The 144179-nt window shown below is 43.9% G+C and overlaps 9 protein-coding genes, 1 long non-coding RNA gene and 1 other non-coding gene across 17 annotated transcripts in view; 5 read left to right on the forward strand and 6 right to left on the reverse strand.

The window, feature by feature from the left end:
* Positions 1-2804: 2804 nt before the first annotated feature.
* LOC136354139 (uncharacterized) lies at positions 2805-3476 on the forward strand. The gene has a single exon (XM_066305820.1). The coding sequence runs from the start codon at positions 2805-2807 to the stop codon at positions 3474-3476; it is 672 nt and encodes a 223-aa protein (XP_066161917.1).
* Positions 3477-9628: 6152 nt separating this feature from the next.
* LOC4350218 (acetolactate synthase small subunit 1, chloroplastic) lies at positions 9629-14830 on the reverse strand. Its single transcript, XM_015759674.3, has 12 exons — positions 14615-14830; positions 13417-13633; positions 13203-13286; positions 12833-12901; positions 12650-12733; positions 12413-12565; positions 11570-11656; positions 11309-11413; positions 11092-11214; positions 10860-11012; positions 10095-10160; positions 9629-9973 (listed from the first exon to the last, which is right to left on the reverse strand). The coding sequence occupies exons 1-12, from the start codon at positions 14818-14820 to the stop codon at positions 9890-9892; spliced, it is 1431 nt and encodes a 476-aa protein (XP_015615160.1). The 5' UTR covers positions 14821-14830; the 3' UTR covers positions 9629-9889.
* A 15795-nt stretch (positions 14831-30625) lies between these two features.
* On the reverse strand, positions 30626-33727 carry LOC4350219 (pentatricopeptide repeat-containing protein At3g12770). Of its 3 annotated transcripts, XM_015762154.3 has the most exons (4): positions 31691-33727; positions 31487-31577; positions 31224-31345; positions 30626-31049 (listed from the first exon to the last, which is right to left on the reverse strand). In XM_015762154.3, exon 1 carries the CDS (start codon positions 33699-33701, stop codon positions 31953-31955), a length of 1749 nt encoding a protein of 582 aa, XP_015617640.1. In that variant the 5' UTR covers positions 33702-33727; the 3' UTR covers positions 30626-31049; positions 31224-31345; positions 31487-31577; positions 31691-31952. The 3 variants fall into 3 exon arrangements, with proteins under 3 accessions (XP_015617640.1, XP_015617638.1, XP_015617637.1); XM_015762152.3 differs by having other exon boundaries at positions 31224-31577; XM_015762151.3 differs by having other exon boundaries at positions 30626-31577.
* Positions 33728-35375: 1648 nt separating this feature from the next.
* On the reverse strand, positions 35376-38221 carry LOC4350220 (uncharacterized). The gene is made up of 3 exons (XM_015762156.3): positions 37971-38221; positions 36793-36930; positions 35376-35804 (listed from the first exon to the last, which is right to left on the reverse strand). The coding sequence occupies exons 1-3, from the start codon at positions 38097-38099 to the stop codon at positions 35625-35627; spliced, it is 447 nt and encodes a 148-aa protein (XP_015617642.1). The 5' UTR covers positions 38100-38221; the 3' UTR covers positions 35376-35624.
* A 1483-nt stretch (positions 38222-39704) lies between these two features.
* Positions 39705-43351, reverse strand: LOC4350222 (uncharacterized). The gene is given in 5 exon segments (XM_015762224.3): positions 39705-40239; positions 40323-41420; positions 41508-42866; positions 42869-43082; positions 43084-43351. Coding segments are annotated over 4 exon segments (2571 nt in total). The 5' UTR covers positions 43203-43351; the 3' UTR covers positions 39705-40239; positions 40323-40541.
* Positions 43352-49279: 5928 nt separating this feature from the next.
* Positions 49280-52448, forward strand: LOC107275457 (anthranilate O-methyltransferase 1). Its single transcript, XM_015761269.2, has 4 exons — positions 49280-49357; positions 50042-50458; positions 50561-50824; positions 51983-52448. The coding sequence occupies exons 1-4, from the start codon at positions 49280-49282 to the stop codon at positions 52385-52387; spliced, it is 1164 nt and encodes a 387-aa protein (XP_015616755.1). The 3' UTR covers positions 52388-52448.
* A 6510-nt stretch (positions 52449-58958) lies between these two features.
* On the forward strand, positions 58959-61436 carry LOC9266264 (anthranilate O-methyltransferase 1). Its single transcript, XM_066305364.1, is given in 4 exon segments — positions 58959-59142; positions 59457-59873; positions 59986-60249; positions 60973-61436. Coding segments are annotated over 4 exon segments (1128 nt in total). The 5' UTR covers positions 58959-59067; the 3' UTR covers positions 61345-61436.
* An 8398-nt stretch (positions 61437-69834) lies between these two features.
* On the forward strand, positions 69835-72256 carry LOC4350224 (anthranilate O-methyltransferase 1). Its single transcript, XM_015761283.3, has 4 exons — positions 69835-69959; positions 70278-70694; positions 70801-71064; positions 71818-72256. Exons 1-4 carry the CDS (start codon positions 69885-69887, stop codon positions 72187-72189), a joined length of 1128 nt encoding a protein of 375 aa, XP_015616769.1. The 5' UTR covers positions 69835-69884; the 3' UTR covers positions 72190-72256.
* Positions 72257-120926: 48670 nt separating this feature from the next.
* Positions 120927-123667, forward strand: LOC107277462 (anthranilate O-methyltransferase 1). Its single transcript, XM_026021597.2, is given in 6 exon segments — positions 120927-121181; positions 121287-121409; positions 121933-122349; positions 122441-122704; positions 123216-123425; positions 123427-123667. Coding segments are annotated over 5 exon segments (1131 nt in total). The 5' UTR covers positions 120927-121181; positions 121287-121334; the 3' UTR covers positions 123592-123667.
* Positions 123668-127574: 3907 nt separating this feature from the next.
* Positions 127575-127680, reverse strand: LOC112937225 (small nucleolar RNA R71). Its single transcript, XR_003239740.1, has one exon. It is a non-coding gene; the product is annotated as a small nucleolar RNA R71 (small nucleolar RNA).
* Positions 127681-134492: 6812 nt separating this feature from the next.
* LOC9271718 (uncharacterized) overlaps positions 134493-144179 on the reverse strand; it is a 12070-nt gene continuing 2383 nt past the window's right edge. Inside the window, exons 3-5 of one of the 5 annotated variants that reach the window (XR_010737889.1) lie at positions 137371-137495; positions 135941-136007; positions 134493-134771 (exon numbers count right to left, since the gene is read on the reverse strand). This is a non-coding gene — a long non-coding RNA (uncharacterized lncRNA). Of the gene's footprint in view, positions 134772-135876; positions 136008-137370; positions 137675-144179 lie in introns of those variants that run through there. The other 4 variants (XR_010737887.1, XR_010737886.1, XR_010737890.1 and 1 more) reach the window with 4 other exon arrangements.

Genomic DNA, 144179 nt, shown 5'->3' on the forward strand with positions numbered 1-144179 from the left:
GATCCACGAGATCTTTAGTCCCGATTAGTAACACCAACTGGAATAAAGATCCGGGGAGCCTGACAATCCCTGACACAATGTGAACTGGGACTGTTACTAACCGGGACTAAAGATCAAATAGTCCCGTTGCTCTTATAACCCGGGACTAAAAATCGTTTTTAGTCCCGGTTTTTAATAGAACCGGGACTATTGTAGAATTTGGCCAATCGACCAAAGATGGTTTCTGCAGCAGTGGAAGACTTACAAGATCGTGACAATCGTTGAGAAAGGTAACACCGAGCCAACATTGTCGAATCACGGAGGATGAGTTATCAGACGAGATTTGCCCGGGGACAACTTTGGACAATTGTGTTCCAATACAAGCTGTGAAATATTTTTTGTCGCACATTGAAGTAAAAATATATATTATCCATTAGTATAAAAATAGCTAATTTTTGCATTTTCGTGGCCAATTACAGAATCCATCTGTATAAATAACCGACTTTTACCTGCCTTGAGCTGCAGGCGGTTTACAAAACGTTCGTCAGAGTTACTGACTGTCTATGCGAATGTTTTCTGTATCACTCACCAGTAGAAAAACATTTTTTCCCAAGGTTACGATTTATTTTTCCAGACAAACTATAAAATCACCATTTGTAAAAATAGTTAAAGATACCAAATCTAGTCCTGCCTGTTTAAATCGCATGGTCAAAAGAGCTCCACCTACAAAAATATCCTTAATTTTCACAGGTAGACCTCTTAAGGCCATGCCTGTGAAAATCAATTTTCATAGGCAAGACCTTAATATGTTCCACCTACGAAAAGCTTATACCTCGTAAACATCACCACCTACCAAGCCCCAGTAATTTCCGCAAGTTCTCTCCCCTCCCAGCTCTCCTTCCCTCTCCCTCACCTCACCCACCACCCTTCTCAGCAGGCGGCTCCCCTCCCTCCCTCCCACTTCAAACCAGGGCAGCAGAGGATGCCAGCAGTGGTAGCAGCGTGGAGGCGACAGAGACGATGCTCCCCTCCCTTCCTCCCAGCTCCTAGATCCCTCCCAGCTCCTAGATCCGGCCGGAGGAGGGGGAGCGACGGCCACCGCAAGCGGCGATGGAGGCGTCTTGGAGGGAGTGACAGTGGTGGCGCGTAGGCGGCGCTCCCCTCCCCTCCCTCCCTTCCTGCTCCTAGATCCGGTCAGAGAAGAGGAGCGATGGTGGCGGCGACCGGTGCGACCCTCCTACCTCCAAGATCTGGTTCCCCTCCCTTCCCTCTCCTTCCACAATAGGTGATGGCAGAGTGGTGCCGGGCAGCAGGCTACGGCGACGGCAGTGGCGCGGGCATAAAAGGAGGGTCAACAGTAGGTGGGGGTGGGAGGGGTGGCGGGGGATTTTTCTTTTATTTGTTCATGGAGTATATTTTCGCAGGCGGGTGATTGAACCGGGGGACTGATAATGCGTGGCCCAGCCGCCTACTCGGTCACCTACTAGGCTACTACTAGTAGTACTTACTACTACACTACTGCTACTAATATACTACTACTATAAAAAAGTATATATTTTATATGTATAAAAACATATGTGCATATGCAAAATTTATATATGACATATACTAAATTTATATACGACATATTGTATATGTCGTATATAAACATTATATACGTAAATACAAACATATTTAATAAACCGAAAAGTAAAGAAAAACACAGAAAACACCATGTATACAAACTTTGTATTCGTACGTATACAAACTTTGTATACGTATGAATACAAAATTTATATACGTATAAGTTAAAAACCAAAAAAAATCAAGGGAAAAACAAAAAAACGAAAAGAAAAAACCGAAAAAGAACCAAGAAAATGCGCCGCACGTGACGCTCCCACGCCATTCCACCGTCCCCCCCCCCCTCTGCGCGTGCCACGTGGCCGCGCCGTGTGGGAGGGGAGGCATGCAACTGATCTTTTTTTAGCGGTTTCGACTGTACCGCTTGCAAAGATGGAAAGGCTGGCTGCGAAAATCAATTTCGCAGGTGGAGCCAATGGCTGCCTGTAAAATCCGTGCATTTTCACAAGCCTTTATGTACAGGCAGGGTGGATGACAACCTGAAAAAATCTATTTTGCCCGTTTGCAACATATGTTTTCTAATAGTGAGTATTACTATTGTACCGTGTTGAATTAGGTAGAAGAGATATTGCTGTGAATACTAGATTTTGATTTGTCTGTGAAAATGTTTTTTTTATATATCAGTGTTTAGTACTCTCTTACGATGTTGAATTAAATAGGGACTACTGTAAATAATAGATTTAATTGAATTGAGTTAGAATATATATAAGAGTAAATGATAAAGTAATTTTTGAAATTAAATGTAGATGAAAACTATTCCTATCTACCGTAACAACCTGATACTTTCCTGTCTGTTGACGTAACTGTTTGTATCCGATCTGAACCAAACTAAAATTAACTGACCTATATTTTTTAATAATTAACTAACCTAATAGCTGTGGTAACTTGTGTTGCATAATATTAACTGATCCGTATGTATCCCAGTAACAGCTGCTTTATCGAATTCGAAGTTAATAAGGACAAACTTATAATTTCTTTTTGAGAACGAGACATATTTACCCTGGCTTTTCTTCTATGCTATATGCATGATCGGAACAAAACTATATACGGATTATAGCCGCGCGTCCGTCCGTCAAACGTGTGGTTAATTACCTCTCCTAATCTATTTAACCAATGTTAACCCTGCATCGAGTTCTTCGTCCCCGATTGATCTCGCCGTCGACCACCACCACCACCACCACCAGGTAGCTGCTAGTTAGCTTGCCATGTCATCGTCGCCGACGAAGGACGTCGTCACCGCGTCGACGGCCACCTCTACGTCGGTGGCCGCCACCGGTTGCAACCTTCTCAAGATCAAGGTCCGCAACGCGATCAAGAAATCTCACCAAGGCAGCAAATACGACATCGAGTCGTCCAAGTTCCAGGTCGCCGGTCACACCTGGAGCTTCTTCTTCCACCTCAACGCGAGCAAATATTCGGGCAACGGCTACTCCACCGTGTGCCTCAAGCTCCACACCGCCGACTCCGGCACCGCCGCCGCCGCTGGCGGCATCCGAACCAACGTCCGGTTCCGTATGGTCAATCTGCAGCCGTGCGTGCCTCCGACGAACGAGGTGAGGAGCTACGCGACGTCGTTCCACGGCACCGGGAAGGCGGAGTACCGCTGCTTCACGTTCATCCGCCACGACGTCCTAGCGGGGCAGTGGTTCAGCACCGACGACGAGTTCGCCATCCACTGCGACGTCGCCGTCGTCGAGGAGGCCGCGGCGGCGGCGACGATGTCGATGGAGCTCGGGCCGGATGACCTGGATGGCCTGATGATGATCTGCAAATGCAGCGTCGACAATGACGATGAGCCATGCAAGAGCGGTGGCACCCGGCAGAGCCACAAGGAGGCGTTTCGCAAGTACTTTTTGGGTTGTTTTGGAACAAAGTAGATATATCTAGCTATGATTTCTTATTTATCTATAGTTTAGGGTTTACGGGTTCGTCAATATGCATTGGGATTTTGGTGCAACGTCGGTACGACTAGAATTTGAAACAATTAAACTGGTCGTGTATGCACCAACTTGTCAATATACACAGTTTATTTGCTCGTGACATCAGTCTAGCTAGTATATTTTTCTGTACTTACTACATCGTGTATTTTATTCGAGGATCATACTTATTACACTTTCCTGTATTTTATTCAAGGGTCTTTTCGTCTTATGTACATTACAGTAATGTTGACTTAAAAAAGTTAGTTTTTTCGAATTTCCTATTGCGCGCGTCTGCGCCAGCGAACGAAGTCGCGCGCGGTTTGGGCCCAGCCCACCACATGATGTTCGCTGGCGCGCGGTTTGGGACCAGCCCACCACATGATAACGCAGCTTCACAGTGTGGAAGGTGGGGACACGTATACGTTCGTATGGGCAGCAGATAGGATCAAATTAATTAGCGTAATCATGATCACGATCTGAATTACGGTGACCATTATATTTTTTTTTCTACGTAAAGGTTATTTCCCTTTTTTCTGTTTGCATTTTTTTTTCTGATTTTGCCGCGCGCGTTTTTCTTTTCTTTCGCCGTTTCTTTCATATTTTTTTTCAATCTTTCACACACCTTTTTACAAATGTAGAATTGAAAGTTTTTAATTTTGACATGAAAGATATCAAATCTTTACTTAAAAGTTTTCAAATCTAGATTGAAAGTTTTAAATTTGAGTTGAAAGTTTTTAAATTTGAGATGAAAAGTTGAAAGTTTTCAAATTTTGACTTTAAACAAATTTAAATTTCGAGTTGAAAGTTTTCAAATTTGGGTTGAAAGTTTTAAATTTGAGTTGAAAGTTTTTTAAATTTGAGATGAAAAGTTGAAAGTTTTCAAATTTTGACTTTAAACAAATTTAAATTTCGCGTTGAAAGTTTTCAAATCTCGGTTGAAAGTTTTCACATCTGGATTGAAAGTTTTAAATTTGAGTTGAAAGTTTTTCAAATTTGAGATGAAAAGTTGGAAGTTTTCAAATTTTGACTTTAAACAAATTGAAATTTCGAGTTGAAAGTTTTCAAATTTGGGTTGAAAGTTTTCAAAATTTGATTTCACGATTTATTTTCAATCTGTTACTTTAAAAAATCTTTTAAATAAGACAAAGCTACAAATCTTACGTTAATTATCATCATTATCTAAAACTAAACGGATTAGTTACGCGTCTCACGAAAAAACTCCCGAAAAGAAAAAAGAAAACCGCAACAAAACAATCCCTAACCACTCCGTCGTTGCGCGCACCGATCAACTTTCTCGAATTACTGTAGGGCGTAATTAACTCTAATTACCGTAATTAACACTAATCATCATGTTTAGTGATGGGAGCGCGGCGTGATAGGGTAGTGCGCGCGAGTTACTGTAGCAGCGCGTATGCGCGAACTAGCAAGTCCCAGTTTTTTTTTATTTTTTTGAGAGCAGGCCTAAAGCCACATTACACAATCCGATTCTGCTGGATAAAATCCTCGTAGTAATATGTGAAAGGGCACGTATTCTACTGGTTGCAGTGACCTGAGTAGCAACCAAGGTCCTGAGTTTAAATCTCCATAGGAACGAATTATTTCAGATTGGGTTATTTAAGTGCTATAAATTCCCTATGGTCCTGAGTTCAAATCTCCATAGGAGCGAATTATTTCAGATTGGGTTATTTAAGTGCTATAAGTCCCCTATTTGATAGGCTAAGTTCCTAATTTAAAAATGCTACATATATCTAATTGAATATAGAGGCAGAATAAAAAATACCCTTCTCTGAAAGAATAAAAAAAATAAAAAAAAAGACCTAAGTAAAATCGGACGCACCGACGCACTAACAACCAGGTCATAATGGTCGTAATGCATTTCCTGGAGTAACACTCCTTCGCTACAACATGCGCAGCCAAATTCGCTGAACGAGAAACCTAGCTTCGGAAACGAACGGAAACCATGTTCATCGTTTTCGTTTTCAGAAACCCCAGATATGACTATGGAATCGATTATTATTAAATGCGAAAACGGAGCGAATAAGGTAATGTATATTTATTGGAACATAAAAACTTTTAAATTGAACTTCTCAAACCAACGAAGAGATGTAGCTAATATTTTTCTAAAACAATAAATCAAAAATTCTATTTTTATCATTTAATATAGTATACTACAACTAGTTGTGCACTTCACTTTTTATATTTTCTTGTAAGAAAGGAACTATGTTCATCTATAACTAACTATATAATAATAAGTAGTATGGCATGATCTAATAAAATTTTAAAAAGGTAATTAGGCAAATAAAATCTGAAGTACGGCAATAAAAATATCTCTATTTAATTAAGCACCTTAATACATAGTATAAATATAATAAACATTTAGAGTATAAAAGGCTGAAGCTAATCAGTTGTATATGAGAAATTTTTCGTCTCCGGTTCAGAGAATAAACCTGAATTCATTTCCGTAAAGTTTCTGATGGATTTTACTTTCCGACGGATGCTTTATCATATTCATTTCCGCTTCCAAGAAAAAAAATTTCGAATTCGTTTCCATTTCTAAAAGTTTCCGAAAAAATTCTGATCGACGCTTTCCGTTTCAGAAAACACGTCCAGAATCCGAAAACTTTGCGAACCGTTTTCATCCCTACTCATACCTGTCTTGAATCAACCTGAGTTTGCTACTCTTGAATTACTCCTCGATATATTGAGCGACTGAACTCTTGTTCAGACAGCATTTTCACCATGATAGTGTTTGGAACTAATATGTGAGCTAAGGCCTATATGTAGATTAATTCTTTACAAAATCAAAAAAGCCTACCTCATGAAAAAACATGCATGTCAACCTTTAGTACCACCTTGTCTATTCTAGAACAAGACCTTTTTGAGAGGGAGATTTCCCTTCTAGCCATTTGAGATATGTATGGTGGAGAGAACTAGAGGAACACATGCGTTCGCTCGCATTGTCTCGCCTGACATAGGACAGCTAGTTTTGTTCACTTGAGATATGTATGGTGGGTTGTGAAAGGGCCTATGGGTGCTGGCCCATTACCACTCCTAAGTGTGCATTTGTTAGATGAGTAAAGATGGACAGGATATAATGACAGAATGATACAATATGATGGATTGCTTTGATATATTAAATAATATTGTTTGATTGGTTAGGTTCTTATAAAGTATTGGATAGTAGGAGATAATGTTTGGCTACAAGCTAGTGAGGTGGTACGGTATACTCTTCTATGCACTTTTGAACTTTTTTAGCTTATTTTCTAATTGTTTTTCCCTCTTCTTTTTTTTTAACCATGTACCCATGTTCCCATACGTATATCAGCTAATGGTATGCTATTTCCTACTTTTGAATTTAGATCCAATATCTCGTGTCTATAAGCAGGGGGGCGTGGCCAAGAAGCTGCCAGCTGACTGCCCCCTTCAACCCGACCTAATACTCTCATCTCATGAGTCACTTCTTCCATTATGCTGATCTCTAGTTCCTATCACTTACATTCCATCATCATTGTAATAGTATGGTCTCATTGGCCCCTATTTACTCACAGCAAGTGACCGCCTTCTTGTCGCCTGCCTTTATCTCTCTTCCCTGTAGAAAACCAATCACAAGTCCCTCCATGTAAAAGGAAGTTCTATATTTCTGAGAACCCTAAGGATATGTTTGACACATGGCTCGGTATGAGAAGGTCCCCGTTCATATGTTGGGATTTGGAATCTCAGGAAAGATGAGTATTACTTCTAATTCCGATTGAATGGGCATTTGTTTTATTTCAAGAAGAACCCCAAGTAAGGCACTAGTCTCATATTCTAGGAATGCCCACAATCGCTTGTGAAAGAGTTATCTCTTCTTTGTATGTTTGTAACCGTTGGAAACGAAGTAGCAGATTATTTAGTAGTCTTATCTTAACTGGTAACTATTATTCAAACAGAGCTAGCCCTCTTTCATCATACCTATGTACCATCCACATATAGTACTATTTTGTGAAAAACTAATAGGTATTCTACATATAGAACAATGCAAAGCTACTTACCATATACTATTGTCCCTGCTTTACCTTCCTTTCTTCGTGCACTCATTTAGTAGTAGTCAACAAACTTCTTTTGACTTGACCAAGTTACTTGTATGGATAGTACAATAGTAAGCCTTTGCTTCTAAACGATATTATGAATGGATCAGCTGTAAATTAATTGGTGTCATAAATGAATTTAGCTAATCAAAGTAGTAAATAGCGTAACACCAAGCAATCGATCAAAGCCAACTATTGTAATGAATTTTCTAATGTCTCTTCCAATCTAAACAAATCACGAGAAAATAACTTTATTTTTTAATAAACATGTTATTTCAACTTAACCACCATAGCGAAATTGGTAGATACAGGCATGATGTCACTATGCATAGTCATTCTAGGTCCACACATGTTGAAGATAGTTGTATAAAATTGATAGAACCAATTTGATGAAACATCTAATAGATGAATACTAAAATTTGCTAAATCAACTGCTCCTCCGGAATGGTTGGTAATACCACTTAAGGGTAGATAGACCAGAAAAACTTGAACCAGATTATATAGGCAAAACCTGAGAAAACCTCAGAGGACTGCTTGTCATTTTTTTTGAACTCTTATGAGGTAGCAAGGAGCCATTCAAGTATGTGTTCAAAAGAAAATCAACACACAACCGTTTAAAGTTGTTTATTTGTTTCTTTAATGGAAAAAGAGGACTTGGTTTTCACTATCCGAAAAGTTTCAACGATGCCATGCTGGCCACTTGATGTCTAAAAGTTTCAGCTATAAAATTTGTTACTCCCTCCGTTTCGAAATGTTTGACGCCGTTGATTTTTTAGCACATGTTTGATCGTTCGTCTTATTTAAAAAAATTAAGTAATTATTAATTCTTTTCCTATCATTTGATTCATTATTAAATATATTTTTATGTAGGCATATAATTTTACATATTTCACAAGAGTTTTTGAATAAGACGAACAGTCAAACATGTGCTAAAAAGTCAACGGTGTCAAATATTTCGAAACGGAGGGAGTATTTGTAGAAGATAGGCTCCCTCCCCTTATTCCAAGAATGAATGGGCTGCTTGGACCTTCCATTTCCATCAAATGACGTGGCTTCCCCCGTCTCTTCCTCCAGTTCGCTTTCCTCCCTATGCTCCTCGTTGCGCACCTGTGGCGTTTTCACGAGACGGTCTTTTGCCAGTAGTAAATCCTCCTATGTCGGTATGGGTGGGTTGTCCCTTGTTGCTACTTTCTGTTAGGTGAAACCCATGAACCATGGTGGCCAATTGCTTGCTCTGGTATTGAAGTCCATCTGCTCTCTGTACACTATGGGGGTGTTTGGGTGGGAGGCAAAAAAATCGTCCTTCTCTTTTCTGTTTCAAACATCCATATACACCTCCCTTTTCCATGCAAAACAGGTTATTCATGGTATATTTTTCATAAAGTACATGATAGATATACACCACTATACACGTAACACCATACTCACGTATCTGTAAATACTCTTTTGAACACACGCTTAAAGAGACGAAAACCAATGATACACACTCCTGATCTTACTAAATTTCTGCTAGAAGCTCACTTGCTTGTGCGTAATTTTTTTGCGCCGTGATTTAAATTCTGAAAGGACTCGATCACAACACCACTAATAATTCGATCATATTATTTGCCACGCATTGCCTCCTTGATTATAACGATGAATTAAATATTTTAATAAATAAATTTAACAGATAGATTAAAATAAGTTCTAAACAATACAACAAAACAATGTTTCTTTTAAGAAAACGTAGTTCTAGAGACGTGGAGTAAATACTCTAAATAATACTGCAAAAATCTCGTAAAGTTGCTGATAGACCAAAGCAGATGCTGAGCTATTACATAAGCTCTGTTGCGAGCCATCCGGGACACTGTGATGCACATTTTTTTTAGTGTATGGAACGATGCGAGATCTCAGGAGTATTAAAAAAAATTGTATCCAAATCATCTCATCCTATTCATTCAACCAAAATACATGTATTTTTTTAAAAAAAAAACTTATACGAAACGATGAAATTCACCCTTGAAAACACCCTAATGAACAATTCCATACACGGATTCACCCAAATACGCAGAAAGCCAGAAACTATGCAATATAAGAACTAGAAAAATAAACAGCTTTAATGGTCAGATACAACAATTTTGAGCCAACTCAAATACTTTTATTGAATCTTTTCTAATACAACTGACACAAACTGTGACCACTATTTTCTTATTGTATTGCTTTCGAATGATTCTATCACTTCAAGATTGTGATTCTAACAGAAGAGAACAAAATTGAATCGAAATGACAAGATGGGGATGACCTCTTTGCCAACTGACAAACAAACTACAGAGGAAGGGAAAACCCACGGAGGTATTTGGAATCGACTCCTGACTCACGGCGCAACGCAACCCTGCCAGTTCGTGCAACCTGCAAAGAGGAGGATCAAGAGCAATATATTGCAACCATCTGAACTATGATTTACGTTGGATTCACTACTGTTGGTTGAAAAACATGGTGCAAGATGCAAAGTGATAAGCTCAATACAAACCTCACAAATGCCATAGGGCTCGAGCATCCTTTGTAATGCGACCATTTTATCAAGGTCTCCAGTAAGCTGCATGCCAAAACAATGTTGTTCGCCAAGCAAATTATTAAGGAAAAATATATAACACAACAAATTGGTGCCAATATGATTAGTTGGCTCTTGAAACTAGTTCATAAAAACTACTAAAAAGGAGATTATGTTGTTCACTAATGTGCAAAAAATATAAAATTCATGACATTCAGAAATTGAGATCATCCGTAAACTTAAAAGTTTTCTGAATGGTAAAACAATTGTTGCATGCAAGCAAACTATTAAGGAAAAATATTTGACAGAAAAGCAATTGGTGCCAGAATGGATACATTGCCCTCAAAACTACTTCATGCAAATACTAAAGGAGATGATTCAGTCATCAGGTATATTGTTCATTGGTGTAAAAAAGCATAAATTCATAATGTTCAAATCAATCCAAATCAACAAATTACATCATTTCCTAATAGCATTGTCTCTATTTGACCTATATTGATTTTCTTTACTGAATCAAAACTGCGGGAGAGGCTCCCGCCATATATATTTCAAGAAAAAATGATAGCTTATGTTCAAGGATCTATATTGAAATTAGCATCAGCTAATTGAAAGCTACACTAGAGAGATTTTCTCTAGTCTATCTCAATATCTTACATCAAGCTGATAATTATAATAGTTTCAAAGATCAGTAAGATATAAGGGCCAATGAGGTGGGTGTATGTAAAAATAGCCCATGACTATTACCTGAAGAGTTACGGTGTGATCTGATACATCCACAGTTTTGGCCCGGAAAATATCAGCAATATCTAGGATAGCCCTGCGGGCTGTGGTGTTTACAGCAATCTTTATGATCATTAACTCTCTAGCAGCAAATGGTAAATGAGTAAGATCCTGGACCTGAAAATTCAAACAAAATTTGAGCTAAGTTTACATCAGCATCAATAACCATGCAAACCACAAAGTGAATAGGATTTACCTCATAAACATCAATGAGCTTATACAGTTGGTGTACTAGCTTGGCAATAGACTCATCAGTTCCAGGGACAACAGTAGTGATCCGAGAAGTGCCTTCTTTTTCAGCTGGGCCAACAGCCAGACTCTGTCAAGTGATGAAATTATTTAGCATTCAGTGGAACCTAGAAACCTGCAGTTGTCTAAGTGAGACAACATAAAATATACAAGGGGAAATGAACCTGAATATTGTAGCCTCTTCGGGAGAAAACACCTGTTACAACATTGAGAACTCCAGGGAAATCATTCACCAAAATGGACAAAGAATGTGAACAAAGCCCTGTTGGCTGAAGCAGCAAAATTATGCTAGCTTAGTTCGAGGGTATACACTAAATTCAGTATTACAAGTCAGTCAAAATAAATACATAATTCAGTGTAGAAGTGCAGAACTAGATGGAGGTGAGGGTAGCTGCAACCAAACAATTCAGAACACAAGAACTTACATCACCGTCAGCCATGACACCCCAATGAGCATCAAGAATTTGATTTGTTGTGAAGTTTTCATATGACTCCACTGGATAGACATCACCCTAGGAGTAAGAAGATAATCACATATAAAATAGTCAAAATCCAAATGAACATCCTGGTAATGATAACAACCCATATTAGTGCATGCAACACAGTACCCATGATCATTTTCTAAACAGCGATACTCAGTTTTACAATTCTGAAATATCAGCCTACCGTGTAGTTATGCTAAGATAGATAACACTTTTAAATATTTCTAATTAAGGTAATATTGTTCAATACAATGCTGACATTAGTCAGGAACAACAAATTAAATAATGCATCCAGTCCTGGATGCATAAATGATTCCCAAAATAAAAAAAGAATGAATGCACGGGAATAAGGCCCTGTTTAGTTCCAAAGTTTTTTTCCAAACTTCCAACTTTCCATCACATCAAACCTTTCATACACACACAACTTTTCAGTCACATCGTCTCCAATTTCAACCAAATTCCAAACTTTGGGCCGAACTAAACTCAGCCTTAACACATAATGATAGTAATATATTGCAAAGAATAAAATGGTTTATAGTATCAAACTTCATGGAATGAGCAGCAGGAGAGCATTAATAAGATCAATTTGAAAAAATAAAAACTACAACTTGATTGGAAAGAAAAATATTGAAGATATTATGAGTGTTCGACAGTTTAGCATGCATGGGAAAGTTAGAACAACACCATAGAGTAATATATGTATAAAATATATTATTACAATTCTGAAGAAATTAAAGAGAGATCATGGCTGAGTTCACATGAACGAGGATAATTGATGTGTCATACTTGTGAAGATTCTTCAGAATTCTGGTTAGCTGTTTTCATCGCAGTGTTGACATGAGATTTTGATGGCATTGCCACTTCAAGATCAGGATAGGAAGCTGCAGAGAACCGCCAAAAAGGAGCACTTTCTCCCATTTTCTCACGCCGCAAAGCTATCTGTTGCATTAATAAGTTTTATTACATAAAAATAGAGAGATGAAAAGAGCATATTTTTCTAGCCTCTTTCTGGAGAAGTTTAACCTTGCCAGTTCTGGCAATTTCTTTGATTCCAAATTTGCTTAGGTTCCTCTGTACAGCAACAATTTTTCCAGGATCTCCAGTTACCTTCAACATGAAAAAAAAAAAGAAGATTTTTTTTCTTTCATAAAAACCACAAGAATTATGGTCGATGTGATCTGCAAGGTAAGATAAACATAGGATTACCTCAATAGTTAGTGTGTGGTCAGAAAGGTCAACCACCTTTGCTCTGAAGATGTCAACCAAACCCATCACCTACATGTAAAAGCAGATAAACAAATAAATAAATAAACAAGGTTTAGCATGTAGATTTGCAGCTTTGCAAATCCAGTTGACATTTGTAATTTGTAAATGTGCAAATGTTTCGTCCATTATCCACTTAATTCTTTAAATTTTGCACCAACTCAGTAATCAGTATTCAGTGCTCCTTTTTAAGGTAAATCCAGAAAATGCAGATAGAGTAAAAAAATCCAGACATTATGAAAGTTGTAAAATCAAAAACACAGCACAAATATAAATCCCCAGATGGTTTTCTCATAAGGTTGTGCAGTCATACCTCCGGTCGCTTATCTGGCTCAACATTTAGTTTTATAAGCATTAGCTCTCTTTCAACTTGTGGTTCCTTCGACAGATCGTCAACCTAGTTGCATTCACATTAGGCTATGAATATCAGATATATTGGAAAGAATGAACGAGTTAGTACAGTCACTCTTGCTACTATTAATCAGCAAACATCTTAGAATTCATATGATAAGGAGGAAAATACTGACCTGTATAACATTAACAAGTTTGTTTAGTTGCTCTACAACCTGTTTCAGTATTTTCTCAGTTCCAGATACTACTATTGTAAATAATGCCTTGTCCTTGTTCAGCCCAACTGCCAATGACTCAATGTTGTATCCTCTTCTAGCAAAAACTCCAGCAATTCGATTAATCATCCCACTTTCATCTCCAACAAAAACTGATAGTGTATGACGCTTTATAATCCTACAAGATAAACATAGAAAAAAATATAGATCAAAATGGAACTAATACAGGCATCTTTAACATTTCTATATGGCAGATGCTATTATTTATAACTTAAAAGGAAGTCCTAAAAAACATGAAAGGACGACAAAACTGTGTTGATTGCAATCTTCAATAGAAATGTATAACAATTGGTGATCTCTTTAGGTATACATATGCAAAGAGGTATATTAAAAGGTTGCTTGAGAAACTATTGTTGCCGTTTGATGTTGAAGAAATCATCATAGAAATGTTAAAGAGGAGTTGTGCTAGACTCTGGTTCAAAGGCCTACATGGTCATCAATTCATCATATACATACATAAATATGGAAAGCTTCTTAGTTGTCTAAATCAACCTTAACAGAAAAAGCATATTATACACATCTTGAAAGTTGGTCCCTTTGTTAACACAACTAGTCTTCAGAAGAAAAAAGGGGTTGCATAACTGAAAGATACTGTTATACAATTTTCATTGACATGGACCAAACAAATAACAAATGTTCTGTGCAACTAAATCATCTTACGAGAATTGCCATTCAGCAGCTAATATTCTGGACTCCGACGTAAGTCACTTTACAGGCTTTGTGGGCAACAAATGCAAACAAGCATGTCACAAACACCCAATAATGAATGCTTGATTTGAAAAATGATTGTAATTCTGGTCAATTATGCTCAGGCGCTACAGAAATGACTGCTCAGAACGAACCATTTCAGATTTCACAACGGAATGCTAAATCCCCGAATTCCACACCCCTAACACCATAATCGATCCGATACGGCGACACGAGACGGGGAGAAATAAAAGATAGGATCAGTTCTATCTATACACTATCAGGTCAACCCGGATACGACGAGAGTTCCATCAAAATGGAGGGGAGCTCCCATTTCCGTAGTCCTTAACGCCCAGAAACCCAAATCAAACCGGACCAACAAAAATAATTTTCGAGCAGGTACGGATCTTACGAGCCCCTGGGGCTTGGCGGAACCGGCGCGACGCCGCCGGTGGCCGGAGAGGGAGCGGCGGCGCCGGCGGCGGCAACGACGGCCGCGGGGCGCGACCTCGGCCTCGCGCCCCCGCAGACTGCCACCGTCGTCGGGCGGTGGCGCCGGGCGCGAGCGGGTTCAGCGCCGGCCACCGCGAGGCGGGAGGCGGCGGTGGCGGTAGCCATGATTGGGAGCGGAGGGAGGGAGGGAGAGATCGAGGAAGGAGGAGGAGGAGAGGCGGTGGGCCGTGGGGGGGTTTAGGGGGGATGAGTCAGATGGTGGGCCCCACATTGCTCGCCACGTCGGCATGTCCGGCTTTGGCGCTGGCGGAGATTGTCTGCGTCTGCGGGTGGAGTTCACGCGAAACGACCACGCTAATAATTCCATGTAAGAGCAAGTTTAATACTTCCTGCGTCCTAAAATATATAGCCATTTTTAAGTTTGATATGGGTATTAAAAAAGTAGATAAGAATGATTGGAAAACGTATGTGATTGGTCGAAAAGAAAAGGTAAGTGAAGAACAATAGTTGTGATTGGTTGAGAGATTGAGATAGGTGAAAAACTAGCTTCATTTTGGGACAAGACACTATGCTAGAAATAGCTATATTTTAGGACGGAGGTAGTAGTATAACTAAATGTTAACTCCAAATCATCTATAGATAATCTAACAGCCCATTTATATAATAGTTACCTATAAAAATATAGTACACTATTAATACCTGGTCTCACTTCTCATACACACACAACGTCTTATAATCCGTGTTATAGCTGGCTATAAATCTGTAGCCCGCTTTCTCTCTTCCCTTTTCTTCTCGATATGTATTATAGCTAGCTTATACCTTGCTATTGTACTTGCTCTAAGAGCAAGTAGCCGACTACTAGCTTCAAATCAACTATAATCACAATTCATATAATAGTTATCTATAAATATATACTACACTATTAATACATGGTCCCACCTATCATACACAAATTGTGTCTTAGAGTCTGTGGTACGGTTGGCTATAGATTTATAACCCACTGTTCTTATTTCTCTTCTTTTATCTTCTCGATATGCGCTTATAGCTGGTTTATAGTCTGCTGTTATACCTGTTGTAAGCCGCAGGGTTAACTAGACAAACCATACGGTCGTACTGTTCTTTTATTTACTTTTAATAGATAGCTGACGGAGCTCGTGGCTCCTCACCGGGAGACCGCGCAGGCCCCCCTTTGCCGGTTCGGCCGGGGGCTTAGGGTGAAGTCTCAAGCTCTCTCAGTATGTGAAAAGATCGCCAGCTAGGAAGAAACGCGAGACACGGGCGATGTATACAGGTTCGGGCCGCTAAGAAGCGTAATACCCTACTCCTGTGTTTTGGTGGATCTGTGTATGAGGGAGCTACAAAGTGTGAGCCAACCTCTTACTTGTTCTAAGTTCCGAATCTGGAAAAGATCATCCCCCTTTCCCTATGGGCAAGGTCCTCCTTTTATACTTCAAGGGGATACCACATGCACCCCTCTCTTTCCAAACTGGACTTTTCTTCTCTTCATAAATGGACGGAGATTTGCACGGTTGTCCTCCGAACATCCTTCTGACGGGACGGCACACACCTACATCCACTTCTGCCGAAGACAGGCGCGTCGTGGGAACGTGACTGTCTGCCGACGACATGACCAGTGTCAGACTGGTCATTCTTGTCCTCCACGCGTCAGTTCAACAATCTGCATGTTCACCCTTCTTCATACAACATATAGGCTGTAATGGTTGAGATGAAGCCTGGTATAAATCTAACCAGGGCTAACGTGCCATCTCTAAGAGATTACACGCTAGCTCCGGCTTGAGACGAGTGCCTAGAGGCTTTCGTCTTGACGGGATGGGGCAAGGCGTGCGTCAGACCACCAGTCGCCACCTAACCCGTGATCTGACCGGTCTGTGACCGGTCACAGACCGGATAAAGGAACGCGCTGCACTGTGCTTCATGCAGCGTGACACGTTCGACCAGACCGCAATAAATGCGGTTAGGTGAGGCTCACCGTGTTCACCCAACCCATTCATGTGGCGCTAACTCCACAAGGGGTCGGGGCGCCTCGGCCCTCGGGGCCGGGGCAGGAGTCACCCGACCCCCCTCGGGGAAATCAGGAGAAGGGCGGACACCTCACCCTCGGGCCCGACGTCCCCGAAGGTGCCAGGCCACGTGGGCGATTGTGTCTGCCTCAAGCCTCTGGTCACGATACTCCCGGTCCCATATCACCGACAGTAGTCCCCGGCGTTATGCCAGGGCGATCGCCCTTCTCAAGGGAAGCGATCGGGCGTAACGCCACTCCTAAAGCCTGGTGACAGGTGGGACCGGTTTTCATGGTTGCGCAGAAACCCAACGGTCTCAAACCATGCACATCGGTAATGGTAACTTGGCTGTTCATAATGGGCGGTCTCTTTAAGACTGCCACATCACCTAAGCAGCGCACGAATCTGGGTGAGCTGATTTGCTTCGCCTGGAGATATGGTAACGTCGCTTCGGCCGGCGAGCGTAATTAATGCGCGCACGATACGACCTATCTCGACTGCCACAATCGCATATCCACCTCATGCGCCGCAAGCGGGCGAATGGGATTAGTGGAAGCGTGGGCACGAGAAACGAGGGAGCGAGATAGTGAGAAACGAGGGAGCGAGATAGTGGGCGCGAGAAACGAGGAGCCGGGCCCAGCTATGGCAAGGGTATAAAAATACCGAGGAAAAGTTTTGCTCCCTTCCTTTCGCCATTATTCCTCTTGCCTTCGCCGCTTGAGCCCTAACTCTTTCTCTGCTGCGCCCTACCTTCGCCACACGCGCTCGCTCTCAATCATCCCTTCCTCCGGCGCCATGGCTCGGGGTTCCGCTCTGCTCGACGGAAGCGTACTTCCGCCTTCTCGCATCGTGAGCGAGAGGCATGCCGGGCTGCCGCGCCGCTTTATGCCGGAATCTGCCACCGGCCGGGAGATAGTGATGCTGGGCGAGGGACGCCCGGCACCAGACTACCCGGGGCGGTCCGTCTTTTTCCTCCCCTTCGCAATGGCAGGGCTGGTTCCGCCATTTTCTTCTTTCTTTATGGATGTTCTGGATTTCTACGATCTCCAGATGGCGCACCTCACCCCTAATGCAGTGATGACATTGGCCATCTTCACGCACCTGTGCGAGATGTTCATTGGGGTGCGCCCATCTCTTCGGCTGTTCCGGTGGTTCTTCACCGTGCAGTCGGTGTCGCCGCCGTCGGTGGTTGGTGGCTGCTACTTCCAGCCGCGGGGGCCGGTGTTGAACCGCTACATCCCCTGCGCCCTCCGCAAGAAGTGGGACGACTGGAAGAGCGACTGGTTCTACACCCCCCTCGCCAACGAAGCGCGCCTCCGACTTCCAAGTCAGCCCCCGGCGCAGGTCTCCAGCTGGCGGGCGCCGGTAGATCTGGGGGATGACTATGACGCCGTCCTCGACCGCCTGGCGGGCCTGCGATCCCAAGGGCTCACAGGGGCCATGGTGTACGGCGACTACCTCCGTCGCCGGATTGCGCCGCTCCAACGGCGCGCCCGGGGCGCCTGGGAGTACACCGGGTCCGAAGACTACATGCGGACCCACCAGGGAGTCAGATGGGATTGGGCTCCCGAGGACTTCAAGATCGTGGTCCAAAGGGTGCTGAATCTCAGCTCCGTGGAGACGTCTCTCATTCCTCAAGGTATCCTCCCCCTCTGCAGCGATCCCGACCGCGCCTCCATTCTGACCATTATGATGGGGGTCGGGGCCTCAGAGGAAGAAACTCCTAAGGGCCACGACGGCGCGGGCGAGAGCCGCCGGGGGGAACAATCTACCCCAGGAGGGGGTCGTGCTTCTGGGCCCCGCGTCGGGGGCTCGGGGAGCAGCCGCCCTGCCGACGCCCAGGGGAAGAGGAAGCTGGGAGGAACACCTCCCCCATCTCCTCCCCGAGGGGGCGGGGCGGTGCGTGCCAGCAGTCGGCACCCGGAGGGGGCCGCGCCGACATCGCAGCCCGAGGGGGAGCGCAAGAAGAAACGGCTCCGCAAGATGGGGGAGACGGAACCATCCCGGGGAAACCTGATTTCCCCTCCAAGGTGGTCATTTAACCGACCCCCTCGCAGGTTCGTCCCACTCTCATTGCGACCGCCTTTCTTTTATCCCAAAAGCAAGTTTTCTCTTACCTATCTTGCTTGTCTTCTGGTTTTTTCTTTTGCTTCAGCGATGTCCCGTCACGTTCCTCCCGCCATCCCAAGTCCGGCCAGTCCGAGGCCGAAGATCCGGGGGCCGTAGAGGAACGGAGGCGAGAATCTGACCGGCGAGAGGCCGCAGATCGCCTTCGGGAAGCTGAAGAGGCCGCCCGGGAGGCCGCTCGGGAGGAGGCCGCCCGGGCTCGCCAAGCCGAAGAAGCTGCTAAGGAGGAGGCCGCCCGGGCTCGTCAGGCTGAGGCGATGGCGTCTTCCGAGGCAGCTCACGACAAAGCTGCTGGCGCGTCGCTTGGGCCCACTCCCTCGGGCGACGCTCAGACGACAGCCTCCGGGGCGGCTCGCGACGAGGCCGCGGGCGGATCGCCTGGGCGCACTTCCCCAGGCGACGCCTAGGACCAAACGGGTCCGGGGGACATTCCCGAGCCCAGTGCGTCCTCCGGCGGGCCGAGCCGCGTCGCATTCTCTCCAAGGCGGCTCTTCTCCTCGTCTTCTGTCGCCCCGCTGAGCGCCGAGCCCCTTCTGCAGGCCTTGGCCGCCGCAAACACCGCGGTGCTAGATGGGTTCAGCGCCCAAGTGGAGGCCCTGCGAGCGGAACGAGCGGAGCTCGAGGCCGCATGGGCGCGTGTCGAGGAGGGGCGGCGCTCGGTGGATGTCATGGTGGAGGTGGGCCGTAAGGCTCACCGCCGTCACGTCTCGGAGCTTGAAGCCCGCAAAGCGGCGCTGGCAGAGATCGCCCGAGAGGTGGACGAGGAGCGGGAGGTCGCCCTCATTGCCACCACCGCGATGATCGAGGCGCAGGACACCCTCCGCCTTCAACACGGGAGCTGGGAGGCGGAGCTAAAGAAAAAGCTCGACGCCGCCCAAGGGGTCCTTGACACCGCCGCTGCCCGAGAGCGGCGGGCAACGGAGATCGAAGCGGCGTCCCGGCGTCGCGAGGAGGCCCTTGAGGCCCGTGCTATGGCATTGGAGGAACACGCCGGCGCCGTGGAGAGGGGCTTGGCGGACCGCGAGGCCGCCGCCGCTATCCGAGAGGCAACGCTGGCGGTGCACGAGGCCGCCTGCGCCGAAGAGGAGTCCGCGCTCCGCCTCCGCGAGGACGCACTCGCTGAGCGGGAGCGAGCTCTCGAAGAGGCCGAGGCTGCGGCGCAACGGTTGGCGGATAGCCTTTCCCTTCGTGAGGCAGCGCTGGCAGAGCAGGCACGCCGCAATTTGGAATCCATCCGCGCCGAGAGAGCCGCACTGGAGCAGCGGGCTGCCAACCTCGAGGCGCGGGAAAAGGAGCTGGACGCGAGGGCGCATATCAGCGGGGCGGCTGCGGGCGAAAGCGACTTAGCCGCCCGCCTCGCAGCTGCCGAACTCACCATCGCCGACATGCAGTGCGCGCTAGACTCATCCGCCGGGGAAGCCGAGGCCCTCCGCTTGGCGGGCGAAATAGGGCCCGGCATGCTTTGGGATGCGGTCTCCCGCCTGGATCGCGCCGGTCGGCAAGCGGGCCTCTGGAAAGGCCAGACAAGGACGCACTCCACCAACCTGGAAGGCCTCGCTCCGCACCTCACGAAGATGGCCTGGGCTCTCCAACAACTCCCCGAGGAGCTCGAGAAGACCATCAAGTCATCCTCGAGGGACCTCGCCCAAGGAGCGGTTGAACTCGTACTGGCGAGTTACCAGGCCAGGGACCCCAACTTCTCTCCATGGATGGCGCTGGAAGAGTTCCCTCCCGGGACCGAGGACGACGCGCGCGCGCGGGTCCGGGATGCCGCCGACCACATCGTCCACAGTTTCGAGGGGTCGGCCCCTCGGCTCGCGTTCGCCCCCAACTCCGACGAGGAGGGCGATGCCAGCGGTGCAGACGACCGTGACGACGAGGCCGGCGACCCGGGCGCATCGGACTGAGCCCCCAGGCCCCCGCCAATTTCCAATTTTTTCTTTTTCTTTCTTCTAAGGTCTTCATGCCTCTTTTTTGTATAGATCAACTTAATCTGGAATCAAAAATGATGAAAAAATTCGTGTCAATTTTATTTTGCTATGCGTATGAGATGAGGATTATCTGTGCCGTGGTCCTCTTTTGTGTCTTAGCTTGATTTAAGGCCTCGTGCCCAAGTCCCAGTCCTCTAATGGCTCGGGTCGGGGCTAGTGCCTAGGGAGATCCACATGTCGAGGCTGGCCAGGCCGAGAACGTGGTGACCGAGGGTTATGGGTGACCCGATTGTGGGTTTTTGCCGATTCCCCCCCGGAGTTCACCACGCCCCGGGGCACGGCTCGGTTCTGGGCCCCGTTTGGCGATTTTAGCTGACCGAACCGAGCCCCCGAGGGCAAGGTTGAGCACGAGTGACCTTATTTCAAGTCAAGATTCTTCAAAAGGAAAAAACGGCACAGACACAACCTTTAGGAAATTGAAACTGCTTTTATTGAAATGCTGAAATAAGAGAAATAAGAAAGTGCATGTGTGGTAGCCCCCGGCCAACCCTGCACACCCGAGGGGGGTGCGGGGTTGGCCCGAGCCAAAACCTGACACTCGACCCCCCCCTCAGGGGTAGAAGCGATGAAGATGTTCGATATTCCACGGGTTAGGCAGCTCCGTGCCGTCGCCCGTGGCCAGCCGTATGGAGCCCGGCCGGGGGACACCGATCACTCGATACGGACCCTCCCACATTGGTGAGAGCTTGCTCAATCCAGCACGCGTTTGGACGCGGCGTAAGACGAGGTCGTCGACGCAGAGTGATCGGGCCCGGACGTGGCGCTGATGGTAGCGCCGCAGGCTCTGCTGGTAGCGCGCGGCTCGGAGGGCCGCGCGCCTCCTTCGCTCTTCCAAGTAGTCGAGGTCATCTCTGCGAAGCTGATCTTGATCAGCTTCGCAGTACATGGTGGCCCGAGGAGACCTCAGGGTGAGCTCGGATGGGAGAACCGCTTCTGCGCCGTAGACGAGGAAGAAAGGCGTTTCCCCGGTTGCTCGGCTTGGTGTGGTTCGGTTTGCCCAGAGCACCGCTGGCAACTCCTCGATCCACGAATCGCCATGCTTCTTGAGAATATTGAAGGTCTTGGTTTTAAGGCCTTTGAGGATTTCTGCATTGGCGCGCTCCACTTGGCCATTGCTTCTGGGGTGGGCAGGTGAGGTGAAGCAGAGCTTGATGCCCATGTCTTCGCAGTAGTCGCCGAAGAGTTCACTAGTGAATTGGGTGCCATTATCCGTAATGATACGGTTAGGCACTCCAAAACGGGCCGTGATGCCCTTAATGAATTTAAGTGCAGAGTGCTTATCGATCTTGACGACCGGATAAGCCTCGGGCCACTTAGTGAACTTGTCGATCGCGACATACAGATACTCAAACCCGCCCGGGGCCCGCTTAAACGGTCCCAGGATATCGAGCCCCCAGACAGCAAAAGGCCACGAAAGTGGTATGATCTGCAGGGCCTGGGCCGGCTGATGGATTTGCTTGGCGTGAAACTGACACGCTCTGCATCGCCGGACCAGATCAACTGCATCATTGAGAGCTGTCGGCCAATAGAACCCTTGACGAAAGGCCTTGCCAACCAAGGTGCGCGAGGCGGAATGGGCTCCGCACTCGCCTTCATGGATATCAGCAAGAAGCTCAACGCCTTGTTCCTGAGGAATGCACTTCAGGAGGATTCCGTTAGCCGCGCGCCGATAGAGGGTACCTTCTACCAGCACGTAGCGTTTGGAAATGCGTTGGACGCATTCACTCCCTTCACGGTCCTCAGGTAGAGTCTTATCTGTGAGGTATGCTTGGATCTCAGAGATCCAAGCAATCAATCTAAGGGAGCTTGGAGCGCTCCCTTCGGGTCCCGAGGCCTGGACTCCGACGGACCTCGGGGGCCGGTCAGGCGCATCCGTCTCCCCTAAGGGGTCGGGTCGCGCCGACGGCTGGGTAAGCCTTTCTTCAAAGGCGCCCGGTGGGGTCTGGGCTCGCGAGGACGCGAGCCGTGAGAGTTCGTCAGCAACCATGTTATCCCGTCTGGGTACATGCCGAAGCTCTATCCCGTCAAAATGGCGCTCCATACGCCGCACTTGGCGTACGTAAGCGTCCATCTGTGGGTCAGAGCACCGGTACTCCTTACAGACCTGGTTAACGACCAGCTGGGAGTCGCCTAACACCAAGAGGCGGCGGATCCCCAGTCCAGCTGCCACTCTGAGTCCGGCAAGGAGTCCCTCGTACTCTGCCATATTATTAGTCGCTCGAAAATCGAGACGGACCAAGTATCTGAGGACGTCTCCGTTCGGAGAGGTCAACGTGACCCCCGCACCGGCGCCCTGGAGAGACAGAGAACCGTCGAACTGCATCACCCAGTGGGCGGTGTGAGGCAGCCGAGAGGGGTCCGTGCTGGCCTCGGAGATTGAGACGGTCTCTGGAGCCGGGGTCCACTCTGCCACAAAATCGGCGAGGGCCTGGCTCTTGATAGCGTGGCGTGGTTCAAAGTGCAGATCGAACTCAGAAAGCTCGATTGCCCATTTTACCACTCGTCCTGTACCCTCTCGATTATGCAAGATTTGACCGAGGGGGTAAGACGTAACCACAGTGACCCGATGCGCCTGGAAATAATGGCGCAGTTTCCTCGAGGCCATCAGAATAGCGTAAAGCATCTTCTGGGCCTGAGGGTATCGGGTCTTGGCGTCCCGGAGGGCCTCACTAACAAAGTAGATAGACCGCTGCACCTTTCGGCGGGGCCGATCCTCTTCGCTAGGGGCCGCATCCCCGGGGCGTTCTTCGTCCAAGTGGCCTCTCGGGGCGCACTCGTCTTCTGTGCCGATGACCTCGGGGTCGGAGGATGACAGGAGCGGCCTTCCCACAGTGGCCTCGGGGCCGTCCTGGGGGTCGGGGGCTCCTGGCGTCGTCGGACAAGCGGGCAAAGGGCCTACTCCGGTCGTCAGGGGCCTCAGGCCTCCGTTCGGCTCGGGGGCCTCTTCTCCCTGCTTTCTCCCGGGTCGAGTCAGCACAGGGTTAGCCTCGAGGCCAAAGGGCGATAGGTGCGGCATTCCCGCAGTGGCCTCGGGGCCTTCCTGAGGGTCGGGGGCACCCAGCACCGTCTGACAAGCAGGCAGAGGGCCGACTCCGGTCGTCAGGGGCCTTAGGCCACCGTTCGACTCGGGGGCTTCTCCTCCCTGCTCGCTCCCGGGCCAAGTCAACACAGGGCGGGGGTGCGCGAAATGAAGATTGTCTTCATCGCGCTCCACAACCAACGCTGCACTAACTACTTGGGGGGTCGCCGCTAAGTAGAGTAGTAGGGGCTCATTTGGCCCCGGGGCGACTAGAACTGGGGGAGAGCTGAGATATGCCTTCAACTGAGTGAGGGCACGTTCAGCTTCCTCCGTCCAAGTAAACGGCCCCGAGCGCTTGAGGAGCTTAAATAAGGGTAGCGCCTTCTCTCCCAGCCTCGATATGAAACGACTTAGGGCGGCAATGCAACCGGTGACGCATTGCACATCCCTAAGTTTGCTGGGGGGGCGCATCCGCTCTATAGCTCGTATCTTCTCGGGGTTGGCCTCGATGCCTCGGGCAGAGACCAAGAACCCGAGAAGCTTGCCCGCAGGTACACCAAACACGCACTTATCGGGGTTCAGTTTTATGCGGGCGGAGCGGAGATTTTCAAAAGTTTCCGCTAGATCTGAGAGTAAAGTGTCTTGGTTGCGCGTCTTTACAACCAAGTCATCGACATAAGCCTCAACATTACGCCCTATTTGGCTACCCAAAGAAATTCGAGTAGTACGTTGAAAAGTAGGACCTGCATTCTTTAACCCGAAGGGCATTGATGTATAACAATAGGTTCCTACGGGGGTAATGAACGCAGTTTTTTCCTCATCCTCCCTAGCCATGCGAATCTGATGGTAACCAGAGTATGCATCTAGAAAACACAAAAGGTCGCACCCCGCGGTGGAGTCGACAATCTGATCTATGCGAGGCAGGGGGTAAGGGTCCTTAGGACATGCCTTGTTAAGGTCGGTGTAGTCGATGCACATCCGAAGCTTGCCGTTCGCCTTTGGAACGACCACCGGGTTCGCCAGCCACTCCGGATGGATGACTTCACGGATGAATCCGGCCTCCAGAAGTCTCGCCACCTCCTCGCGGATGAAGGCTTGACGTTCCGGGGCCTGCCGCCGCACTTTCTGCCGGACCGGCCTTGCGCCCGGCCGCACGGCGAGACGGTGCTCAATCACCTCCCTGGGGACCCCGGGCATATCCGCCGGTCTCCATGCGAAGACGTCAGCGTTTGCCCGCAGGAAGGAGACGAGCGCGTCTTCCTATTTGCCATCCAGAAGACCACCGATCCGTGTGGTCTTGGATGGGCCGTCGCCCAGGGCAACCCCCTTGACCGGGACCTCGGCGCATGTGACCATCCGCTGCCTCGGGGCGGTGGGGGCGGAGGTGCCAAGCCTCTCGTCACCACCCTCGGGCTTGGACGCAGCAGCGAGGTGGCCCGCGCGCTGCTCCATGCAAGCGAGCGCGACTTTCAGGTCGCCATGGACAGAGATGGGGCCACCGGGGCCCGGCATCTTCATCTGGAGGTAGGCGTAGTGGACCGCCGCCATGAACTTCACCAACGCGGGCCTCCCCAGGACCGCGTTGTAGGGCAGACTGAGGTCCGCCACATCGAAGTTCACCCGCTCCGTGCGGAAGTTGGCTGATCCACCAAAGGTGACCGGTAGGTCGATGTGACCCAACGGCCATGTGTGCCCCGGCGTCACACCGATAATCGGTTGGGACGGCTGGAGCACCATCCCCGGGGCCTTGATGGCATCAAAAGCCGCGGGGGAAATGATGTTGAGGGCCGCTCCCCCATCTATGAGGACACGCCCCAACTTCACGTTGCAGATGGTGGGGGAAACCACCATCGCAATCTGCCCTCCCCGGGCGACGCACGGTGGGTGGTCGGTCTGGTCGAAAGTGAGGGCAACCTCCGACCACCGCGCCCGGCACGTCGCCTCATGAGTAGGGGCCGCGGCCAGAAGCTCTCGCTTCATGGCCTTGAGGCTCCGGCGAGAGACGTGAGCACACGCTCCCCCATCGACAGTGGCAATGGTGGCTCCAGGTTCTTGGAAACCTAGGTCATCATCACCGACATCGATGTCGACAGCGGGGGCCTTCTGTTTGGCCTCACTTCGCCGTTTACCGGAGGGAGTTGCCGGCGACTTGCCCTCACGGCGTTCCTTCCTCCTGTCCTCCTCCCACTTCCTTGTTCGCTCAGCCAAGTTTTTGACTGCGCGACAGTCCGCGAGATCGTGGAGGGAGGTGTTGTGGACGGAGCACCACTTGCTAGCTGGGCGCTCCCTGGCGGGAGTACCAGCCTCTTTCTTTTTGTCGCTCGCAGGCCTCCCCTTTCGGGTGGCCCGCGGAGCGCCCTCGACGGCGAGGACATGACCCTCGTCGCCGGAATGGACCGACCTCTTCTTCCTCCTCCTGTCACGCCGCCCTGTCTGAGCGGCGGATCCGGGGGCGGCCGAAGCTGCCACTCCGGAACCGGAGGGGTTCCAGGTCCATGCTTCCTCCTTACGAGCCACTCGGTCTGCGAGCTGAAAAAGCTCCGCGGTAGTCTGGGGCTCTTTGGAAGCGATCTTTTCGAGCATGCGGTTGTGCCGCACACCCCCCCTGAACGCGTAGATCACCGCGTGTGCAGGGATGCATGGTATGGTATTGCGGACTTGGCAAAACCGCTGAATGTACGAGCGAAGTGACTCATCATCCCCTCGCTGTACCGCGTGCAAGTCCGCTTCTTCGCCTGGGCGCGGATAAGTGCCTTGAAAGTTCATAGTGAACTGTTGGCATAAATCCTCCCAAGAGTGGACCGACGCAGGTGGCAGGTTCATTAGCCAACCCCGCGCCTGTCCTTTCAGGGCCATGGGAAAGAAATTCGCCATGACCCTGTCGTCACCCCCAGCGGCCTCAATCCCGGTCGTATAGACCTGGAGAAACTCGGTGGGGTTGACACTCCCATCATACTTCTCGGTGATGGTGGGCCGGAACCTTGGGGGCCAACGGACATTCCGAAGACTCGCCACAAAGGCTCTACAGCCGACACCACCAGCCGGGGGCACGGAGGGCTGGTCCTTACGTCCATGTCGAGGTGACACTCTGGACGAAGAGGCGCCCTCCGTTGCGCGGGGAGTACGCCGGCTATTACGCCGGCGCTCGATGTCGAGGCGGGCATCCGGCTCTCCATGCTGATCCTCCCGAGTCGGAGGTGCCGACGAGGGAGTGGCAGCCGAATGGCGTGCAACAGCCGCCGCTCGCCGCGCCCTCCGCCTTGATGACACGGAGCCGGTAGTGGCGGCGCCGGAGGTCTTGGTGGTGGCGGACCGTCCACCAGCACCCAGGCGCTGCTGTGCCGTCATGACCAAGTTGGCCACGTCGTCCAGCCATCGCTGGGCTGGAGACTCCGGGTCAGGGACGACGGGCGGGTGACGTAGGAGCGCGCCAACAGCCTGAAGCGCGCCCTGAGGCGTGCTGCCGTCGCCGTAGACGAGGAGGCGACGCTCCCCATCTCGCCGTTCTCCTGCATCACCCGCGACTGGCGATGCTGCGGATTTTTCGACCCTCTCGAGCGCCTCCCCCTGCTTAGGATTTTGGTGTGGAGGAGGTGGGGGAGTACGAGCTCGACGACGTGGGTTTGGCTCCCCGTCGTCGCCGCTCACACTCGGAGAGAGGTCGTGCACCTTTGCTTGCTCGGCCATTAGGCTGAACAAGAAAAACTTGGCGCACACGGAGGAGTACGAGAGCTCAGAAAACACACGCTGAGCCCCCTACCTGGCGCGCCAGATGACGGAGCTCGTGGCTCCTCACCGGGAGACCGCGTAGGCCCCCCTTTGCCGGTTCGGCCGGGGGCTTAGGGTGAAGTCTCAAGCTCTCTCGGTATGTGAAAAGATCGCCAGCTAGGAAGAAACGCGAGACACGGGCGATGTATACAGGTTCGGGCCGCTAAGAAGCGTAATACCCTACTCCTGTGTTTTGGTGGATCTGTGTATGAGGGAGCTACAAAGTGTGAGCCAACCTCTTACTTGTTCTAAGTTCCGAATCTGGAAAAGATCATCCCCCTTTCCCTATGGGCAAGGTCCTCCTTTTATACTTCAAGGGGATACCACATGCACCCCTCTCTTTCCAAACTGGACTTTTCTTCTCTTCATAAATGGACGGAGATTTGCACGGTTGTCCTCCGAACATCCTTCTGACGGGACGGCACACACCTACCTCCACTTCTGCCGAAGACAGGCGCGTCGTGGGAACGTGGCTGTCTGCCGACGACATGACCAGTGTCAGACTGGTCATTCTTGTCCTCCACGCGTCAGTTCAACAATCTGCATGTTCACCCTTCTTCATACAACATATAGGCTGTAATGGTTGAGATGAAGCCTGGTATAAATCTAACCAGGGCTAACGTGCCATCTCTAAGAGATTACACGCTAGCTCCGGCTTGAGACGAGTGCCTAGAGGCTTTCGTCTTGACGGGATGGGGCAAGGCGTGCGTCAGACCACCAGTCGCCACCTAACCCGTGATCTGACCGGTCTGTGACCGGTCACAGACCGGATAAAGGAACGCGCTGCACTGTGCTTCATGCAGCGTGACACGTTCGACCAGACCGCAATAAATGCGGTTAGGTGAGGCTCACCGTGTTCACCCAACCCATTCATGTGGCGCTAACTCCACAAGGGGTCGGGGCGCCTCGGCCCTCGGGGCCGGGGCAGGAGTCACCCGACCCCCCCTCGGGGAAATCAGGAGGAGGGCGGACACCTCACCCTCGGGCCCGACGTCCCCGAAGGTGCCAGGCCACGTGGGCGATTGTGTCTGCCTCAAGCCTCTGGTCACGATACTCCCGGTCCCATATCACCGACAATAGCGCTGTTGTTTTTTAATACACGTTTAACCATTTCTTTATTAAAAAATTTATGTTATTTTTATAACTAAAAATATCTTTAAGCATGATTTATATTTTATGCATTTACACATAATATTTAAATGAGATAAATGGTTAAACATGGAAAGTACATTGACTAGATCGAGTGAGCTCGTTGTTTATCGATATCATCAATCAATAACTCCTCTAACCTCGCGTTTTTCTCATGATTTTGGATTTTTTTTTGGCTATCTGACTGTTTTACACGTCTTCGTTTACTGTTCTCTGCTCCTCAGCCTGATTTGCGTGCTTATGCGTTGCCGGTGCGCCGGTTGCCTGCTTAATTAGGCCGGTTGATTACGTAATTAGTTCATACATTTGGGGTTTGGGATGCCGGTCACTGTAACGGTTGTTTCCGGTTGGCTGGTGCGTTGAATGCCGCGTGCCATGCTGCCATTTCTTGCTTTGATCTACTTGTTTCTTTAGTTATTTCATTGTATTCCTGGCTATATCAGGATCCTATAAACTCTGAATATTTGAATGAGCCAATCTTAGATATTAAAAAAGGGAAACGTTCGGTCGTCCCGCATGCAGTTGTTGGCCATTTTCGATTTTGGTATGTTTGATTTGATGAAATAGACATAACTGAATGAAACGAGGACAAATAAATACTAAGTCGTAAGGATGATAAAAAAATGTTTTAAAGAAACTATACTTTTGAAAGCTTAATAGGTTCCAGTTTAGGTGAAACCGGATATGACCTAAGGATGTTGATAGCCGGCTTGGCCTCGTGTATCTTTCCCTTTAGCAGTTTAAAAGTTAAGGTAAAAAAATAAATAAATAAGTCTAAAATAATCTAAAATTAAGCCTGAAAATTAAAATTTTGGGTCTGGCTTATAAGCCAACAAACCATGAGGAATATAATATAACACTAAGATTAGGTAGGGTTCAAAATTTCGGAATTTCAATCCTATGGAACCCCCGCCCCTTATACGATATTATTTTGGCCGAATTTTTTAAAAACTTTCATGAAATTCGGCAATATTTTTTCAAATTTGACTAAATTTTGTTCAAAATTTCAGAAATATTGCCATATCTAACACAAACGAAAGATTGAACCCTGCGAATAGGTAGGGGCAGTAGAGCAGCAAAGCTTGTCAACACTATGATAGCTGAATAAACAGGCCCGTACATCCCGAATGAAGGTCCAGGCACAAATTGTCAACTATGCTGGAACAAATTGTCAACTATGGACAATCAAGGTCCAGGCACTGTTACTGACAACGAATGAAGGGTGAATCTGGCAAATAATTACCCACTAGCCAATATCTATACAACATTCAAACATAGGCATCAAAGTTTGTTCTCTTATGATATCCATAAGACCTTAACTATCAACCAATTTTGCTGCAACCAGCCAAAGAAAACAAGAAATGGATATGGAAGTGAATATACCAGCATGCAGAACTCGTAGTCTCAGTAATAATACACACAGCTGATTTGCTTGTCCCAGCCTCCACTAATATTGTCGAACAATAAATCAGGCCAAGATTTTCATGGCAAATTGAAGTTTCTTTATTATTCCAGAACTACACTTGATGGATAACAAATTGTTAACCATGGTAAGGTAAGGCACACAAGATGAACAACAAGCACATGAAACAGAATAGTGCATGCCTTTCTGGTAGAGGTTTCTGGGAGAACACATCCTAATTTCCAATGGAACTGTGTCCTGCTCATCGAGCAACAAATAGTCCAACACATATCTTCAGTCTCATCATATCAATGTCTTCAAGGGGCCAAATAGAGGGCACTCATAATTTGTCTTGACCAGCCATTCAACAATTGTATCTAACACAAAGTTCTCGTTTTCCACTCTTTTCACAGATCATCAGTTTGTGAACATCCAAAAGAAGAAAATGACAAATGATACTGAAGCAAGATAAACAAATTCAATAGATAATAGATAACAAAATTGTAATCTTAGAGGAATAGAAATTCATGATATTTTGAACATACCATTTGGCAAACGAAACAAGGTAGACCAATAAAACTATTGATTATGACATGCAGTGCTATTTCTGTTCAGGATAATTTGCCGCTCAGAGTACACTAAATTGAATTGCTAATTGCATATAACAAAAATACAAAAGGAAGTTTAGTATTCTGGTTTTTCTGATGTATCAACTGCATAAGCAAACTGCTATCTCACCAAACATATTCATATTCAGTTCAAGTTATCATTGACATGCTGAGCGGATAGACCTGCCATCATGCCACGCTCTTGTCTCCATCCAGTGAATGGCTGAGCTCTCTTGCAGCCCACATCGCAGCTTCACTTCCACGCTTGGCTTACAAAACCCCAGGTGACTCTACCTCATTAGTTGTTACCTACAATGATAAGGCTCCCATTCTAAATGCTATCCAACTGAAACGAATTTCCTTCATTTTTATTTCCCAGTTTATATTTTTAAAACAATATTGTAGGATTATGAGCATATACATGTAGGCTATCAGAGCATGTATTATCAAATAATATTCATCATTCACGGGAAATAAGAGTACCTTTCTTAGTGGTTGCAAACAGAAGAGCAAAATGAATGAGCTATAGACCTCCCATCTTGGAAATAGTTAAGCGTGGGATTTCAGCACAAGACTAGTCTCGGAAAATAGCTCCCTTTTTAGAACTAGAGTAGGCACAAGTAAAGAATATGAGTTCATTTGAACCTAGTTCTCCACAAGAAATGAATTCTGGAGATAATGTTCTTAGTTTTCCTTCCTGGGTTGATAGTGTTCTCATGAATATCATTGAGAAAATAAAGGCTTACTATTTGGTCAGTTGTTTCTTGATGAATGACTTGGTAGGCACTTTGGGTTGAACATTGTCCTCAATTAGTGTGCTTACAGAAGAGAACATACCTGCAAAATAGAGTATGAAGCTTGTGGTCAAAATAATTGTGCAAAAAGAGGTTCCATTCCTTGATATTAGGGAAATACGTGCCTTTAATAAATCTAGGCATTTGGTGTGGTACCTTCAAGCTGAGGCACCAAAACAAATCATGGATATTGCACCAAATAGACACCCAGGATTGGACAACATTGCCATGAAAAGTTGCTATTGGTCTGAAGACAGTAGAAGTTATGTTGCCTTCACAATAAAGACCGTAGTACAAGCCACTCACCAAAAGAAAGTGCTGGTACTCTTGAATATCTCAACTATCAAAGAATTAATCTACATACGAAGCTAGCAACAGATAAGCTAATTAGCATCAGTAGTACAATTTTACTAGTCTGCTACCTTACGACAGCTATTCTTTCTCTATCAGTACAAACTAAGCTATGCCCAGCTGTCTTCTTTAGCTCCATCTCTTTCATGACTCCTCTTATCCTCTCAGCATCTTCCAGCATTCCAGCTTCAAAGTACATGTTTGCCATCAGAACATAAAATGTTACATCATTAGATCCTGAGTCGAAAAGCTCCTTTGCAACATATTCAGCTAGCTCCACCATTCCATGAAGCCTACAACCACCAAGGAAGGCACCCCACACACACTTGTCAGGCCGAATCGGCATTCCCCTAATGATTCCATATGCTTCAACAAGTCTACCAGCACGTCCTAGCATGTCAACCATGCAAGCATAGTGCTCAAGTGTTGGTGACATTTGGTAGTCTGTGGCTATGCTGTTGAAATGCTTCAGTCCTTCATCGACAAGGCCTGAGTGGCAACACGCCATTAAAACCGCTGTAAATGTGAATGAATTAGGCCTCACCCCTTCATTCCTCATCAGGGAGAAGAGCTTGAGAGCCTCTTCTGCCTCCCCATGGTTGGCATATGCATTGATCATGGCACTCCAGGACACAACACTGTGACCACGCAAACCATGTGAATGAAAAACCTCCTTTGCATAAGCAATCTCACCACACTTTGCATACATGTCTACAAGAACATTGCCAATCCTTGCATCAGTGTCAAGCCCATGACTCCTGGCTAGCTCATGCACCCACTTCCCGGTACCAAGGGCTCCCGAGCGCGCACAAGCAGACAACACGCTCACCAAAGTCACACAGTCAAACCCCACCTTCTCGGTAAGCATCCTGCGGAAAAACTTGATTGCCTGAACCCCATCACCGTGTTGCTCATACATCGCAACCATAGTATTCCAAGAAACCAGAGTGCGGCTACTCATCCCATTGAACAGAACTCTTGCCACGGGAGCACTTCCGCACCTTCCATACATCGTAATTAGCGCATTCACCATGGGAACGTTTGCATCGAATCCCAGTTTGACGACGAATCCATGAACCATCTCCCCAACAGGCAGCCATTCTTGCCCCCGTAAGCAGGGCAGGAAACTGATCAGGGTGATCTCATTTGGAAGCACGCCCGCAGCAACCATGTCACTGAACAACGTGACTGCCTCGCCGAAGAAGCAGTTCTGCGCGTACCCAGCAACCATGGCCGTCCACGAGACGACCGTCCGGGCATCATCCCTCTCCGCGAACACGCGCTCCGCGTCGCGCACCTCCCCCTCCTGGGAGTACATCGAGATCAGGGCGCTGCTCACGAACCCATCCCGCGCCAGCGCGAACCGCACGGCGTCCCCGTGCGCCGCCCGCCCGAGCCGCGGCGCCCGCGCCGCCGCGCACGCCGGGAGCACGATTGGGTACGTGTAGTGGTCGGGCGCCACGCCCGCGGCGCGCATCCGCGCGTAGAGCGCGAGGGCGTCCCTGGCGTGGGCGCGGGAGTGGGCATGGGCGCGGAGGAGGGTGTTCCACATGTAGGCATCCCGGCTGGGCGCGGCGTCGAACACCCTGCGTGCGTAGGCGAGGCAGGCGGGGGCCACGGCGGTGATGAGGCTGGTGGCGAAGGCCGGGTTGGCGGAGATGCCGAGCACGACGGCGCGGGCGTGGATGGGGAGGAGGGCGCGGAGGGAGGCGGCGGCGGAGGCGGAGGCGGCGGCGAAGAGGAGGCGGGTGTAGTGGTGGACGAGGGCGGCGGCGGGCGGTGGCGGTGGCGCTGCCGCCAGGGGAGGAGGGGCCATTAGCGCTCGTCAGTTCTGCGGGATTTGTGATGGTACGAATTTGAGGGGTCTTTTATGTTTTGAAACAGCAACTTCATCAAAACTTTTAGATGAGTAAGATTTTTCTTGTGCAAGGAAAATATTTTGAATTTTAAGTGTGCAGCACGTCCTCCTAGTAATCTTTTTTTGCTTATTGCAGCAATCGTAACTGACAATTCTAAAATGATCATGCACGTGTGAAACATTAATCTTCTTTTTTTTCTTTCTTTTCTATATGGTATATAAGGGTACAATGGTCATTTCATTCATACCGCTGCATGCGAGGATGACTTGGCATGCTCACATGGTACTTTGTGTGGGTCTAAGGACTACATTAACCCAAATAATTAATTTAGAGGACTTGTATGGACGATTTGAAACCTTAAGGACTAAATTGAGCCCGAAGCGAAACTTCAGGTCATATTAGCTATTCACCATTTTAATTCAAACTTATCCTTTAACCCACATAACTAACAACTCTTTTGATAAATGACACTTATGCCCCCTCATTCACATATATAGAGAAAAAATGCATGTAATGAATTCTTTTTATAGATAAAACAAAAAAAAATTATGTGCTTACAAGTGTATACGATAGCCATTAGGCTCAATTTTCATGTGCACATGTTGAAATAATGGGAAGTAAATATACAATGTTGTTTATTTATTTTGGTTTCTTTTTTCTAGTGTATAGTTGTATACAAGTTAAGGGCAAAAGGGACATTTTCTAATAGAATTGATGACTAAAAATAGCCATATGGCATATTAAGTGGGCCCAATGATAATTTTAGGCCAAAACAAATACTTAGTTGGTGTTTGGATCTAAGGACTTAACTTTAGTCTATGTATTTAGACACTAATTTAGAATATTAGATATAGACTACTTACAAAACTAATTATATAAATGAAAGCTAATATACGAGACAAATTTTTAAAGCCTAATTAATCCATAATTAGAGAATGTTTACTGTAGCATCACATAGGCTAATCATGATTAATTAGGTTCAATATATTCGTCTCGCAAATTAGTCCAAGATTATGGATTGGTTTTATTAATAGTCTACGTTTAATATTTATAATTAGTACCCAAACATCCAATGTGATAGGGACTTAAAAGTTTTAGTCCCATATAAACAGGGTCTTAGAGGATTTTTATGTTAACAAAATGAAACCTGAAGAACCAAAGTGAGCCTTCGGTGAAACTTGAGGGACTAAATTAGCTATTCACCCTTTTTTTTAAATTCATCCCCCGGTTTTCGGGATTTCCTTTCACCAAATCAAGCACATAGCACATTACATTTGTCTTTTTTTTTTTTTGAGAGAGAGACTGGCTCTTTGAAATGTATAAATTTTACAGGATTCTAGTTCAGTTCCTCGAAAAATCCTTTAAAATTCCACCGTTCCAAAAGAGGCCTGATAATATAGAGAACAAATTGATTCCTCCATTCGAAAGTAGGCCTAATTGTATATTCTTGAGAACAAGCAATAAAAAATGTGGTATATACTTGACAAGGGAGGGAGAACAAGTGGAAACGCCAGTAATTTCATGGGAATATCATCTTCTGCCATCATCATAGGGTTCATGAATGAAGATCAAATGCTGGTAACATGAACTGAAACAAACTGCAAGATGCAAATGAATAAGGATGAGCAACATGAGGATATCATCTTCTATTATTGCACCATCTTTCGATAAATCAGCTCTGCAACAAAGTGTGGTTCCGAACAAAATGCTCAAGGCACACAAAATACGATATGCCGCTCATATGTCATACTCATGTTAACAAAGGGCAGTAATTTGGCCAACGATCTTGGTGCCAAAATTAGTGAAAATGCTTTTTGTAAAAGCTGAAATAGTTTACGAGGAAGATTCTACTGTTTAGTTCTGAACTTCTTCTGATCTCTCTAATTCATGGAGAGGGTGGACTTGATCTGATCAACCAGATGGGGCAGGACCCTGATACTGTCATCAATAGATCTGTTTACGCATGCTTCTAGCTCCTCAGTCGCATGTGTTTTCATCTTCTGGAGCTTTGCTGCTTCAAATTTATCTTGGCACACCATCAAAGATCGATTCAGCCGCTCCTGAGGACAGGGGAAAAGATCACAACTTAGATCACATACAGATAAAGGTAATAGGGGTTAGACATGCTTTTGCATGATAAAACATACAGCTAAAGGTGAATACTGAATACTGATCACTATTTGTACAAACAGATGTTTTTATTCGAAATGCCATTGACTTTTCCTTCTGTTCTAACATAATATTTTTCGCATATGTATTCCGATAAAATAGCTCAAGCAGTTAGATATGCATATCCTTAAACAGTTACACACCAAGATCAGAGTCCTGCAAAATTTTACCATTTAAGCATTATTTAGTTTTATCAATGTTACACACTTACACTGCCAGATGGAGGGAAAAATATGTTTCCATAAGTGACACCTTGGCTACCTTATAACAAATGTCCATAGCAACTGATGCCTATACCTATCGCGTGGGAGAGATATTCCCATTTTTTGGTTAGATGATATGTCACTACTTGTTAAGTCATTCCTTCTATCATTTTCCCTAAGATCAGCACACAGCCACGCTAGTTGCTTGCTGAACAAAATACATAATCAGAAGATAAATCAGGAACATACATCATATGCAAATAGATATGCACAAATGCTTGTTTGTACTGGACAACAAAATTTTGATAATCTACTGTAACACGGTGCGCTTTGTACAGTGGTACCATTATGTACAAGTTGCTCAGTATGATATCATCAATAACAAACACACATGTGGTAGGCATAGTTCAGCATCAATGATCAGTCTAAGTTCACAAAGAAACCAAAGAGGAAAAAAATTTTGTCCACGCATATTTCTAGGTAAAACTTGCAGCAAGTGAACCATAGCTTCTTTCACATGTAGAGTGATATAGACTGTACAGCAAAAAATATATTGAAACTCTACATAAATGAACAGACACAAAGTTGGGTTCTATGTTGCTCTATGATGGCAAGTAATGGAAGGCAATAATCATAAGAAAAATGAAAAGCAATAGGTGAATGAAACTGGAAGTACCTGGAATTTAGCCATCTCAGTCTCAACAACATTGTTGGCAGTAAGGACAGGCACGCTGCAGTTCTCAACACAATTGTTGATCCCTTCTTGACTTCTTCGGCGATCAAAGCATTCATACGCACACTTGAAGTACGCTTGCTGATGATCAATAAGAAAACCAGAAACCAAAAAAAAAAATTAACATTGGCTCTCTGTGCAGATTACCCCTCTCATTTTTATGGAGATAAATTCTCCTCTTACAAAGATATGTAGCATATTTTATTACAGCATTTATTCTTTATCTGAAGATCAATAAGAAAACCAGATATAAAATAAATAATTAGCACAGGGCTCTCAATTTAGATAAATTCTTCTCTCATAATGACATACTTTATTCTTGGTCTTCCACAATGAGAGGCAGTGAAACAAATTGAACAAGCGTACAGCATATCCTTACATTTACAGACTCCAGAACAGAACACTAAAGAAATTTCATAAACAACTCCAATACTGTCTACTCATGCCTGATAACATACAAAAAGCAAATGACAGTACAGAACAGAAGATTCAAGAACTTTCATAAACAAACTCCAAGACTGTCTACCCACACCTGATAGCATACAATGGAGTGACAGGAGAATTTTTAAGATACTCCAGAAGCTAGATCCGGGCAAAAGTCACACAAAAATATATAACCAGCAGGTTTCAGTAGTTGGTAATCATTCTCCGATATTGGGCTTTCCAAACTTCCAAAATATACTAAGTTGCATCCACCTGATTGATTGATGCCCAACCGAATCACTGAAACTACATTGGAACAAATTATTTATGCAAGGCTCACCAAATCTGATATCCTTATATCAACTTGAGAGTCTACAAACATTTGGTATCAAAATAGCAGAGACTGCCCTATCCCTGAACTATCTACAAATCCCATATAAATAGCACGCACTACCGTAACACTTTGCTTCATCGTCGCCAAATCAAACATCGGAACAAGAACATCCAAGCCCTTACTTCCCAGCTCCCACGAGACTAATCCAAGAAACGCCGCACCAAGTCAGTCAAGATTTGCAACCAATCAATACCACCAAATTTCCGGATTTCCGGTCCCGTGTATCCCCAAAACACAATAAATATACTACCGCGAGGCGAAAAAAAAATGTACTAACACTAGAGAGATTCAGAGGAGCCCTGACCTGCATGGTGAAGTTGACGTGGTCCTGGACGCCGGCGAGGTGCTTCTGCGCGGCGGCGTTCACCTCCTCCAGCTTCCGCCGGATCCGCTCGGTGATGACCCGCTCCTCCATCGACCCCGCCTGGTCCATCGAGCTCTCTCGCCGGGGGTTCCTGGGTTGGGGGCAGGAGGCGGCGGAGACGGTGGCCGCCGGCGGCGAGGCGAGGCGAGGCGTGCGCCTGTTTTCTTTCTTGGTGAAGAGGGCGAGAGAGCAAGAGAGGTGGAGAAGATGGGAGAAGGGTTTAAGGGCCGTGGGAACGGGCTAGGGTTTTGGAGGCGGAATAAGTCCATTTTGCCTCCCTCATCTCTTGCCCTTGTGTGAATAACATCCCCCAACCGTAAAACCGGGTATAACGCCTCCTTCATCTCTTAAAACCAGAGCAAATGACCTCCTTGAGCGGTTTGGCAGGCGGTTTCGTCCGACGTGGCGTCATTGACCCGGTTGACGAGCTGACTCAGCATGTGGGACCCACATGTCAGTGTGTTGTATGTACGGACTAGGCCGAGCTGAGTCAGCCTGGAAGGTAAAATTATTGGCGTGCGGCTCGCATCTCTCTCTCTATCCCCATTTCCCCCCTTTGACCAAAACCCTTGACCGACAGGCGATGGCCAAGGCGACGTGAGGTGCGGCGGCGGCGGCAGCGGCTGGTGTGGAGCGCGGCGGAGCACAGCGACGGCTGGTGCGGAGCGCGGCTGGCGATAGCGAGGGCGGAGACGACTAGGGCACAATCCGTGGCGACGGCAAGGGCGCAATCCGCCGAGACGGTGAAGGTAGGAGTGGATTCGCGAATAGAGGTGGTGCGGTGATGGCTAGTTCCCAGAGCGACGGGTCATCGTCCTATTCTCAGCATTCATCGAGGAGTCCCATCCCATATAGGGTTGGTCCTTTTGATTACCAGTCGGCCGTGATGTGCGACTGTCGCGTGAAGGCTGCATGGTGGATCTCGTGGAGTCCGGACAACCCCAGCCGCCGGTACTTCAAATGTCGCAATGCCCAGGTATGTTTTGTTCTTTGGTTGGACGGTGGATTTTTTATTGGGGATTGAAATTTATTGCTAGGGATTGCAGGAAGGTGGATGTGGTTTTTATGCTTGGTATGATGGGCCGACGACCACCTTTATTAGAGAAGTGTTGAATGATTTGCGAGATGCAGTTTGGTCAGCGAGGAGGGAGAAGGAAAGACTTGTTTGGCTATCCAAGAAGAGAGGATGAAGGTTGAGGAGAAGATAATAGAGGTTGATGCTGCTCAAAGAGAGTTGGAGGCAGCAAGAAAGCTGTCATGTGACTATGCTGAAAGAATTGCTGTGCTGAAGGATAGAAATAGTAGGCTAGAGAAGGAGAGATGTTATCTGTTAGTTGTTGTTATGGGTTGTGTATTTGTCATGTTTGCACTGGTGTTGGTAAGGAGAAATGTAGGGTGAAGTATTTGCAGCAAGATGGGTGTTGTGGTGTTTTGTAATGAACTTTGTCAGGTTGAAAGAAATATCTGCAAGTTGTGGTGTGTTGTAATGCACTCTGTGTTAATGAAGGAAAAATTCCTGTTAAAATGTTTGTATGGTTGTGCTTGATACATCTGAAATTAAATGAATTAGAATTGTGTAATTTGAGCAGACAAGATAGAACCCATGAAATATAATTGGGTCATTTGAGCACTCAATTTATAACACATTATTTGTAACAGCACACACAACACATATGACCAGCACAAATGAAGATAGTTCACATGATATTGCATTCAGATAGCTCAATTTGTGACATAAGTTCAGACTGCATTAGTGTGTGGCAATATAGGCCTACACACAACAAATGGTCCATATCAGACATCACACACATTTGAAATGGTTCACAGATGGCAGCAAATGGCCAGGAATTGGTCCATTACAAAAACATCAAACATCATAGCTCTCAGACACAGGAGTCATTACAACACATTAACATAGTTCTAATATTAGTTAAATGGAGATGGCAGAACTTCAAAGCTTTGCAGACTCCCATGGTGGAAGAAGGAGTAGTGGCCCAGGTGTGGCTTTCTTTGGCTTCATCTTGACTGGTTCTTGAGCTGAAACGTTGACAACTGCTTTGCCACTATTCAACCTCACTGAAGCACTGGATGAAGCCTATGAGTATGGTACAATTGCATGCAGGTCTACAGTTGTTGTACCACCTTCATTTGTGGGAACTTATGCTGTGGCTGTCACTTTCACCATCTGTTGTGCCTCCTGCATTTGTGCCTGCATGTACAAGAAAGAGTTAGCACCAAGTTTGTTTCTATTAATTGGAGCAGCAATGAATGGATTATGAAATATGTGCATACCTTTCTCTTAGAAGGAGCTGGTCTCACTGAGTGTATTGCAGAACTAGTGCTGGTACTCGAGATTGACTTTCTTTTCCTACCCTGTGTATAGTTTGACAGTACTAAACCCCCTGCTGGGCTGACTGCATTGGTCCCTGCTGGGCTGCCTGTAGGGTGAGAAGCAGCTGTGCTAGGGCCCCCTGAACTATGTTTGTAACAAGTAGACTTGTTATGGCCAAACTATTTGCATTGCCTACATCTGATTTTTGTGCCCATCTTTGACATTCTGGTTGCCTTTGGAGCTTCAGTGGGTTCCCTTCTCCTCTCAGTCCTTGGCCTGCCTGGCATTTTGATATATCCAGGTGCATTGAGAGGTTGTCTGTCATCATATGGCCAGTTGTTCATGCCCTCAAATGGTTCCAGGCAATGGCTATAAGTTTTCTTGAATTCAGTCACTGAGTAGCAGTCACTAATGTATCCATCTAGTGAGTTTGTCTTGAAGAAGATACATGAGATTGCATGAGGGCATGGGAGTCCTGACAACTGCCAATATCTATAGGAACATGCCATTTTGTCTAGTTGCACTGTGAACCTATTATCATGGTGCTTAACTTCATAGCTAGATGCACCATTGCATATGGCATGGGAAAAGGCTGACTTAGTGATATATGCATTCAATTTTTTAAGAATACCAGGGCAGATAGCAGTGTTCCATCTAGCTGAGGTAGTAATCTGATCATGGATCCTAACCATAACTTTCCTTCTAATTGTTTCAAGCATAGTAATGATAGGAAAAAACCTAGCTTCCAAGATCCACTTGTTGAATGACTCACACAAGTTATTGTCTACGGAGTCACAATTGGAGCCTAACCTGAACCATGCCCTGCTCCAGTGCTGGGGGTGAGTGTTCATGATTGCTTGAGCTCCAGGTGGTGTCAGTTGTGCTAGCTTTGCCCTTGCCAGGTTGAACAGCAAGATGCATGGAGCCTTGGCACATCTCCAGAATTTCTTCTGCAATATCTTCTCATTGAAATGCCTTTTCCAATCAGCATAGATGTGCCTTGCACAATTCCTATGTTCAGCTTCTGGAGCCCATTTCTCAACTGCATTAATAATACCCTATAAGAAAACAGTGAGAACATTAGCCCTATTGCAAATCATGCACTTTCAGTCCTACAAGATTGAAAAAATGCTTCTTGGGAATACCTTTTGTTGGTCTGATATGAAAACCCAGCCACTGCCATCACCCACTTTCAAGTCACCACACAGCAAGTCTAGAAACCAATCCCACTCTTCATTGTTCTCCTTGTGAATCACTGCCCATGCCACTAGATACATTTGATTATTAGCATCCCTTCCAATTGCACAAAGGAGCTTTCCATTTGTTGCTCCCTTGAAGAAGCAACCATCCAGTCCTATCACTTTCCTGCAACCAGATATGAATCCTCTCTTACATGCATCTAGGCAGATGTAGATCCTTTTGAACACTGGTGGATCCATATCAACCTCTCTGTTAACTACCACTGTGCTTCCAGGATTTGACCTCAGCAACTCCTTCTGATAGTTGTACAACTTCTGGTACTGTCCCTTAGTTGCATCCATAGCTTTCTTCATCACAATTGACTTGGCTCTCTTCAACTTGCTTACAGAAACATTAGCAAACATCTCTTCCTGTATTGTAGCCTTCATGTGAGCTAATGGCCATGAGGGGTTTGCAATTATAAATTTGCCATACTTGTCAGCAATCCTAGTGGCAGTCACCAACTTGTTATCTCTTCTAGGAGGGCATGCATGGAAATTCTCAAAGGTGACAATCTGCCAACCATCACTTCTACTGTTATTGGACAACAGACATACCCAAGGACAGCTATGCCAGTCACATTTTGCCCTCACCCTCTTAGGATCATCCTTCACAAAGTTTATCACCTTTCTCTCAGCCAAAGCATATGCTGTAATTGCTTTCTTAAACTGACTCTTGCAACTAAATTTCATTCCCAACTCAAATGTTGGATATCCAGGCTTCTTCTTGAACCTTGCATTATTACTTCCTCTCACTCTTAACTCCCCATCAGAACCCTCTTCCACTGACTCTTCATCATCACTGTCAATATACTCAGTGTCATTGCCATCTCCTTCATTAGTACCAGTAGCCATATTTGCATTTGTCTTGTGCCCCCCAAAAGTCACATCATCCAAGCTAGCCACTTTGCTTGTCCTCAGCTTCTTCTTGAGATCTTTGTAATGTCTTTCTATAGCTGCACCTTCCTCATCATCATCATCTAAAGAGCAATCATCACCAGGCAGATAATCACTATCACCTTATGAATCTTCCTCATTGCTAGCTGGTGATTCATCATCACAGCCATGTGGTGATTCTTTTGCTTTGTAAACCACCATTGCTGGATTAGGTATCTGAACTGGAAGCAACCTCTCATTAGTTTGGACATCTTCTTCATTCCCATTCATTGCATCAGCTTCTGAATTCACATTCACTGCCTCTACTTCTTCAAAGTCTTCATCACCACCTTCTTCTGCCATCTCAAGTTCATAATCACTGCCAGCATCTCTTCCTCTGAGATATCAATCACAATTGGCTCTTCTGCATAAATCTCAGCCACACCAACTTCAACAATACAGTCTGACATATATTGACAAACCTTGTCATCCAACAACACATGTAGACCTGAATCTAGATCTTTGCCTGGAAAAAGCCAGTGTAGAATGGTTTCTTCCTTAACTTTGCAGTGTTCACGCAAAGCTGCAATTAACTCAGAAAGTGACTCTATCCCGACTGATGTAAGACATGGCCTCTCTTCCACCATAGTAGTTGTTCTGCCTCCCTGACCTAATAAACTCGCCTTTGAAATGAAACCTTATTGCTAAAGTACCAAGCACATCCATGATTGCTGTTGAATTTTTTTTGAAAATAATATTATTTTAATGGAAAATCGCAAAATTATAGGTCGGCTAGACGAAATCGCAAGTTTAGCGCCCTGTCGAACTGGGGCAGTTTGATAGGTACCCCTGTCGAACTGGGGCAGTTCGACAGGGTACTGTCGAACCCTTGTCGAACTGCCCTAGTTCGACAGGCTAGTTGTCCAAGAAAAAAAATAAAAAAGTACTTGCTACAGTGCCCGATAGGGACGTATCGAACAGGGGGAGTTCGATAGGGCGCGTGGCATGGACGTATCGAACAGCGGGAGTTCGATAGGCAGCGTCGCTACAGTGTCGCTACAGTGTCGCTACAGTGTTTTTCCTTTTTTATGTTATTTTATTACCTGTCGAACTGGGGCAGTTCGACAGGTACCCTTTCGAACTGCCTCCGTTCGACAGGGTGCTAAACTTGCGATTTCGTCTAACTGACCTATAATTTTGCGATTTTCCATTAAAATAATATTATTTCCAAAAAAAACTCCAGATGTGTTAACCTACATGCAAATCTCAATAAATTAAAACTTTGCCCCTAACCCCAGTACGGCCAATCCAGATTCCAACACACTTTACATGATTCAAGCACAAAAAAAAAATCCACTTGAGCTACAGCTCCTGCTAGCCAACCTAAAAAATTATTCAAACACACCCACCCCGAGACCACAAACAAATCTACCGGCATTATAAAATCAAAACAAATCAAATGGAAGCATTCAGACAAGGGAAAGAGGACGAACCACGGCCACACATTCAACCCAGGTGAACCCTCTTGCCGCGCTTCTCGACCGGCCAGCCGTGCCGCGCCGCGCTCCGCAGCCGCAACCATGCTCCGCCGTGCTCCGCACCAGCCGTCGCCGTGCTCCACACCAGCCGCCGCCGCCGCCGCCGCACCTCGCGTCGCCTTGGCCGTCGCCTGCCGGTCTAGGGTTTTGGTCAAAGGGGTGAAATGGGGATAGAGAGAGAGATGCGAGCCGCGCGCCAATAATTTTACCGTCCAGCTGACTCAGCTCGGCCTAGTTCGTACATACAATACACTAACATGTGGGTCGCTCACACTGAGTCAGCTTGTCAACCGGGTCAATGGCGCCAAGTCGGACGAAACCGCCTGCTAAACCGCTTAGGGAGGTCATTTGCTCTAGTTTTAAGAGATGAAGGAGGCGTTATACCCGGTTTTACGGTTTGGGGATGTTATTCACACAAGGGCAAGAGATGAGGGAGGCAAAATGGACTTATTCATTTTGAGGCTGTGCTGAGGCCCATGGGCTGTCGTCAGATGGTAAGAGCCCATCACGCCCTTCGTCATCTCAAAAAAAAAAAAATCTGAGCCGAAACTATCTGTCCCTTATGAAGAGCTTAAAGTCAAATGATATTGGAAATTATGAAGAGCTTATGAAGAGTTTACATTTTGATTTGGCTCCGTAACTGAATTTCATGGAACTGGAAATATGTTTTTTTAAAGTTTGACTAGGTTTATAGAAAAATATAGTAGTATTTTTAATACAAAATAAGCATATTATCAAAATATATTCAGTATTAAATTTAATGAAACTAATTTGATATTTCAGATTTTGTTATTTTTTTCTATAAACTTAATCAACCTTAACAAAGTTTCACTAAAAAATCAAACAACACATAATATGAAACGGCCGGAGTACCTACTTCTCATCTCAGTCTTTAGAAATTAGTAGTATTTGGTTCGATACCAGCTCAATAGGATAAAAATCCAGAAGCGGACATGCTCTATATCACATCAATCCGAGCACTGCTTTGTGGTAGCATTGCTCTTTGTGTTGGGTTAAAAAAATCACGAATTTCTGCTCGGGCGCAGGTTTCCAGAATTGTTTTTTTTTTAAGGACTCACACGAGACGATGCGAAGTTCTATTGATAGAGTAGAAAAAAAAAGATTACAACTTTAGAAGATCGTAACTGGGAAAATGGAAAAAATATACCACCACCCACACACCGACAACACCGACACACAGATCCAGGAGAAGGCTAGCATCGAACCGGCCACCGCTAAGCGTGGCCGACCGCCGTAGGTCAACAAAGGAACACAAACAAGAACGCCCAATAAACGCCCTTACAACCAACACAAAGCCCAACTCTATCCTAGAGCGTGCTTGCACTAATCGTTTGGGTAGTTTTGGCAAGAGTATACCTAAACGACGTCTCTAAGGAGAGAAGCGACGGAAAACCGCCGCCGCCGTCCGTCAGGGACTCAAAAGAGCCAAGACTGGGCTTTCCCCCTGCAACCACCCTTGAGGGATGAGACGTCACGACAACGCTCTCAGGAGGGGGAATGAACCATCGTTGTCGGTTTGGCCAAGGACGGGCTGGGTTTTCACCCGCCGCTCATCACCTGCGAGTCCACGGCTGATGCACCGATGCTCCACCACCGCTCAACCTCTGCCGACATGTGGGACCACTACACTGGCACCCCCCGCTAGCTAGCCTTCGTGCGCCGAAGACCGCGCCACACCCACCGGCAGCTCCTCCTCACACCGTGGTCACCTCCTTTACTGCCGACCGCGCCTCATCGCGCCGCGCCGGCCTCCTCCACCACCGGACACGCTTCTCACGCCAGTCTGGCCTCCCGCCATTGGCTGCGCCTCTCGCGCCAAGCTGGCCTCCTCGCTACCGGCCGTGCCTCTCGCGCCTGCCGGCATCCACTGCCATCGACTGCGCCTCTCTGCGCCAAGCCGGCCTCCGACCCCTCCTCCAAACGCTGCTATGCCGGCTAGGTGCGGTCGTCTGCCACGCCCCCGGCTAGCCGTCCAAGACCGCCATGCCTCCCCGGACCACGGTGACGGTTGCCACCACCGCAGCCGCCGCTGCCCTTCAATCCCCATTGCCATCTCGCCACCCTCCCACACCTGCTTATCCTCGACGAGCTCCGACGACACAGACGGCCTACCGTGGTAGCCCGCGCCGCCGTCGCGTGAACTCCTCGCCACCACTGCCGCGACCGCCGGGGGTCCAAAACTCCTCGAGGCACTGGATCCACCGCCGGCGCGGCCAGGTTCGCCTCATCGATGCCATCCCTCGCCACCCCCGCCGCCAGACACCGCCGCTGGCTACATCCCCTCGCCGTCCTCACCGCCGTCGCCATCCCCGCCACTAAACGCCGCTGCCGGCCGCTATCCTGCCAAATCCAGACGTGGATCTGGCGGTTTCCTCCGCCGCCGCCAACGCCTCGAATGCCGTTGCCACTGCCACTAGACACCGCTGCCGCACCGCTCAGCCCCGCCGCCAGCTGCCCCATCACCAGATCCGCCCGGGCGACATGGATCTAGGCGGTTCCGCCGCCCGAGCAGGCCCCCCTTCCATTCCCCAGCGCGAGGACGAAGCCCCGCCACCACCATTCTTGTGGCCGCGCTCGGGCAGCGGCGATGTAGAGGAGGAAGGGGAGACGAGCCCCGGGGAGGCGACGCCCGTGGGGGAGGGGCGATACGAGAGGCCGTTTTTATCTCTCGTGGTTTTCAGAATTGTTTGACAACAGAATACCGTTCCCAACCCGTTCGTCCTTTCTTTTTCTCGATTAGTTCTTAAAAGCTGCTGAAAATAGGTAAAACCTTAAAACGACAAGAAGTTTTACTACAAAATTGAATTTTAATTTTTCTTTTGAAAATAAAACTAGGTTGGTTCCGTCAAAAAGGGGTCTGGTAAAACACGTACCCAATTTTTTTTCATGCTCCACCTCAATGGACACGTCCAATTTCCTCATATTTACCGGGCGGTTTCTTGGTGTGAGCCATAAAGAGTCAATAGAAAATCACAAATACCAAGCGGTTTTGATCGGTTCTATGTACCTGATCGGGTGCCATTTGGATTTGAATGTTAGAAGAAAGAAATAATCAACGACAACACACGTACTTCTTTCATTCCATAAAAAGATAAATCTAGTATATGATGTGACACATCTTAATACTATGAAATTGGATATATTTTTTCATATTTATATTACTAGATGTGTCATATTACATTTCATATTAATTTTTTATGGAATGGATGAACTATGTAGAAGAAATAGACCAGGAGGTCCGCCTCATAGGGACATTGGTGACAGTTTCGTCAGACTTGGAAAGTTGGAAACATTCTTTACTTACTTAATTAAATTAAATAAACTGACGTGTCAAATTATACTCCTGATCAGAACATTGTCTCAGACTTGAACCACCTAGCATGGAACACAAGATATAGATGGAGTCCTATATGAGTGACGGTTCAAAAATTGACATCAAATTTAATTTGGACTTACTTTGGTGCGTTCGTTTCTCTTATTAGAGTTGGATGAAATTTTGGATACTCGTGGCATGTTTTTCAAACTGCTTAACGGTGTGTTTCGTGTGGAAACTTTCTATATGAAAGTTGCTCTAAAATATCGGATTAATCCATTTTTTAAGTTTGTAATAATCAGACATTGTTACTACATCGTTTTATGTGAAACATTTAATTTTTATCTTCATCTTCATATTCAAGAGATTCAACAAAATGTGTTCTACAATGTTCCCAAATGAACAAAATTTTCTTCCAGAAGTACGGCTGAAAGTAATTATGGCAGCCATCTGTGGGGAATGTCCAGGAATCGAGCACACTGATTTATACTAGAATCTGATCTAGCATGCACACTATGAATATAAAGTAGAGATCTCTATTGTCTTTATAGACTAGTGGAAATGAAACTACTCCGTTTGTTTTATATTATAAAACTTTTTAGTATTACCCACATTCATATATATGTTAATGAATATAGACACATAAATATTAACTTTAAAAGTCTTATAATATGAAACGGAGGAAGCAATTCTTATCATAAGCTCCAAGCTCCACACACAACATTATAGAGCAATGTAGGGCTTCCTTTGAACCGCAATAATATGGCTAGGTAAAGCTTGGCCACCTTTTTATCGAGGTTTCTTTGAAATTATTTTTTAATTTACCATATTTTTCTCTACATTTAAGACCATATTTTTTAATGAGCCGAGCCAAAATAAAAACAACAGTCATTCAACATTAAATAATATGTATTTTAAAAGAAAAAAACTAGATCCATCTTATACTCCCTCTATCCATAATTATAGGAAATTATGGTCCTTGGGTTTGTCCAAAATTATGGAGGATTTTGGTTATCCCGAGAGGATCAGTACAACAACCATCAGCAATCCCACTCCCACCCCTTCCCATCTGAAAAGACACACAGAGAAAATCACGTGTACTATTAGTACTAATCCCCGATCCTATCATAAAATCAACTTCAAAATTAAGTTTGAAAATTCAAATTTTAGCTTTGGCTTTGCCTTTTTAGGGCAACCGATGGAGTTCACACTTTTTTCTCTTCCTTAATTAGTGCTAAAAGGGAATAATCCCTTATATAATCCTAGTCCAGAGGGAGTAACAATTTTTCTACATAGCTAAAGGAAGTTTTTTTTAACTTCCCCCTAGCCAAAGGTCAATTTAGAATCTTAGATTTTTTAGATTCTAGCTTCTGATCATGTTCTGAATTAAACTGTATGGGAGCTCTCCAAAACACAACCTTTGCCTAACCATGGTACTAGCAAAATCATACATCTTAATAATGTGTTTTTCTATTCCAACATTACTATAAGTCTATAATCATGCATTCCAAAGAAGCCCTTAATTAACCCATTATTCTAACAATCAAGTTGTGTGTGCACTGCACCACAAAGCAGCGACCAGAGAGAGATTTCCAGGAAATACACCATATATGCATCCCATAGTATATGTTCCAGACAATCAACTGATCAAAACTGACTGGCTTTACAAAGTATATTATGTAGAAAATAAAAACAGACAATTCCCAAGGACAATTCATGTATCTCAAACCTCAGAATTGAGCACCCTGGTTTAGAATGAACAAGCATCATTCATCCAGTTTTTAGGAGTCGATCAGGAATTGAGCATTCGGTTTGTCTATAAAAGATTGCAATATCTCCTGTGAACTCTCAAGTTCCATTCAAACACTGTTTTGTTGTTTGGGCCCAGGTGGCAACAAATATAGGGATTGAGCTTCTAGCATCTCGCAGACATGAAGATCGAGCGTGATTTCCACATGACGAATGATGGGGATGATGAGTTCAGCTATGCCAAGAACTCTATGATGCAGGTTTGTACCAACTGACTCTACCTTTTGTTTCTCCATTATGTTATAATTGTGTGCTTATTAATTGCCGTTTCAGTTTTTGAAAGGAATTAATTGCCGTTTCATTACAAACTAAACATGATTTTCTGCGTAAATTGTCAAATGCAATTATCATCTTCCACAACGTAGATTGCATGCATGTAATCAGTAATATAGAGCATATAAAAATTTTCCACACTATTGCTGTTTGCTATATAACTAGATGATGCCATGCATTCTGTTGCGAAATGCATGCATGAATCATTGTATGCTAAATATTATAGAAATAATGAATAGAGATATGTTAAAATATTATAAAAATAATATGTGAATTATGATTTTTCATGCAGATGCATGTTGACCTCTGGAATATAATAAATTGTAGATGATGGTGTCATGTTGCATCAGGTTTAAGATGCTCTACAATAATAATTACTAGTGGTAATGATATGGCATATTTGTATGTTGTGCTTTAGAATATAATAATTGTTAGTGGGTACTATGTTATTATTGACACTAGTTTGGATTAACTATAGAGTCATGAGCCAAATATACAGTCCCACCACACTTTGGATTGTCATGGGCCTAGTTACACCAGAGTGGGCACATGGCAAATGGAGTAATTGTTTCACCACAATTTTTTCCCTTTTTCCCCTCATATCTATGCAGAGAAAAGCTATTCTAGCTGCCAAGCCAACAGTCAAGGAAGCCATAAGCAAAGTGTGCACAGATCTTCATCCTCAATCGATGGTCATTGCTGACCTAGGTTGCTCCTTCGGTGCAAACACACTCCTTTTTGTCTCCGATGCAATCACCACAATAGGCGAAAACCCTAACAATACTATCGGGGAGAGACCGAAGGAGATCCAATTCTTTCTCAATGACCTACCTGGCAATGATTTCAATAATATCTTTCAATCACTGGAGCAGTTTGAGCAGTCGACAACAAAAAATTGCACTTCTAGAGGGTTGCAATCTCCTCCACACTATGTCGTAGGTCTGCCAGGCTCCTTCTACACCAGACTCTTTCCTTGTAACAGCGTCCATCTCTTCCATTCCTCCATGAGCCTCATGTGGCTCTCTCAGGTAAATTATCTTAATATATGACTCATTGCATAAACTTAATTTAGATTCCTAAGTTCCTCTTTGGGGCTTTGAGATCACCAACCACATTGGTCGTTTGGACAGGTCCCCGAGAACCTTGATGGCATCATGAATGAAGCGAACATTCACATAGGGTTGACTACACCGCCATTGGTGATAAAGCTCTACCAAAATCAATTCAAGAAGGACTTCTCACGGTTCCTACAAATGCGGTGCAAAGAGATTGTGCCTGGAGGTCGGATGGTGCTGACGATGCTAGGGAGGAATAGCACAGATGTATTCAGTGCAGGAGGGACGACCATGGCATTCGAGTTGCTTTCACAAGGGCTGCAAACTCTAGTTGCAGAGGTATAATTTAGATGACATGAGTACCATATTATTGTTTACATCATGAGATATTCTTTGATAGAAAAATTAATCACTAGGTTTACCAGCTCCCACTTCAAAAACAAAAAAGCACTATAAATACATGCTCTAAAGATCGATTGAGCTGCGTTTTGGCACTTATCAAATTATTTCGTGAAATTACCTAGCATGTAAAGCATGTTAAAATATGCATCTCTACAGGCAAGAAATTATTAAAAGTATGAACATTGGGAAAGACAAATGGATGGCCATACGGGGCTTCAAGATTTAAAATACATGAATTGGCTCCCTTTTTAAAAAAATTTTCAACTTGTGGGTAATAATTTAACTCATAGCCATACCTAGCAATAGAAGAACTCAAATTCAACATTATTTTACTGTCCCATTACAACATACCTATCTAACTAATTATATGTTTGGATGGTACATGTACCTATCTAACTAGAACTGTACAGTTCTAGAATCAAAATCTTAAAAAGAATGTTTAAATTTTAGTTAATAAACATCATACACCCAATTTAATACTTGAAGCGTGGTCACCATAGTCCACCAGTTAATTTTTCAAAGATAGGTGCTATTTTAAGACAAAACAAAGATTTTTTTTTCTTATTTTCTCCATCGCAAAATATAGTTACTTCTAGCGTTCAAATTTTATCCCAAGATATAGCTACTATTCTACCTAGTCACTCATCTCAAGCTATCACAACTATCCATCAATTAATTTCATCTCTTTCGTTGATAAAAAATAATCGTCGTCTTTTCTACTACTATTAGAAATAGTAGCATGAACAATCTTTATATATATGTTTTTGACTTATTGGGCAATTATCTACCAATATTTAAATGGGGTTTTCGGGCAAAAAAAAGTATTTAAATGGGGGCACGTCTCAGTTTGACTACCAATATTTAAGGTGTTAATAGAAAACTAGAAATCGGTGCTTTTGCTTGGCACAACTTCGCAGACAGTGAAAATTAAAAGAAGACGGTGTACGTGTAAAAACATGTGTGTACTACAGAAAACAAATACATGTTTTTGTTTTCAAATAAAGCTAACTGGTTATAACTAATTTTGCTTTATCCAAATATATATTAGGCTTTACTGGTAGAATGCCTTTTAATTGATTTAATTTTCCGCGTCAGGACTGTGTTGAGAAGGAGAAGCTGGACTCCTTCAACTTGCCATTGTACTGCCCTTCGGTTGATGAGCTAAAGGAGCTAGTGTGGCAGAATGAGCTGCTTGACATCACCGACATCCGGCTCTTCGAGATTAACGGGAACCCCAATGGCGGCTCAGATCAGTCAGCAGAGGATGCTGCTGCTGCACCTGTCATCATCCATGGTGCCGCTGCCGCTGAGGCCGCCGGCAAGACCATCTCTACGAGCCTGAGGGCGGTGAAGGAGCCCCTGATCGCGAGTCATTTCGGAGAGTCCATACTTGACAAGCTCTTCGCGGTGTTTGCTCGCTATTTTACCAACTGTATTGAGAGTGAGGTTGAGAAGAGCCCTGTGCCAGTCATCACATTGTCCTTGCAGCCAAAACACTAAATTGTTATATAAGCTAAGGCTGTGTTCTGCACTGCATGATGGGAACCCATCCCTCCTACACGCAAAACCAAAGTGGTCTTTTAATACGTGATTAATTAAGAATTAGCTTTTTTTTTTAAAAAAAGGATCAATATGATTTTTTAAAAACAACTTTCATATAGAGTTTTTTTTTAAAAAAGCATACTGTTTAGTAGTTTGGAAAGCGTGTGCGCGGAAAATGAAAGTGGTGGGTTGAGAAGATGAAGAGCCGAACTCAGCCTAATGGTAGTCGACTGTGAACATTTGTGCTCTCCCTACAGTTGTTTCAACTATATACATCCTCGTGAGTAACTTTTTTTAAGCAAACATTGCTCATTGTGTATTAGCTAGGTGAGTGAGTACAAGTTAATGTAATATATACTTCTTTAGAAGGCTTGCGGTGGTAGACTCACTTTCAACCATCACTGTTTTTTAATTTTATAAATCGACCCATGATATTATCTAATATTATAAAATGATCCAATATTTTGTTTAAACAAGTGGCACTAACCTATTTGATTAAAAAAATATATTTTTCTATTATATATTATATAGACTTGCGCAACGCACTCCTGGTTATTTCGAGCGCCTCAGTCAACCCCAACCCACGTGTCCCACACCAAATGATTCTACCTACCTAACTGCAGAGATGAAATCGTAGTGGATACGGACGAAATATTCTCATACCATATTCGTTTCCAGCCTATGCTGTCGTTGCCGGTGGAAACGGAGAAGCCGGTTTGCTGACAGCTCAAAGGCCAATGCAGTTTCAAGGACGGGCCAGTCGTGCGCCTCCTACATTTTTTGGTGCGCTAGATCGGCCCGGTGCTACGCAGGACAAGTGACAGGTGGGACTGTGACCGGAGATGAACGGTGGATGGGGTTGATCCGGACGGTGGCCGATATCGAGGTCGCCGCCGCCAGGAACCGTCCCCCTGCCCCATCACCTCACCGCCTCTAGTATTGGCGTGGTTCCCAGCGGCGGAAGCGACATGCCGCGGAGGAGGTGGCACTGGTGGAAGGCTTCCTGACGGATCCATCCTCCTCACCCACGCTGGCATCGAATCTGGGCATCCTGGCGGTTATGATCCCACCACCACCAGATCTGGTGTCCCCGCCACTCCCCGGCATCTTGGGAACCGTTCCTGTCTCTCGCTCCCCCCAAGCGTCATCCTCCTTGCCAAGGATGGGCGTCCTCCTCCCCTAAACTCATCCCGGGCAGGGCGCCTGGTGTGAGGCTAGCAGACGGCCGGAGCTCAGCCATGGAGAGAGAGACGTGAGTGGCCAATGGAAGGCAGAGCAAATGGTGGCGGCGCGCCGACGGTCTGATGGGTTCCACACAGACCTCCATCTCCATGTCACAGACTCTGGTGACCTCAAGGCTCAAGCATCCCCTACACCAGATCGAGTGGCTACGTACAAACCTCACCGCCGCGCTCCCTGTAGCGAGCATCAGTGGCTTATCCCTGCCTGCACGGTCACCGCCAGGCCTCCACCTCCGACCCATATCAGCTGTCACCTGGATCCACCCTCGACCACGTTGCTCCCACCAGCAGCACAACACCACCACCCACTAGAGAAAAGATTTTCCTGGACGCCGAGCGCTTTTGTTTTCTGGCGGGCCATAACTGGAACCGCATGGAAAAATAAGGGGATCGGCATCAGGCTGTCACCCGTACGGGAAAATGCATTTTCCCGGACGTCTTAATTCGACCGCAGTGGATAATCCTCACTATCCCATGCAGGCGACTTAAGAGGACCGCATGGGAAAATCGATTTTCGCGTGCAAGACCGCACAGAAAAATACTCCCCCTCTTTTTCCTCCTACCCATTTTAAAATTTTGACGCACACTCTCTCTCTTCCTTTTTCCATTTTATTCTCTCTCCCTGTTTACTCGCCTCCCTTCTCTATGCCTCTTTTCCCTCCTACCCACTCCTCTCTCTCCTCTCTCTCTGCCTCTTTCCTCTCCTCTCCTCCCCTCCCCATCGATCAAGCGCCGCCGCCACCGACGGCTGCTGGCGGAGGCGCCGCGGCGGCTCCGCGAGCGAACGAGCTGCGGCGGGCGCGATGACGACGATGACGAGGCGGTGCCGCTCGCTCCGCGTGCATGCGCAGCAGGCGCAGACAGCGGCGGGGCCCCGCGCGGCTCGGTGGTGGGCACGACGATGATGACGTGCGTATCTGGGAGCGGCGAGCTCGGGCGGCGGCGGCAGGCGCGACAACAACGACGACGAGGCGGCACCGCCGGCTCGACGTGCACGCGCAGCGGGCGCGGACGGTGGCGGGCGGGACGATGATGACGTGCGGATCCGGGAGTGGTGAGCTCGGGCGGCGGAGGGCACCGGCAGGCATTTCTACGGTTAGGGTTAGGCTTTTTTTATTTTTTTGATTTTTTTTTGGTTTTTTTTTGTTGCGTGCGGGCGGTATAATTTAACTGCACGGGATAATCGATTATCCAGTGTGGTCCACTTAACCCGACCGCACGGGAAGATTATTATCCTGTGCGGTTGGGGCGCCCGTACGGAAAAAAATGTTGATTTTTCCAGACCCGTGGGTGCAGACGGGCAAAAACCTCCGCACGGAAAAATCATTTTTATAGTAGTGACCTCCTCCTGCGCCTCCTCCCACACTCCGTTGATCCGCTCAGTGGCAGATCCATAAAATCGATTCATTGGTGTCATAACGTGTCTATCAGTGTTATAGTATGCTAATTATGCTTAAATAATGATGTTATAACATATGGATAAGAAGTTTCACTATAGTTTTTTTGCCAAAAGTCGTTGGTGTCGTTTGACACCGACCCTTCTACTATAGATCCGCCCCTCATCCGCTGCCGATGCATGTTACGTTGCTCGAGATACGGTGGTTGTTCGTTGTTTGGTCAATCCGGAAAAATAGTATCGTGGTGGAAGGAATGGATGGGTTGTTGGATTGTTACGGTATAGTATAAAGGGACTGTCTATATGGGATTCGCATGATTTCTTAGTCTTTCATCAAGCAGTGTTTCACCAAGTAGATAAAAAATGTTTCACCAAGTAGATCGAAAATGTTTCAATCTTTTAAAAAAGCTGGAACACAATCAGATCACCCCATGAAACATTTTGCTACAACATATGAAAACAACGGTTCTGAATGTTTCACCAAATAGATCAAAAATGTTTCACCAAGTAGATTGAAAATATTTCAATCTTTTAGAAAGCTGAAACACCGTAAATGTTTCACCAAGTAGATAAAAAATGTTTCAATCTTTTAGAAAGTTGAAACACCGTAAATGTTTCACCAAGTAGATCACAATTAAATCACCTCGTGAAACATTTTGCTACAACGTATGAAACAACGGTTCTAATATATTGAAACATGAATGATTTAGCTATCAAAAATCATGCGACAGCTATTTAGCATTCCTGTTGTATAAAAACATGGAATGGCTTGGGTAAAATTATTACCCTAATCAGACTAAGGAGGAGGGGTGGTGGTGCGTGGGAATGTGGGATTGATGTGTGAGGCGCGTCTTTTTCTAATCCGAGCGCTGGCTGCTGAATAGTACTTCTAATAAAAACATGCAATATCTGCAACTAGAGATGTACATCCCGATACCATCAAGCTGGCTAAAATCAGTAAAAATCAAACGAAATTTCTCAAAATTTTGAATTTATGTTGAACTTTTTGAACAAACTTGGCCAATTTGGGTTTGAACTGGTTTCGTCAGTTATGTGAACTTGTTCAAGTACAAATCTGGATATGAATTTTAATTTCAGGAGAACAATATAATGCCTAACATAGCGAAGTGAGTGTAGCTCAACTGGTTAGGTTTGCTTGTGTGGAACCAATCCACTCAGCAGGTTCAAGTCCTAAACTTGACAAGGGTGCTCGCATTTACGGCTAATTAGTTTTTTCAGTAACAAGCAACATACCCATCGATAGTGAAGCACGCATGGTGACTGTATGGTGTAGCATAAAGTCAAGCTTAGAAATTGCACCATTCTTTACTTAGGCTGTGTTTAGTTCATGTGCCAAAATTATTTTAAGTATACGGACACACATTTGAAGTATTAAACGTAGACTAATAACAAAAGAAATTATAGATTCCGCCTACAAACTGTGAGACGAATCTATTAAGCCTAATTAATCCGTCATTAGCAAATGTTTACTGTAGCACCACATTGTTAAATCATGGCGTAATTAGGCTCAAAAGATTCGTCTCGCGATTTACATGCAAACTGTACAATTGGTTTTTTTTCCACATTCAATGTTCCATGCATATGTCTAAATATTTGATGTGACGGAAAAGTTGGAAGTTTGAATTAAAAAGTTTCAATCTAAACACGGCCTTAAATGGAATAATCTGACATGTCAAAATCCTCTCCTCGGGACGTTATCAAAATTTAAACGGAATACTCTGTACAAGTGCACAGTCTATTGGGCAATAGAGACATTAGAGTAGGAGATATAGATGGCGTCTCTATCTGTACTCCGTACAAGTGGACAATCCAATCAGAGGCTGGGTTCGATGCATGGCAGGTAAGTTGTTGCGTTGATCAAAATATAGATGGCGGTTTTATTTGTACTCTGTAGAAGTGGACAGTTTGTTGGGTAATAGAGACTTTACAATAGAAGATATAGATGGCGTCTCTATCTGTACTATGTACAAGTGGACAGTCTATTGGGCAATAGTGACTTTAGAGTTTAGAGTGGTGTTTTCTTCGGTGGTACTCCCTTCGTTTCACAATGTAAGATTTTCTAGCATTACCCACATTTATATAGATGCTAATGAATCTAGACATTATTATATATATAGATTTATTAGCATCTATAAATATAAATATAGACAATGCTAGAAAATCTTACATTGTGAAACGGAGGAAGTAGTATTTAATCATTCTCTCCGTTCCGTTGTATCTTACTTGACACCAGATATGTTGATGTATAAACTTTGACAGCTCATCTTTTTTTTAAAAAAAATCTTTACAAATATTTAGAACGATGTCGTATTATCAAAATATATACTACGGAGTAATATGCATGATAATATAACTTGCATCCTTTACAACATTACAAATAATTTAAAAGATTTGTTAGTCAAAAGTAAAATTACATTGGTCATTGGTGTTAAGTATAAAAGACTAGATGGACATGTTCATTCGTATCTTATGAACTTTTTATTGTTATATATGACGTGCCCATGCAAAAAAAAGAAAAGAAAAAAAAAGAAAGTTGGTGTTGACCATGCCATATTAAGGGAATATAGTCCATGCCATATTAAAGGGAATATTTCAAAGGTTTTAGAGAACTTTAGTTCATCTAAATCATACTTAAAATGAATTTTCTATGAATATCAGAGTTTGAAATTCCTAAAATATCACGTGTGTCAACGGGTGGTACCGCGACTACGGTATTTGGATGGTATGGGGATCGTTGGTACCAGGGTATATGCGAGATTGAGTTAATAGAGATGGAGACAAGTATTTTTATACAGGTTCGGACCTCTTATCTGACAGGTGATAGCCCAACTCCTGTTGGCCGAAACTGGTGTTGCTCTTATTCATCATAATCACACCAGTACAATATTTGAGATAAGGTCGTCGACTTGGCGGCATGGATAACCAACTCGTAGTCGACGGCAGGGTAGTCTTCCTCCTCGAATATGATCTCGTCGAGATCAGAGATAGAGCTAGATCCCTCTTGCCGGCCTCCATAGGCGCCGGATAGGGTATGTCTAGGCTAATCTCTGATGTCGATATTTAGTGGCGTATTGCCTTGTGTGTATGTTGTGCCTTGTGGCTTGTCCCCTCTCCTTCTAGGGAGGCTTGTATTTATACCTATAGATGTCGCATTGTCCAAGTAGAACTAGAGAGACCAATATAGATACAATCCGTGTAGTCTTTGTCATTTCCATATAGAACTCTATTTGTCCTTCCTTATCCGGAACTCCTTTTATATACGAGTTATGATTCCGTATAAGACTTGGTATGTGCTGGGCCCTGCCGAGATTAATCGATTACTATTGGGTATGTGGTATCCATAACCCTGACAATGTGCAAAATTACCCTATGTCCTGAGAGCCTGTAATGACTATTTCGGCCTGAAAAGTGATCTCAAATAAAAAAAACTTTTATAGATCTCATCAAGAGCTACAATTTTAATATAAAATTTATAATCATTTGACTTTTCTTTAAATCCAGAACATATTGCTTCAATTTTGAAGGACAGTGTAAAAAAACATTTTTACATGTATTTTATTTAAGAGAACCACCTATAAAAGTCACCACATTTTTTACAGACTGTTTCTTAAGAAACAGCCTTTAAAATTCATGGTTTTCACTGGTGGATACTTAGAAAAACCGCCTGTAAGTTTGTGAGTATTGCTTACATAGTGCCAATATCTCATGGCCTGAGAATTTTGTATTTGATATAATCCCGTACTAATTGGATTGTATCAAATACAATATTAAGCACCTTGATTTAGAATGAATAAATATCAGCCATATATTTTTATTTTCTTGTTTGAAATATCGGACGTGCATATCCGGTTTCCCTATAAAAGGAATAAATAATCTCTTGTGAGCTCTCATACGCCACACATATAACACTGCTGTTGTCTAGCTAGGCAGATAGCAACACATACAGGGAATTAAGCTTCTAGCCAAAGCATCTTGCAGCCATGAAGATCGAGCGAGATTTCCACATGATGAAAGGGGACAGTGAGTTCAGTTATGCCAAGAATTCAAGGATCCAAGTATGTACCAACTCTCTTACCTTTCTTCCATTCAAGTTCTTGAAATTAATTGTTGCTTCAATATAAATTATAAATATGCTGCCCTGTGAAAATTGTTAATTGTAAATTCTATCTTGAGCACTACTGTAGATTGCATGTTCTCAGTAATATAGAGCATAGAGGAAATAACCCCTAACATTATTTGTTCATGTGTAAATACTAAACGGGACTTTGAATTACTAGTCATGTACCAAATCCACAGGCCTATCGAAGTTGTACATGACAAGTGGAGTATTTGTTTGACCATAATTTTTATATTTTTCATGTATGTCTAGAAAAGAGTTGTTCTTGCTGCCAAACCAATAGTTGAGAAAGCTGTACGGGAAGTGTGCATAGATCTTCATCCTCAATCAATGGTCATTGCTGACCTTGGCTGCTCCTTCGGTGCAAACACACTCCTCTTCATCTCTGAGGTGATCACCACAATATATGAGGACTATAACAACACCATCAAGGAGAGCCCCATGGAGGTCCAGTTCTTCCTCAATGACCTACCAAGCAATGACTTTAACCACATCTTCCAATCACTAGAGCAGTTCGAGCAGTTGATAACGCAATATTGCGCTTGCAAAGGGTTACAACCTCCCCCGCACTTTGTCGCAGGCCTGCCAGGTTCCTTCTACACTAGACTCTTCCCTTGTAATAGCGTCCATCTCTTCCATTCCTCCATGAGCGTCATGTGACTCTCTCAGGTGATGCTTATTTATTTATGTCTCATTGCATAAACTAGCTAGCTTAATTAGGATCCTAAGTTATTGAACTTTGGGGCTTTGCGCTCACCTAAAACGTTGGTTGTTTGGAAAGGTTCCTGAGCAGCTTGATGGCAGCATGAATGAGGGGAACATTCACATAGGAGCGACTACACCACCATCCGTGGCAAAGCTCTACCAAAATCAGTTTGAGAAAGACTTCTCACGGTTCCTCCAGATGAGATGCATGGAGATTGTGCCCGGAGGCCGGATGGTGCTGACGGTTGCTGGGAGGAAGAGCAAAGATGTGTTCAATGCAGGAGGGACGACCACGATATTTGATTTGCTTTCACAAGGGCTACGTATTCTTGTTGCTGAGGTATAATGTACATGACATGAGTATACCACATTATAGTTTAAACCATAATGATATCCTCGATAGAAAAAGTAATTAATTTCCTTGTTTACCTACTCCCATATTATAAAAAAAGTGCTATAGATACTTATTCTAAAGTTTGAATTGTACTTTGGTACTTAACAAAATTTTAGTTAAAATACCTAGCATGTGAATCATGTTAAAATATTCTTGTGCACACACACGAGAAATGCTTAAAAGTATGAACATATATATGGGAAAGAAAAATACTTTTTGTTTCAAGTAAAGTTGACCATTTAATATTTGTTACTCTTTATACTTGTGCATTGTACTACTGCTAATACAAATAGTAGCAGTAACAATCTGATCCTGTTTGGAAGGGTTTCAATTCATTGGACAATTATATACCCTGTTGGTTTTACTCTAAAAATTGGACATTTTGCTTGTCACGGCTTTGGAACGTTTGACAATGTAAAGGAAACGTGCAAAATTATGAACATATACATGTGTGCCGTGGAAAACAAATATATTTTTTGTCAAATGAAGCTACCTAGTTAAATGTTTTTGTTTGTCCAAATAGTATATACTGGGCTTAAACTAATTACATGTACATTTTTTTAGTTTGAAGGACAATAAAATCCAACAATGTTGATATAGTCAAACACTCATACATGGAAAATATATTCTCTTAATTATTGTTTAATTAATTTGCATTTGCATACACAGGGTCGTGTTGCCAAGGAGAAGCTGGACTCTTTCAACATTCCAGTGTACTGCCCTTCAGCTGATGAGCTGACGCAGCTGGTGCAGCAGTGCGAGCTGCTTGACATAAGTGACATTCAACTCTTCGAGATGGATGAGAACCGCATGCATGACTCGGAGCAAGCAGAGGGCACCACCGCCGCTCACACAGCGGGACAGAGCATGTCTGCAACTCTAAGGGTGGCGACAGAGTCCCTGGTAGCAAGCCATTTTGGGGAGGACATACTCGAGGAGATCTTCACGGTGTTTGCACGTAATTTCACTAGTTATATTGAGAGTGAGGTTGAGAAAAGTGGCATCACCATCATCACACTGTACTTGCAGGCAAAACACTAGCTAGATAATGGTACTATACGGTAGAGTGTCAACAATATATCCTGGCAGAGAAACATATAAAGTTTAAATATAAGGTGATTTTATAGAGTAAAGTGCGCTCATGGTATGCCAGCTTGGCAAGTTCGGTGAAAGTTAATGCAAGAAATTGAAAATAATGTGGTGTGATATGATGCAAGATGGTGGGTTCTTTGGTGTTAGGAGAATATGTGCATCTAATTCTCCCGAAGCTCACAACTTCTCCTACAAGATTATGTTAAGCAAATGATAACATCAGTATCTCCAATAACAAATAGAGATACACTTCGATAAAAAAAAAACAACTAGAGATGCACTTCCCAATTAATAAGAGCAAGCTTATGAGGCTTTTGGCCTTTTGGTTGCTCACTTGGTAAGATGGATCCCCATCTTTGTATTAATTTCTAATTAAAGTCTCTCCTATAAGCAGAATCTATAAGCCCCAAAATTAATCCTAAAAATGCAATAAATTCTCACATTAGTCAAAAACATTAAATCAACAATGTCCATTTATCCAATCTGTTGATCTTCTAGCACAAAATATATGGATTTATTAAAACAAGAATTAATGAAGCTCCTGCTTTTTTGGTTTTGACTATTAATTACTCCCTCCGAACCACTGAATAAGGCACAAATGTATTTTAAGATTCAACTCTTTAAATATTTGACCAATAACTATTTTATTATAACTTCAAATTTATTTGATGAAAATAATATCACTGGATCAGTGGCGGATCCAGAAATTTAGTTCGTTGGTGTCATAACGTGTCTATCGGTGTCATAGCATGCTAACTATATTTAGAATATAGTGTTATAATATATGGATAGGCGGTTTAAGCATAGCTTGCCAAAAGTCGTCGGTGTCGCCTGACACCAGTGGTATTACTGTAGATGCGCCCCTGCATTAGATTGACATTTGAATTTACTTTCCTATGATTATGATTTTGTTGCTACAAACAGTTGTATAAGAGAAATTTAATGTAAAAGATTAGTTTTCGAGTCCGTGATAAGTTCAATCATGCCTTATTTAGTGGGACAGAGTGAGTATAATTTTTTTATGATTTAATAATACACGCAAAGTGAGCATAACTCAATTGGTTAGGAAAAACTCTAGAGGCGACAGTAAAGCACAAGGGACCTGGCCATGGCGATTGGGTCTAGGGTGTAATGGGGATCCGACCCGGTAAGGTGAGAGCTATCATGCTTGGTGCACTGCTACCTTTCCCAGTTTCTTTCCTGATCTTCTCAAGTCATGGCTTGCCCTAGAATCACTAGCGCCACTTCTCAAAACACTTTCTAGCATCTTCGAAGGCTAGAGCAATGCGAGTTTGGGTAGAGGAATATTGCCCGAGAGAAGGTGTTACAGTGGAGACATTGGAGATGGAAAGGGGATGGGATGGGAGATTCACAAGGTTTTGCAACGGTGGTGAAGGTGGTGGGGAAAGCTCCAATGGCGGACATATTCCGTTCAAGCATGTGACATCCACACCACTCCCCCTTCCAAGGGGATGTGTATCGAGGTGGAGGAGGTGCATAGGGCTTGGGAAGAGGCCCTCCACCACCACAGCCGCACAATTTACTGGGTGTTGGCTTGAGAGGGTGGGGGGGGGATAATAACACCATGTATTATCATGGCAAAGCTAATGGTGGGAAAAGGAAAGACATAATAACATATGGAGAACAGGAAGAAGGGATAATTAAAGGGCAGTAGAACTTGTTGAAGTATATCACAGATTTTTACAAAAACTTGTTTAGGTATCTAGAACACGCCTCAATGAAAATAAATCTGGGAGTAATGATCCAGTATGGAGAAAAGCAAAAAAAAAATTGTTTTTGAAGGAGTAAATTGCATTGCCGGTCCTTAGATTTGTTCGTCCATGTCATCCAGGTCCCCAAACTCTCAAAAATGTATTTTTTAGGTTTCCGAACTTGTCAGTGTTTGTCATTCTAGTCCAAAATTGCGAAAACCTCTGCGGGATCCTACGTGGTGCTCATGTAGCATGCCACATGGATGTTGAATTACTTTCTTTATCTTTTTTTCTCTCCATTTTCTTCTATTCTTCGTACACGTTTGTTGACGGCTGTTAAGTACAAAATTCTCACCGTCAATACCTGTATAAGACCATAAAAGTAAAACATCCAACATAGTGGTAGGATTTATTTCTAACCATTTTCACGAGTGTTAATGTATATTTGTATGTAGAATACAACCCACCAAAGTTGAGATGAAATGCAATATAACTTCCATATCCAAGCCTATGGAGTTTTGAGCCCAGAAACCCAATAAGATACATTTATCTTGGCCAATCTTCAGTGGAACATATAGTGGCACCCACATGTCAGAACACCAGAGAAAGGGCTGGGCTGGATGGGCCAGCCAGGGTTCGGCCGAACCCCTGGTTCAGCCAAACCAGCAGGTGGCCCAATCCAGCCCAACTTCGATATGACGGTTGTGCTCCTCATCCTATGACGGTTATGAGCATTAATACCGGTGGAACCCATCATCAACAGGTCACATGGCAAGAGGAGAAGAAATATGCTCTTTGGATACTATGGAGAATATTCCATAGCATCTCCACTCTCTCAAGTCACCTCTACACTATAAATACCCCTCTTTTCTCCCTCATTCACAAACACTTGAAGCATAAGCTAAATTATAAGAGGCTCTAATTGTACTTTATTGTATACTAGATTAGCGAGAGAGTAGAGTAGAAGAAGTCGGAGGAGTTCCGGAGTTGTTGGTAATCCTCTTCCTATTTCATTCTGCTCTGTTTATTACTCTGATTATAATTGAAATATCTTTTGAGTAATTTAGTTTTGCTCAGTGAGATTTATTTCTTGGTTAGTTCCTAAACAGAGTACGGGATCATCGTTCACTATAGTCAACTAAAATATAGTGATTGCTTTAGTGACTTATAAACACTAGAGTAGTTATTAACTGCTTAGACGCGGTGTCTAGATAGTTGATTTCTGGTGTTTGCTCCGCATCCCACAATAGGTGTGAGGTCGGTGTAGAGGTGGTGACAACCGTCAATATCACTGAAGTCCTCCCTATCCAGGTGCGCAGTAGAGCGATATCTGGGAGTAGCGAGCTAGCCAGTGCCCAAAGTACCACATTAGGATTAAAGTTAAGCTTTCTGTAGACATTGTTTCTTACCCGTGAAACCTCTCTATCCTTTGCCTATCCATAGCTTCGTGTCCTTAGATGAGCCTGAACCAGAGTTAGCACACACGTTCCTTGTGGAAATCGATACCTGAGAATACTCCCGGGTGAAGTGCTACATCAGTATATTCCGTGCGCTTGCGGATTTATCTATGATCGTAAGAAATACCAACAAGCATTTCTAGCGCCGTTGCCGAGGAACCTTTGTTGTCTATCTCGGAACCTCATTCATCCTCGTACCCTTTTTATTTTTCTTTCCTGTACCTTCACCCCTTCCTGTAAAACCTTCTCAACCAATGGAGCCACAATCTATTTTCCAATTATCTGCTCCTCGGGGCGAATTTTACGAGCCACCTCCTTCATTAGAGCCTATTTTAACACCTGGCTATGAAATTTGTCCCGAGTTCATCAGTATGGTTAGGGAGAAATCTTTCTCTGGTTTAGACCAGGAAAACCCTTACTATCATCTGTGGGAATTTGAGCACTTTGCTCGTGCCTTAAGATTGGAGGCATGAAGCAAGAGACTGTTCGGTGGAAATTGTTTCCGTTCTCTCTTCACGAGAGAGTGAAACAATGGTGCACATCTACCGTCAGATGTGTGAACGGTGACTGGGAAAAACCGCGAGATAGATTCTTTCCGGTAACCCGTATCACTACTCTGTGGGTAGAAATTCTGAGCTTACAGCAGATAAACAAAGAATCAATCAGTGTAGTTTGGTCCAGGTTCACTAATCTAGTGCAATCTGGCCAACCTTTATCTATACCCGATCATGTGCTGTTGCAACATTTTCATTCGGGTCTAGATAAAGAATCTGCATTCTATCTAGACGTCACTGCCGGAGGATCATTCATGCATAAAACTCCGCTTGAAGGGAAGATATTAGAAATATGATTGGGTCATTCATGCATAAAGAATTCATGCTTGGGTTAATTTGATTGATGCCATTACAAATATGACATATTAGAAAAATTCTATTACAATTTCCGTTATCGGCTAGGTGCCACTAAAAATTTCAAAAATTGGAATCATGCCACTCCCGTCACTCTTTCCGTCCTGCTCTCTCACGTCGCCATCCTCACCGTCACATCGTGTCACTGTCGGCACCCATGCGCCGCCTCGTCCTACCACCACCGCCGCAGCTGACCTCGCGTGCCTCCTACATCGACGACGACGGCAGGGGCGACGACGCGCCGACCAGGCGAAGCACGGCGCCGATGTCGTCGCCTAGTGGCTGCTGCTGTTGCTTCGGCCTGCAGATGTTTTGTTGTTGCTGGAGAGAATCAAGTGCGGCGCTGCTGCTGTTGTTGCCTGCCGCTGGCGTCAAGGGAGTGCGTGCTGCTGCTGCCGCTGCTGGGACAGGAGCATGAGGACGCGGCCCTTGCTGCCGCAGCACAGCCCTCCCAAACTCCACCGCCGCCGCTGACGACCACCGCCAGCCGCGGACGGGATACCAGAGGAAGAGGCCGTGCGTCCGCACCGTGTGCTACCTTTGCCACGGTCGCCGCCGATGAGATCGCGCGCCGGAAGCCCATGGGACCACCGAGCGTCGAGCTTGATGATTGCGTCCTCGGACTGGATCTCCTACAGTGCCTCGAGCGCCTTCTCGGCATTGCTCTCCTGCCAGACTTTAGTGACGACGTTCACTATCAGGATGAGCTAGATGACGAAGGGTTCCACAACGGCGGTTGCCCTGACCTCGTCGTCCTCTGCGCCATCATAGAGTGCGAGCACGAACGACACAACGGCCGAGGCAAGCACCAGCTTCCACACCGACGGTGCCATGGAGGTGGTGGGGCACGTCGGCGGCGACCGTGACAGAGGCGGCGCACGAGGTGCTGCAGGTTCACAGCCGGCGGTGGTCGTCGTCGGCGGCGGTGGCGTTAGGGGTGGACTATGACGGTGACAACGGCGACATGAGAGAGGAGGACGTAAATAGTGACAGGAGTGGCATGGTTCCAATTTTTGAAATTTTCAATGGCACCCAGCCGATAACGTGGATTGTAATACCATCTTTCTAATATACCATATTTGTAATAGCATGGACCAAATTAACTCTTGAAATTTATGCAGTCTTTTTGAGGAGAACGACGGCAGGAGACCTGGCGGAATTTCATTAGAGGGGGGGGGGGGAATTAAGTGCTTACAGTCCAGAGAAACTATGAGAAACTTACACCGATAAAAACAAAACAAAATCGAAACTCAAGGAGGCCTAAAAGCCGATCTAAGAAGGTCTAAATCTTGCTTTGTAATATAAGCAACTTCTCTCTCCGATCTTGTGATATTGTTGAAAATTCTCTTATTTCTCTCAAGCCAAACGTTCCACCAAGTAGGAAACATTGCCCCCCTTACCGCCTTCTTTTGATCTTTCGAGCCAGCACACTCAATTGCAGACCACCATTTTGAAACTCCGTCTAGGGTAAGGCCGTTGCTTAGCACCAAATTCTCCCAAGCACAGACCATGCTCCAGACTTGTCTTACAAAAGGGCATTCGCTGAATAAGTGATTAGTGTCTTCAAAGGTGCTTGTGCACAAACAGCAAATCCAATTGCATGGCCAGTGTATTCGAAGTAAATTTTGCACCGTAAGAGTTTTCTGATGAAGAATGAGCCAACCAAATTAAGAATCTTGTTTTTGGTTCAGCCGGAGCTTTCCAAAGTGAGGTGAAATCTATGGAAGCGAATGATCCCTCAAATTGAAACAGGTATGCACTTTTGCTTGAGTAGGTTCCTGATTCATTCCACTTCCATGAGATATCATCAGGGTTCGGCGTTAGTTCAACTCCCTGAAGTAAACTCCCCAACTTCACTAATTCGTGGAGCTCTTCAACTGTTGTTATTTGCCTGAAGGATATAATCCAGTTATTATTTAGTAACTCTTGTTGAACACTTCTTTGCTTTCTCTTTGCCAATTTGAAACACAAAGGTGCAATGTCTTTGAGAAATTTATGCAGTTTGACCAGCGGTTTAACAACTTGGCAGGTTTATGAGCCCTTTGTGTTAGTAGCTAGGAGATGCCATGCGTGCAAACTGGCCATGTCAGCATGCCAGCCCATCATCTAACTTTCCCTGAGGCCCAGACACATTTCCTCTAAGATTCTTTAAGCAAATAAAAACATCCAATATCTGCAACTAGAGATGTATACAACCCGGTACCATCAAGCTAGCTAGCTAAAATCAGTAAAAATCGAACAAGATTTCTCAAAATTTTGAATTTATGTTGAACTTTTTAAACTAACTTGGCCAATTTGGGTTTGAACTGGCTTTGTCAGTTATGTGAACCTGTTCAGGTACAATCTGCGTATGAATTTTAATTTCAGGAGAACAAAATCAGCAGTAACATATGGAGCAACAAGAACAAATAAAAGACAGGAGGTCCTTCTTGTGACGATTTTGCCAACAAACGGTGTAGCATAAGGTCAAGCTTAGAAATTACAGCATTCTTTACTTAAATAAAATAATCTGACGCGTCAAAATTTTCTCCTGGAGACGTTATCATACCTTACAGAAAAAAAAAACGGAGGCTAGGTTTGACGCATGGCAGGTAAGTCGTTGCGTTGATCAAAGATATAGATGGTGTCTCTATCTGTACTCTGTACAAGTGGAAAGTCTATTAGGCAATAGAGACTTTAGAGTGGTGGTTTCTTCAGTGATGATACGTAATACTACCTCCATATTTTAATGTATGACACCGTTGACTTTTTATCCAACGTTTGACCATTCGTTTTATTCAAAAAATTTATATAATTATCATTTATTTTATTATGACTTGATTCGTCATCAAATGTTCTTTGAGCATGACATAAATATTTTTATATTTACACAAAATTTTTGAATGAAACGAATGGTCAAACGTTGGTCGAAAAGTCAATGGCGTCATACATTAAAATATGGAGGGAGTAATTAATTACTCCCTTGGTGCTCTTTGTCACCAGATATGTTGATCTACAAACTTTGACCGCTCTTATTTTTTAAAAGATTTACAAATATTTAGAACAATGTCGGATTATCAAAATAATGCGGAGTGCTATGCATGATAAATATAACTGGCATCCCTTACAACAGTGCAATTTAAAATATTTTTTTAGTAAAAATAAAATTACACTGGTCAATGGTGTCAAGTATAAAAGGCTAGATGGACACATTCATCGTACCTTATGAACTTAATTTTTATTGTTACACACGATGTGCCCATGTAAAAAAAAAAAGAAAGTTGGTGTTGTACCGTGTTGTAGCTGGAAATCGTTAGAACACTCTTGTGTGGACCCCTAAAACGTTTAAAACGTGCGTTAATTGGTTTGAGGTGTAAGATTTGAGCACGTATAGGGTTTGAAAGCAATTGCAACCGTGGGCAATGCTCCGGAATTAAGCACACTGATTCAGATTAGAATCTAAATCTAGCATGCACATAGAAAAAAGGAATACCACAGGAAAAATTCCTCTACATTCTTGAATGAATGTATGTCAAAGGAACCCATCACCGTTTCTTCCATTTCACGTAGAAAAAAGTCTATTTTACTCCCCCAAACTATTTCATTAGACCCTAAACAGTCTTTTGGCTCATTTTACCCCTATACAAATAAAAAATTATTCACTTTAATCCTTAATAGCATTTCTATGATTTGTTACACTTTTACGAGTCTTATTTTAAGCTAAAACTTTGTAGAGCCGTAGATAACATCATTATCAAAATTTCAAAATATTATCAATTTTTTTCATGATCTATATAAACGGTGATAAAAAAAATTGTAAAAAAAAAGAGAGGTAAGTTATAGCGCATCTATCAATCGTACTAAATTTCATTGTCCTAGAAGAACAAAAAGAGAAATATCGATAGAGAGCAAAGTGAATCGTTTTTAATAGTTCTTCGTGTAAAATGAGTGAAAAAAAACTTTGGAGGTTAAGTGATGCATTGAAATAGTTCAGTTGGAGACAAATGAACTTTTTTTTTCCTTCACATACATGATCCCTAACTCTTGTTTCAACAAATCCATTTGCATGAACACCAAACTGGACGTGAGATTTTCCAAGACCCACCTTAAATGCATCCCCATAGTATAACCCCAAACTATCAACTGATTGGCTTTACAAGTTGCAAAATCTATTATGTACATAACAAGAGGCAATCGCCGAGGACAATGTATATTATGACCCCAGAATCAAGCACCCTGATTTGGAATGAATAACTATCATCGATACAATTTTATTTTCTTGTTCGAAATCGGACATGCATTTGGTTTCTCTATAAAAGGAAGAAATAATCTCTCGTGAGCTCTCATACTCCACACATAACACTGTTGTTGTCTAGGCAGCAGATAGGAACACATACAGGGAATTAAGCTTCTAGCCAAAGTATCTTGCAGCCATGAAGATCGAGCGCGATTTCCACATGATGAAAGGGGACGATGAGTTCAGTTATGCTGAGAATTCAAGGATGCAAGTTTGTACCAACTCTCTACTTTTCTTCCATTCAAATTCTTGAAATTATTGCTTCATTACAAATTAAACATGCTGCCCTGAGAAAATTGTTAATTGTAAATTCTATCTCATGCAGTACTGTAGATTTCATGCATCTACTCGGTAGTATATATAGAGCATAGAGAAATTAACCACTAACATTACTTGTTCATGTGCAAATACTAACAGGACTTTAAATTAATTAAAGTCATGTATCAAATCCAGGGGCCTACCGAAGTTGGCACATGACAAGTGGAGTATTTGTTTGACCATAATTTTTATACTTACCATGTCTGTCTAGAAAAGAGCTGTTCTTGCTGCCAAACCAATAGTTGAGAAAGCTGTACGGGAAGTGTGCATAGATCTTCATCCTCAATTAATGGTCATTGCTGACCTTGGTTGCTCCTTCGGAGCAAACACACTTCTCTTCGTCTCTGAGGCGATCACCACAATATGTGAGGACCATAACAACACTATCAAGGAGAGCCCCATGGAGATCCAGTTCTTCCTCAATGATCTACCTGGCAATGACTTCAACCACATCTTCCAATCACTAGAGCAGTTCGAGCAGTCGACAATACATGATTGCGCTTGCAAAGGGTTACAACCTCCCGCGCACTTTGTCGCAGGTCTGCCGGGTTCCTTCTACAGTAGACTCTTCCCTTCCAATAGCGTCCATCTCTTCCATTCCTCAATGAGCATCATGTGGCTCTCTCAGGTGAGGCTTGTTTATATATGTCTCATTGCATAAGCTTAAAATTAGGACACTAAGTTATTGACCTTTGGAACTTTGAGCTCACTGGCAACGTTGGTTGTTTGGATAGGTTCCTGAGCATCTTGATGGCAGCATGAACGAGGGGAACATTCACATAGGAGCGACTACACCACCATCGGTGGCAAAGCTCTACCAAAATCAGTTTGAGAAGGACTTCTCACAGTTCCTCCAAATGAGATGCATGGAGATTGTGCCCGGAGGCCGGATGGTCCTGACGGTTGCTGGGAGGAAGAACAAAGATGTGTTCCATGCAGGAGGGACAACCACCTTATTCGAGTTGCTGTCACAGGGGCTACGCACTCTTGTTGCTGAGGTATAATGCACATGACAAGAGTATACCACATTATGGTTTAAACCATAATGATATTCTTTGATAGAAAAAGTAATTATTCTCCTGGTTGACCTACTCCCATATTAGGAAAAAAACATTATAGATACTTATTCTAAAGTTTGAATTGTATTGTGGTACTTATCAAAGATTTAGTGAAAATAGCTAGCATCTTACTTATTTTAGTACTTATTCTAAAGTTTGATTCATGTTAAAATATTCTTGTGCATGACACACGAGAAATGCTTAAAAGTATAAACATATATATGAGAAATAAAAATATTTGTTGTTTCGAGTAATGTTGACCATTTAACATTTGTTACTGTTGATAGTTGTGTCTTCTACTACTGCTAGTACAAATAGTACAAGAATCAATCTGATCCTTCGGTTTGGATTTTGGAAGGCTCTCAATTCATTGGATAGTTATACCAGTTGGTTTTACTATACAAATAGGAATTTTTGCTTGTTACGGCTTTGGAACGTTTGACAGTGCAAAGGAAACGTGCAAAAATATGAACATATATATGTGTGCTATAGAAAACAAATATATATTCAGAAGCTACCTAATTAAATGTTTATGTTTGTCCAAACAGTATATATTGGGCTTAAATTAAATACCTGTACATTGCTTTTAGTTTGAAGGGCAATAAAAACCAACAATGTTATATAGTCAAACACTCATACGTGGAAAACTATTATCTTAATTCGTGTTTAATTAATCTGCATTTGCATAAATAGGGTCGTGTTGCCAAGGAGAAGCTGGACTCTTTCAACATACCATTCTACTGCCCTTCAGCTGACGAGCTGAAGCAGCTGGTGCAGCAGTGCGAGCTACTTGACATAAGTGACATCCAACTCTTAGAGATAGATGGGAACGCCATGGATGACTCAGAGCAAGCAGAGGGCATTTCAGCCACTCACACTGCGGGAGAGAGCATGTCTGCAAGCCTAAGGGCGGCAATGGAGTCCCTGATTGCGAGCCATTTTGGGGAGGGCATACTTGAGGAGCTCTTCACGGTGTTTGCACGTAATTTCACAAGTTATATTGAGAGTGATGTTGAGAAGAGCGGCGTCACGGTCATCACACTGTACTTGCAGGCAAAACACTAGCTAGCTAATGGAACTATACGATTGTTGATGCGAAAACACGAGGCTTGGGAGATCTGCTTAACTCCAGTGCAGGTCCAAAAGCTTGCCTTTAGGTTCGTGAGTGTGCAGCTGATTTGATCCTGCAATCAACAAGAAATAAAGACAAAGAAACCGCGGTTAAATCCATAAACGATAGCCGATCGGCTAGTTGCCGATAACATATCATTTATCTTTGAGCCGATGTCATATGTATATCGATCGGCAGTCATGAACAAGTAAGAAAGAACTGAATCTACTCGATCGGCTGTAGATATTAATAATATATAATCCTTATGTCGATATATACTTAAATCAAGTGATTGGGATAGAACGGTCGCCATGCCGAGACAGTATAAATCACTTAGATCGAAATATATATTAAATCAGGTAAGATCGGCTAAAACCCCGATGCTACACTAATCGGCAACCATAAAGCAGGCTAGAGATAAGATTCTAATCATGACTTATAAGGTCAAACCCAATTGATGCAGCTATAAGTATGAAAAGAAGGACAATATCTAGACAATCAAGCCGCTGGATCTTTCATAGAGTGGTGGATATCCTATATAATCTAAGTCAACGTTGGTATTTAACCTGATCAACTGCCTTCTAGCGATAGATGTTAGCCGATTGATGGTTAAATAACAATATTGCCTAAGATTATATAAAATATATGATAACTCGACGAATTACATAAACAAGATTAGAGTATCATAAAGATGGAAGCACTAATCCCGAGAACGCAAGCCGCCATAACATCTTTTACCTCTAGTTGAAGATCGAAACCGATGCAGCTCAACCCGAAAGCAAGAACTCGTCGAAACAAAACGAAAGTAAAAGGGTGGCGATGCGCCGAGATTGTATTGAACGTGTGTTGTTGTATTACATGGGGCTCGGGGTCTATTTATACCCGAGATTACAAAGTATGTCCGTGTTGGACACGACTCTTATCTCTAACAAACTCTAAGATACCATAAGTCTTTGCGGTAGACTTTTGCCCAAACATATCTATAAGGGAATTACATAAAATATCCTAATTAATAGATACAATTGCCTTTCCAGGACCCAATCCGTGTGTGGCAATCCATATGAAGCACATTAACACAACCCGACAACGTATACCGAGTCGTATTGTCGGAATCGGCTCAATCGGCTAACCTTGTCTGACTCAAACTCTACTGATTAAGATCATAGAAGATTCGGACTTAGCCGATTCTTACTATGTTTCTGAAACGATCTTGATCTTGGATTCTGCTTCGATCTTATCTTCATCTCTGACACTTGGATTACCAAATTTGGTTGTTAACACATTCCCCCCAAGTCCGGAATATATGATATTGTTTCGGATTTGCGATATTTCATCTCCGAGAAAATATCGCACTTGCCGTTTTTCCGACCGTTATCACTCTGCTTTAAATACTAACCGTTGTCCCCGAGAAACTTCACACTGTTACTTCCGTTTTCACCGCTTAAGCCAAACTCATCTTCCCTCTCTCCGGCGATTCCCTCGGTGCGCAAGGCGATTTCAAGGCGATCTCCTCCCCGGCCAAGTTTCCGCCCGCGGCGATGTCGACTTCCGCCAGCCCGTCTACCACGCCATCGGCTGAGTACGCAGAAGTAAGTGCTCATCGGCTAGATCCCATCTTTTCGCAATAGATTGGTTTTTCCTTGCCTCATCTTGTTTTCTTCTTCTCTATTCTTATTCACATCTGTAGCACTTGTCCGATCTGGTTGCGACTCCGAGTTTGTCACATGAGCGTCACTATTTTCTTGGTCCGATCGGCAATCTTGATCCCACTGAGTTCATCTCCGCCGAAACCAATAGGATCCCTTTTAGATTAGCCAATCAGAATCTAGGTCACTGGAAAAACACCTTCAAGTCTTGGCCTTCTCTTGAGAAAACTGCCCCTGAGAAAAGCTGGGCTGTGTGGTATAAGCGTATATCGGCTAGCAAGCAGGTTCACTAGGATGAAATCGGAATCGGCCAGGCACTCGCCCTCACTATAGCAAATTCAGCTAAGGATGAACCCCTGATGGCTGCCGCGACCTACTTTTGGTCCAACACCATCAACGCTTTCTTATTCAACCAAGGGCCGATGACCCCCACTTTGCTTGACATTACTATGATCACCGATTTGGATGTGACCTCATCGGCTAACCCCATGAGTTTGAACACCAAGAACCAGTTTGACTTCAGAACTAAGAGCAAGAGGCTGGTCTGGTTATGTAGCAGCATATATGGGCAAAGGACCTGTAACTTCCCGATAACATGTGGCCCTCCTGCTGATATGGCTTGAGAAATTCCTTTTTTATGGATCAAGTTGTGGCCCTACCACCAACTGGTAGTTCTTAGCCGAAGCCCTTGATACAAAGAAGCAATTCCCTTTGGGCAAAATCCTTCTTGGCTATTTGTATCAAATGTTGAACAACGCATCGGCTAAGATTGCTGTCGGCTCAGTCGTTAACGCAGGCGGGCCATGGTGGTTGCTGCAAACTTGGCTAAACTTGGTAGCCATGAAAGCTGTCAATCGGCCAGCCGTAACAGAAGCTGAATTTCCAAGATTAGAGCCGATCACAGATGATGATGGAGAAGAGCGCACCCACCGCAGGTGTATGTCCTATGGGGAATATGCATCCACACCAGCCGATGCTGGAGCAAAGTTATCGGCTGAATTACTCAAGGATTGGTTCTGTAGCTTTTATGAAGGCTTCCAGAAAGATGCTCGGGTTTGGTTCCCATATGAAGATTCAGTCAATTTGGATCTCCCAGCAGACTTCAGATTTGAAGATATCAACCATGAGAGATATCAAAAGTCCAGAGAAGTCTTTGCTGCTGCTATTAGCCCATGCATCCTCCCTGTCAGCATACATCAAGGAAGAAATATTCAAGTCTCCTATGAGTTTTATCATCCGATGAGCTCAGCTAGGCAATTTGGAATGGGACAGCTACCAATCGGCTTGTTCTTTGCCGATAAAATCCAATGCCGAGGAGACATTTCATCAACCCTGATGATGGATCGGCTACTCAACATCCCAGGACCTCCTTTGGCCAGCATTGATAACATAGAGTTGGCCAGGTTTTGGAGCAAAAACTTTGACAGATGGTGGGGAGAATGGAAGCAACACATATTCCATCAGTCAGCCTCCATGTGCATGATAGACTTGTTCCCAGATGTCATTCCTCAGGTATACCTCTGCTCTTATCAATCTTATTTAAACAACTATTAGCCGACTTGAATCTTGATTAACTTTTCTCTTTACCTTGCAGACAACAGAATCTTCTCCTCCCCGCAAGAGCAACAGTGGCAGGGATATAGAGTATGCTCCAGGCCATTTGCCAAACGGTGGTGGATTGACCCCTCCAGTCATTGGCTATCATGCCCCCAAGACTTCAAGTCTGCTTCAAGGGCAGATGAGAGAACCAGCCGATGTCGGCAGGAAGAGAAAGACCAAGGCATCGGTTATAGATCCATCGGCTCTGGCTCCCAAAAAGAAGATCAAGAAGAATAAGCCTAAGCCAGCCGATGACTTGCCTGCCTTAGATCCATCCATCGGGCAAGCCTTGGATGAGGAAGAGATTGAAGAGGATGTTGATCAAGCTGCAGCCGAAGTAAGTGATACAAAAAAAACTCCATCGGCTTCACCTAAGTGAACTCCTCCAACTCCTTCTGCTCCAGCTCATTTTTCAAGGGTAAATCACTTATATTAATTTCCCCTTGCAATCATTTTATTCATAGCCGATTACTTATAAATCTCGTTTTTGCAGAAAAAGAAGACTGCTGTGAGGAAGAAATCGGCAGCAACAACACTTAAACCAGCTACACCAGTAAGATTGTCGTATATAAATCCTCTCACTTATCTAATCACAGCTGATATTTACATAACACTTTGTTTTTTTGCAGCCTCCTCGTCCTCCTTCACCACCTGTGCAATAGATGTCAAGTGACCGTACCCCATCGGCTACAGGAAGCCACTATGTTGAAGAAGAGGAACAACCAGCCACTCCTGCCATCCCAATAAGTCCTTCATTGACATAAGAACCTAGATCGGCTGAAACTGTTTGATATTTGACTATCTTCGAATTTCTCTGTTGCAGGCCTTAGCCGATCTGTTTTCTTTTGATATCAAGGATTATTTTGATGAAGAAGCAGAAGAAGAATCCACAAGCAAGGCTCTAGCCCCTTTGGATGAAACCATCAAGAGAACACTTGAGGATATATCCCTTTGGCTAGGGTCATCATTAGACAGCTTGGTGGCTGATTGTGGTTCAATCCGGGCACGATTTGCTGAAATCCAAGCCTTCATCCTAGATGATCTGGCGAACATCATTACTCCAGCTGTATACCTCGAGCAACATCAATTCAAGCTGGAGAAGGCTAAGTAACGGATAGCCGATTGGCGGGAGTGGAAAGACATTGAAGCTACCATCCAAGCCAATCGGCAACTCGTGCATGAAGAGAAAGCCAAGCTCGATCAACTCTCTGTTGGGCCGATTCAGTCGAACATAGATCGGCTTGAAGCCCGCAAGATTGATCTTATAGCTTAACTCGAAGAATGCAATGCCGAGTTGGATCTTGAAAAGCAAAAGCTAGCCGATCTTCCAAGTGTTGTTGAAGAACATAAGTCTAGGCTGAAATTGGCCATTAGAAATGTTGCCGATATGACTAAGTCCTTAAAAGTCATCCCTGGAACTGATGCACAAGATACCCAGGCAATCGAAGAAGTAGAACAAATCAGACACCGGGCTGTATCAGCTATCCAGCAATATCTATCTCAGTGACCTTCTATGTAATAGGACTTAGACTTTATAGCTTCTTTTTGTAATCGGCTATGAAACCTTGATTCTCCTTTTGTCATTGAACTGATGTGCCGATTAATATAACTTCTCAATTTGCTAAAAATTTTTGCAAATTTGCAACTTGTGTATATATGTGCCCCCCTAATTTTGCAATGACGAAGACATTAATAAAATTATAATCTGGACTAAGGGCGATATAACCATATCGGCCATTGTACATCGGCAAAACACAACCGATTACAATAAGAAAACAACTAAGGGCGATATAACCATATCGACCATTGTACATCAGCAAAACACAACCGATTACAACATAAAAACAACTAAGGGCGATATAACCATATCGGCCATCTCAAGGCGATGTGAACACACCGGCTGTCATGTATCGGCAACACCAGCCGATCATGCATTAACCCAAACACTTGGGTAATACTTCTTCAAGTATTTGCCATTGAGCGCTCATCCATAGACTTCTCCATCAAGTCCTTGCAACATATACGCCCCTTTGGATACAACCTTATGAATTTGAAGCGGCCCTTCCCAATTCGGTGACCACTTGCCGAACTTGTTATCTTGAGTTCCGATCGGCAAAATCAATTTCCAAACAAGTTCACCCTCAGCAAAAGTTTTGGGCACCACTTTTTTGTTGTAATGTCGAGCAATTCTCTCCTTATCCATAGTAACTTTTGCAAGGGCTCTCAATCTTGATTGAACCAAGTCCTTTCATCGGCCATGAGATTATAATACTCATCGGCTGTCAACTCATTTTGCAACTCCGTCCTTCTTGAGCTGATTCTAACTTCCCATGGTAAAACAGCCTCATGCCCATAAACAAGCTTATAAGGAGGAACTTGGATCGAATCATGACAAGCCATCCGATAAGACCACAATGCTTCGGCCAATCTAGTATGCCACTGCCGAGGATAATCGGAAATTTTTCTCTTAATCAATTTGATCAAACTCTTATTAGATGCCTCGGCCTGCCCATTGGCTTGTGCATAATACGGCGAAGAATTCAACAATTTGATACACATGCTATCGGCAAACTGAACAAATTCATCGGACACAAAGATCGAGCCTTGATCAGTTGAAATGGTTTGAGGAATACCAAATCGATAAATAATATGCTCCTGGACAAATTGTATAGCATCTCCCGAATCAACTTTCTTCAAAGGAATCGCCTCTACCCACTTGGTAAAGTAATCGGTTGCCACCAATATAAACTTGTGTCCTTTGCTTGATGGTGGATTAATCATACCGATCATATCAATTCCCCAACCTCTGAACGACCATGGCTTGATGATAGGATTCATAGCTGATGCGGGTGCTCTTTGAATTGCTCCAAACTTTTGACAATCTTGACATCCTTTGTAATATTTAAAACAATCTTCCAACATTGTCGGCCAAAAATATCATGCCCGCCGAAGCAACCACTTCATCTTATGAGACGATTGATGAGTTCCACAAATTCCTTCGTGTACCTCGCCTATCGCAACCTTAGCTTGATCGGCACTCAAACATTTAGGCAATACCCCATCAATTGTCTGATAATATAGCTCATCATCCAACAAGGAATACTTCAAAGCCTTATAGTGCAATTTCCGAGAAGCCGTTGAGATGGATTTTGCAAATAATGATGCACATCATACCTCCAATCATCGGCTGTTATTGTGGCGACTTCTACTTTGACATCCTTCATCATCGGCTTATATCCCGATACCCCTTGGGCCAAATCATTAGCTTGAACATTATGTTCTCGAGATACATGCTTCAAAGTCACCAGCCGAAATTCTTTCATCAACTCTCGGCACTTCTCATTGTAAACCACTAATGTATAATTTTTGCACTCATATTCTCCTGCCAATTAACTGATCACTAGCAAGGAATCACCCATGATTTTAACAGCATCGGCTTCAACCTCCTTGAGCAATTGCAACCCCTTGAGAACCGCTTCATATTCAGCCTAATTATTAGTTTCATAGGGCTTGATAGTATAGGCAAACTCAATACTTGCCCCTCGAGGAGAAATTATAACCAAGCCGATACCACACCCATGAGTGCACACCGATCCATCAAAAAACAAAGTCCAAGGCACAATTTCGACCGAGCCGATTGAGTCATCACGATGATCAACAATAAAATCGGCTATAGCTTGCCCCTTAATCGCCTTTGGTGACTCATACCGAAGATCAAATTCCGTCAAAGCAAATATCCACTTTCCAACCCTTCCTTTCAAAATCGGAGCTGATAGCATATACTTAACCACATCGGCTTTACATATCACAGTGCATTCATTGGACAATAGATAATGCCGTAACTTTGTACAAGAAAAATATAAGCATATGCACAACTTTTCCACAGGAGAATACCTCATCTCTGCATCCAAAAGCCGACGACTCAAATAGAACACAACTCTTTCTTTCCCCTCAAGCTCCTGAATCAAGACCGAGCCAATTGACTTCTCACCGGCCGATAAATATAATCTAAAAGGTATTCCCCTTTGGGGAGGGATTAAAACTGGAGGAGAACTAAGATATTCTTTAATATTATCCAAAGCCTCCTGCTACTCTGCCCCCCAAGTAAATTTTTGATCGGCTTTCAGTCTCAACAATGGTGTAAAAGGTTCTAATCTACCAGACAAATTAGAGATAAACCTTCTAACAAAATTTATCTTGCCAATCATCTACTGCAACTTTGTATTGTTCTCTGGAGGTTGAATCTTTTTTATCGCATTAACACTCCTCTGAGTTATCTCAATTCCCCTTTCATGAACAAGAAATCCTAAAAACTAACCAGCCGATACACCAAAACCACACTTTGTCGGATTCATCTTCAGGCCATACTTCCTAGTTCTCTCAAAAACCTTCCTCAAATCGGCTATGTGGTCCTCTATTTCCTTTGACTTAACAACCACATCATCAATATAAACTTCAACCAACCAGCCGATTAGATTATGGTATATGTAGTTCATAGCCCGTTGATATGTAGCTCCAGCACTTTTCAAGCCAAAAGTCATCACAACCCACTCAAACAAGCCGATTGCACTAGGATATCTAAAAGTTGTCTTATGAATGTCCTCCTCCGCCATAAAAATCTGATTGTAACCAGCATTACCATCCATAAAATTCAATATCTTATGACCTGAAGCAGCATCGACTAATTGATCGGCAACCGGCATTGGGTACTCATCCTTGGGAGTAGCCTTGTTTAAGTCTCGGAAATCAATACACACCCTGACTTTGCCATTTTTCTTAATAACTGGAACTATATTGGAAACCCACTCTGCATATCGGCATGGACGAATAAAACCAACATCATATAAACGTTTAACCTCAGCCTTGACAGCTTCAAGCATATCGGCTTTGCATCTCCTTGGTGGTTGCTGATATGGTCTAACCCCCGGCTTGATAGGGAGCCGATGTTCAACAATCAATTGGCTGAGTCCTGGCATCTTGTAATATTCCCAAGCAAAGCAATCTCTGTATTCTTTTAAGAGCTCTATCAACTTGGTTCTGAATTCCGGAGATAAATTTTTACTAATAAATGTCGGTCTTGGCCTATCACCTGGACCTATATCAACTTTCTTCCTGAAAGGAACTTGATGTCGCCTAGAGGGGGGGTGAATAGGTGTTCCTAAAAAATTATCACAACTTCATAGCATATTAGAGATTAGAGAACTTTTGGTTCAAATCGGAACTTCCGGTATGGGATAAGAACTTCCGGTCTCAACCGAAAAGTTCGGCGGGTAACGGAATAAAACACTAGCTATGAACTTGTTGCACGAATAAACAAAATGTATACGAATCAAAAGGTGACAAATAAGGTATCTAAGCAAGATATAAGGTCACCAACTATATTAATTAAGCATGCAAGTAGATCGGGCCAAAACAAACTCAAGCACAATATGAGAGATGGCAAGAATGAGCAAACCAAGAGAAGAGACACGTTGATTTGTTTTCCGAAGTTCGGATCCATGGATCCTACGTCTCAGTTGAGAGGCCACAAGGCCGGGTCTATTTCAACCCTTTCTTCACGAGGTTGCACAAATGCACTCCTCGGTTTCACTCTTGATTTCTTCCCTTGCGGAGGCGAAATCGAAGCCTTCACAAACTTTCCGTGGCACACCACAACCTTGGGTGCTCACCGGCGACGCCTAGCCGTCTAGGAGACCTTAGTCTCCAAGAGTAACAAACACAATCGAAGATTTGCTTGCTATGAACTCGAGTACTCAAAGTATGGAGTGAGGCTCACTAGCTCTCAACTTCTCAATCTCTCAATCCAACTCTCTCCCCTTCTCAAATCCCTCTCACAAAGAGGCACCACAAAGGTAGGGAAATGGGGATGGCTATTTGGCTTTGGATGTGTCTAATACTCACCATGAACAGCAGCCCCTCAAAGGAGGGGTGGAGGAGTTTATATACCCGAGCCTCTCAAAAACTAGCCGTTGGAGGCAAAGACAGGAATTTTTGGAACATCCGAAAAGATTTTCGGAACTTCCAAAAAGCACAGAGTAAAACGACCATAACTTTTTGCTCGGGAGTCCGTTTTTGATGATCTTGGACTCTACGGAAAGCTCACTTAGAAGACTACCCAACTCAACCAAGAACACGGTCTAAAACCACTCAAAGGATAGGGTAAAGCTTAGGTTTCTCTCAAGGTAGCACTATGATAGGTCACTTTCAGCACCGAGACATACACAAACACCTCGACGTTGCATCCCTCTTAATAGTACGTCATTCCTAAACTCAAATATAAATAGGAAGAGAATTATACCAATAGGAATGCCTTCTTTCCATCTTTCTTTCATTGTCTTAAGGGACACCAATACCGATACCTTTTCACCATATATTTTTCAAATGATTGATGCGGTTACTTGTAGCTTCAAATGGTCTCGCACGATCCATCATGACAAAGCCGTCACTCGCCCTTCACCACCGGATTTGGTTCTTTGGCGCCAAGCCCCTTGCTTGCCCTTCACCACCGCATAGTCCATCGCGACCGAGCATCGCTTGCCCTTCACTGTCTTGCCATAGTAGCCACTTCGTATCCCACCTCTTCAATATCTTTACTTTGTCATTCTTGGTATCGTTACGTGTAATGATATCACTTGAACATCAACACCTTTGTAATCCTTGGGACCTATTTCTTTTATTCAACTCAATAAAATTATTAGTCCCAATGATCCGGTTGTCAACCTCCACACGTTGACCAACCGATCGCATGTATAAAAGGATATGAATAAATGATGAGTATTAATCAACACCACAAGTGTCATATACTCAAACATATGCTCAAATGTAAAGATCTCAATTAAATGAAAATGAATAACTTGGATCAATTACATGCATAACTAAAGTATATGATTTCCTCCCCTTAAATATATGCATACAAACTGTTTGTGTGACAAGAGTATGCATAGTAAGATATGAAACATTGAGAGCTTATCCTATACAAGAATAGAAGGCATTTATCAAATATAGGTATTAAAATAAAAACATACCTTCACCATCTCCATGTTCTCAATGTAAAGAGACTAAATAAGATATGGTTCAAACAAAATATTAGTCTCACATGCATATGTCAATGACGTGGAATTATTATATATGAACATATCAATATGTACATGGAGAGAAAGAGTGATACATATAGCTTGATCTCCATGCATTTCATCTTTGTGATTTAGTTCCACCATCAATGAATGTTTCTATCTCAACTCATATGAAGTCCGGGAATCACCTCTCACACACTCCACTTTCATATCCACATGAGACTAGGCAAAGAAATGCTTATAAAAACATTAGTCTGATATAATTGGATTTGTCATTAATCACCAAAACCAAATTAATGGCACTTGAACTTTCAATCTCCCCCTTTTTGATGATTGATGACAAATCCATTAAAAATGATCACATTTGGATATGAAGGGTGAAATCAATGATATAAATCAACATGATATGAGAAATTGACAATTGATTTATATCCATGCATGTGATGCTTGTGCATATGGTGCATATTGGATGCTATGATAGATGATGGTATGCTTCTTTTCACGACATGCACCAAATGAATGTGGGATCCTAGAATATTTTCCCTTTGTATATCAACGATCATATCAAATGTAGGATCCTCAAATATTCCCCCCTTTTGGCATTAATCACAAAAAGATTTGCATGGAACCGAAGAGAAACAATTTTGCTCAAGCAAAACAAGAACAAACATTCACAAGACCAAAAAAAAAAGATGAAAGCTCAAAGCAAAAATTTGAGAAACGGTCCATTTAAGAAATGCTCCCCCTTACACTCGGAGTCTTGTTACTTAGACAAGAAGAATTAGAATGGATTTTATTTCTAGGAGGGAGTGATTATGAGCACTTGAACTTTCTCTCGAAATATACTCATCAATTATTTTCTCTATGAGAGGAGTTTGGTCAAAGATACTTGAGAGATTTTTGGTCAAGTGAGTACTCTCGGCAATGGAATGACTAAGATTGGCAAATACCGAGTGCAAGATGATCAAAGGATACTACCATTTTATATGGACACTACTTGTGTATGCAAGTGTAAATTTGGAATCAAGAAATGGTAGTTGGCTTTGGTAGCAAGGATCAACTTGTATTTGGTGGCAAAGATTGGAATTTGGAGTCTACCCATGGAGGCTTGGTTTTGAGAAGTGCAAAAATGACTTTTGAGTTTCGGTGGAATCATATATCATTGGCATTTCATAAACCATAAGAGTTCAAGCAAGGAACACATCCAAAAGAGTTCAAGAATACAATAAGTTTTAGAAACAACAAAGAACTATTACTTGAAACTTTTTATACAACCACAATGCTCAAATTTTCAACAAGACATATGCACTTTCAAGATTAATGTTCAGCTGCATATGACATAGCGAAGATGATTTTTTACGAAGAGGAAAAACTTGTGAGAATGAGCTCTGTGGAGATTATGGATATCCCATATCTACACGGCGATGATATTTGGACTGAATATAGGATACCGAATATAGATAGAATATCTTATTTGTATCCTGGGTTTGTTTCTCAACTTGTACATCAAGGAAATACCTTGACACTTAGTCGGTTACGACTGTATTTTATCTGTATCTGCGTATTCCGTTAGGGATATAGATTATCTTTTGTAACACGGACTCCTTCCCATATATAAGGGGGGTCCAGGTACCTCTAGGGGCATATGTTGATTTTCTCCAAATCATACAATCAATAAGACACTCGGCGGATTCATCCCCGGACAGGAGTAGGGTATTACTTCTTCAATAAGAAGGCCTGAACCTGTATAAATCCTTTGTCTCCAAACCCATACACTTTTCCAGCTTGATAGCCACCCCCTTTTATTATTGCCGAAATCTAGTTTCGACAGTTGGCGCGCCAGGTAGGGGTAGCGTCAAGCTTTTCGCCGATCAGTGCAATGGGTTCCATCTCCGGCATCGACGACCTCGTCTTCCCACCCGGGCAGACGTTTCGGTTCGGCAGCCTCGACTTCGTCACCAACAACTTCGGCAAGATCTCTCTCCTTGACTCGGTGTCAGACCAGTCGGGAGAGAACCGGATTTCAGTCCCGTTTGGACTCCCAAACACGGCTGAAAGTTACTTCAAGACCATCTCAATCGAGTTGGCATCAAACCACTCGGGTGAGATCGCATCTTCTCCAACGTCACCAGATCAAGATGATGGGGCTTACCCACCGATCATGATGAAGCTCCCCGACGATTTGGCGGCCATCTCCATCACGACAGCGTCTCCATCCCGTAGGCCTAGGCGGAAGTCAGCTTCAACACCGATTTCGCCTAGCTTCAGGGAAGTCGGCGTCATCCTCCAACCACTCGGCACGGTTTCGACGGATCAGCTGGATGGCTACTACAGCTCTCCCACCGTCGACTCGCGCCCCACCGACATCGTGGAGTACGACGAGTTTTGCTCTCGCTACAACGACCCGGATCTCGACGACTTCGACGAAAGCCTAGATGACAACTACACCCCTCTCTACTTCGGCGTCTTCATGGCCGATAACGAGACGGAGGAGCAACGCCAAGCCCGGGAGACCGAAGCACGTCGCGAGACTGAGCGTCGCCGACTGGAGGAGGAGCGTCAAGCACAAGAGCAAGAACGGTTACGGCGTGAGCAACAGGAGCGTGAGCGGACCGCGAAGGAGGCTGAGGATCGACGGCAGCGAGCTTTGGAAGCAGGGCGCCGAGCGCGTGATCTCATCGGCCAACAAGATGTTGAAGGGACACCGGTTTTTCGCACCCCTCAACAGAATGCGGTTGCCGCGATCACCCTCCTCGACACCCTCCTCAAGGAAAACGAGCTTAATCAATCTGATCACGTCATCAATATCTTGAACCAGACGAAGACCATGATTGCGGCTTCGGTCCCAGTTAACTCCGAAAGCGTCCACACGCCGACTGGCAGCCGAGTCCCTCACTTCCGATCTCATGACTACCGTCATCCGAGCCTCAGCATCACCGGCGCAGGATCTAATCGCAGGAGCAGGGGTCACGACGAGCGGTCCGTTCACTCACCTCCCGACTATCATAGGGAGCGCCGAGTGGAACGGCCTCGCTCACCACCTCGTCGCCGCCCCGTCGATCTTCGCGACACAATCATACAGCGCCGAGCAGCTCGAGGTCATCATCATTCGCCGGACCGCCACGACGACGACCTTGACGGAGTAGCAGCCTTCACCGACAACCTGCGTCGAGTGGATTGGCCAGCCGGCTTCAAGCCGACTGGAATAGAGAAGTACGACGGTACCACTAACCCAGAATCGTGGCTTACCGTCTACGGTCTCGCAATCCGCGCAGCAGGAGGAGACAGCAAGGCCATGGCGAACTATTTACCAGTGGCTTTAGTGGATTCCGCCCGATCTTGGCTCCATGGATTGCCCCGTGGTACAATTGGATCTTGGGCTGAATTACGCGACCACTTCATCGCCAACTTCCAAGGCACCTTCGAGCGTCCCGGCACGCAATACGACCTCTACAACGTTGTCCAGAAGTCCGGAGAATCCCTTCGAGATTATATCCGGCGATTTTCTGAACAACGTAACAAGATTTCTGACATCACCGACGACGTCATCATCGCTGCATTCACCAAAGGGATTCGCCACGAAGAATTGGTCGGCAAGTTCGGGCGTAAGCCTCCCAGGACAGTCAAGCTTATGTTTGAAAAAGCCAACGAGTACGCCAAAGCTGAAGACGCCGTCACCGCATCAAAGCAGTCGGGTCCCAGTTGGAAGCCAAAAAAGGATACGCCGGCTTCGGGAGGAGGTGGAAGTAACAATCATTAGGACCGCAAGCGTAAGCCTGCGGAACTTGTTGCAACCGCCAGTCACTCTTCTCGACAACGTTCGCGCGTCAACACGTTCGACAAGATCATGAACTCCCAATGCCCGCACCATCCTAACTCCAACCACGTGGCCAAAGATTGTTTCGTCTACAAGCAATTCGCGGAGCAATACACCAAGATTACACGGAAGAGCTCTGACGAAGAACAAAGCACGTCAAGGAAGAAGGACGACGGCGACCCCCCGGCAGGATTTCAAGACCACCGCAAGGAGCTCAACCATATCTTCGGCGGCCCCTTGGCTTACGAGTCTAAAAGGAAGCAAAAGTTGACCGAACGGGAGATCAATGCTGTTCAGCCCGACACGCCCCAATACCTTCGATGGTCAGAGATTGCAATCAAGTTTGACCGCTCGGATCATCCTGACCGAGTGGTCCACCCGGGGCGGTATCCCCTGGTACTAGACCCAGTGGTCCGTAATGTCAAACTTCGCAGAACCCTCATCGACGGCGGCAGTGCACTCAATATCCTCTTCGCCAAGACCTTGGATGATATGCAGATTCCTCGCTCCGAGCTAAAACCAAGCAATGTGCCTTTTCACGGAGTAATTCCAGGATTATCCGCAACTCCACTCGGCCAGATCACCCTCCCGGTCACTTTTGGCACTCGGGAAAACTTCCGCACAGAGAATATCAGCTTTGAAGTCGCCGATTTCGAGACAGCATACCATGCCATACTCGGACGCCCGGTGTTAGCCAAGTTTATGGCCGTCCCGCACTACACTTACATGATGATGAAGATGCCTGGTCCCCGAGGAGTCCTATCCCTACGGAGCGACATCAAGCAAGCCGTCACATGCGACAAGGAGAGTTGCGACATGGCCCAAACCCGCGAGATGGCGTCTGCTCGAGAGGATATCCGACTGGCTGCAGCCACGGCGAGCGAAGGAGAAGTGCCCGCTACCAAGATCTCAAAAAGTGGAGAAAGCGAAGCCAAGACTAAAAAGATTCCCCTAGATCCTTCTGATTCTACTAAAACTGCTGTAATAGGCGCCGAGTTAGATTGTAAATAGGAAAGCGCGCTCATCACCTTTCTTCAGAACAATAAAGATATCTTTGCATGGAAACCATCTGATATGCCCGGTATTCCTAGAGAGGTGATTGAGCACTCCTTACATGTCAAAGAAGATGCCAAGCCTATCAAACAACGACTCCGCCGATTCGCACAAGACAGGAAAGACGCGATCAAGGAGGAATTAACTAAGCTGTTAGCGGCAGGCTTCATTAAAGAAGTCCTTCATCCCGACTGGCTGGCAAACCCAGTTCTAGTTCGGAAGAAAACGGGGCAATGGCGCATGTGTGTTGATTATACTGACCTCAACAAATGTTGCCCTAAAGATCCTTTTGGGTTACCTCGCATTGACCAGGTAGTCGACTCGACCGCCGGCTGTGAGCTTCTCAGTTTTTTGGATTGCTACTCGGGGTATCATCAGATCCGACTGAAGGAATCTGACTGCTTGAAGACTTCATTCATCACGCCCTTTGGAGCATATTGCTACGTCACCATGCCGTTCGGACTAAAAAACGCAGGAGCAACTTATCAACGTATGATCCAGAGATGCTTCTCAACGCAGATCGGCCGTAACGTTGAAGCCTATGTGGATGATGTAGTCGTCAAGACCAAGCAAAAGGATGATTTGGTCTCGGATCTAGAAGAAACCTTTGCGAGCATCCGCGCTTTCAGGATGAAATTAAACCCTGAAAAGTGCACCTTCGGAGTACCGTCAGGGAAGCTGCTTGGTTTTATGGTGTCTCATAGGGGCATCCAAGCCAACCCGGAGAAAGTTACTGCTATCCTCAACATGAAACCGCCAAGTAACCAGAAAGATGTTCAGAAGCTGACTGGATGCATGGCGGCGCTCAGCCGATTCGTTTCAAGACTTGGCGAGCGGGGGATGCCCTTCTTTAAGCTACTGAAGAAAACAGATGATTTCCAGTGGGGACCCGAAGCACAGAAGGCCTTCGAAGATTTCAAGAAACTCCTCACCGAGCCACCAGTCTTAGCTTCACCACATCCGCAGGAGCCGTTGTTGCTGTATGTATCAGCCACCTCCCAGGTTGTGAGCACAGTCTTGGTCGTTGAGCGCGAGGAAGAAGGCCATGTCCAGAAAGTCCAGCGACCGATTTACTTTGTCAGCGAGGTCCTAGCCGACTCCAAAACGAGGTACCCCCAGGTTCAGAAGCTGTTATATGGTATTCTAATTACTACCAGGAAGCTATCTCACTACTTTCAAGGTCACTCGGTGACGGTGGTCACATCATTTCCACTCGGTGATATACTGCACAACCGCGAAGCAAACGGACGGATTGCTAAGTGGGCCTTGGAGTTGATGTCTTTGGACATATCATTCAAGCCCCGAATTTCAATCAAGTCCCAAGCGTTAGCTGATTTTGTCGCCGAATGGACCGAGTGCCAGGAGGATACCCCCGCGGAGAAGATGGAGCACTGGACCATGCACTTTGACGGGTCAAAAAGACTTTCGGGCACTGGAGCAGGAGTAGTTCTAATTTCCCCAACTGGAGAAAGATTAAGCTATGTGCTTTGGATACATTTTTCGGCGTCCCACAACGTCGCCGAATATGAGGCGCTCCTTCATGGACTGCGGATTGCAATTTCCCTAGGGATAAAGCGTCTAATAGTTCGAGGCGATTCACAGCTGGTCGTCAACCAAGTTATGAAAGAGTGGTCCTGCCTTGACGACAACATGATGGCGTATCGACAAGAGGTACGCAAATTGGAAGACAAGTTCGATGGACTCGAGCTCAGTCACGTTCTTCGACACAATAATGAAGCCGCCGACAGACTTGCCAACTTTGGATCCAAGCGCGAGGCGGCACCCTCTGATGTTTTCGTCGAACACCTTTATACGCCGACAGTACCTCACAAAGATACTACTCAAGTTGCGGGCACTCATGACGTAGCTATGGTTGAAGCCGACTGGCGAGAGCCCCTCATACGATTTTTGACTTCTCAAGAACTTCCCCAAGACAAAGATGAAGCCGAGCGGATTTCAAGGCGGAGCAAACTTTATGTTATGCATGAAGCTGAGTTATACAAGAAAAGCCCTTCAGGAGTTCTGCAACGCTGCGTATCTTTAGAGGAAGGGAGACAATTGCTGAAAGACATACATTCTGGGATATGCGGAATCCATGCTGCTGCACGCACCATTGTCGGCAAAGCTTACCGGCAGGGTTTTTTCTGGCCTACTGCAGTGTCCGACGCCGACAAAATTGTGCGCACATGTGAAGGTTGCCAATTTTTCGCCAGACAAATTCATCTACCAGCTCAAGAGTTGCAGACTATCCCGCTGTCTTGGCCGTTTGCGGTTTGGGGGCTCGACATGGTCGGCCCGTTTAAAAAGGCAGTCGGCGGTTACACGCACCTCTTTGTGGCCATTGACAAATTCTCCAAGTGGATTGAAGCTAAACCGGTTGTCACAATTACAGCAGATAACGCTCGAGACTTCTTCATCAATATTGTGCATAGATTTGGAGTGCCCAATCGGATCATCACTGATAATGGCAGACAATTCACTGGCGGAGTTTTTAAAGACTTTTGTGAAGACTTTGGAATTAAGATTTGTTATGCCTCAGTAGCACATCCCATGAGCAATGGACAGGTGGAGCGAGCCAACGGCATGATACTTCAAGGGATTAAAGCGCGAGTTTTTGACCGGCTAAAACCCTATGCCGGCAAATGGGTGAAACAGCTACCATCAGTGCTTTGGTCTTTGCGTACTACACCCAGTCGGGCCACAGGCCAGTCGCCTTTTTTCCTTGTCTATGGGGCAGAAGCAATGTTGCCGAGTGAAGTCGAATTCGAGTCTTTGCGCTTTCGTAATTTCCGCGAAGAACGCTATGAAGAGGACCGAGTGGATGACTTGCACCGACTGGAAGAAGTCCGCGAAGCAGCTTTGATTCGGTCGGCTCGATACTTACAAGGGTTGCGGCGTTATCATAATCGCAATGTTCGATCCCGTGCCGTTTTAGTCGGCGACCTGGTTTTGAGGAAAATTCAAACTACACGGGATCGGCACAAGTTATCTCCTCTATGGGAGGGGCCATTTATCATCTCTGAAGTCACCCGGCCAGGTTCCTATCGACTCAAGCGCGAAGACGGTACTCTCGTCGACAACTCTTGGAACATTGAACATCTTCGTCGTTTCTACGCTTAGGCTTATCATTGTACTTCCCTATCTTGACTGTCAACATCAAGTTTTCTCCTTGAAGTTGTCAGTCGGGGGCTATCATCATAATAACGTAGTGTGATTTTTTATCAATTCAATTTGCTTACTTGGTTTATCATTGCCTTGTTCGATTTTTCTACTTAGTTTGCGAGGACTGAAAGTTTTTAATAGCTTCTTTGGGTTTTAGGCTCAACAAAGCTTGATAAAAGCTTTTAAGAAATCAAAGACTTGGCTAGAATTATCAAGCACAGCATAAATACACCAGTATTGTACAAGTTGAGCCTCCATTTGCTACATTCATACTCACTCAGAATCAGTCTTTTCATCATCAGAGTTGTTACTACTCGGCTGAAGGTCAGTATTGCGGAATTGATCTACAACGTCACTTGCAATCTTGTCAGCCGCGTTTTGAGCATTGCTGATAAGATCAAGAGCAGCCTCTTCGCTTGTCCCGTCTGCAAAGCCATCAATGGCGTCAATTTCAATCCTCGGGTACAAGGATTTGGTCATCGCCAATGCCATGCTAGCTCCCATACTTCCAGCTTTCTTGATGTTCTTGAAATATACATCCGGAGCAACTCTCAGCTTGTCGAAAATTTCGGTTGCGTCGAGTGCACTCGGACCACTGTTATTGAGGAACATAGCTTGGACGAGTGGGGCAGCGACATTAGCGACTTCATCTCTTGCTCCTTCAAGCCTCTTGATCTTACCAACCAGGACGTCGAATTGAGCTTGAGATTTGATTTTGCGGTCTGCAAAACATATTTATAATAAGAATCTGCTGCATTAAAAAGAGGGAAGTTCAGATTGTCAGCTGGCAGTACCTTCAACCTCCTTCAAGGCCGAGTCCCTTTGCGCAGCCAGTTCTACCTTGTCTCTTTCCAGGGCTTCAATTTGTTTCTCCATTTGAGCCATCCTGGCGGCATGCGCTGTTTGAAATCCGAATAGTTGAGGATACAGTTATGACAGCATAAATTAATGGGACAGATCTAGAGATTACCTTTTGATGAACCACTCAGCTCGTAGTTTGAATCCTGGAGCTGGGCAATTCGGTCCCTTAATTCCTTCTCTGTCTTTTTGGCGAGCTCCTTGGCCTCGTGTAGCTGGTCCCTAACTGCTTCAAGAGTTCCCAAATGAGGAACCAGCTTTTCTAAAGTTGCGGTCTTGGCCTCATTACGAAGATGGATTCTCTGCATGATGGTTCATGGTTTAGTTTTGCTGAAGAGAAAACAAAGTCGTCAAAAGGCAGTCACCCGGAATATTTACATTCACGATGCGAGTGGCTTCTCCAAGTGCCTTCTTCAGCTGGCACACTTCCTCATCCTCTTTTTGACGATTTATGACGATGCCGGCAGCTTGTGAGTTTTCATCCCACCATTTGAGCAAGATCGGAGGACGAGAGTCATCAGCCGCTTTTATGCGAGGAATCTCTTCTTCATCATCGCCTGGTGGTCCTGATGTATTTCCAATACGTTAGACGAATAAACCGAGGTTATTTAAATCAGCATCACTTGAGAAGACGGGTTACCTGAGGATGTTCCTAGCTGAGCGTGAGGTGATCCTTGTTCTTTATTTGGAGACCCAATCATCGAGTCGTTACCAGCCTCTGGTCCTTGAGAAGTTGTCGTCTGCGCTTCAACTTCGGGGATTTCTTGATCGAGACCTACATCCGACTGGTTTCCAGTCGGGGGCTCTTGGGTTGTTGCAGTTTCAGCTGCTGCCGACTGGTTTCCAGTCGGCGGCTGGTCACTCGGATCGGCCTTATCACCCGAAGCATGGGCGCCAGTCGGCTCAGGATCCTTGGATAAATTTGGCTCTGTCACAGCCGGATCAGGATCTTTTCCAGTTGGGTCTATGTCAGATGGTTTCCTGCAAAGTGTTCTTTCAATATTCAGTATTATTTTCATGAGAGAAGCGTGCCGAAGTGAAATGGTACCAAGAGGTTTTATACCTAGAAGATGTTCTAATCTTTGGCGTTGGGCGGTTAGCCAGTTTTTTCCTGGGCATGGTACGCTTTGGGAGTTTATTAGGCGAGCCCTTGTCCCCAGATTTGTTGTCGTCGTCGCCTTCATCGTTGTCAAGTACCAGTTTTCTCTTGCGAGAACCTGTCTGTCCAGTTGGATTGGAGGTTTGAGGTTGCGGATCTGATCTGATTGTTGGCCCTCCACCTCCCTGAACGGTGTGCTGGCGAGGAGACCGGCGCTGAGTGATTGGAGGATCAGATTTCATCAATACATATTCCTGAATGAGATGCCTCCACGGTTAGTTAACTCAACATGAAGACAAGATAATGTTTTGGTCATAGGTTGAAGATTTCAGATACATACCTGCGGAGGCGGATTGAATGCGTTATATGGCACAACTGGCAGCTGATGTGAGTAGCTGACGACAATAGCGTTTGAGAAGATTTTATACATTCTCTCCTTCATGATTTTAAAATCCAAAGAATCTGGTTCTTCGCGGTTAGGATCATGCTTGCCGTCAAACTCGAATGCCGTACGAGATCTTTCTTTAATTGGTGCCAATCGGCATTTGATGAAGTGCCGAGTAATCTGCTCTCCTTGTAAGCCTTGTTCTTTGAGTTTTAGCATGCGATCCATCAACTCCAAGGCTTGGGCTGCTTCATCCCCAATCGGAAGAGAGTTCCAGGTATCTAGGTACACCGGAGGAAGACAAGAGTACTCGGGAAGAGCAGGCTCAGGATTCTGAATATAAAACCAGTTTGCATGCCACCCTTTGTTTGAGGTTTTGAAAGGCATAGAGAAGTACTTCTGGCTCAGAGTCCCCCTCAGCTGAAATCCAGCCCCCCCGACTACACATGGCTTACTCTTGTTCGGTTGGGGCTTGAGAAAGAAGATCCGGCGAAACAGAGCGAAGTGGGGCTTAATTCCCAAGAAGGCTTCACAAACATGGACGAAATTGGCGATGTGGACTATGGAATTTGGATTTAGGTGATGCAAGCTGATTCCATAGAAGCTTAATATCCCGCGGAAAAATTTCGAGGTCGGAAGAGCGAAGCCGCCATAGAAGAAATGGGAAAAGACTACAACCTCATGTGTATCGGGGGACGGAAAAGCCTCACCGTGCGCTGGCCGCCACCCGATGATCTCCTTGGCAGGGAGAACGCCGTGCGCCACCATCTCCTTCAGGTTCTCCTCCGTCACGTCGGATGGCGCCCATTGGCCTTCAAAGCTTTCTTTCTCTTCCGCCATTGATTTTACCCGAATACGTCGATTTGATTCGAGGGATGGCTAGGGAGAGGTGAGGGATTGAGGCGGTGGATCACGGGAAGGATTTTGATGAACTTTTCGAAGGTGGATTCGAGTGGAATGGTAAACCCTAGTTTGCCGGCGCAGCTCTGTACTGTAGCAGGGAGTGGGGAAAATGGCGAGAGTTCCGGCGGGGAAGACGAAGTGACGCTTGGATCTTGGAATTTCTTGTTAAGGGTATCGGAGGTGCGAATGGGCTTAGGCCTGAACAGTACCTCAGCCCAGTACTTTTAACAGCGTGGCCCATTGTGCTCCTTAGGGACTTAGGCATTTTTTGCTTTGGCAATTTATGCGCACAAAAGTGTTGCCCAATGCTGATAAAATCCTTTTTACGCGGTCATATAATTCTTTGTAATTATTGCAATGCAAATTAAAAGGTGCCCGACAGAAAGGTGTTATGCTGTTTTTGTAAGCTTTTTTAGGCTACGAAAGCTGTCTGGGTTAACTTGGAATGACTTGTTTTTTACCATAGTCATTTCCTTGGTATGTTATATGCCTGTTTTCATTATGGTAAATAGTCATAGCTTAGGCTAGTAGACTTATTCATTACCATATTTTTTATAATATTTGGTGGGTAATCTTTAGAGTTTTCTACTCGGATGCCTGTCAAGTGTGTTCATTCGTGAACCTTTTAAAGTGTTAACACTCGGATTCCTTTTATTATGGCTAAAAAGCAGTCGGCTAGAATGCCTCTTTAGGCGCCGCGTATGCTTTTGTCATATGACGCACGATTGTGCTATTGTTTCGTTCTCAACTATATGTTTAGTTTGTTAACTAATCACATAGTTGGGGGCTACACCTAATTAGGTGCATCTATTCGATGCACCATATTCTTTATCTTTTCGCCCTTTACAGTCTTCGTCTTCGCTACTCGGCAGACCTTGGCATGAAAAGTTTGAAGCACTCGGATTATTATCTTTGAGAAGGCTATGATTGTTGACTGCAAAGGTCTCGGGGGCTACTGTGGAGATTATGGATATCCCATATCTACACGGCGATGATATTTGGACTGAATATAGGATACCGAATATAGATAGAATATCTTATTTGTATCCTGGGTTTGTTTCTCAACTTGTACATCAAGGAAATACCTTGAGACTTAGTCGGTTACGACTGTATTTTATCTGTATCTGCGTATTCCGTTAGGGATATAGATTATCTTTTGTAACACGGACTCCTTCCCATATATAAGGGGGGTCCAGGTACCTCTAGGGGCATATGTTGATTTTCTCCAAATCATACAATCAATAAGACACTCGGCGGATTCATCCCCGGACAGGAGTAGGGTATTACTTCTTCAATAAGAAGGCCTGAACCTGTATAAATCCTTTGTCTCCAAACCCATACACTTTTCCAGCTTGATAGCCACCCCCTTTTATTATTGCCGAAATCTAGTTTCGACAAGCTCGGACAAATATGCCATAAATCCTGGAGTTAGTTCATGAAAGAATGCACAAGTTTCATTTTGGGACCATTTCCTAGATCTCAACCAAAATGTAGAAATGAATCTCAAAAGCTTTCAGCCAACTGAAAAATTCAGATTTTTTCAGATTTTTGAGGCTGAAAAAGAGGTTGAAAAGGAATCCAAATGACCACTGAAAATTTTGAGTAAATTTGGAAGTAAACTTCAACTGTTGGGGATCAAAAGTTGTTATGTAAGTTACTTCTAGTTTGCATCCCATTTATGGATAAAAACATCTCAAAGTTTCAGCAAATTGGAAGTTTCAGAGTTTTCAGATTTTTGACAACTCCACATTAGCTGTAAAACAACATTGAAAAAGCGCACAAATGACCTCCAACAATTTTGGGTAAATTTGGCAATCAAGCTCAACTATAGAGGATCAAAAGTCATATGGTGATCTTCTTCAAATTTTCAACCCATTTTAAGATACAAAAATCACAAATCAGCCCAAAACTATGCTTGTTCTGAAAATTTCAGCAAGCTGAGCAAAACGAGAAAAAGTCAAAATCTTTGCAAATAAAATCGAAATGAGTTGAAACCTTGCAGATATGATCTTATACTTGTGAGGAACTATTCCAAAAAGAATTTCTTAAAAATCTTTTTTTCTATCAAAAGAAAAGACAAAAGGAACATTGTAGGCCTTTAGGTTGAGTAAATTTGAGTTGAGAGCTCAAATCACATTCAAATTTTAAATTCATGGAGTTTGACATTTATAAAGCCTTAGGAGGGTTATAGATACACTTTTAAGCCAATATTCACAAAGAACTTTGGTTCAAAAGGCATAACCCACCATATGCAAGTTTATGCTAAAAATGGTCAAGTCAAGATTTTAGCTGAAACTCAAATGGTTGTAGAGTTTGAATGGTTGGTATTTTGGGAAAACTTTGAACTAGAGAAATGTTTGAAATGATCAACTCTAAAAGTTTTGTATAGACAACTTTTTCAAAAACTCAATAGATTTTGATTTAGGGAAATAAAACATTTTCAACCAAAACAAGATCCTAAAAGATCCTATTGAGACCAATTTTGCTATTTTGTTTCACAAATGGAAATTTTGACTCCAAAAGCTTTGAAAAACATTTGAAATACAAATTGGGATATTTGAAAGGATTTTCACAAATATGGGCCATTTAAATAAGATTTTGACTTTTGTCCAAAATAGGCTCTTTTGAAAGGCTATGGATACAACTTTTTTTAAAAAAAATCATATTTGGGAGCAAGGGGAATATGGGTTTGATTCAAATTGCTCCCCCTTGATGCAACTCTCCTTTTTGCTCCATGAATTCAAGATTTGATAGTAAAGGCCGAGTTTTAGCAAAAGCTACAAAAGCTCTCTTTTGAAATACCTTCCTCCAAAAATGCGAAAAGAAGCAAATGAGATGGTATTTGAGAGAAAGTACTATGCACGAAGTTCAAATATGATTTTGAGCCAAAAAGATGTATTTATTTAGGTTTAAGAAATAAACTCAACCAAGTGCTAGAATGTGACCATATATGGTATAGTTAAGATTTTTGGTGAGTTTTGGCATCAAATTTCTTTTAATAGGTTGGTCTTTTGGATAAGGTTCAAAAACCAAAAACATTTGAAATGACCAACTCTATCTAACTTGTTTTGGGCTCCATTTCAAATTCCTTTTAGATATCCTTGTAGAGAGAAAAATAGTTTTGCTCCAAAACAAGATCTTAAAAACTAGAATTTTAGCCAAAAATGCATTTTCACTTTACAAATAGTTTTTCTTACAAACTAAAGTTTCGAAAACATATTGGAGACCTTTTAAAACATTTTCCAAGTAGTAGTTTTTAAGAACTATAGTTTTTTTTTTCAAAAAATTGACTTTTGGTCAAAATGGGCCTTTTGAAAACCTTTCTAGCACTTTGATCACTTTGTTCACATTCTAAGAGTTGTAGTGCATATGTAAGAAATGCAATACTTTTCCTTAATGTGATATTCTCTTCAACCCAACAAAGATAGGAAAAAAACACAAGACCGAACTACGATCAAATATGATTGACAATAAGCACAAAACCAACATGAGGCAAATATGATGTATGATTATGATCAAACCTATAGCTTCATATGCCACATTTATTATGCTCAACATGCATATATGATGATTTTCATGAGAGGGGGGAATTTAATTTTGGAAAGAGCTATGAGAATGGAATGCAACATACACAAGGTTATATAAAACAGAATTCAATGTAGATACATGTTACCGATATGGCATTGGTTCTTGATGTGGATTTTGTAATGGTTGGTTCCAAATTCCAAACTTGGTGAGACCCACATTTTCTTGCATGAGCCATACCTCCAATGCTTCTCCATGTACCTATATTATCATTTTAGCACATTTTGGTCCCAAACAATGTTGGGTCCATAAAGGTAAGGCACACGGGACTTAGGCACCCAAATGGATTTTGCGCTAGCATGTGGTGAACTAATCACCCTAGTAGCACAAATATCCTTTTTGTCCTTCCTAAGCAAATCAAAATCAAATGAGGAGTTTGGCTTAGGAATGTTACCCATAGGACAATTTTTACCAATATGTCCCTTTGCATGGCAATTGTAGCAAAGTCGATTCTTGTCTTTACATGGTTCCTTCTTCACCACATCTTGTATCTTCCTTGCTACCTTGCTATTAAGCTTCTTCCTTGATGACACAAAGTGATCCTTCATGTGGGGGCATGATGCAACTTCATGGCCCTTCTCATTGCATCCATAACACTACCTATTGCTTCTTCTTGTTCTCCTCTTTGGAAGTGTGGCTTGGTCATCAATCTTGTTGGAACACATCAAGGCATAGTGTCCCACTTTCTTGCACATGAAGCTAGTAATGGGAGTTTTGATCCAACTTTGAATTTGTCTCTTATTCATGTTGTTTTCTTCATAGGACTTGGTGCAAGCTAAATTTGATCCCTTCTCAAGCTTCTTCTCCATGTTCCCACGGTTATCTTGAGAAGGTTGAGCCATGCCCACAAGTCCATTATCCATGTGATTTTCCCTTTTTCCTACACAATCCAAGTCACATGTAGTGCTCGGGGAAATGTTTGCTTTGGAGCAACAAATGTTAACACAAGTAAAATCAACTTGCACTTATGGCTCATAGGATTTTACCGTTGCAATTATCACCTCATGAGCTGCTTCTAGCATAGCATGAGAATCTATAAGATTTTCATGAGAGCACAAAAGCTCATCATATTTTTCTTGTAGCCCGACATGCTTGCTAGTACTCTCCTCAAGTTGAGATTTGAGCTCTTCATTCTCCAAAGATGCTACACAAGCAATAGAATTAGTGGCACAAGCAAATTCATTTTCCAATTTTTCATACCTCATAATTTATGAAGAATTAGATTCATTGAGTTTCTTGTGTTCATCGGCTAGACACTTGATTTCTTCATTCTTCTTAATAAGGCATGCTTGTTGCTTCTCAATAACCCTCATGAGTTTGATCACCATTGTTGTGTCTTTCTCGTTTAAGTGATCAACCACGGAGTCATCATCGTCACCCATAAAGCATGCATGATCTTCGGCAATGGAGTATGAACAAGTTGATGATGAGGATTCTTCACTTAGCCATTGATGTTCATTCACTTCTTCCTTCAAAAGGTTAGTTCCACAAGTACTATAGGAAGTAGAGCATCCATCCATATCATCCTCACGCACACACTTAGTGCAAGGTGATATGTGTGAATCAACAACACAATCAAATATAACAATTTCATTATCGGTGTTGTTGGAGTCCAATGAGAGAGTTGGACGATCATCAACCTTACTCACCAATTCATTACCTTGCTCATAGTTGTATGTTGGTGAGATAGATGATGAGGAGAGACCTTCTTGGTCGGAGAAGGTAATCACTTGGGACTTGTCATGATGAGGCAATGAAGTAGAGCAATCCCCAAATAATGCTTCCACACAAGCATCCTCTCCACCACATTTGGGTTTGTCATATCTTGCCTTTGGTGTTGTCTAAATGAGATGAGCATCCTCAAGTGGCATGATAGTTTTGAACACATCTTCACTCAAAGCACTAAACAAAACATTAGTAGCTTGAGCATTGAGATGTGTGCATTTCTCTTCCTCTTCAAATGATAGCTCTTTATCATTAGGAGGAGAAATACTCACATCTACAACTTGCTCTATATGAGGACCCATGGTCCTAAACACATTAAGCACACGAGTACTCCAAGATATCTAATTTGAACCATCTAGTAAAAGGAGTTCAAGGAACATTTCACCTCTTGTCAACATTTTCTCTCAAGGCGGTGAAGCCCGAAATAAGAGACCTTGCTCTGATACCAATTGAAAGGACCTTGATGTCGCCTAGAGGGGGGCTGAATAGGCGTTCCTAAAGGTCCTTTCAATTGGTATCAGAGCAAGATATAAGGTCACCAACTATATTAATAAAGCATGCAAGTAGATCGGGCAAAAACAAGCTCAAGCACAATATGAGAGATGGCGAGAATAAGCAAACCAAGAGAAGAGACACGTTGATTTGTTTCCCGAAGTTCGAATCCACAGATCCTACGTCTCCGTTGAGGGGCCACAAGGCCGGGTCTATTTCAACCCTTTCCTCACGAGGTTGCACAAATGCACTCCTCGGTTTCACTCTTGATTTCTTCCCTTGCGGAGGCGAAATCGAAGCCTTCACAAACTTTCCGTGGCACACCACAACCTTGGGTGCTCACCAGCGACGCTTAGCCGTCTAGGAGACCTTAGTCTCCAAGAGTAACAAACACAATCGAAGATTTGCTTACTATGAACTCGAGTGCTCAAAGTATGGAGTGAGGCTCACTAGCTCTCAACTTTTCAATCTCTCAATCCAACTCTCTGCCCTTCTCAAATCCCTCTCACAAAGAGGCACCACAAAGGTAGGGAAATGGGGATGGCTATTTGGCTTTGGATGTGTCTAATACTCACCAAGAACAGCAGCCCCTCAAAGGAGGGGTGGAGGAGTTTATATACCCGAGCCTCTCAAAAACTAGCTGTTGGTGGCAAAGACAGGAATTTTCAGAACTTCCGAAAATTTACAGAAGCAAAACTCAGTTTCGCAGCTATTTTTGGAACTTCCGATAATTTTCGGAATTTTCGAAAAGCACAGAGTAAAACGACCATAACTTTTTGCTCGGGAATCCGTTTTTGATGATCTTGGACTCTATGGAAAGCTCACTTAGAGGACTACCCAACTCAACCAAGAACACAGTCTAAAACCACTCAAAGGATAGGGTAAAGCTTAGGTTTCTCTCAAGGTAGCACTATGATATATAGGTCACATAGCACCGAGACATACACAAACACCTCGACGTTGCATCCCTCTTAATAGTACATCATTCCTAAACTCAAATATAAATAGGAAGAGAATTATTCCAATAGGAATGCCTTCTTTCCATCTTTCTTTCATTGTCTTAAGGGACACCAATACCGATACCTTTTCCCCATATATTCTTCAAATTATTGATGCGGTTACTTGTAGGTTCAAATGGTCTCGCACGGTCCATCATGACAAAGCCGTCACTCGCCCTTCACCACCGGATTTGGTTCTTCGGCGCCAAGCCCCTTGCTTGCCCTTCACCGCCGCATGGTCCATCGCGACCGAGCATCACTTGCCCTTCACCGTCTTGCCATAGTAGCCACTTCGTATTCCATATTTTCAATATCTTCACTTTTTCATTCTTGGTATCGTTAGGTGTAATGATATCACTTGAGCATCAACACCTTTGTAATCCTTGGGACCTATTTCTTTCATTCAACTCAATAAAATTATTAGTCCCAATGATCCGGTTGTCAACCTCCACATGTTGACCAACCGATCGCATGTATAAAAGGATATGAATAAATGATGAGTATTAATCAACACCACAAGTGTCATATACTCAAACATATGCTCGAATGTAAAGATCTCAATTAAATGAAAATGAATAACTTGGATCAATTACATGCATAACTATAGTATAGGATTTGCTCCCCTTAAATGTATGCATACAAAATGTTTGTGTGACAAGAGTATGCATAATAAGATATGAAACTTTGAGAGCTTATCCTATACAAGAATAGAAGGCATTTATCAAATATAGGTATTAAAATAAAAACATACCTTCACCTTCTCCATGTTCTCAATGTAAAGAGACTAAACAAGATATGGCTCAAACAAAACATTAGTCTCACATGCATATGTCAATGACGTGGAATTATTATATATGAACATATCAATATGTACATGGAGAGAAAGAGTGATACATATAGCTTGATCTCCATGCATTTCATCTTTGTGATTTAGTTCCACCATCAATGAATGTTTATATCTCAACTCATATGAAGTCTGGGAATCACCTCTCACACACTCCACTTTCATATCCACATGAGACTAGGCAAAGAAATGCTTATAAAAACATTAGTCTGATATAATTAGAGTTGTCATTAATCACCAAAACCAAATTAATGGCACTTGAACTTTCAATCTCCCCCTTTTTGATGATTGATGACAAATCCATTAAAAATGATCACATTTGGATATGAAGGGTGAAATCAATGATATAAATCAACATGATATGAGAAATTGACAATTGATTTATATCCATGCATGTGATGCTTGTGCATATGGTGCATGTTGGATGCTATGATAGATGATGGTATGCTTCTTTTCACGACATGCACCAAATGAATGTGGGATCCTAGAATATTTTCCCTTTGTATATCAACGATCATATCAAATGTAGGATCCTCAAATATTCCCCCCCTTTTGGCATTAATCACAAAAAGATTTGCATGGAACCGAAGAGAAACAATTTTGCTCAAGCAAAACAAGAACAAACATTCACAAGACCAAAAAAAAAAAGATGAAAGCTCAAAGCAAAAATTTGAGAAACGGTCTATTTAAGAAATGCTCCCCCTTACACTCGGAGTCTTGTTACTTAGACAAGAAGAATTAGAATGGATTTTATTTGTAGGAGGGAGTGATTATGAGCACTTGAACTTTCTCTCGAAATATACTCATCAATTATTTTCTCTATGAGAGGAGTTTGGTCAAAGATACTTGAGAGATTTTTGGTCAAGTGAGTACTCTCGGCAATGGAATGGCAAAGATTGGCAAATACTGAGTGCAAGATGATCAAAGGATACTACCGTTTTATATGGACACTACTTGTGTATGCAAGTGTAAATTTGGAATCAAGAAATGGTAGTTGGCTTTGGTAGCAAGGATCAACTTGTATTTGGTGGCAAAGATTGGAATTTGGAGTCTACCCATGGAGGCTTGGTTTTGAGAAGTCCAAAAATGACTTTTGAGTTTCGGTGGAATCATATATCATGGGCATTTCATAAACCAAAAGAGTTCAAGCAAGGAGCACATCCAAAAGAGTTCAAGAATACAATAAGTTTTAGAAACAACAAAGAACTATTACTTGAAAGAATTACCATATTAACAGGGAAAGGATTACCATCGACCTTCATCGGCTTTTTCGAGTCATCAAATTTAATTTTTTTCCCCTTCAATGGCCACCTGGATTTGCTGTCTAAAAGCTTTACTGTCACGTCCCAAAACGACTCTAAAATACATCCTCTAAATTATGCCTAGAATAATTAAAATCCATGTGAAAGCCTCCAACAATTAAAATGTGCAAAGTTAAAAGTCAAATAAGGCTTGGAGGATTTTTGTATATTTCCTAAAAGCCTAAAATGCGTAAATAAATTTTAGTGGAATTTTCAGAGCACAAATAATAATTATTAAGAAATAAACAAAGTTAAAATGATTTTATAAAAAGAAAAACTCTAAAAAGTCCCCTTTCCCTCCCTCTCCCTCTTGGGCCGGCTCGGCCCATCTCCCTCCCCCTCCCTCTCCTCTCCCTGCGGCCCATCCGGCCTCGCCCCGCGCGCGCGCCGCGGAGGGGCGGGCCCCCCCGCCACCCTCGCTGACGGGTGGGGCCCACCCGTCATCCCCTTCCTCCCGCCGCTCCCGCCGCCTCGCCCGCGCCCTAGCGCCGCCGCCGCCGCGAATCCCACCGCCTCCCGCCGTCCCCGCGTGCAATAAAGAGGGGGAAATCACTCCCCGTGATCCCCTCTCCCTTTCCCCCCATTTTTCCCTCTCTCTCTCGTGTTCAAACGGGCGGATTTGCCCCCGCAAATCTCGTCGGCGCCATTGATGGCGGCCGGACCTCCCGCGCCTATTCCTTCCCCGCCGGCCGCTCTCTCCCCCTTCCAACCCTATTTAAACCCTCCCCGCACCTCCTCCGTCCGTTTCCGCCTCTCGCCGACCTTCCTCCTCGCCGGAATCGAGCTCGCGCCGTCGCTCTCTCTCTCCGCCGTCGCCGCCGAGCTCCGGTCCGCCGCCGTCGTCGCCCCAGACCACCTCCCACCTCGGCGCCGCCTCCTTCGGCTTCGCCGCATCCTCGCCGACCACGTCCACCCCTCCGTTTCGCTCGTCGACCACCGGAGCGCCGCCGTCCCCGTCGACCCGAGCCGCGCAGCCGCCTTCCTCCGCTCCGGCTGCCTTTTCGTCGTCGCCGTCGACCTAGGGTGAGCCGTGGACCGCCGCCTCGTTTCCCCCTTTCCCTCCCCTCTCTCGGCCGCCGCTCCGATGTGCCCATGGCCGCCGCCGGCGACCATAGGGGCGCGAGCGCGCCGCCTCCCGCCGGCCGCGCCGACGTGGCCGCCTTCGGGCGCACCGAGCGGTTGCCGCGTGGGGCCCGGCCTTCAGCCGCCCGCGCCCTCGGGTGCGGCTGATGCGTGGGACCCACGGCGCCGGCCGGTGTGAGCCCGAGTGCACCCTGTCCACCATGGACCGTGAGGCTGCCGCGTGGGCCCCACTCTCGTGGAACCGGTCCGCGCGCCCCCTCTCCTCGGCTGACGCAATAAAGCCTTTTAAAATTAAAACTTAAATGAAGAAATTCGCAAGTATTCATTTAAAGAGCATATAACCTTCAAATGGCCATAACTTGGCCATTTGAACTCGGAATTGGACCATTCAAGTCTCTAATTTTTCCTTAAGAAGTCAAGAACCCATTTTTGTGCTTTGTTCCTGCTTGTTATATGGAGTTTATTAGAGTAAAAGCCTTTTCTTTTCCGTTGGTCGTGTAGACGCTGCAGCTTCGGAAGATCCGCTCTTCGTGGAAGTTGAAGCCGACGTTTGGGAAAGCGAGCAAGACAAGTCACATCATCCTTGAACATATTGAATCTTAGTTTATAAAATTATGTTGATTTAAATTATTGCATTATCGCTTTATTTAAATTCCCGCGTTATCACTGTTTTATCTAGCCATGCCAATTTACCTTTGTTATGACCTTATTATTGTTATTGTTATTATTTCCTTGTTCACCCTAGAATAAACAAAACCCCAACTAGTGGACACTCTACTCATGGTACCACTAGTATGATTTTAGGTAGATGCTTCGCTGGTTAATTAGGCAACATTAGGTGGTTTTACAACTCTAGACTTTGGGATATTCATATCACCTGGACACTATGGAATGGTTGGATTATTGTGGAATTGGATTCACACCTCCCCCTCTATTCAAAATCCTCAAAATGGTTTTAGGCTGGGCTCGGGGTGCATGGTTTTGATAGTAGCACCTCGGCCATATAAGGACCGGTCTTCGGGCCTCTGTTGCAAAGCACTACCGTACTTCCACATGTCTAGTGGGTAAGGCTTAGTTTGTGGCTCAGTCTGGTTATAAACAAAAGTACACGGATGGAGATGGACGAAGTCGGGGGTCGATGGACATCTCTAGGACAAATGAAGGCTACACGAGCTGCGGCCCGGTAGTCGAGATGTCATGGCACAGGGCCGGTGTCCTGCTGCTAGGGGCTCAGTCCTGCCTACCTGTCCCGGGGGTTCCGGCCGTAGGTGGGGTTGGGTCGGTACTCTTGTCTATGGCTAGGATGGGTTGGAAACTATGTCACGTCTTCCGTCCGTATACCATGGTGGTATGTGGCACGTGGTTACACGTGAGGAAGATGTGTCTTTTGGGTAAAGATGTACACCTTTGATCAGAGTATAATCTATTCGAATAGCCGCGCCCTCGGTTATGGGCAAGCCGAGCAATGTACCCAAGTTAGTGTTTTAATTCTTAAAACCTGCTTAACAACTAAAATGTGGAATGGTTGGCCTGGGTTGGCTTGGGACGAGCTGGGACCCAGGGTCGGGTTGCCAGTTCGGTCTGAATCATCGTAGGCCTTGGGTTAAGGCAGGTTCGTGTGGGTTCACGGCCTTGATTAATAATATTGTATAGCTCTGGAATCGTGTTTACAAAATAGCTTTGAGCAACTAAGTGTCTTTTAATGCTGTTTATTGCAAACCCTAACCCTTTATATTATAACCCCCTTGTACTCCCTTGCATTTATCCTGCACTTGTGGGTGTGTCTTGTTGAGTACGGTGGTTGTACTCAATCTTGCTCAATTTTTCCCAAACCCAGAAGGGGAGCCCCTGGAAGATGAAGGCTTTGGTGTCTAGCTCGCGCCTGCCGTCAAGCGCCTGTGGTCGTCGCCCTAGTCTTCCGCTGTTTTCCGTTTGTCTTTGTGTGTGCTGGGCCTTTGCCGCCCATGTAATAAATTAACTATTTACGCTTCCGCTTGATAAACTCTGAAATGTATCAACTTTTGGTGTACCTTGCCTCCTGGGACAAGGAATAATACACGCACGTAAGGAACGCCCGTTGGGTTAATTCCGGTCGTGACATTTACAGTCATTAGTAGAATGAGAACCAGAGTTATTCCATTTGCAATACCTCCTTTTGCCTAGTTCCTCAGCCGATGGTATAATATGACCAGCAGGAAGTTGAATCCGCTTCTCCCGAAGTAACAAGTCAAAGATCTTATCAGCCTTGGTAATATCAAAATCAAATCTTTCTTCTTTTCCAGAACTCTTCACCCATGGGCATGGCACAACCTTTTTGCTCCTGACCCATTCGGCTGCTGCTACTTCGGAGTCATCATCATCATCATCGGATCCATACATGTAAGGATAGACATGATTGATTTTCTTGAAATTCTTCTTAGCCTCTGCAAACCTTTGCTCATGCAGAGTTACCTTCTGTGCAAGATGTGATAAACTATCAAACTCCTAAGATGAGAACTTCTCCTCGATTTGGAGCTATCAGACCCTGAAAAGCCAAATCGGCTAGCTGGGAATCAGTCAGACTCAAACTGTAGCACCGATTCCTCATCTCTCTGAATCTCTGAATATAATCCTGCACAGCTTCGTCATGAACTCCACTATAGAAGTAGCTATGGAATTGTTTCTCCAAATCGGCCCAACTATTAATTGAATTGTACGGTAGAGAAGAAAACCAAGTAGAAGCCGTTCCGGACAAAGACAAGGGGAACAACCTGACCCTTAAGGCGTCAACAGCCGATGCCTCACCACATTGAGCTATGAATCGGCTGACATGCTCATAAGTCGAGACATTGTCTTGTCCTGAGAATTTTGAAAAATCTGGAACTTTGTATCGGTTAGGCAATTGAACCCTCTCGAACCATTCAAGATATGGATGCCGATATAAGTTTCCAGTGTCCTTTGGTTTAAGCCCAAATTGCTCCCTTATCACATCTACAATCAAATCGGCCCATAGTCCTCTGCTGAGGCACCCCTTGCACTTGTTATGGTATAGGCTCGAATTGATTGAACTGAGGAGCAAACTGAGGCTGAGCTGATCCCCCCTCTGATACTGAACATGTGGCGATGGAGGCTGATATTGGTAATTCAAATTGCCCCCTTGATAATTCTGAAAGTTTGGTTGTATGTTGCGCACCAAATGTTCGGGAATAACTTGAGGTATCACCGATTGATCTGGTTGCACATTATGAACCAAGTGTTCAGGGACAACTTGAGTTGCGACATGCTGCCTTAGCTGATTATCAGGCGTCCTCAACCCAGCTGATGCATTTAGCAAACCTTGCTGTTGAATCGGCTGAGTAATCTGCTGCCTTGGTGGCGTTTGCTGAATCGACAGTGCTGGGTCGGCAGCTGGTGGATTTGGCAAGAACATAGCAGCCACCTGCTCCTGAGTTAGCCGATTGACGTTTTGTCCACCCCGCTATGGCTATTCTCTGACCAGTAACCGTGGATTGGTAATTTGTCTTGGTGCCGATACTGGTGCCGTCGGCTGAGCTGGTGGTACATTAGAAGTACTCGGCTGATTATTTGTGATCAGAGGCCGATAATTTGGGAAAACACCTCCTGGTAAATATACTGGTCCTGTAGCCTGATACTCAGCTATTGAACAATCAACCAGTGACTTCACCATGTTTGACAAGGTATTGACTAATACTCTGGATTGATTGATCAAAGCATGTTGCACGGTATAGTCAATCCGGTCTTGGAAATTGTTGAACTGTGGTTGTAGTCCATTGCCATCTAGACCAAGATCTTCAACTTGCCCTTCCTGAAAACCGTCACCTTTATCTCCTGATCCCTCTGCAATGCCTATACCGCCTGATTCATTTGTACCAGCCGGAACTTGTTGTCCTTCTCCATCCTTAGAAGAACATGTTCCAGGAACATCAGCAACTAATTTTACCTTATACTTCTGAACAACTGTTCCATTACGGGTCTCCATGAACAAGTTCAAGAACTAGTGTTGTGCTTGCTGCATCGTTAGCTCAAACTCCTTTTGCTCTGTTGTTAGTTTATCTACAGTGATTGGAACAATGTTTCCATCATGAACTTCAGACCCATTAGGCTTTGGAATTTTAGTCCTGGGAGGGACCTCCGGCTGCCAGCCGACGACGGTGATGGTGGTGGTTTCTCCGCCATGAGAGAACGTTGTTGCAACTCGGTCCCATCGGGCGTGCCAAAATCGTGTTGATGCGAAAACACGAGGACTGAGAGATCTGCTTAACTCCAGGGTAGGTCTAAAAGCTTGCCTTTAGGTTCGTGAGCGTGCCAGTTGATTTGATCCTGCAATCAACAAGAAATAAAGACAAAGAAACCACGATTAAATCCATAAATGATAGCCGATCGGCTAGTTGCCGATGACATATCATTTATCTTTGAGCCGATGTCATATGTAGATCGATCGATAGTCATAACAAGTAAGAAAGAACTAAATCTTCTCGATCGGCTATAGATATTAACAATATATAATCCTTATGTCTATATATACTTAAATCAAGTGATTGGGATAGATCGGTCGTCATGCCGAGACAGTATAAATCACTTAGATCGAAATATATATTAACAACAGGACTATATATGTTCATAGCATAGCCGATCAGATAGATCTAGCGTGTATCGGCTAATACTCTGATACTGTTCTATATTAAGATATCAATGCAAGTAAAATATACCGAACAAAAGCCTAATATATTTATGTACAACAAGATCTTAATATAAAGGGCAGATTTAACATGTCAATCAAGCATATAAAATACTCCCTCCATTTCACAATGTAAGTCATTCTAGCATTTCCCACATTCATATTATATATGTCTAGATTCATTAATATAAATATGAATGTGGGAAATGCTAGAATGACTTACATTGTGAAACGGAGGAAGTATAAAGTAGTTAAATCAGGTAAGATCGGCTGAAACCCCGATGCTACCCTAATCGGCAACCAGAAAGCAGGCTAGAGATTAAGATTCTAATCACAACTTATAAGATCAAACCCAATTGATGCAGTTATAAGTATGAAAAGAAGGACAATATCTAGACAATCAAGCCGCTGGATGTTTCATAGAGTGGTAGATATCCTATATAATCTCAACGTTGGTATTTAACCTGATTGACTACCTTCTAGCGATAGATGTTAGCCGATTGAAGGTTAAATAATAATATTGCCTAAGATTATATAAACTATATGATAACTCGATGAATTACATAAACAAGATTAGAGTATCATAAAGATGGAAGCACTAATCCCGAGAACGCAAGCCGCCATAACAAGTTTTACCTCTAGTTGAAGATCGAAACCGATGCAGCTCAACCCGAAAGCAAGAACTCGTCGAAACAAAATGAAAGTAAAAGGGTGGCGATGCACCGAGATTGTATTGAACGTGTGTTGTTGTATTACATGGGGCTCGGGGTCTATTTATACCCAAGATTACAAAATATGTCCGTGTTGGACACGACTCTTATCTCTAACAAACTCTAAGATACCATAAGTCTTTGCGGTAGACTTTTGCCCAAACATATCTCTAAGGGAATTACATAAAATATCCGAATTAATAGATACAATTGCCTTTCCAAAACCCAATCCGTGTGTGGCAATCCATATGAAACACATTAACACAACTCGACAACGTATACCGAGTCGTATTGTCGGAATCGGCTCAATCGGCTAACCTTGTCCGACTCAAACTCTGCCGATTATGATCGTAGCCGATTCGGACTTAGCCGATTCTTGCTCTGTTTCCGAAACGATCTTGATCTTGGATTCCGCTTCGATCCTATCTTCATCTCCGACACTTGGATTACCAAATTTGGTTGTTAACATCGGTAGAGCGTCAGCAATACATCCTTGCATAGAAACATAAAGTTTAATTATGAGATGTTTTTACAGAGTAAAGTGCGCTCATGGTATGTCAACTTGGCAAGTACGGTGAAAGTAGTTAATGCAATAAATTGAAAAAGGTACGAAAAATTTAGTGTAAAATTTGGTACCTCTTGGTACCTAGGTACTATGAGATACCAAATTTACAATAGAAAAAGTGATACATCATGGTACCTACTCAAGGACCGTAAAATTGCTCATTGAAAATAATGTGGTGTGATACGATGCAAGAGGGTGGGTTCTTTGGTGTTAGGAGAATGTGTACTTCTAACTCTCCCTGAAGCCTCATAACTTTTCCTACAAGATTTTGTTAAGCAAATGATAACGTCAGTAGCTCCAATAACGAATAGAGATGCACATTGATAAAAAAAAAACAACTAGAGATGCACTTCAATTCCCAATTAATACCAGCAAGCTTAGAAGGCTTTTGGCCTTTGGTTGCTCACAAGGTAAGTTGGATCCCTCAACTTTCTATTAATTTCTAATTTGAGTCTCTCCTATAAGCAGAACCTATAAGCCCCAAAATTAATCCTAAAGAAGCAATAAATTCTCACATTAGTCAAAAACATTAAATCAACAATGTCCATCTATCCAATCTATTGATCTTCTAGCACAAAATATATGGATTTATTAAAACCAGAATTAATGAAGCTCCAGCTTATTTGGTTTTGACTATTAATTACTCCCTCCAACCCACTGAATAAGACATATATGTATTTTAATATTCAACTCTTTAAATATTTTACCAATAACTATTTTATTATAAATTAAATTTATTTGATAATACCATTGGATTGACATTTGAATTTACTTTCCTATGATTATGATTTTGTTTCTACAAACATTAGTATAAGAAAAATTTAAAGTAAAAGATTAGTTTTGGAAACCGTGATAAGTTTGGTCATGCCTTATTTAGTGGAACAATGGGAGGATATTTTTTTATGATTTAATAATAAACACAAAGTGAGCATAACTCAACTGGTTAGGCAAAACTCTAGAGTCGGCACTAAAGCACAAGGGGTCTAGCCATGGTGACTGGGTCCAGGGAGTAATGGGGATCCGACCCGGTAAGGTGAGAGCTGTCATGCCTGGTGCACTACTACCTTTCCCACATTCTTTCTGGATCTCCTCAAGTCGCGGCTTGCCCTAGAATCACTATCGCCACTTCTCAAAACACTTTCCAGCATTTCCGGAGGCTTGAGCAATGTGAGTTTGGGTGGAGGAATAAAGTGGCTGAGAGAAGATGTTGCGGGGGAGACATCGGAGATTGAAAGGGATGGGGATGGGGATGGGAGACTCGCAAGGTTTTACAATGGTGGTAAAGGTGGTGGGGAAAGCTCCAATGGAGGACATATTCCGTTCAAGCAGGTGACATCCACACCACATCCACGCCACCTTCCCTTCCAAGGGAATGTGTATTGAGGTGGAGGAGGTGCATTGGGCTAGGGAAGAGGCCCTCGACTACCATAGCCGCACAATTTGCTGGGTGTTGGCTATTGGGGGGCGGGAGCATCAGCGACTACCACAACGTGCAGAGCTATATGTGCCGGTGTTGAAGGAGAAAGCCGTAGCGCTGAAGCAACAATTGAAGGAATCGATATAGGGGGCGCAACAACTCCGTCCGAAGACTACAGTTCATCATCATCGACACCAACAACATGAGCTTGATCGGCTTCGCAAGCTGAGACCTAGTGCTCAGATAAGGCCGTGCTGGGAGATCCTGAGCCAATGGCGAAGGTCGTCACAAACAAGTATCCCAAAACACTGACACCTCTAAATAGGTCATGTGAAATTCATTGGATGTCTTTAATTGAAATGGAACTGAGAAGATAATTGGAAGGAAAGTTAAAAATATTAATGAGGGAAGAGGAAATAAAATGATTTCAAAGGAGTAAGTAAAAAGAGCTATTAGAAGGGGGACAATAACACCAAGTATTATCATGGCAAAGCTAATGGTGGGAAAAGGAAAGACACAATAACATATGTGGCACAGGAAGTAGGGATAATTAAAGGGCAGGAGAACTTGTTGAAGTATATCACAATTTTTTACAAAAACTTGTTTGGGTACTGAGAACACACCTCAATGAAAATAAATCTGGGAGTAATGTTCCAGTATGGAGGAAAGCAAAAAAAAAAAAGAAGGTGTTTTTGAAAGAGTAAATTGCACTGCCGGTCCCTAAACTTGTTCGTCTATGTCATCTAGGTCCCAAATTCTCAAAATGTATTTTCAGGTTTCCGAACTTGTCAAAGTTTTTTATTCCGGTCCCAAATTGCCAAAACCTCTGCGGGATCATGTAGTGGGCCATTTGGACGTTGAATTACTTTCTTTATCTTTTTTTCTCCTTTTTCTTTCTCTTCTTCCTTCCCGTTCGTGGGGGGAAAAGAGGAAAAAAGAGAAGGGAAACGTAGAAAGGAAGAAAATTAAAGAAAAATAAAATTTTGGGACCGCAATATCCATGTGGCATGCCATATAAGCACAATGTATGATCCTAGAGGGGTTGTGGCAACTTGGGGGACCAGAATAACAAACTTTTCGCTAGTTCGGAGATCTCAAAGTGTATTTTGAGAGTTTGAGGATCTAGATAATATGGACGAACATGTTTAAGGACCGGAAATACGCTTTACTCTTTTTGAAATGGCCCTGGTGGTTTCCCTGTCAAATTTTAAAAGAAATTCTAGGATTTAATAAAAGAGGACTCGAAGAAGATGGTATATGATTTCCATGCTGCTCTATTGGATATTAATTGGCTAAATCATCGAGTGACTACCTTGGTGCCAAAATGTAAGGAGGTAATACAAATACCAAATTTAAACATTATTCCTTTTAAATGTCAGTTTCAAGATTATCATAAAAATTTTGATCAACAGGCTTGCTGAAGTGATTCACCTCTTAATTGCAAAAATTAAACTGCTTTCTTGAAGCAAAGATATATTATGGTGGGTGTAGTAGTTATTCATGTAATTCCGAACTATCTTCATACCTAAAAGAAAACATGTATTTTGTTTAAAGTTGCTTTGAAAAGGCATATGAAAGATAAAATGGTCTATTGTATATCAAATGTTACAAGCAAAAGGATTTCCTGATAAATGGAATGATAGGATAAAGGGAGTAATGAGAGAAGGTAGGTGTGTGTGAAGCTTAATGAGGTAGAGGGTCCATATTTCAAACTCAGAAAGGATTGAGACAACTATACCCTTTTGTCGGGGTTATGTATAACACATACCAATAGTAGTCGATTAAGTTTGGCAGGGCCCACCATATACCAAGTCTTATACGGAATCATACCTCGTATATAGAATAGATAGTGGTGGAAACGAGCCGCGGCTTGCAGTGGCTCGCAACAAACTAGACTTGGCTTGGCTCAGCTCAGATAGGGAAACAAGCTAAAACTTGAGCTCGGCTCGGCTTAATTCTGGCTCGAGCCAGCTCGAGCTGGCTTGCAAGCCTTCCTGTTGAAACACCTCTTCATATATATTTTGTAATTATTAAAAGAAGCAAGAACAAATCATCAACATGTAAAATCTAAATAAGTTTATATATTCAATTCTTCAAAATCTTAATGATAAATTTCAAGTTGACAAATAATAACGCCATAAAAAGTGAAATAATCGATATAAACACATGATGGCCTAGGCTTGCAAGCCAAAACAAGCAGCTCGCGAGCCAGCTCGGCTCGGCTCATTTCAGCAACGAGCTGAAAAGTAGGCTTGGGCTTGGCTCGTTTGGCTTACGAGCCGAGCCGAGCCAACCAAGCTCGAGCCAAGCCCGAGCTGAGCTCACGAGCCCAAGCTTTTTTTCCACCCCTATATAGAAGAAGTTCCGGATAAGGAATGACAAGTAGAGTTCTATGTGGAAACTATAAGGACTACTCAGATTGTATCTCATATTGGTCTCCCTAGTTCTATTTGGATAAGCGGACATCTACGGGTATAAATACAAGACCCCCAAGGAGGAGAGGGGGCACAGAACAGTTAGAATAGACAGCAATACGTGCTGCCCAACATCAATATCAGAAATAAGTCTAGACATACCCAATCTGGCGCCTAAGGATGCCAACAAGGGGGATCTAGTGCTATCTCTGATCTCGAAGGTGACTAGATAGGTTTTTACAAATATTGTACTTGTGTGATTATGATGAATAAGAGCAATATCAGCTTCGGCCAACAGGAGTAGGGCAATTACCTGATGAATAACGGGCCTGAACCTATATAAAAATCCTTGTCTATGTCTCTGTTACTTCAATCTTGCATATACCCTGGGACCAACGATCCCCATACCATGGAAATACCATAGTCGTGATCTAAAACGTCGACACCTTTGTCTCCCATGTTGTTTGATTTGTCTACAGAGGCACATACAATCATGATGAGTAATGCTGAAAGACATCGCGTAATAACTAGATTGGCGTTTCAAGACATAGATTGGCGTTTTTTTTTTTGGGGGGGTGATTTTACAATATGCAGATAATACAATCCTTCTTTTAGAGGATTCATTACAGAATGATAAGAATTGTGCTTGTTTGAATAAATGTTAGTGTTAAAATTAATTTCCATAAAAGTGATCTATATAGTGTTGGGTTATCTGAGGAAAAGGAAAATCTTCTTAGTTCTATCTTAACATGTAAGAAAGCGGATTTCCCTATGAAATATCCTAGGGATCCTTTTAACATAAGAGGATACAAAACAAGGATTGAAAACCCTACAAAAGACAAAATGGAAAGTAAACTGGACTGTTGGCAAGGAAAACTTTTGGTAATAGGAGGTAGATTGACTTTGACTAATGCTAGCTTAAGCAGTATCTCTCTTTATATGTTATTATTCTATACATTAAATCATCGGGTGGACTGCTTTAGTGCTAGGTTTGCGTGGCAAGAGTATTAGGGGATTATAAATAATCGCCTAATTGGTACAATAGGCCTGACCAGGGGGGATTGGGTAATTGATCTAGAAGTAATAAACATTGCCCTATTATGGAAATGGTTGTGGAAATTGGAAAATGAACAAGGATTATGGCAGGAACAAATTATAACAAATATTTGGAACAATAAACTCTATCTCAGGTCATACATAGAGCTGGTGACTCACATCTTTTGTTTGGCCGAATGAAAATCAAAGAACTTTTTTTGAAATATTTTAAAACAATAAGTGGGTTTACGAATTGTTCAGCCTAAAATTTGTGACCTACCTTTTTTTGTAATAGTAACCGCACATTCCAGCTCATCCAATGGGCGAGCCCACTTACACATACTATCCCACTTACAGTTTCATCCTCGCTTCATGTAAAATGGTTTATCCAGCAGGAATAGGGTCTTATAAGTTGGACCACATAGGGCACATCCTAATTGGGCTAGGATGGCACACCCCCTCCCCCTCAAAGGGCCTTACATCCCTATTGGTCCAACTTGCATATAGGAACACACCTATGCCATGTCATGTGCTTCACACAGAGCCCACATGGGCCATGCGCCATCTGCCCGCACACTAACCCATAGGCGCAACCGTGAGGGTTAGCTCTGATATCATTTGTAATAGCCCACCCTTGCAACGGGCGGGTCCACTTACACATACCACCCAATTTACACATAGCCCACCCATGCAATCTCGTTGCGCAGCTCAGTCCATGCAACAGGCGGGCCCACTTACACATACCATCCTACTTACACTTTTGTTCTCGCTTTGTGTAAATGGTTAAGCCGAAAGTGATATGGTTGAAGGGACAAGACCTTATAAGTTGGTTCCACTCTTACTCAGGTGGTACTAATCAATTGCACACAACACTCATGAGTTACATACGTCACATCCTAATTGTTCAAGGATGTCACATCAAATGAGCCTCTCAAACAATTTCAATCTAATTAGAGTAAACACCCGTCTCGTGGGCGATTCGGAAGGTTTATGGGACAAATTTAGAAAGAACATTGCACTCTCACAGTGAAGATGGATGATTTACAATGCAAATCAATAAATATGGGAAAAGTATGGTATTAGGTAGATGGTTGAAAGTACACGTAAAAGAATGATTCGATTTATTGTTGAGTGTTGGGGTTGGGGGTTCAATCGAATCAGCCATAGCCTTTAAGAAGTAGTTGGTCTTACCTCTCCACAGGCCTTCTCCACGTTCTATTATGTTTGAGATCAATTAGGACAAAAGAAACCTCGTGCCTAGGCAAGGAAAGACAAGAACAACCTTAATTAAACTCAGACTTGGGGTTGTCGGGTCCAACCAACGGAACACCTGCGGTCTGACCATAGGTCACCCTCCAGTACGGCCGGCCTCCATGGGAAAGCTCCGGTTTATTCAAAATTTGATCCAAAATTTCTATAAATTTGGCCTAGTGCTAAATTTTGTTGTCAACAATAGGAAAGTAGATATCCCTTCTAAAAGATCTGGAAATTTAAGATTCCAGTCAAAATCAAAGTGTTCACTTGGTTAGCTCGTAGAAACAATGTCCTGACTGAATATAACCTCATTAAAAAGAAATGGAGAAAAGGTAACAACAAATGTCAGTTCTGTAACGAGAAAGAAACAATTGATCGTATGCTTTTCCATTGCCATTTAGCTAGGTTTGTGTGGAATATTTTGAATTGTATCCTTTTTGCCTATAGTACACCAAACTGGATGCAAAATCTAATGGGTGCCTGGCTAATCAAATTCAGTAAGAGGGCTAGTAGGCTCATTGTTGTAGGGATCGCTGCAGTACTATATATGGTCGATCTGGAAATTGAGGAGAGCTTGCCTTTATACTTCATAATGATCCAATTGAAGTTGTTTTTCAAGTTACTTACCACATCTCCAATTGAGCCATGTTGCAGAGCAAGGAGGCAGGGGCAAGAAACCTTCAAGAAGGGGCCAGGCGTGAGCGAAAAGTGAGATCTATGGTGCTTACCATGGATGGAGCTTCAGATCAAGGAGGTTGCAATGCTAAGAACACAAAAGAACAAAGAGGCTGATGTCTTGCTGAGGGTTTGTTGTGGCTATTCTGATTTCTTTCTGAATGTAACAAGGGTTTTTGCCAAGTAGCTGTTGGGAACAAACTTTTTTGGTAGGTTGTGTTTGTAATGGTAGTTGTCTAGAAACATGAAAACTGCTAGTTACTCTCCCCTAACCATGGTGGATGAAACCTAGAAAAGAGGAGTGGTAAAGTTGGCGAGTTGGCGAGTTGTTATGAACTTGGGTTACTTGTACCTTCTCATTTTGCTTAGTGGAAATAGGGGGTTTGCTCTCCTAGTTTTTTTTTTTGAACAAAAAAACTCAACTAATAAGATTCCTGGTGGTAAAACCAATCCAGTCATCAGAGATGCTCATAAAGTTAGTGGATTGTGAATCGACCATGCACAGGTTCAATACCCATTATCTGCTCATACCATTATCCCAAATTCCAAAAAATGCAATTTTTTTAACGGTCTAGTTACATATTTACTTACAGCAACGAGAGCAGGGTGTCAACACTGACTTTGTTAATCATAAAATATGTCGAACCAATTTTCGAAGATGCTTATAAGAGTAATAAGTTTAACAGTAGAGGTAGCTAACTAGTTGCGATAAGTCAATCTACGATTTAACATATATAATAGATTATTCATAAGGTTATCTCTAATTTTCTTCTCCTCTATCTATGTAATTAATGCATTTGCTTAGGAGAATGTATATAGCTAGCACTCAGCATTTTCCTTGTTCTCTCTCCTCCACGAAAGTACTCCCTCCGCCCCTAAATATTTGACGTCGTTAACTTTTTTAAAACTGTTCGTCTTATTCAAAACATTTTAGTAATTATTAATTCTTTTCCTATCATTTGATTCATTATTAAATATACTTTTATGTATATATATAGTTTTATATATTTCACAAAAAAAATTTCAATAAGATGAACTGTCAAACATGTTTAAATTTTAAAAAGTCTATGGCGTTAAATATTTAGGGACGGAGGGAGTATATGGTTGGCCTACATTCTAGTACTACTGATGGGGCTACGTACATGCACGTGGACGTTCAGGTAGACAAGTGCGCGCACATTTACGTTTGCTGGCAGCTATAATGTGTTATGAAAATAGATGCACAACGGAGATACGAATTTTTACGTGGAAAACCCTAGTGGAAAAAAACCACGGACGCCGACCGGCAATGATCACTATAGAGGAATTGGATACAAACATAGGGATACATTGGGCTGTGACACCCTCACCGTGCGGCTTACAATAAAATATATATAGGAGAAATCTAGAAGGCCGAGTGGATAAAGACTTAGAGTCATACTAGGAAACTAATCCTAATAGTCAAGTTCTATTACGAATTGGAGCAGGAAGAGATCTTCGAAAAGTAGGTTTTTATGATCCGATAAAGAATCAAACTTATTTAAATGTTCCGGCTATTCTCTATTTCCTTGAAAAAGGTGCTCAACCTACGAGAACAGTTTCTGATATTTTAAGGAAGGCGGAATTCTTTAAAGAAAAAGAAAGAACTTTGAGTTAATTGAAGAACTAAATGAATAAAAAACTAGGAGAGGCTCACTAGTATCCCTTGTTGTCTAACTATTAGAAATAATTTGCCTCTTTCTTAATCCTATTTTTGACTGGATTTATGTCGTGCTATTCCAAGATAAGCCTTTATTTTTTTGAGTTTTTCTATCTAATTTTTTTCTTACCATTGTATTTCCATTGAAAAAGGTCCATTGAACATAATCCGAATATATTGTGGGTCCAAAATTCGGAACACATATTTAGCAATTCTCCACCTTGAGACGAATTTCCCTTGTAGCATAAAAATCTTCAATCTCCAAATAACCTCACGTATGAGATAAAATCACTGTGCGCCAAATAATCTCCATGACTATACTGTAACACCTTTGATCCAGAAGAGGTAGATCATACTAAAAACTCGCCATTGGGAACAAATCCTGAATTTATTGGTATGACATTGTGGAACCCAATAGAGACGCGAAACTGATGCACAAACTTTAAACTGACCATGGGAATAAAACCATGAATCTGCTGGCATTAATTTCTGAAATCCTAGCAGAAACACGAAAAATTCTTGTGCTCGAAACGAAATACTTAGATCTCCTTATTAACCTTCTGATACGTTGGGCAAACGGACATAGCAATTCCGCCAGAAATTTGACCACCTCCACGTGATCTGGGCAGGAACCTTGAGGCTCCCTCTCGACGACTAAACTTGTGTGTCATGAAATATGTATGCGCAACTGATAGACTGAAGTATGTATTAGCTTCTCCTCCATAATAGATGTGCCAACTTGCATCTTCAGTTGCCATAATGAGAATATTACATCTCAATCCAGGAGCGGTAGATCAAACTTCACTCGCCTTAGGAATAAAATCCTTAATCTGCTGGTATAATTTGGGGAACCCTAGTAGAATCGCGAAACACTCTAGGTGCAAAAACGAAGTAATTGGATCTCCGTACAGAACCTCCTGGGAAACTTGGCTTTGTGAACCTAGCAATTGAACTTGAATTTGTATTCCCCTGAACCGAACCAGAACAATGCACTGGACTTGATTTCCCGGCCGTGAATGCCTAGCAAAAACAACGTGAAATTGAATGCACATCAACAGAACATATGGCGAAGCCCTAACCTTGGTTAACTTGATTTTCCTCGGTAGATGGCCTGCGCTTCTACTGTAAAGATTTTGACTCCACGTCTCCGCTTCCGTCTTGATATGAGTCTTGACGTCGAAACATATATATAATTCATCTGTCGAATCCCGCTTTGGACGGCAGCAACTTCATCTCTGGAACAGATGAATCAACCTCGTCGAATAGAATCGGCAGAACTCGGCCAGCTCACCGAACAGATTAAACCTGCACGATGACGATCTCCACCGCAACTAGGTAGCAGATCTATCTCCCAATCAAACGAACAACGACGCCGACGTGGATGATGAACACGGCAGCGGGGGAATTGCGGATCGGATCTCCAACGCTCTGATACCACTTGCTAAAAAAATAGATGCACAACAGAGACACGAATTTTTACGTGGAAAACCCTTGCGGGAAAAATCACGGGCGCCGACCGGCAATGATTACTATAGAGGAATTGGATACAAACACAGGGGATACATTGGGCTGTGTCACCCTCCCCGTGCAGCTTACATGAGATATATATAGGATAAATTTAGAAGGCCTAATGGATAAAGACTTAGAGTCATACTCCCTCCATCCCAAAATATTTGATGCCGTTGACTTCTTTAAACATGTTTGACTGTTCGTCTTATTCAAAAAATTTAAGTAATTATTAATTCTTTTCCTATTATTTGATTCATTGTTAAATATATTTTTATGTATACACATAATTTTTCATATTTCACAAAAATTTTTGGATAAGATGAATGGTCAAACACGTTTAAAAAAGTCAACGGCGTCAAACATTTAGGAAGGAGGGAGTACTAGGAAATTAATCCTAATAGTCAAGTTCTATTAGGAAACTAATTCGAATATATTGTGGGCCCAAAATTCGAATCACATATATTTAACTAAACAGTGTTTCCAAAAGAAAATCGATTTAATAACACATAATCTATCATTAGTTAGAGCAGGTACAATAACAGACTATTAGCCAAGTATAAACATATTTTAATGAGATAAAAGATAAGAGATAAAAGCAGCGGGCTATAGATTTGTAGCCAGCCACAACGCGGACTCCAAGACGCAATATGTGTATGACAGATGGGACCATATATTAATAGTATAGTAAGCACCTATTGTATAAATTGGCTATTAGATTGGCTATAAATAAATTGAAGCTAGTAGTTGGCTATACCATAAAACTTAAACTTGCTCTTAGCACACTGCTACGTCGTGATGCTGCCGCACGTACGTGTTCCTTGGTTGGTCTGGATTGCATCTCGGTACATGCACGCTGCATATTGATCTGCTAGCTGCTCCGTCTTGTGCGCACGCGCGCGTCACGTGCGCGCCGGCCACGAGGCCGGGGCGCTCGATCGGCTCGCTGGTGGCGTCGTCGACGTCGGCCCTCGTGTCCGCGTGTCCACCGGCGTGCGTCGCGCGCAAGGTGTCGCTCGGTCTCCGCGAGAAAATAATCTCCCGGGTTCCTCGAGATTCGAGGCCGCCTGCCTGCAGCGAATCAGCCGACGGATCTCGCGTGCTCGCGACTGGCGTGGCGTGGCAAGATTCCGCGCGCCGCGCGCGGGGCGCCAGAACGACCATGCGTGGCCGCCGTGGCTACAAAAAGCCGCTGCTAGCTAGCTCTCGCTCAGCTCAACATTACATCCGCGCGCTCCTTGTGTTTTCCGTTATACCCAGGACTAGACCTTTCATCGAGCAGCTGGTGTGCCGCCCGCTGCTAGCTCGTCGGCTCTGCTCTGATTCACCACCACCACCGCCGCGGCGCGCGGCGACTATCCGATCTCCGCTGCTCGTCTGGCTTCTTCTAGGTGAGAGACCCCTTGCACCACACTGCCGCTGTTCGGTGGACGCCGGAGAGCTCCTGTGACTTCTCATACTCCATATAACATGTTATTATTGTGTTGTTTGGGCAGATAGCAATATATATAGGGTTCAATTCCTACCCCAAGCATTTTAAAGCCATGAAGATTGATCGCGATTTCCACATGATGAAAGGGGATGACGAGTTCAGCTATGCCGAGAATTCTAGGATACAAGTTTGTACCAACCCTACCTTTATTCTATTTGTGTCCTTATTAGTTGTTGTTTCATTTATCACAAGCTACACATATATATGCTGTCCTGGGAAAAAATATTAAGCAATTTATCTCCAACACTATAGATTGTACTCAGTAGTAATATATAAAGAGAGCATATGGGATAACTGCTAATAAACATTTGTTTGTACATATGTAGTACATGTTGAGTAAATTAACTAGAGTTATGTGCCAAATCGGCAACAGCACCACACTTTCTTCTCACTTTCACGTCGGATGGAGTGGTAATCGGTCTCACTTTTAAACCTACAAAGTTTTAGTTGTGCGAAAAGAAAGGTGGGCTAAATTTTTGGAGATTTTTTTTATCTAAGAATATATGTCGGCTAAATTGGGTTGTGAAAGATCCATGGATTGTGGTCCGTTACTACCCCTTACCGCGGAACTGCATTAGAGTTGGAAAATCCAAGAGTAATATTTCTTTGACAATAATTTTTGTTTTACTTTTTGCTCCATATCTTTTTAGAGAAGAGCTATTCTTACAACCAGGCCAATGGTCGAGAAAGCTGTAAGAGAAATGGGCAGTGATCTTCATCCTCAATCAATGACCATTGTTGATCTAGGTTGCTCATTCGGTGCCAATACACTCCTCTTTGTCTCCGATGTGATCACCACAATATGTGAAAATGGTAACAATGCTATCGAGGAGAGCGCCATGGAGATCTAGTTCTTCCTCAATGACCTACCTAGCAACGACTTCAACCACATATTCCAATCACTAGAGTAGTTTGAGCTGTTGACAAAACAACATTTTACCTGCAGAGGGTTACAACCTCCTCCGTATTATGTTGCAGCTATGGCAGGTTCCTTCTACACGAGGCTCTTCCCAAGCAACAGCGTCCATTTCTTCCATTCCTCCATGAGTGTCATGTGGCTCTCTCAGGTGAAGCTTGTTTATATATGTCTCGTTGCATAAACTTAATTAGGACCTAACATTCCTGACCTTTGGGGCTTTGTGTTTGCTGTTTGGATAGGTCCCTGAAAATCTCGATGGCAGCATGAACAAAGGGAATGTTTACATTGGGGCAACTACACCGCCAATGGTGACAAAGCTCTACCAAAATCAGTTTGAGAAGGACTTTTTGCAATTCCTCCGGATGCGATGCAAAGAGATCGTGCCCAGAGGCCGGATGGTGCTAACTCTTGTTGGGAGGAGGAGCAAAGATGTGTTCGATGCAGGAAGGACGACCATTGGTTTTGAGTTGCTTTCGCAGGTGTTGCGCACTCTTGTTGCTGAGGTATAACTCACATGATATGAGCGCCATATTATTATTTAAACCATAATGTTATCCTTTAATAGAAAAAATCTCCAAGTGTACCAACTGCCATATTAGTAAAAAACCAAACACTCTAAATACTTTTTCAAATTTCTGGGATGTGTGTTGGTACTTAATCAAATTCTTCATGAAAATCCATAGCATGTAAAAAATAATGTTAAACTATGCCTATGCTTGTTGACAAACAAGAAATGTTTAAATTTATGAACATAGTTGACAGATATTTCTTTTCAAATAAAGTTGACTATTTTATTTCTTGCTTTTATATATTGTGGTCTCTTATTATACTACTAGTAGAAATAGGGCAAGAAACAATCTGATCCATCGTTTTACAACGTCTCACTTCGTTGGACATTGATTTCAGTTAGAAGGGAAATAAAATCCAACTCATACATATATACATACAGTCACTCGTACATGGAAAAGCTATACTCTTATCACTTATTTAATTAATTTGCATTTTTCACAACAGGGTCGCGTTGAGAAGGAGAAGCTAGACTCCTTCAACATACCAATTTATTGTGCTTCAGTTGATGAACTAAAGCAGTTGGTGTGTCATAACGACCTAATTGACATAAGTGACATCCAACTCTTTGAGATGGATGGAAACTGCATGGATGACCCGGAGCCAGTAGAGGGCCCTGCTGCTGCTCAGGCCATTGGACAGAGCACATCTGCGACCCTAATTAAGGGCGGCGACAGAGTCCCTTATCGCAAGCCATTTCGGGGATTCTATACTCGATGAGCTCTTCACACTTTTCACGCGTTATTTTACTAGCTATATTGAGAGTGAGGTTGAGAAGAGCACCATCACAATAATCACACTGTACTTGCAGGTAAAACATTAGTGTCATCCCAGGTACTCTCCCTACGGTTGTTTCTACATTTAAAGACCATAAATTTTAAACAAGGGATTTGTTAGAGTAAATTGAAGTAACGTGTAGTCTAATATAACAACTCAACAAGCAGACTAGCTTTTAAGTATTAGTTGTTGTCATGTGTGTCAATTGGGGATATCAGTATGCCAACTCGTGATCGAACTGGTTTGGCTATCTACAATATGCCAAGGGCTTCCCTCACCCGGTGGTTTGCCCTATTTATGATCAAGTTGAGGAGTTTATAAAACATATCATGATCAATTGTGTTTTCAGCTGGCAAGTTTGGTCCTTAATTTTACAAAGGCTGGGTTCTCCTCCACATTACCGTACAATGACACACTCAAATTCTCTAGTTTGTGGGCAGAGGTAGTAAAAGTTTGTTTCCGACAGAGTTAGCTACAATATGTCAGAATCTAAAGGATATATTTGTAATGGGAGGGGATTTTAATATTACTAGATGGGCACCCTACGTGTTATTGCGGGAGAATTGTGTGATAATATAGTATATATGAGTTCTAAAATTTTCTTTCTTACCTACTATACGATTTTTTTATATGTTTATATATTTTTGTACATTTATCAATTATCCAGAGGTTATAAATCATTGGGTTGGATGGTTTGCCTTTTAGGAAGAGATGCAATCTATACCCTTGAACCTTGATGAATCATCGAATGGCTAAAAATAATTGAGGTGATATGAAGAGATGCAATTTACACCCTTGATGAATCATCCAAAGACTAAAAATAGTTCAATGAAATGCTCATGGTCAAGAAGGAGAGAATCCTCAAATACTTGGTGTAATTTGTTCCCTGTCACAGTTGATTTCATTGTTTGGTTTTGTAATTCTCAGTAGGTACAGAACTTCCAATTAACAAATACATAACTTCCAATTAACAAAAGTGACCAGGAACAAGTTCATGAATCCATCAGCCTTGTAGCGGTGTGTCATCTAGGTCCTTAAACTCTCAAAATGCATATCCAAGTCCCAGAATTTATCATAGTGTATCATCTAGGTCCCAAATCGCCACAGCCCCTTCAGTATCCTACGCGGCGCTGATGTGGCATGTCACACGGATATGACATGGCATAATTTTGACTGACAAATGAGACCCATTTAAAAATTTTCTTTTTTTTCTTCTCTGGTATTTTCCTTCTCATTTCTCTGTGACCTGAGCAGAAAAAAGGAAAAAAAAGAATGAGAAGAAAACGAAAACGGAAAAGAAAAAGGAAAGAAGAAAAAAAAGACACATCACGTCCATGTGGCATGTCACATCAGCGCCACGTAGGATCCACGAGGGGTTATATCGATTTAGGACCTAAATGAAACACTTTGACAAGTTCTAGGACCTGGATATGCATTTTAAGAGTTTGGGGACTTAGATGACACACCGTTACAAGTTTAAGGACCGTCTGTGCACTTTACTCTATTCTCTATGAGCTGCAACTGTGGTTACATGGAGCAGGAAAGTTTCATCGATCTATTCAAATTTATAAGAATATATAAATTATGCTGTCCTCTATCTGTAAGAACCCTTTGTTACCAAAAGATATCGACCTGGCAGTTGGAACCGTATGTTGTGAACAAGTAGGAGCACTATCCTGTTTACACCTCTTAATGCTGTTTTGCTGTTGTCATAGCAAAGGAATGTGGAGGAGCACATACTAGCTGCTAGATCACATGTCTCTAATCTTTTGAGCATATATTTCGGGACCCCAACTAGGATCCCTCTGTGTATAATGTGCTAGTCCCAGATCAACGCTAGCACACACAGTAACAAAAGATAATATCACAACTGTTGACGGTCGTTATCGATCAGTTTCGACCGTCAATATGACCAAAATAGAGGAGAACTAGTGATGCTTGCAATGCATAATGTTGTTAGAATAATAATATTCCACTAGTATTAGGTCTACTAACCGTTTGCAGAGAATGACAATAAAGTAGAGGATAATCGACATCAACACAAATGATAAATCAATCGGACGATGTCGAGAACCAGACTTAAGTATCAATAGGCCAAGAACTCAGAATTGACACGATGAATTGGGCCAAAATTCACAAGTCTGCGGAGTGGAGCAATAGAGAAAGTCGCCAGCCGAAGATGGGCTGGTTTAGGACAGCCCATGGTTCGGTCGAACCAGGGGGTTCGGCTGAACCCCCATCTCTACCGTTGAGGCCAGGGCTTGGCATGGACATCCAAGATTGCACCCCAATGACGGTTGGAGGGTACTTTGGACAATTCCCCTTCCACAACCGTCATACCTACCTCTATATAAGGAGCTCACTCTCTTCACTTCAACACACACCTCAAGCAAGAGCTCTCTCATTCCTCTCAAGTTTAGTTTAGTAGTATCTAGCTGGTGGAATAGAATTAGAATAGGAATCAGGAGTCCGGAAGCCTTCGGAAGAGTTCGGGTATGGCTCTAGTAGCTTTCCTTTCCTCTTTTGTAAGCTTTGTACTTTTATTAGAATACTCTTCTAAATACATTTCTAGTATTGAAATACTTTACGACTATATGAGTACCTACTTTACATTATGTTCATGTTGTACTGAATATACTGCTAGCCTATCTGGGAGATGCTTTGGTGCGGGTATAGTGTTTGCTTATACAATTACTCTATGTCATGACGATGATATTAGAGTAGTATCTGGTAGTTTAGACGTGGTGTCTAGATTACGGGATATCATTATTTGGGGTTATATATTGTGGATGAGAGGTGGGCCGCTGATGGTGACAGCTCAATACGGGTATTCCTCCGCGCCTATATATAATCCTAAGTTAATTTCCTAGGGAGGGTACTCCTCCGTATTTAGCCCCGGTTGGATGGTCATGACGGGCTGTCGTAAGGAACTCGGCAGTCAGGGGTGGCTTCTCGAAGTACCAGGAGGGCATCGGATCGAGGGTATTAGCTAGTATATCAGTTGACTAGAATGTATGTATACTATGTATATTAGAAGTATAGAAATAAATTTTTTTTATCTTTTCTTTCCACCTAGCTTAGATTATTTACTATGAGGATAAGTAGAAATGCTTGTGTGTCACTCTACCCTTGGATTATCTTAACCCCTACTTAGAATATGATTATCACAAGTAGTATATAAATTATTAGTTAAGTTCTCTCTATATGATCTTCCCACGGGATAAAATAAATATGATACCCTTAGAATACTCTTGGGTGAAGTGCTACAATGGTATATCCGTGCGCTTGCGGATGAACTCTGTAACCATAATATACCAGAAGTATTTCTGCGCCATTGCTGGGAATTATATTTCTAGTAATATCATTAAGAAATACCAACAAGCATTTCTGGCGCCGTTGCTAGGGAAGATTCATAATAGAGATTACTTAAACTAATACTTTATATTTACCTATGTATAGTCATTTTCCTTTGCAGGCTGACCTTGGTTGTTTTCACTTTTTGTCGTGAAAACAGGGTAGTGTATGACTGGTTTCAACCTGCCGGAAAACTTCAATGAAAATCCAGAAGCTTTCTTCCGGAGTGTCAGGCCGCGAGTCATTGCTCCGCAGAAAACTCTACCGACAGAGAAACCAGCCGTATTAGCGCCACCAACCTTCAAGACAATGGCCAGCAAGACTCTTCGCGAGTTTGCTGCTCCCTCTGCTGACAATGTGGCCGTCGGGCCGCAAGTCAACATAGGAGATGTGGATTTCGACTTGAAGTCCAGCCTCATCACGATGGCGCAGGCTAGCCCTTTCTGTGGCAAGCCTAATGAGGATGCCAACGCTCATCTGCAACATTTCCTAGAGATATGCAGTACGTACACCATCAAGGGAGTCAGTCCTGACGCCGTCAGGCTGCGGCTGTTTCCGTTCTCTCTCCTCGGGAGAGCGAAGCAGTGGTTCTATGCCAACCGTGCTGCTATCAACACCTGGGATAAATGCTCTACGATATTCCTCTCGAAGTTCTTCCCGATGGGCAAAACCAACGCCCTTCGTGGACAAATTTCCAGTTTCCAGCAACAAGGGATGAGTCCATTCCGGAAGCATGGGAACGACTACAGGAGTACGTGGCCGCCTGTCCTCATCATGGGATGGACGACTGGCTGATCCCGCAGAACTTTTACAATGGGCTCACCCCGATGTCCCGCGATCACCTGGACGCGGCAGCTGGAGGAGCCTTCTTCTCTAAAACGGTTCAAGGAGCCATTGAACTCATAGAGAAGATGGTCTCCAATATGGGCTGGAGCGAGGAACGACAACAGACCCGTCAGCGAGGCATGCACATCGTCAAGGAGACGGAGTTACTTGCTGCCAAGCTGGACCTCCTCATGAAATGCTTGGACGACCATGAGAAACGGCCACAAGGCACCATCAAGGCCTTGGACTCACACGTCACATGTGAGGTCTGTGGCGGCATGGGTCACTCTAGGAACGACTGCCCGGAAACCCGTGAGCAGGCGATGTACATGGGCAACAACAACGGTTACCGTCCACAAGGAGGTCAGGGGTGGAACCAACCACGCCCATATTATCAAGGAGGTAACAATAATGGTAACTTCTCTAACCAACCCTCCTTGAAGGATCTTGTTTTCGCGCAAGCTAAAACCACTGATGCGCTATGTAAAAAGCTTGCTGCCAATGATAAGATCTTAGAGAACATAAATGTCAAGCTAGATGGCTTAGCTTCCGCATTTCAAAACTGGCTGAGCTTTAACAAGATGATAGAAACCCAGTTAGCTCAATTGGCATCTTTAGTCCCTGCAAATGAATCCGAGAGGATTCCGGGGCAACCCGACTCATCCATTGAAAATGTTAAGGCAATCACGACGAGGGGAGATAAGTCCACTCGTGATCCACCGTATCATAACCCTGCAGGAACTAATGGGATGTCAAAAGAAACGCCATCAAGGAGATTCAGCCAGAGAAGACCGTGCCGTAGGAGTACCGCGACACACGGCTGCTGCCATTCCCTCAGCGGAGTAGGAAATCGTCAGTGGACGAGCAGTTAGCTCGTTTTCTTGAAGTAATCCAGAAGATCCACATCAACGTGCCATTATTGGACGCTATGCAAGTACCAACATACGCCCGTTATCTCAAGGACATACTCAACAACAAGAGACTGCTCCCAACAACGGAGGTGGTCAAGCTGACGGAACACTGCAGCAACCTGATACTCCACAAGCTCCTGGAAAAGAAGAAAGATCCGAGGTGTCCCACGATCACCTGCTCGATCGGGGCACAACAATTCAACCAGGCCTTGTGCGACCTTGGAGCCAGCGTCAGCGTCATGCCAAAAGACGTCTTTGACAAACTCAACTTCACGGTGTTGGCACCAACACCGATGCGCCTCCAACTGGCTGACTCGTCAGTCCGTTACCCGGCAGGGATAGCGGAGGATGTGCCAGTCAAGATACGGGATTTCTTCATCCCGGTTGACTTTGTGGTGCTAGACATGGACACGGCGAAGGAGACGCTGCCCATCCTGGGGCGTCCATTCCTTAGCACCGCAGGAGCCAACATTGACGTGGTAACGGGGAGTATCCATTTCCATATCAACGGGATGGAGGAAAAGTTTGAGTTTCAACCAAGGACGGAACAATGCTCCATGGTCAGAATCAAGTACGGGCCAAACCCGTAGAACATTCAAGAGGTCGAAGTGGAGCCACCCAAGACGGATAGCCTGGTAAGGTTCATCCAGAATTTCCTGGAAAAGGAAACAACAATGCCCAGGAACCGTTATTGGAGGACGCCGGTAAAATCACCTGTACCGGCCAAGAAGTCAGAGTAGCCGACTCAGAAGAAGCCGTCTTCTGCACCGAAATCAAAGAAGGTGTGGAGGAAGAAGCCAAAGACGCCCGCTCCATCACCTCCGGAGACGGGTGGAAAATCCGTGAACTGAATCAGAAGGAGGTACGGTCTTGCACGTCGGACTTTAAATGACGCGACCTTCGCTAACAGGTAAATTGGTATGTATCTGCATATTTGTTTTCTACAATTTGAATTTTTGCATCACCACATGTTTGAATTTCAAAATTGCATTTAGGACTTTTGGATTTTGAGGAAATTCTTCAAATGAATTTTTCAGGGCAAACAAAAATTAAATTTTCAACTAAAATTCACAATGCCACGACCACACTGACCGTTGGATTCCAACGGCCGAAAGTGGGGCCGGGCCAGTTGGGCCCACTAGGAGTTCGGCCAAACACCCTGGTTCGGCCAATCTAGCCAAGCAACGGTTACCTGCCATCTTTGGCAGGGTAACGGCTAGTGGGTCCCACATGTCATTTCTGACCGTTGTGAGTACCCTATAAAAGCCACGAGAGAGAGAATTCCACCCCATTTCAACACATTTTCATTCTCTCTCCAAAGTTTGCTCTCAAGTTCATTTATGCTTTGATAGTTTTCCGCAAGTTCAAATCTTTAGTTGCATATATACAAGTTGCTTTAGTGAAACTAACGGGCGGGTGAAACTCTTGTCATTTCTAACCCCCGCTGAGTTAGTCTTGCTCCATTGTGCAGTATGAGGAGGCGACTGTCTCGTCTGTTCAAGGGGTCGGGCTCTCCATCAAGTCGTTATGACGAGTCTAGTACTCGTTCATCAGCCGATGTCTCGATGGAAGATGCCGACGCTCCACGACAACTCCTAAGCGACGCTGACCTTGACCTTGTCAGTGATCGGGAGAGACAAGCCTACTACATGCTGAGCGACCGGGAGTATGCTCACACGCGAGAATACTCACCAGAGTTGCTGAAAAAGATAGGTATGGATGTTGAATTTTGTTCTATTTGGAAAGCTGTTGGTTGGCAGAGATTTGCTGTGGTAGATGAGCCCGGTTCTCGTTTGCTTACTTTGCAATTTCTGTGCACTTTGAAAGAAATAGAAGATGGTATTTCTTTTCGCTTTTTCCGTAAAAAGTTCACGCTCACATGGAAGGGCTTGAGTACACTTCTTGGTTTTCACGATTCCTGTAAAATCGATACCCAGAAAGGAATTTCTGGGTTCGAGAAAAATAGGTTTTGGGAAGATATTTCTGGTGCTCCAATTTGCAAGAAACCTAGAACGAATAATATCCATAATCCTACACTTAGGCTCATGCACAAATGGATTGCTATGATTTTGTTTCCTAGAAGTGATCTGAGACCCATCATGGGAGATGAATTAATTATCATGTTTGCCATGGTTAGAAATATCAAAATTTCTCCTATGAAATGTATGATAAGACAATGGTTAGAAAGTATAAAGTTCTCCACTCCTATTGAGTGCACTTCTCTGATTACTCGGATAGCAAAAGGGCTAGGGGTCGTTAGCGACCAGATTGTTTTTATCTCAGCCGCTCGTCCGCATATTGATGAGGCTTATCTAGTGCAAGGGCATATTTTGAAACATGGAGTAGATGGATCTTTGATATACTTTTTCTCCGGTTCTACAAATGAAATCCCGTTGCCAAATGCGGGGTATCATTTGTACAACTGCCATGAACTAACCATTCCCATGCAGACCAAAGAAGAATCTCGTGCAGGTGGAACATACAGGGAGACGCAGCATGACAAGGAACGAATAAGGAAGTTCATCATCCTCGACACCCGTGTAGATGTATGAGGCAGGTTTGGCACCAACTGAGGATGCACCCGGATGGACCCAAGCTCCACGCCATAGCATCGGAGTCTCAACCTGGTCAAGCGCTAGTGAGGACCGGTGGCATGTGCCTCATGACATTCACTAGGGGGACAACCAACCCTCCAGGTCAAGTGGTGTGCCTCCAGCTCCAAGTGAATGGTGCTCGAGTTCCTCTCATTAGGACTTGGGTGAAATCACTAGGAGAATGGACACCCTTGATGTGCAGACTGTCGAGATCCAGTACGACCTCATGGAACACATAGCTCAAACGCAAGAATGGCAAGAATCTGCTGATGCTCAGTTCGCCAACATCAACAACATGATGCAGCAACAGCACGATGACCTTCAAGCGTACTTTCGCTTTCAGGGGTTCAATCCTTATCAAGGACCCTGAGCGAAGGCTAAGCTTGGGGGGAGACATCGCTCCCCCCACTAAGGTAACTTGTATCACATTGCATATTTCCCTTCCCAATTGCATATTTGCTTTCCAATTGCATCTGATGAAAAATGAAAACAACATAAAAATTTGCAAAATAGAAAATACCAAAATGATAGGATATGTTTGAGTCATGCTAGGTAAGACAAGTTAGTTCTCTTTGTTGAAATGATGAATAGTTGCTCTGTTTTATATCTCTGATATATGGGTTCTTGGTAAGTGCTCTCTCAAAGATTGAATATAAGTAGCCAATAATTATCCGGAAACCTGAGGTAAATGGGCTGCACTTGCTAATCTCAGTCTAGGTTGTTGCGAGATATGAGATAGTAAATATGAGTAGCTATGACCTTGATACTAGTTTGGCTTGAATTCCGGATGTTTTTTTTTTCAAAATGAAAAAAAATTGAAAGTTCCTCATTTGATATAAATTCCTACCAGAGCCAAGAATGTGCTATCATGATTACACCATATACATTTTGGTCACTTGCTATTCCATTGAACTTTGTCAAACTCTTGTGACTTGTGTAGATACTTCTCATGCTCTGTGATCAAGATCATACACCCACATATATGCACATGCTAAAACTCCTACACTAGGAGCTAAGCAATATTCCATTCCATATCCATATTTCCACCGAAATAAGTTCTCCATGCTTTCATGTGCTTTCTTCTCCTAAAAAGAAAAAATCCTTTTGAAAAAAAAGAAAAAAAAAGAGGAGGGAAAGGCATGGTTATGAAAAAAAAGTTATGCTCCATCAAGCATAAGCATGATTGAAAAGAAAAAAAATGTAATCATGCCCTCTCCTAATCAATAAAAGAAGGATTTTGGGGAGAAGAAAGTAAGCACAAAGGAGAAGCATTTTCTTCATTTTCTTCATACACCATTTTCCACCTTATACCACACACACATTATGCACGATCTTGATTCTTGAGTATGTTTAGTTATCTGCTTTAGTCTAAGATTTTAACTTAGTGACAAATGTGAATGCAAGTATGCCATGCTTGATCCCTACCAAGCTCCACATATAAACTTTAGAGTAGGAATCATCAAGGCAACATTTAGTGAGGAATTCAAAATGATACACTTAGAGAGACTGAGTGAATCAATGGAGGAACTTGGTTTTCTTTTCTAAAATCATTTGAAAACTTCCGGAATAAGAGTTGAATAAACATTGGGTGAATTGGTGCTCTAATTGCTGTTCTGTCTTTCAACCGCCCAAGGCAAGTAGAAGCAGTGTCTCGTGGGAATCGGGGTAAGGGTAAGCCACCGTGCCAAAAATTATTTAATTTGAGAGAGAGTACATATACCTTGCACCTGTATCTTTGAGATATGCAGCATAGTAGCAACTCCTGATCAACAACCAAGTCTTAGTTTCCTTTCGTCCTTCACTCGGGACGAGCAAAGGTTCAAGCTTGGGGGGTTTTGTTGACAGTCGTTATCGATCACTTTCAACCGTCAATATGACCAAAATAGAGGAGAACTAGTGATGCTTGCATTGCATATGTTTGTTAGAATAATAATATTCCACTAGTATTAGGTCTACTAATCTTTTGCAGAGAATGACAATAAAGTCGAGGATAATCGACATCAACACAAATGATAAATCAATCGGACGATGTCGAGAATCAAACTTAAGTATGAATGGGCCAAGAACTAAGAATTGACACGATGAATTGGGCCAAAATTCACAAGTCTGCGGAGTGGAGCAATAGAGGAAGTCGCCTGCCGAAGATGGGCTGGTTTGGGCCAGCCCATGGTTCGGTCGAACCAGGGGGTTTGGCCGAACCACCATCTCCACCGTTGAGGCCAGGGTTTGACATGGACATCCAAGATTGCACCCCAATGATGGTTGGAGGGTACTTCAGACAATTCCCCTTCCACAACCGTCATACCTACCTCTATATAAGGAGCTCAACACACACCTAAAGCAAGAGCTCTCTCATTCCTCTCAAGTTTAGTTTAGTAGTATCTAGCTGGTGGAATAGAATTAGAATAGGAATCAGGAGTCCGGAAGCCTTCGGAAGAGTTCGGGTATGGCTCTAGTAGCTTTCCTTTCCTCTTTTGTAAGCTTTGTACTTTTATTAGAATACTCTTCTAAATACATTTCTGGTATTGAAATACTTTCCGACTATATGAGTACCTACTTTACATTATGTTCATGTTGTACTGAATATACTGCTAGCTTATCTAGGAGATGCTTTGGTGCGGGTATAGTGTTTGCTTATCCAATTACTCTATGTCATGACGATGATATTGGAGTAGTATCTGGTAGTTTAGACGTGGTGTCTAGATTACAGAATAGCATTATTTGGGGTTATATATTGTGGATGAGAGGTGGGCCGCTGATGGTGACAGCCCAGTACAGGTATTTCTCCGCGCCTATATATAATCCTAAGTTAATTTCCTAGGGAGGGTACTCCTCCGTATTTAGCCCCGGTTGGATGGTCATGACGGGCTGTCGTAAGGAACTCGATAATCAGGGGTGGCTTCTCGAAGTACCAGGAGGGCATCGGATGGAGGGTATTAGCTAGTATATCAGTTGACTAGAATGTATGTATACTATGTATATTAGAAGTATAGGAATAGATTGCCTTTCTCTTTTCTTTCCACCTAGCTTAGATTATTTATTATGAGGATGAGTAGAAATGCTTGTGTGTCACTCTGCCCATGGATTATCTTAACCCCTTCTTAGAATATGATTATCACAAGTAATATATAAATTATTAGTTAAGTTCTCTCTACATGATCTTCCCACGGGATAAAATAAATACGATATCCTTGAAATACTCTCGGGTGAAATGCTACAATGGTATATCCGTGCGCTTGCGGATGAACTCTGTAACCATAATATACCAGAAGTATTTCTGTGCCATTGCTGGGAATTATATTTCTAGTAATGTCATTAAGAAATACCAACAACAACCACATCACAATTATGTTAATAAATAGGAAACAAATATAAATTTTACATTGGTCTTATGACCAGATTTTACAATTTCTTTCCACACAGGGCCAAACAAAGATAAGCAGCGGAAAAAGAATCGAGAGGCACCAATGAGACAATCGACTGTGGCACGCAACCTATTCGACATCCTCAGCAACAGAACTTCTGGAAACAACTGACCTTCTCTGAAATTTTGTGAGACAACAAGGGTAAGTACATAAAGTACTCCCAAGTGTACGGGAATATGCAATATATGATACATGGCTTCAAAGGAAGGTTAGGGTTCATTTGCATAAAGGCATTTGAGAACTTAAATACAATAAATGGATACAAATTTAATTTAAACAACATTTGCAATCACGGTATTTTTAACCAACCAACCAACCCAAAAAGGATATTGCGTCCACACAGGACCACACAGCTATATTCATTAATTTATCCTGCACACAGCTCTTTCCCAAAAGTAAAACTTTCACAAATCTACCCCTCATGTGAAATCACCGAGCATGTCCATAACCGAGGACGCGGCTATTCGAATAGATTAACACTCTGCAGAGGTTGTACAACTTTACCCACGAGATACAGTTCGGTGCCGCTAAACACCAAAGAGTAACAAAGCGTTTCCTCTACCTCACCCTAACACCGGCTTCCCCATGGGCGGTCCTCCCATCACCACACAGGTGAAAGGTCCCATGTACAATCCAAAAACCTATCATCTAGCCACCTGGGCCGTCGGTGCCAAAGCTAAGTAGTGTACTAAGCTAGGTCCTTCCCATGAGGACATGTGGTTGCACGGTAAGACTCAGATCAATGGCGCACGAAGTGAAGTCCTTATCTGACCAGGGCGACTTGCCTAAACTAAGGACCTCAAGCACACAGCAAAAATGGAGCACATAGCTCAATCGACCACATAGGTCAACAGTAAGCACGCATACAGATGGCTTACCTCCTAGGTTCACACAGATCCACCATCGCCCTGGTCTAAAACATTTTCCACCAGATCATTACTACACGGTGCAACACATGCCACCAAGAAGATAGCACACAACCACACAGTTTATATAAAAAAACAGTGATAAGTAGATCATTAGTCAATATTATATTTTGCCTTGTAAAAGTGTGAGCAGGGCTAAGCAAATCTACTACCCTGAGCCAATACCCCATGTTTGACTCTCATACAGTCTAGGTGACAAATAATCAAGGATAATCAACAATAATTCAAGGCATGGAATAATTAACAAGTAGGTTATAACTACCCACACAATAATTTGTAAAACAAAACAATGCATATAATTTAAAACAAGATAATTTTTAAAGTTGGGATCAACATGTTCAAGGGTACACTTGCTTTTACCCACGGGATCTTCAGGATCTTCAGACTGAACCTTCACCTGCAACAGCAACCTCCTCAGCAACAACGTCTACACGATCGCAAAAAGGAGAAAACAAATAAACAAAAAGAAAAGGCAGCAAAATAACAACAAATGAAATAACCAATTAAATCAGGAGGTAGAGCTCAATTTTAGAAGAATTTAGGAAAAAGAATGGGCCGAATCGGAGTTTGGATGAAAGAGATGTGACCTCCGGAAGATTGAATTATTGGAAAACCATGAATAAAGAAAGAGAAATATTTAGAAAATATTCTCTGGAATTTCTGAACCTAAAGGATTATATTTGACGGACTGGCGGGCATGGTCCACTTGCCGGTAGGATGACCTACGGTTAATTGGTTACAAGGAGGAGAGTTGTGGACCAATTACGTGGATGGCTGAGATCTATTTGTTGAGATAGATGACTTGATTGGTTTTGGGTTTTAGGATGCTAGCCTGACCAAGACGCATGTGACGTGGTGCCACACAAAATGGATCTCATGAACGTGACAACAATGAAGCACCGGATTGAAGTAGGGTGAATCAAAAGCACAGCAGGCTAGAAGACGACGTCGGGTTCATGAAAGATAGCAGCAGCGGTGGTGAAGGCTATGGAGTTGAAGCGCAGCGGCAAGGCGATGGCATGGTGGAGCTCGACCTCTTGGTGGCAGGGAGACATGGAGTAGTAGGGGAAAGACGAGTAGTGGCAGCCACATGGCATGGACTACTCCAGTGTAGAAAACAGGGATGTCGGTGCAGTGATTTAGGAATGGAACCGTGATGACCACAGCAGACAAGTGGTAGGAACGGCGGATCGTTAACGGTGAGGTGGTTTCACCGGCAGACAATAGCAACTTGACAAGAGACCGTGCTGGAGGCAGGGAAGACAATGGAAGAGGAGGATAAGAGCAGTGGTGCTGCTAGAGCCTTGAAGCTTACCAACCGCAGTGGCATTCATAGGAACGTGATGGCGATGGAGACCATGACAACACTATGCTCCAGCAATGACTAGGGAGGAGAAGACAGCAACAACGACTCGAAGTCTCAGGTTCAGTGGCAGCAAATAAAACAGCAGCAGTGCTGGTGTTCGTTCACCCGAGACAGTGGTGATGTAGACGACGGTGTAGCATCACGGCAGCAAGACGAGGTGTCTGGGCGTGCACGAATAAAAAAAAAGAAAGAAGAGGGGCAGTGCTGCTGGTCAAGGAAGTCAGAGTAGAGAGCATCTCAGCATGCACAAACAAAAGAAAAGGATGACAGTGGCGCTGGTATATATAAAGAGGAGGAAATGGGAGATGAACAGCCAGTCGGGAGATGGAGAGATGGTGAAAACAGAGCTAACCGATGAATGGTGATGGTGATTTAGTTTTTGATATTCAATGAAGCAGAATGTGGTTGAGGTGAAAGTGCTTACCAACCATGTCAGAGTTGTGGCAGCAAGATGCTCGTGCGACAATAATGGCAGAAACTCACGAGACGTCGTTGCAGCAGCTGATCTGATCCACTGCATTGCTCGACCTCCCAAGTATTATGGCAGCGCTAAAAACAGGACGGTGATAGAGGTTATGGAAGAAGAGTGAGCATGATGATGTAAAGCTCGACATCCCGGCGATGATAGCTTTGATTTGCTGGTTGGTCAGGTTTCTTGGGCGCAGCAGTGTGGAGCAGAGAGGCGATGATCCCAGCGTGCATGAGCAACAGAAAAATATGGCAGTGACCTTGGTAGAATTTTTTTGAGAATTAATATTATTTTTATGGAAAATCGCAAAAGTAGTGGCCAACCGGGAAAAATCGCGAAAGTAGGTCCCTGTCGAACGGGTGCAATTCGATAGGGCACCTATCGAACGACGGGCAGTCGACAAAGCCCTGTCGAATGGCTGGCGTTCGACACGCTCACCTGTCGAACGGAGGGAGTTCGACAGGGCCCACCACCCGGCGCCGCGAGGCCTGTCGAACCGGGGGCGTTCGACAGGGCCCTCCACCGACCCTGTCGAACAATGGGCGTTTGACAGGCCGGTTTAAAGCCCCATCCACCCAGGCCGCGAGTTCGATTTGTTTTGAGGACCACATCGCCAGCCGCCGCCGAGAGTCGCCACTTCGTCGTCGTGAGCGCCGGAGGGAGCGAGGGGAGGGGATAGCAGGCCAGAGAGGAGGCCGAGGAGGCGCCGGCCGGGAGGAAAGGGTTGGCGACACCCTCCAGCAGTGAAGTTAAGGTATACATTAGTAATCCCTAAGTACAATGCATATGAAAGTTTAATAAAAAATTGGTTTAAGAGTTGTTGATTGTTTCGCATTGTTCGATGTTAGTATGTATGGTTAGCACATATTTGTTATTGCTAAATGTTGGTAGAGGTATTTAAGTAATTGTACGGTTAAATTAGTTCTTAGTTAGTACATATTATTGATATGTTGTGTGTTAAAATAGGTACAAAGGTGTTATATTTTATTTGGATTATTAAACTAGTTGTTTGTTACTAATAGTTGTAAATTAGTACACGGCAATATAGTATAAGTTGTAATAGGGTAATTATCGAATGATTAAATGATTAAACGTGAGACTATTTGTCATGTTTTATCAGGATGTCAGGTGATATGCCCATTCGTCTGTATTATGGCGATGCTCCTATACAAATATGTGATAGTGGGGTGGATTTGACTGTATATGTCTTCCATGATACTAGTCTGAATGCACCGGAGCATATGGGTTTGAACGACGTGTTAGGGTGGTTGTATAATATGTTTGGGGTAGATCCAGTGCACGATAAATTTGTCATAAATGCCGTGTGGCCAGTGAGGGGTCAACATGGATGGCAGTGGAGAGTAGTGGAGGTTGCGTCAACTGGGAGTTGGAGGAAGTTTGTTAGTAAAATAAGGGAGAAAGGCTATAGCCTGGCAATAGTGGTGCAGAAGACAACATGTGTTGATCGATCGGGGGAGTCAAGTCATGCCGTGGTGGAAGAAACTCCGTTGGAAGGTGGACAAGCTGAAAATGTTTGGCGGACTGAGCAAGATCGAGGGGAAGAAGTAGTAGAGGGTAATACACAAGGAGAGGTCATTGTTCGTGGTACTAATTGTGAGGCCAACGACTCGGACGATGAAGAACCGGATTCGCCTATGCGTGTTGATGCAGCGGAGGAGAATGAGGCGGTAGTGGATCAGATGGAAGTGGAAAACGAGGAATACCTTGCGCTTGTAGTGGAAGGAGAAGATACAACACTGTGGGACAACGAAACTAACATACCCGATGATTGGACGACCATATCAATGAGTCGTATGAAGGTAAACGATGGTTTAGATGCCCACTGGTGTTATGATAGTAAGCAGGTGAAAGTTGGACAGATGTTTCATGACAAAGGTCACTTACAAGATGCGGTGAAGAGGTGGGCATTTGTCCAGAAGCGTGAGTTCAGGGTGAAGGTTTCAAATAGGACGACGTATGACGTGAAGTGCATACAGGGTGGATGTCCTTGGAGAGTGCATGGTTACAAGCCACAACATGATACTTTATGGGTAGCTTTGAGGGTTGAGCAACATACGTGTTTGTTGGAGAATACCCGTCTGGTGCACAGAAACCTGACAGCGGCATTTGTGGCACAAATGGTATATTCAAAGGTGGTTAGAAAAACATCTTTGTCCCCTTTCACCATAATGCATGACGTTGAGAAAGAGTACGGATATGAGATATCGTACGACAAGGCTTGGAGGGCAAAACAGAAAGCATTGGAGATGAGGTTTGGAACTTATGAGGATTCTTATCACAATCTTCCCCCACTATTGGAGGTGATGCAGGCAAGAAATCCGGGCACACACATGGCTATTCTCGATGAGGTGAATGAATATGGGGAGAATGTTCTTCGTCGGGCTTTCTGGTCATTTGGATGCATGATAGAGGCCTTTAGAAATTGCATTCCTTTGCTCTGTGTTGATGGCACTTTCATGACAGGCAAGTACAGAGGAACAATTCTAACCGCGATCGGAGTCGACGCGGATAGCCATGTCGTTCCTGTTGCTTTTGCATTTGTTGAAAGCGAGAACACATCAAGCTGGCTATGGTTTTTGCGGCACATTAAAATGTGTGTTGTTGAAAATAGACGAAATGTGTGTGTTCTACATGACCAACACGCCGGTTTGCTATCAGCGATACAGAAGCTTCAAGAAGATGTCACACAGTCCGTGCCATGGCCAGATTTACATAGCAGATGGTGCATGCGACATTTTGGGGCTAATTTTTATAGACAATTCAGGAGTAAGAGATTGATGGACCTATTCAAGAAGTTATGCAAGCAGAATCAACAAAGAAAGTTTGATGCCATATGGGATCAACTGGATCGTTTGACCACTACACACATGGAAGTGGTTAGGAAAAAACCTATAGTTGCCAGACAGGAGGAGCCGGAGGGACTTGAACCCATTCCTAATGAAGCACCAAGTATTACTCGGCGCAGGAAGCGTGGAAGGGCCACGAAGTGCTTCACGGAGTGGGTAGAATTTGAGCCAAGGGAGAAATGGTCATTGTTGTACGATACAGATGGATCGAGGTATGGTGTGATGACAACAAATCTTGCTGAAGTGTATAACTGGGTTATGAAGAATACACGACCTCTACCACTTGTTGCTATCCTGGAGGGCATCACGAGGGGTACACAGAAGTATCTCTGTAAAAGGTATTCCATGGCTAGTCTGAACCTTAGCAAACCCAGTGTTAAGTATAGCCCCGCTATTACACAGTACATGGATGAGAAAAGTAAGAAGGGAGGAATCCACAGAGTGTGGCCTGCTGGGAATAGAGAGTTGTTATTTGAGATACGACTTCGTGACAAGAGTGGTGTCGGCATTGGGACTACTGACATCACATTGGAATGCATGTTGTGGCCAGAGTATCACGCTTGCAAATGCAATTGCAACAAGCCTTACCTGTTACATCGGCCATGTTCCCATGTTCTTGCTGTTTCCGCAAAAGGGGGTGTTGATGGAAACATTTTTGTTTCTCCCTACTTTAGAAAGGAATCATGGGAGGCAACTTAGCGTGGTGAATTGCGTGGTTGGCGTGCCATGTGCGATTTCACTCGTCCTCCTCCAGGGCAAGCCAATTGGGTTCCTGACTCAAATTTATTAGTTGATACTAAGGGTCGTCGCCAGTCGCGCAGGATCAAGAACCTTATGGATGAAGCTGAAGTGAAAGATCGTTCTCGTCGTAAGAAAGCTTGTATTCTTTGCGGGGAGAACCATTCCCGTAAAGATTGCAGCATGTACAATGTAGGGCAAGATGCCACAGGCGCTGATGTTCGTCGCGTTCCAAAGGGGAAGTCGAAGAAGAAAAATAATCCTTAGTTCGCTATTATCCTTGGTGGACTCCCTACTTTGAAGATCGTTATCGTTCAATTTATGTTTAGTGCGTCTGTAATTTTAATTTGAACTTTCTTGCACTTTTATTACCCGAATCTATTTGTAATGGCCTTGTAATTTTCATTTTGAACTGCACTGCACTTTTAATATCGTCATGTATTTGTATTGGAATTGTAATTTAAATTTCGAACTGCACTGCACTTGTAATATCATAATATATGTGTCGTGGGCTTGTAATTTTAAATTGAAATGTACTGAACTATTCTTATCTGTATCTATGTGTGCTGGTACTGTAATTTTAAATTGAAATGGCATGCAAATTTGTTACTTGAATTATGTTGCATACATTTACTGTACTGTTACCACACGTGCATTTACTAATGTAGTTTTCGATCTGCAGGTATGGCTGATCAATATGATGGGCAGCTGATAGACAAGGAGATCGATAGGAACCATCGATCGCGACGTCTTAGTACAGGAACTTTCTGCAATGTGCTAAAGATGCGAGGACCGGATCAATATTGGCGTATTGATCCTCCTCGTTGGGTTCCAAGGTGTGTGAAAATATATTGTTTTTACTAATACAAGGTGTTTATATTTTCATGTATTAATAACTTGCGCTCTGTCATGTTGTAGGCTGAGAGCAGCTGGGTTGTTGACGTTTGCACGGTTGGTCGAGCCTTCACGTGCAAGGTCCGAACGAATCCACATTGACGCGGCGCTTCTGAGTGCTCTTGTGGATAGATGGAGGCCTGAGACCCACACTTTCCACCTCACAGTTGGAGAGATGGTGCCCACTCTGCAGGATGTGTCTTATTTGTTGGGGCTGCCGATAGCTGGGCCAGCAGTTGGCCCAACAATGGTGAATGCTGGATGGGCGGATGACCTTCTGGCCAGTTTTGGTGGTGTGCTACCTGTTGCACTGGAGGATCTCACAGATGGGCACGGGCCTACGAAAAGTTGGTTGAATCAGTTTCGATAGGATGTCTTCCCTGATGACCAGGAGGAGTGGATCGTGCAGCGGCACTTAGTCGCTTACCTGTTGTGGTTGTTTGGATGGGTGATGTTCACGGGAACTCACGCTGACTCCGTGGACAAGCACTTCATCCACTTTGCGGAGCAGATTGCAGAGTTACCTATCGCGGAGATTCCACAGTACAGTTGGGGGTCGGCGGTACTTGCGGCGACATATGCCGGACTGTGTGATGCTTGCGTGAGGAACAGCAAGCAAAGTTCACTCCCTGGATGCCCATTGCTACTTATGTTGTGGGCGCACGAGCGCTTTGACATTGGGAGGCCTCAGCTTGACTCGTACGCAAACTACGGTTTGCAAGAGATGTACAGGTCTGGTGTTGATGACATCGACGATCGTCCCACTATGGGATCCTTGTGGACACACCGTGAGGTATTTTTTGTTAAATTCGTTTATGTTATCATTATGAATACTAGTTCACAAACTTTCCTTATATGACTAATGAAAACTACTACTTGTTACAGCCGCAGTGGGTTAGCGGGACGACACGTCGTGTCTACACTCAGTTTGTAGCTGACTTTGATCAGCTTACGCCTGACCGTGTTCGGTGGACTCCCTACACTCAGCACGATGTCAATGATCGTGCACCGCACGGTCTCGCGGATCTTTGCACGCGAGATATGCAACTCTGGATGACGACTTGTCACCTCGTGGTGGACGTGCACGTCGAGCCACACAATGTCCACAGGGTTCTCAAACAGTTGGGCATGTATCAGGACTTCCCTCCGAGAGATGGTCGTCCTTTGGCTGATAGTCTTCATAGGTTAGTTCACATCACAGTTGTTTAATCCTACATTTTTTAAAATAAATCACTGCACAACATTTTTTCTGATGTGTGAATTTGTTGTTGTGCAGGTACTCCAGAAAGGGGCTCGGGCTTTCCTACGAGCTAGTTATTGTGACCACGGTTCAGCCGACGGTACAAGAGTGGGAGCACGCAGCTAATAACTTGGCACTTCAGACACCTCCAGACGATGGGAGTTATTATGGAGCTTACCTTCGTTGGTACCGCAGTGTTACACAATGGAGGTGTTTTCCTCCACAAGGAGATAGCACCATCCCCCACCAGGCAGCGATTACTGACACGTTTGCCCCTCAGCCTAGATCAGCTTACAACTCAATGGTACGTGTTTATTTGTGGAATTTGAGCAACTAGTTCAATATTTTTAAAAAGTTAGCAAGTAGTTCAGTATGTCTAATAAATGTGCAATTGGTTCAACTAGTTCCTTTTCTTACATAAATGTGGAACTAGTTCAGTATTTATAAATGATGTGCAACTGGTTCATTATTTCTAACAAATGTGCATCTTGTTAAATACTCTCAATAAATGTGCAACTGGTTAAATAATTTTAATTGCCTTGATTATTTATGGAACAGGCGGAATTTGTTGAGCACGTTCACGTGGAGTCCGACACCCTGCTGCAAAGACTAGAGGCGAGACCTCCAGTCGTCAGGCCTGACGACGTGGCGAGCATCCTTCGCAACTTCCGTGCACGTGCTGCCGCACTACTACGTCGTGTCTCCTGTCGGAGCGCGGCAGATGTGGTGCAGACATCGGGCCGACGGCCATCACCACCACTACCCCGACGTTCCAGCGTGGATCGGAGTGGTCCATCCTCTTCACGTCGCGGGTACGAAGCGGCCCACACATCTCACGGTCGTCCTTCCTTTCAGCACACCCCAGCACCGGAGTACACCAGGGGGTCAGCCGGATCAGGGGTACCCACGTCGAGCACGGCACCACCACGTCCGCAGGTATTCCAAACTCCGCCTTATGTTCACCTCTCGCAGGGAGCATCTGGGTCGGCACACTTCCCTTACATGCCAACGGGGGACAACGTGTT

Source organism: Oryza sativa, chromosome 11 (genome assembly GCF_034140825.1).
Source record: "Oryza sativa Japonica Group chromosome 11, ASM3414082v1".
Classification (NCBI taxonomy): Eukaryota; Viridiplantae; Streptophyta; class Magnoliopsida; order Poales; family Poaceae; genus Oryza; species Oryza sativa.

Excerpts from the sequence above, each read along its gene's own strand:
- LOC136354139 (XM_066305820.1), top strand. The coding sequence starts at position 2,805 with ATGTCATCGTCGCCGACGAAGGACGTCGTCACCGCGTCGACGGCCACC.
- LOC4350218 (XM_015759674.3), bottom strand. The coding sequence starts at position 14,820 with ATGGCTACCGCCACCGCCGCCTCCCGCCTCGCGGTGGCCGGCGCTGAA. Across the intron at positions 12,566-12,649 it reads AAATTGCCAGAACTGGCAAG|ATAGCTTTGCGGCGTGAGAA; the intron begins GTTAAACTTCTC and ends TTAATGCAACAG. Across the intron at positions 11,013-11,091 it reads AGCTCATTGATGTTTATGAG|GTCCAGGATCTTACTCATTT; the intron begins GTAAATCCTATT and ends TTGAATTTTCAG.
- LOC4350219 (XM_015762154.3), bottom strand. The coding sequence starts at position 33,701 with ATGGCCCCTCCTCCCCTGGCGGCAGCGCCACCGCCACCGCCCGCCGCC.
- LOC4350220 (XM_015762156.3), bottom strand. The coding sequence starts at position 38,099 with ATGGACCAGGCGGGGTCGATGGAGGAGCGGGTCATCACCGAGCGGATC. Across the intron at positions 36,931-37,970 it reads ACGTCAACTTCACCATGCAG|CAAGCGTACTTCAAGTGTGC; the intron begins GTCAGGGCTCCT and ends ATTGATCATCAG. Across the intron at positions 35,805-36,792 it reads CTGAGATGGCTAAATTCCAG|GAGCGGCTGAATCGATCTTT; the intron begins GTACTTCCAGTT and ends CCCTGTCCTCAG.
- LOC107275457 (XM_015761269.2), top strand. The coding sequence starts at position 49,280 with ATGAAGATCGAGCGTGATTTCCACATGACGAATGATGGGGATGATGAG. Across the intron at positions 49,358-50,041 it reads CCAAGAACTCTATGATGCAG|AGAAAAGCTATTCTAGCTGC; the intron begins GTTTGTACCAAC and ends ATATCTATGCAG. Across the intron at positions 50,825-51,982 it reads TGCAAACTCTAGTTGCAGAG|GACTGTGTTGAGAAGGAGAA; the intron begins GTATAATTTAGA and ends TTTCCGCGTCAG.
- LOC4350224 (XM_015761283.3), top strand. The coding sequence starts at position 69,885 with ATGAAGATCGAGCGCGATTTCCACATGATGAAAGGGGACGATGAGTTC. Across the intron at positions 69,960-70,277 it reads CTGAGAATTCAAGGATGCAA|AAAAGAGCTGTTCTTGCTGC; the intron begins GTTTGTACCAAC and ends ATGTCTGTCTAG. Across the intron at positions 70,695-70,800 it reads GCATCATGTGGCTCTCTCAG|GTTCCTGAGCATCTTGATGG; the intron begins GTGAGGCTTGTT and ends TTGTTTGGATAG.